The sequence below is a fragment of the Buteo buteo genome, chromosome 3 (assembly GCF_964188355.1).
Source record: "Buteo buteo chromosome 3, bButBut1.hap1.1, whole genome shotgun sequence".
NCBI classification, from domain to species: Eukaryota; Metazoa; Chordata; class Aves; order Accipitriformes; family Accipitridae; genus Buteo; species Buteo buteo.
The window spans coordinates 65,970,609-66,114,787 of record NC_134173.1 but is presented as its reverse complement, the minus strand read 5'-3'; the positions used below and the strand labels follow the sequence as shown (position 1 = coordinate 66,114,787).

Sequence of the window (144,179 nt, the reverse complement as noted above, 5' to 3'; positions counted from 1 at the left end):
AGGAATTTACTGGCAGTGTAATCAAATAAAGCTCAATGCATTGCAAGAAGAACAAAGTATTTTCATCTATTACATGCTACATGCAAACCAATAAACGAGTCATCAAAGTGCATGCTTTTGTAGATAATTCATTTTGAACAGACTGGGCATAGCCTTTTGTGTCAAAAATACCTCTGCTGTGGTTAGATAGGGAAAGGTAAAACATATCTAAGTTTGCATGGCTATAGTGCACATATCTCCATCTGGGCTTCTCATCCTAAGCTCCTGCCACTGTCAATGGAAAGAAAAAATAGGCAATTTTAAATATTATTTATATAGTGGATTTTAGATATTGACTTTAGAGTGAGATAATAGACACTGATATGCCTAGTTGTAACCACTATTAAGCAAAGCCAGATGAATGTCTCTGACATACTCTTCTCTACCTTAGCCAGATGAATGTCTCTGACATACTCTTCTCTACCTTGATCACATGAATCCCACCGAAGGAGTAGTTCACCCTAAGAGATCTTGGCCTGTGTAGAGTCCTAGTACTGCCCAGTAACTGTAACCCTCTGCACCATGTGGGGATGCTGGTTTAACTTGACGTACAGTGTTTGACAGTCATCTGGGACAACCTCACTGATCTGCTAGAGCTGGTAGTGTCTGACCTTTGTCTAGTAGTCCCAGCCAGAGCAACACCCACTGGGAGGATTATGGCTAGCAACAGAACTCTACCGTTGGGGCAACACCATCTGAAGCAGGTCTCTTTTCTGGACTTTGTTCTAGTATCTTTGTATCTTCAAGGATGCCTAAACACTTCCCCTTTCCCTTCCTAACAGTGGTAAGGACTGCAAGAACTGTACTTAGCAGAGTACGTCTAGTCTTTTCTCACTCTGCTGGAACACGTGTTGACAGTAATATATCAGCATGTAAAGATCTGACTCATGGATAAGGTCCCCCCAAATCCTTTGGTCTTCAGTAGCACACTCTGGTATACTCTGGTATTTAGGTGATTAATTTCCACTTGGCTTCTGCTGTAGATCTATCCTGCTCTCCCTGTCTTTCTCCTGAAGCTTCTTGCCTTTTCTTTATTTTTTTTCCACAGAATTTGTTAATTTTGCAAGTTTGTATCTGTTGAAGGGGGGTATGAAAGGCATGCAGTAGGCCTGAAATCAGAGTCTGGGGAGGACGTTCCCAATTCAGTTTCTTCCTTTTCACTTCTCAGGAACGGCAGTTTCCACCACTGGGAAACTCTAGCATTTCTGACCTTTAATTCCAAACTGGGGGGGGGGAATCTGAAATATTATACCAATACAGACATTTTCAGCTGTAGCTGTGTGCTGGGGAAGTAAGGAGGAAAGTTTGAATTCCACTAAACAAATATTTTTCAAAGGAAAGTTGTTAGGATATTTTCAACCACAACTTAATGAAGTCTATCTCCTTATTCAGTTCTAACTTTCTTCACTAAATTCACTTGACAGGATACTGGCTTAAAAGAGATTATTTTGCCAGCATGCTGTTCTGTAACATTTGTTAATTTTACTCAAATAGCTTTTCCCCAGATAGCCCATGGGTGGCTGGTATAAACAGTAGCATACACATTGTGACTACCTTTCCAATTTCAAAGCAAGTTTAAGTTTATTTGCTACTGTAATGTCTGTCGGGCAAATGGCTTCTGGTCATAAGCTATGATGTAAAAAGATGGAATCACCTTCCATGTTTGTGCAATTAAAAAGAAATGACAGGTCTTAAAAAGTCTTGTAATGCCGGTATTGACTTTATGTGTGCATTCAGATGATGAGCATTTTCCCTGTATTTCTTCTTATGCTAATGAAGTGTTTTTGTTCTTATTGCCTTGGCAAAGGTAGGAAATGTTAGATGCATCTCTAGTGAAACCAATACACCTAATAAAGGGACATATTTGACTAAGTGAATTTGAAGAGCTTTTCTCCAGCTGATAAAAAATATGGATATGAAGCATCAGAAAGAGCACAATGAGATACAAGGGGATTTTGCTCTGTGCATGTTAGAGAAAGCAGTATGAGTGCATATATTTGCATGCTCAGGATACAAAAGGGAGGGGATTATACACTATGGGCACTTGAACATGAAGTTCTTCAGTACCTTCTGGGTCCTACCTAAAACCAGTGGAGCACTGCCAAGCAAACCAGTCCCATGGGGACTGTGCAGCCATCACCTCACTTACCTCTCTCCTGGCCTTCTAACATTTCGTCCATGAACAACAGCTGCATGTCAGGGTAAGCTCTGCTCAGGCTAAGGCTCGGCCGGCATCCTCCTCCCACACCACCCTGTAGAGAGATCTCACGGTGTCATGGTTCAGCTCCAGCTGGCCGGTAACCACCACACAGCCATTTGCTCACTACCCCCGCAGTGGGATGGGGGAGAGAATCAGAAGAGTAAAAGTGAGAAAACTCCTGGGTTGAGTTAAAGATGGTTTAATAGGTAAAGCAAAAGCTGCGCATGCAAGCAAAGCAAACCAAGGAATTCATTCCCCACTTCCCATGGGCAGGCAGGTGTTCAGCCATCTCCAGGAAAGCAGGGCTCCATTATGTGTAACGGTGACTTGGGAAGACAAACACCATCACTCCGAACATCCCCTCTTCCTTCTTCTTCCCCCAGCTTTATATGCTGAGCATGACATCACATGGTCTGGAATACCCCTTTGGTCAGTTGGGGTCCGCTGTCCCAGCTGTGTCCCCTCCCAACTCCTTGTGCCCCAACAGCCTGCTCACTGGTGGGGTGGGGTGAGAAGCAGAAAAGGCCTTGGCTCTGTGTAAGCACTGCTCAGCAGTAAGGAAAACATCTGGGCATTATCAACACTGTTTTCAGCACAAATCCAAAACGTAGCCCCATATGCACTACTATGGAGAAAATTAACTCTATTCCAGCCAAAACCAGCACACACTGGCAAAACAACTTCAACCTTTCCTCCTCTTCCCTTGCTTTCTTTCCCAGTCTGCTTCCTGTACCTTCAGTCCTCGGGGCAGAAAATTGTCATTGTGACATCTATAAGTGAACTGAATAATTGTAATACCTTATAGCTCATATCTTTCCTGTTTCTCAAAACACTTCAATGATGTCTGTAAGTTGGCATCTCATTCTTCTGAGACAGAGGTCTCTGAGGCAGAAGGGGAAAATAAGGACTGTAGGGCAGTATCTGTGCCAGTCTTTAGACATCTAAAAGTCTGCATGTTTAGTTTTAACTGGTTGCACATGCCTCCTCTATAGCTATGGGTCACCCAACAGAACAATTCTTATCGAAGACTGGGATGGGAATAGAATAGAATAATTTCAGTTTGAAGGGACTTATCATCTAGTCCAACTGCCTGACCAATTCAGGGCTGACCAAAAGTTAAAACATGTTGTTAAGGGCATTGTCCAAATGCCCCTTAAACACTGACAGGCTTGAGGCATCAACCACCTCTCTAGGAAGCCTGTTCCAGTGTTTGACCACCCTCTCAGTAAAGAAATGCTTCCTGATATCCAGTCTAAACGTCCCCTGGTGCAGCTTTGACCCATTCCCATGCGTCCTATCACTGGATCCCAGGGAGAAGAGGTCAGCACCTCCCTCTCCACGTCCCCTCCTCAGGAAGCTGTAGAGAGCAATGAGGTCATCCCTCAGCCTCCTTTCTCCAAACTAGACAAACCCAGAGTCCTTAGCCACTCCTCACAGGTCATGCCTTCCAGCCCTTTCACCAGCTTTGTTGCCCTCCTCTGGATGTATTCAAGGACCTTTGCATCCTTCTTAAACTGTAGGGCCCAGAACTGTACATGGCACTTGAGGTGAGGCTGCACCAACACTGAATACAACGGGATAATCACCTCTTAAGACATCTCCATTTGAACTAGTCACCCTAGGTTTCCTTTCCAGTCAGCAGAGAGAAGTAGACTATGATTCATCATGTCTGTAATAGGATGAGATGAACCGCACCCATTCTTCTCCATTGATCATAAAGGTAATTTAGTGATGACTAGCTTGGTAACAGATGTCTATGTTTCAGAAGCTGATGTTCAGTGAGTCATATTTCATCCATTGTGATAAACGTCAGTGTTCTCTGATATTATTTTTGATACACCATCAAGACTACCCACTGCCCTGTGATGTACATCATGTTCAGACTCAGCTCCAGGGTACGAATGAGACTATTTGATGTTGCTTGGTCTTGGGTGCAACTTGTAGTTTTTATCTCATGGATTCAGCAAACTTTGGAACTAAAAAGGTCTACAAAATAGTTGACAACAAAGGCCATTTGTCAGCCAGAACTTGTGCAAGAGGGTGAGAAAACAAGATGAAAGGACCATTTTTGTGTTCTTGACATTAGTCAGCATTGTAGAGAGTTTTAGAACCAATTAGCCTTGATTAAGGAGGATAAACAACTGGCAGAAAGAAAAACTGAATGAGAAATGGCTTTGTAGACTGTTGTAACTTCTGAAAGCCATGTCCTTCCTACCTACTACATTCTTGTGTACATATCTGAAGAGACCCAGGTTTTTCCAAGCACGGTCCATTGCCAATCCCAGGTAAGAAATGTCCTGTTCTGAATTACCAGAGATTATCATCAAGTTTACTCGGTGTTTGCCGCTTCACCAGAACCTGCCTTCAGCCCTGGTGGCTGTTTTGGAAAACAGCATTTGTAGGATTGGCACTATGCAGAGCCAAGATCTCTAGGTAGTATGAACATGTCATATTCCTTTTCTCTTTATTTTCAGTATTACGATCTTGTATGATAAACTTAAACCAAAGTACTTTTCACTCATATCTTCCAATAAAGAAGACCCAAACCATATCTCCTGAGTAAGCAGTGTAGAAAGTGTCTTGTAACTCTGAGACACCTCTTCTCAGCGCAGACAGCCATCTTCGGCTGGGACAAATTACAGTTGTTCCATCTTTGCCTGTACAAACACTGGGATACACATCTTCTTGAGGCAGTTATTCATGAATCCCATTTGAGTCCCTCCTGATAGTCTTAGTACCACAGGAACCATTTAGCCATGCCTATAAGGGCCATTTTGATTTAACTAGAGGAAACAGGGAGATAAGATGACTTGTTGGTCACCACTGCAAGTGAGCTAATCGATGATATCAAGATTGGAGGCAGCCTGGGCTGCAGTGGTCACACACTGGTGGAGTTCACAGTCCTGAGGGATATGGGTCAGGCGAAGAGTAAAGTCAGGACCCTGAATTTTAGGAAAGCAAAATTCCATCTGTTCAAGGAGTTAGTCAAGAGGAACCCCTGGGAAACTGCCTTCAGGGACAAGGGAGCAGAACAGTGCTGGCAGATCTTTGAGGACGCTTTCTATAGAGCCCAAGAGCTCTCAATCCCCAGGTGTAAGACATCAGGAACGGAAGGCAAGAGACAAGCATGGATGAATCGAGACCTGCTGGTCGAACTAAAGGGCAAGAAGGAAATGCACAGGCAGTGGAAGCAGGGACAGCTGTCCCGGGAAAAGTATAGGGATGCTGCCTCATTTCGCAGAGATACGGTCAGGAAGGCCAAGGCACAGATGGAGCTGAACTTGGCAAGGGACACAAAGAATAATAAGAAGGGCTTCTATAGGTATGTCAGCCAGAAAAGGAAGGTCAAAGAAAGGGTACCCCACTGATGAACAAGACTGGCAAACTGGTAACAATGGACAAGAAGGCTGAGGTACTCAACAACTTTTTTGCCTCACTCTTCACTGGCAACCTCTTCTTCCCACGCCTCTCGAGTAGATGGACCGCAAGACAGGGACTGGGGGAGCAAAGTCCCTCCCACTGTAAGATAAGATCAGGTTTGTGACCACCTGAGGAACCTGAACATGCATAAGTCTATGGGACTTGACGAGATGCATCCCAGAATCCTGAGGGAATTGGCTGATGTAGTTGCCAAGCCACTCTCCATGATATTTGAACAGTCGTGGCATCCAGACGAAGTCCCTGGTGACTGGAAAAAGAGAAACATTGCACCCATTTCTAAAAAGGGTAGAAAGGAGGGCCCTGGGAACTACCGACCTGTCAGCCTCACCTCTGTGCCTGGGAAGATCATGGAACAGATCCTCCTAGAAGCTATGCTAAGGCACATGGAGGACAGGGAGGTGATTTGAGACAGCCAGCATGGCTTCACCAAGGGCAAGCCTTGCCTGACCAACCTAGTGGCCTTCTATGGTGGAGTGACTACACCAGTGGACAAGGGAAGAGCTACGAATGTCATCTATCTGGGCTTCTGTAAGGCCTTTGACATGGTCCCCCACAACATCCTTCTCTCTCAATTGGAGAGATATGGATTTGATGGATGGACTGTTCGGTGGATGAGGAATTGGTTGGATGGTCACATCCAGAGGGTAGTGGTCAAAGGCTCAATGTCCAGATAGAGAATGGTGACAAGTGGTGTCCCTCAGGGGTCCATACTGGGACCAGTACTGCTTAACGTCTTCATCAGTAACATAGACAGTGGGATCACATGCACCCTCAGCAAGTGTGCAGATGACACCAAGCTGAGTGGTGCGGTTGACACACCTGAGGGACGGGATGCCACCCAGAGAGACCTGGAAAAGCTCGAGAAGTGGGCCCATGTGAACCTCATGAGGTTCAACAAGGCCAAAGTGCAAGGTCCTGCACCTGGGTCAGGGCAACCCCCAGTATCAATACAGGCTGGGGGATGAAGGGATTGAGAGCAGCCCTGCAGAGAAGGACTTGGGGATACTGGTGGATGAAAAGCTGGACATGAGCTGGCACTGTGCGCTCACAGCCCAGAAAGCCAACTGTGTCCTGGGCTGCATCAAAAGCAGCGTGGCCAGCAGGTCCAGGGAGGTGATTCTGCCCCTCTGCTCTGCTCTGGTGAGACCCCACCTGCAGTACTGCGTCCAGCTCTGGGGTCCTCAGCATAGGAAAGACGTGGACCTGTTGGAGCAGGTCCAGAGGAGGGCTGCAAAAATGACCAGAGGGCTGGAGCACCTCTGCTATGAGGAAAGGCTGGGAGAGTTGGGGTTGTTCAGCCTGGAGAAGAGAAGGCTTCAGGGAGACCTTATTGTGGCCTTTCAATACTTCAAGGGGGCTTATGAGAAATATGGGGACAGACTTTTTAGTAGGGCCTGTAGTGACAGGACAAGAGGTAATGGTTTTAAACTAAAAGAGGGTAGATTTAGACTTAGGAAGAAATTTTTTACAGTGAGGGTGGTGAAACACTGGAAGGAGTTGCCCAGAGAGGTGGTAGATGCCCCATCCCTGGAAACATCCAAGGTCAGGTTGGACGTGGCTCTGAGCAACCTGATCTAGTTGAAGATGTCCCTGCTTATTGCAGGGGATTGGACTAGATGACCTTTAAAGGTCCCTTCCAACCAAAACTATTCCATGACTCTATTATTCTAAAATATTATAATTTCTTCCTGATTAAAAAAAAAAGACATCTCAGACATAATTTTAATGGAGTGAGAGGATGGGTATTTTTAAGAATCATATCCATTTGGCTGAATTAATTATTGAGATAAAAAGTTCTGATATAATCAACCAGGAAAGATGAAATCATATTGAGAAGTAAATACCGTATTCAGAAATCAAGACATTCATTTGCATATATGCCATGAGAGAAAGATAAAGGGTAGATAGCTTCTTGATTATCATTTCAGGTTTTGTCCGTGTCTTTCAGATAAGAAGGACTCCATTTCTCCTGGGTTAAGTCTTACACAGACATCAGCTTTGCAGGCCAGGCCAGCAAAAACAAAACAGTAAACTGAAATGTAAAGGAGGGATTGGTTTGGTTTTTACAGTATTCTTGCGACTGTCTATGCAGGGCAGAATCAACCCTACCTGAGCCATGCTGGACTTGAAATCATACCTATTTCCAGGAGAATTTTTGTATAAGCACATTTTCTGGTTATTCCAATGTTGTCTTCTTCTCTTAAGTTGAGATGATTGAATTCATAGCTGAACAAGAAAACAAACCAACTAATAAACAACCAAAAAAAAAAAAGGCGAGAGAAAGTAAAAAGCCCAAAAGAAAAGGATTTTTAAGTCTTCTGTTCAGCCAAGTGTGAAAGTCATATGCTGAATGTCCCTCTGGACTGACAATTTCTTACAAGTAACATATACCTTGTTTAGCAGGAGTAGCTCAAAAGTGACTCACTGCCTGCTCTCTGATCTCACAGCACTCATTAACTGACATAGCTCTGTTAGTACAGGACCATGCTTGCTCTACATAAAAGCACAAACAGAACAAGCAATTCCAGACTTCAAGTTATGCTTGTTGTCTAAATCTCAGCTAGCTGGTTGATTGAATGGATTCCTTTGCTGTCCAGAGAAACGACTGCTCTAGACCTTACCGCTGATCACAAGTGGAGTCTGGAAGTAACTGAAATACCTGTATTGGCTGTTTTCAGAAACAAGTTTCTGAAAAGATGGACCTGCCTTCAAGTCTCTGGTACTCAGTCCAATCCCACTGAGGATTCCTTGGGGGGACATGTGTTGACTTCAGTAGCAGCTGAATTGTGCCTCATTTCCCCACAGAATTATGATGGAGGATCCAAACCGACTACTGATGGATTTTATACATACTGTCTACCATCTGCATCATAAATGCTGGATTTCTGCACACAGGCACAGACCCTTAGCAATGTAAGTATTCCTAGGTAAGGTCCTCTAATACACTAAATGATTTACTAGTGTAATCCATGAGTGGAAATTGTATGTGTTCCTCAAGCCGCCTCTTTGACAGTGCCTTTGAAATACTCCTTGAACTTCCTTAGATATGAAGCATGATGCTGTATCTGTTTTCAAAATATCTAGAAATAGCCAGTGCTGAGAACAAAAAGAGACAGGACAAGATTTCTTCATGATGCTCATTTACTTACACATGCAACTTTATTTCTTAATTCCGATCTGTAACCATTTAAAAATGAACATGATGAGAATATGAAGGAAAACAGGGATCTCCTGTGCTGGTAGATTCAATCCCTGTGTCCCTGTACGGAGGGAAGACTGCCTAGACAGATCAGTGTGTGGGGGCATGTTGGTTGGTTCAGCACAAGAGCGGGTGCCCACAGAGATGGAAGAATCTCTGTCTTTGGAGATTTCCGAAATTCAGCTGCACAATGCTCTGAGCATCCTCATTTAATTTTGGTTAGCCATGCTTTGAGCAGGAAGCTGGACTAGATGACCACAAGAGGTCCCTTCCAACCTAAAAGTATGCAAATCAAGAGACTATATAAAGTTGTTGAGATGTTCGAAAATGCAGTAAGAATAGAAGAAACCTTCTACTTGGTGGCTGAGAAGAAACAGAGAGAGGAAAGTTAAAAAAAACCCCAACCTACAAACCTACCATCTTTCTTTCAGATTATTTAATTGCCCATCATCATAATTGAAATCAGTCATCTTTTCTTCCCATACTGTGCCCTGCTGCTACAGTAGAGAACAAGTTTTCCTTTTTGCAGTTTTACAGTTTCTTTTTTTTTACTCCTCATTTGTGTCCCACCGTTCTACATTTTTGTAGGATCTGTTCACTACAAAAAGAAAGCACACTGCAAGAAATTACATCTGTTACCACACTCTCCAGTCACTAAATTTCACGAATTTGAATCCTTAGTGCAACACTTCCACAGCATAACATCTTCCTGTACACACAGACCCAAATTCTCAAGGATATTTGGTGCCCATCTACCCCTTTAGGCAAGGCAGGCTGCCATGTAGGTGTTGCCAGCTCTTCCACAGTTCAGCCTGCCACCCCGATGTCTCAGACTTTATATTTCTCTGCCACTGAGCTTTTACAAATCCACTGACAGTACCTTACAGCAACCTACCTAGGTAAAGGCCCACAAAGCTGCAGGTAAGAGCCTCACACCATCTGTTTGCCTTGAACAGAGAGATTCAGAAAATCCTGCTGGCACCTTCTGCTTACTATTGAACCACCAGACAAGAAAAGAGGCAACAAAGCGCTCTCTCCAAAAAAGTACCAGGTCCTTGGTTATATAAATGTGGTGGGATGGAGGAATATGACCAGAAATGAGGGGTGGGAGGAGGACACTGAGAGTGTTTCGCAGAAAGGAGACAGGACACCTAAGTAGGTGACCTGGAGGGAAATAGAGGGTGAAGTCCTGGCTGGGACCTGTCTGTGGCTCATCAGCCTGCTGTGTTCATAAATGCCCATCCCTGTAAGGAAAGATATAGGTTCAGGGCTGAAACTTTCTAGGAGATGGTCGGGAGGGCAGAGCTGAGCGTGACTGCATTTAAATATCTTTCAAGGTTTGGCCTTCTGTGAGTTTTACACCCTCCAGCTGGACTGCCGCTGACCTGCTGATGGAGTGACCAGGCTCACCGTGGGCTGCAGCGTGTCTGTCCGCAAAGGCAGTGCTGTGCAAACCCTTAGGGACTGCTCAGGGTTGAGGAGCGTTCTCTGACCTCCTTGTACCAAAGCTGCACGGTGGAGGTGCCAGCAGATGGCACTGGGGAATACACAGAGCAGTCCCAGGGTGGCTGAGGCTGGGGAGAAGGTCGTGCCCTGCAAATGGCTCCTTCTGCACGGCGCTTCCTATGAGCTGCTCTCAAAATACATCCAGAAAACAGAAAAACAGGTTTCATTTCACACTGATTTTTTTTTTTATGGAGACATATGTATATATTTAATTTCATGGCTGTGAGAATAAAGACATTATTGCAGCCAGGATAGTGGGGAAAAGGAGAAAAACAAATTCAGGTGGGAGCATGAATCAGGTCATTTCCATCAAATTCTGAGACTTCTGTGCACAGGAGATGGAAAGAGATGGAAACTCTACTAAGCACACATTTCCTACTCTAGTCCAATGTGTAAAAGAGTGCAAATCGGGCTAGAGACGAAAGAAAAATTTTCCAGGAAAGAAAAAAAATCAGGAATCATGTTGGATTTTCAAGTGCAGAAAAGTGTTCTTTAATTTTATATTCCATGGAGGAAAGTTAAAAGCAAGGAAGAGCAAGTCAAAAAGCTCAAAGCGGAACCAGCTTTTGCTGGGGTAGAGGGAGGCAGCTGATCCAAATCACCAGAAGACCAGTGACATGTCTGGGACTGGCCAGTGGGCCTCCCACATCCACCTATTCTTCCTCCCATGTGCCTCTCATTCAGCAGTTCTTCCTCAATCAAAAACATTATATCTGGTTATTAGTTCCTAGAGCACTTTTCACCTGCCATATCACTTATTCAGAATTATTTGTAAGCTATAAATGAGAAAATATGTGTATTATGTCTCTGTACCAGGACGGAGAGCTGCTTGTGCAGTCTTGCTTTCACAATCCACATTTTCCAGACATGCACCTTTTCCTTTCTCCTAGGATGACCCCTCTTTTTTTCTCTGCTCCTTTCTTGAGCATTTCATTGCCTCTCACCTAAGCTTTCAGTGATTTTCTTCCCTCAAGCAAAAAAAAAAAAAGAGGTAGACATTTTAATAGCTGAATTTTCTTGCTGAAGAACACAAGGCTGAAAACTTGGGGGAAAATGTAAATTTCACAAATGTCAGCATGTCAATGAATGCCAGATACTGCTGACTGAAAGAAATTAAGATGTAAGAAACTTGGTGCTCTGAAAGAGGTTTTACTGGCATTCTGTTCCCACCAAATTCTCAGCGCTGGAAAATTATGGGCTCTTGTGTCCATGGTGATACATAAGGGATTAATTTGGTCCTTCTTGCTACTTTATAATGTCATGTACAGTGGATGTTACGTGACACAGCCTGAAGTACGCAGTTTTGTTGAGCTATGGACTCTGAGATTCATGCAATTACCTGTCTCAGAGGCAGGGACTGTGCAATGTGCATTTGCAGGGAAAGACCAGAGCCTTCTCCTTTTTCCAAGACCTCATGTGCTGAGGGCACAAGGATATCAGCATTATAAACTACATCAAATGTGGTGTAACAGAGGAGCAAGGGGGAAGATGAAGGAGGAAAAAGAGTAGTTGCCAACTGAGTAGGTGCTCCTAACCTATCCAGACCACACAGATTAAAGCTTGGACCTGTCTCACACTAAGGACATTAATATAAGTTCAGCCTATGCAGCAGGGATAACACTCAGCTATGCATTACTGATTCCTCCCAGACTTTGTCAGCACAACCACCACAGGGAAACATGCAGTGATTCTAAGAACATCGAGCATCATGTCTTCCTGTGAGAAAGAATAAACCAGGATCTTTTCTTTCATTTTCTCAGAAATAATCACTCCAAAGATATATCCAGGAAGATCCTATTTAAGAATGATTAGTCCCAGTCAAGGCCCACTTGGTGAGCTATATTGGAGAATATGTAAATGAAGGCACAAGAAAATTATATGACTTCTTGTTTGGGGGGAAATTTGAACATACTTTTTCTTCAATGCTAGATGAGTCTATCCATTTTATAGTTTCATCAACCCTCTTTTCCTTATGCTTTTTACTCCCGGATACTTTTCTGGCCTTCAGAAATCCCAGGTCCCAGAGACTGGGGGAAAATCTGAAGAAAGGAAGATGTGCTCTTGGTGGAAGAGGATCAGGTCAGGGAATACTTCAGGCAACTGGACATACAAAACTCCATGGACCTGATGGGATGCACCCATGAGTGCTGGGGGAGCTGTCAGATGTCATTGCAAAGGCACTCGAGATAATCGTTGATCAATCATGGTGATTAGGAGAAGTGCAGGAAGACTGGAGTAAAGCCAATGTCACTCCTATCTCCAAGAAGGGCAAGAAGGAGGACCCAGGGAACTACCAGCTGGTCAGCCTCATCTTGATCCCTAGGAAAGTGATGGAGCAACTAATCCTAGAAACCATTTCCAGGCAAATAAATATATATCTTGGAGAATGTTTTTTAATGAAAAGATAAAAAGCTAGGTGCAATTAATGTGAGCTATTTCAGCCAGCTGCCATAAGAACGTACTAAATTGCACCCATGAAACTGTGGATTATACCAGCTCCAAGAGAAATCTGGGTTGACTAGCTCAGACGTAGAAATCTGTAGCTCTGGACATTTACATTCAGTCACCTGAACCCTGCCTTAAGTCTTAGGGGAGCTAGAAACCCAAGTGGGCAATCTAGAGGATGTCTCTATAAGATGCTCTAGAAAAGAGAAATATAGTGACATCCAACAGAGTATCACTGAGCATTAGTGAAAGGTTTTGGTGTCCAAGTGCCTAATGTCAAGATATGGAAGCTGCACTGAGGTCCTCATCCCAAGAGCAGAATTTTTGGTGCCAAGGTTGTCTGTGCCTTATGGGATGCTCCCAGCACAGAGCAATGTTTGACATGGAAGGAGCTAGCAGTCCTTATTTGATTTTCCTGACCAGTCTGGAGGCAGGGATTTCTTTTGGAGAACCAAGTGAAAGAAGGCTCTGGCTGGGAACCAGAGGAAGTAGTCTGAGCCTGGATCCCCTCTGGAGCAGTGGGTGATCCTTCCTTCCCTGCTTAGGGGTCAAAGAGCAGAGTCTGCCCTGGAGCCATGATCAGGGAGCCCAGAGCAGGCCCTGAGGGGACAAGGACTTTCGACCCACAAACTTACTGAAACTGAAAATGTTTTTTCACAATAGCTGGCACTTGCAATTTTCCATGTAGCAATTAAAGGAGGCAGCCTTTTCCCCTGTGGGTTGCAGACGTCAGATCAGTTAGATGCTTTAACAGAACTTCAGACATTAATTACTTCAAGCTAAGAAGAAAAATAAAAGAAAAAAAGATTTTAAAGTGAAGTGAAAGGTTCAGAGGTTTCAAGTCCCCAGGAAAATACAAGTGGTGTCAGGATGAGACTCCTTGAAAAACCAGAAGCATTTGCAAGTCAGTGAGGAAGATTTCTACTGGGGACTCTCCTCTTATTTTCATTGGCAAATATTGCAATGTGAATCCTGGTGTGCTTGTTTTCAGAGCCTATGATTTAGAAGAAGTCTGCATTGGTCATTGGGCTTGCTCCAGCAAGACACTGCAACCAAGGATGAAAAATAGGTATGAGCAAATTGTGGGTATTCAGCAGGGTGTTACTGACAGAGAAATCAATGTACGCAGAAACTGAATCCAAATAAGACCTGAAAAAGTGCTGTGCTAAGATGACTTGGGGAAGTTGCAGAGGTTCCTTGGCATATTTCAGTGCTGTTGAAGAAATTATTTCTAAGGCTGCCTTTACAGCCATGCAGGAGGTTCATGATGGCAGAAATAATTGGTGAGAAAATACCGTGGTCTGGGAGACTCTTGGCTACATTCTGTTTCTTAGAGTATAATCTAGGTCCTCTGCATCTGAGAATATGTCTGATGCCACGTGCCCTGGGCACATGAGACCTCCAGTCAACTCCAGCAGTGAGGTCTGATCCTTCTGCAGCAGGGAACAACAAATAGTCACTCTAGTCCTTTTGCTAGTTGCCAAGGGTTCACAACACTGCTCTGTGAAATGAACAGCCCAGTGAGTGAAGGAATGAGCCTTCAAAGTCAGTGTTGCACTCCAGTGATGGATGAGTAGGTGGAAATCACAGCTGCATGGTTAATCATGGAATGACCCTTGACCAATATGTGAAGAAGAGCAATTTCCAGGGCTGGAAAACTGCTCCCTTTCCTGGAGACCACGTTCACCGTGTTCTGAATGAAAGACCTGGGAAAAGCCGCAGTCATACCTCCTTACCATGCCTTTCAGAGGAACAGTGTGCAGGTGCAAACCTACCCTGGCTTCTCTTATTAATAAAATATTCTCATCACTGAGTATGTAGTAATTACATTCAGTTCCACACTGTAATTTTTGGAGTCACCCTCAGACAGATGTAATGCCCTAAATCCAATTAATTATGATCCCTCTTCTAGAGACAAATCATCCCTTTTAATGAGAAAGACGTGTATAATTTTTATATAACAATCCATTCTTGGCCAGTTTGACAAAAGCAGCTTAAAGAGGCTGCCACCATCGCAGTCCTTGGCAGAGACAGCCAGAAGCAATGGCCTTGGCACCAAATTTATGGCAGCTGGAGATACTTGAGATCTGGTACATGATATCTGAGATATGGCTGTATGGAGATGTACTTCTCCCCTGTCTGAAGAAGAACACTTCATGGAAATGCTTTCGGGTTATGGCTTTGATATTCAATAAAAGCAAACCCAGTAATATCGGATTCCATAACATCAAGTGACATTACAAATCCACTTGAAGCCTTACTTAAGACCATCATTCCTGTAAATAAAACAGTCATTACTCAAATACCCTTTTTATCTGACAAAAGTGCTCCAATTCCCAGGGGAATGTTCCTATTCTTAGCTACTATATATACGATCTCTCAGTTCTCAGTTGAAAGGGTTTATCTTTTACATATGTAAATGATCACTTAACCTGTTACACCATTGTTTAACTGGACAGGCAAAGATAACAAAGAAAACCCTAGAGCCTTGTCATACAAGTTACATTAATTTATTGCTGGATTAGGGAAAGCAGAATAACAAAAAAATGTATTGTATGTAGGGGACGTCCCTTCTTGCTCAGGACCTCACTGGCCAAGCCTCCAGCCACAAGATGAGGGTAATTCCTGTAACATGCTTGATGGTCCTTCAATCTTCAGATCCAAGCCTCTCTTTTTACTTTGTTTTCCTTTCAATTTAAAATATTGTTAACATCCACTTGGTTATCTTTAAATGCCTTGACATGGTTGAATCGTAACTAAAGTGATTTCTGTCTACTGTTTAGGTCCTCTACTGAGAAATTTTGCATCTGTGATGCTTTGTCACTTGCTGGTTGCAGTATCACATCTTTTGTTTTGCCTTGTCTCACACTTATTTGCTTACAGTATCCCAGCAACAGCAATCAGGGGGGTGACTGAATTTACATAATTTTCTATTGACATGGGGACACCAAAAACTATGAGGTAATATGTCACCTGCTCATTTAAGCAACATGGAGTCTGCATACACAAAATGACATTATTTTAGCTATATTCAAGTCCACAGAAGTGTCTTTTTGTTATGAACCAAAGAAGAGAGTGCTTTATGACTGAGAAGTTGGGCAAAAGGAAAAACTCAGATTTGATTTTCAGCTACGGAAAAGAAAGAAAAAGGATTCATACCTCAGCGTTCCCCAGCTGGAGTGTTGCCATCACAAGGTTATTGCTGCATTTAGTGAGTGTTGGGACATGAACAACATCTTCCACCATTTTCCATGACAAAGGAATGTCCTGATTAAAGCATTAACTAAGGGAAAGTTTTATAGAGAAAGGTGCATTTAACCTGTCTCCTTCTCCCTGTCCCATGTCCTGCTGTGGCTTAGGGACTGCACCACTCTTATTTACCCCTGTGGCGGTTGTGTAATACAACTCATGCACCACACTGAGAGTTTAGGTGTTGGGCTCAGGACTAGGGCTGCGCAGATGGGGCCAGTGGCTTGAGTCCTGGTGCTGGGATGCTGTGTGCTGCCAGTTCTCTTCATGGACCTTACTCATCTTTAAGACCCTTCCATGGTGAGTCAATTCCAGGGCTTGCAATATCCCATTTTTTTGTCCTTAAAAATCCCTTTAAACCTGAATTGTTATGTAGCTATATCCTTTTAATATGCACTTTAAATTTCCTTCTAGAAAACATAGCATCCATTTTACAACCAGTACATTAATTTCTTCCACTAGTAGAAACCAGTTTCTCTTACACATTTCTTCTCTTCCAGCCTCTAGAATATTTTCATGCTGCATTGACACAGATAAAGAAACTACAGTACTCTGTAGAAAACATGGGAAAATATTAAACTTATTAAATAAATAATACATTAAAATAGAAATAGACTGTTCAAAAAGCTTCACTGGCTATGGTTAGTCAAGCTACAGCCTCACACAGTGGAATGCTGGCATAGTTCTACGGGCTTTATAGCTGATTTACTTTGGATGGAGTTATGTTACAGAAATAAAAATAACTGAGTGGAATTTTAAATGGGTTCAACAGTCTTCCATTGACCTATTTCTGATCTAGAATGACTCTTAACTAAGTCCTTAATTTCTTTTCATTCACAGCTCTTTGGATAGCCCTTTATTGCACCGGAAGAGGGATCATGAAATAATTTGTAACAATAATCAATCTTCTGCCTAGCCTGTCACAAGTAATCCACTATTAACAGAAGTGGGAGGCTAAGTTTGCACTGGAGACAGTCTTTGGGGGATACTGTTATGTGGTACATTTTGTGTCTGATCTACAAAGTTCACTTAATAATTGCAATCTCATCTGAGGTCAGGATAAGACATAGAATTTAGATGACATGCAAATAAGCCACATGTCTGTCCTTGGTTTCTGAAGTGTCCATGTTCTCTCTGAATCCTTACAGGAGCTTTTTTTCTTGCTATCTCTTCTGTTCAGATTCTGCCTATAATAGTCCGCAAGGTCACTCTGCATATAATGATACATTGGTAAAAAAGATTTAGAAGTGCCCTGATACAATAAAGCATCTTCCATAGTTCCATGTGTTTTGCACATCTGTCCTTATGCTCTTATGCTACCCAAGCACCTTTCAACTGAAAAGTTTTAAGAACAGCTTTATAGATCCACTGAGATTAATGATGGGGAAAATAAACAGTTTTCTTTATTCCTTCTCCTGGGCTGGCTGCAGTACATGCCTATGAAACACGGGCAACAGAGTGACTGGACATGCCAATTCCACCACGTTACCCCAAGCAATACAGCTCGGCAGGTCACACCAGGCTAATTATTAAGGTGACCTTTGCAATTAGCCTACGAGGCCCCCAACGTTTCCCTGCTGCCCTGTTCAGCATGGATGAGGTCTCAGCTGGAGCACTTGGGTCCATGCAGAGGCAGTGATGCAGAAACATTAAAAAGGTCTTGAAATACACATCAGGTTTCTATGAGGGAGAAAGGAGTAATCTCCATTTCCACCCCATGATGGGCAGGATAAGAAGTAATCAAAGAAACATAGAAGCAGGTACAGATTGGAGAGCAGAAAACACTTTCTGTGAGATCAATAGATAAGGAATGACCTACTTGCCTGTTCTAGATGCAGGATCCTTCCAATTTGCCTCATAAGCATGTCTCTGATCACTTGTAATTTTGCTCAACTGTAACTGTTTAAGATAAAATTTCCCAGCCTAGGAAATCTCCCTGGACCTGAGCTTTAGCAAAACTTTCAGCCCAAGCAGCGACAAAGTTTCAGTTTCTGCCACTTCTTTTGGTTCCAGTGCTGACTTGGGCTGGAAGGATTAGGTTTGCGAAAACTGGAGGGGCTACTTTGAAAAAACCCAAACCTTCTGTTTGTACATACCCAATAGAGACATTCATATTTTGTGGTTATCAAACAGAAAGACTGCATTCGGGGAATTGAGCTCAGCCCCTAATGGTTCTTTAGATGAGTGACATTTGATCAAATGTTGGAGAAGTTCCTTCCATTGCTGCTTTTCACAGTGTGTGGAAGTCTCACAAGATGCCTTTAATGTATCACATACAGATTTTTTTTCCCCTTGTAAATTAAATGAAAAAGTGATGCAAGTGTGGCTACCTCTCCACGAATTGGTATAGGACTTATCTCAGTCCCTTATCTCTGCTACTTTTAAACACTCTCCTTGAATTTGGAAACTGAGATGAAGCACAAGTCTCTGCCATCTATTTGATGTCAGTCTTCCAGGGTGACTAGATCAGCTACTTTTGTTGCTGTAGTGCTGTACAAAGCTCCTGCACCTTCATCTGCATCCTGCTGATACTTTCAGGGGAGAGGACCATTCAGATCCTGTTAGCCTTTCTGAACAGGATCTGCTCCCTGCTGCTATTCATGGAACCAGCATCCAGCTTCTGGGCTGGTTTCATGATGAAATGGGCTTTTTTTTCAGTCAAATACCTATTTGCAGCACAGTTTAATTCCTCAGCTAGTTAGCTTTAATAATAGTAATTAGCAGATTGGAAAAGCATACTTGATTTCTGAAGTCTCTGCAATGATTTTCCTGCTGATTACTTGAACAGTAATGCCCTGAACCTCGGGCAAGAGTGCAAGAAATGTCTATATCAGAACAGTTATGAAAATGCAACAGTGATACCACCATTTGAAGAAAATAAACAGTTATCTCACATTCTCAAGAAGAGATTGATGGATAAATGCCATGATGATAGCAGGATAACGGTATTTTCACTTGGTCAAATATGGAGGTGAGATAGTTCCTCCTTTCTTCGTGGTTATCTCAGGTAGGGTTGTGCCCCCACATTGGCTGAGGTGGGGCGATGCAGTCCCTGTAAGGAGACAGATACACATGCTGGGGCAGTCGTGCTGGGCCTGGACTGTGATCTCAGCAGGTTCAAAACACAGAAAATAAGCTCTGAGACAGGAAAGACCCAAGTGTTTTTGAAGACTGCATAAAACTTTCCATTCCCTCAGACAAGTGAGGTATGTGACAAGAGCAGATGAAGAGAGAAGGGCACCTGGAGCTGGAAGCTGTCCCTCAGCTGCTGGAGAGGGACTTCTGTCTGGGAGCTGGCACCAGGGAAGACCACCTAACGAACCTCCTTTAAAGCTCTGCAGGAGGCAAGCCACCGCTCGTCCTGGGTGGCAGGTCCAGTGGTGCTGCCTGTGCACGTCTCTAATTTGCCTTGTTACTGGGCGAATACTGGGCAAATGTTACTTGTTACGAGGTGGCCCCTCAGTTTTAGTCTTCTTTGGCTGAGACTTTATTCTGCTGTAATGAGTCACACACTGTAAGATGCACTTATTGTACATACACTGTAGGCAACCCACGGTCCTACTGAGCTTTATCTCTCCACAGGGACCGAGAGTTGCATTGCTAATGCAGTGGATGGAGTTGTCCAAACTGTTCACTCCCACACCTGCCCCCACACCTCTCGGAGCACTCTCTGGGAAGTCAGTATTTATTTGTTTATTGTGCCGTGGGGTATGGGGGAAGCAGCTGAACGGTTTTTCATTACTTTGGTCACTACCCGAGAGCAAAACGTTTTCCTTGATTTAAATACCTATGAAGGGCTCTGTTGGCACACTTTCTGAATGCCTCAAACTCTTTAAAGAATTTTATCACCTCCCTGATACAATGTCAGATTTTACAGATGGAAACAGAAGTTGTAAGTATAAGTAATAAGGAGGCCCACAGCATCCTGAGCTGCACTGGAGGAGCACTGCCAACAGGCAGAGAGAGGTGATCCTTCCCCACTGCTCAGCGTGGGTGAGACAAGCCTGGGTGCTGCACCCAGGGCCAGGTTCCCAGTACAAGAGAGACATGGACATACTGGAGCAAGTCCAGCAAAGGGCCGTGAAGATGATTAAGGGACTGGAGCATCTCTCTGGAGCTGGCACTGTCTAGCCTAGAGAAGACAAGGCTTTGGGGATCTTATCCATGGGTATAAATACCTGATGGAGAGGTAATAAAGAAGACAGAGCTGGGATCTTTTCAGTGGCACCCAGTGACAGGACAAAACATAAAGGGCACAATTTGAAATACAGGAACTATTTATTCATTTTGCAAGGTCTCCCAGTTCCATGAACGGCACAGGGACTATTTGTTCCTGCATCCCCATAAAAATAAATATGCTGAAAAAGACAACTCAAAGCCAGGGCCATGTACCGCTCAGAAAACACAAGGTGAAGAAAAGGTTCAGTGTGACCGACCACATGAGGTCCCAAGAAGGGAGATGTTAATCACAGTTTAAAATCTGCTTCAAAGGGACCACAAACAGCTGCTTAATGAGGGCACATAGAGCCCACTGTGAACACAGTGAGAGATGTGAGCAGGAAGGACATTGAGGACCCTCTGGACTCGGCCATTCCTCCTGTGCCTGGGAGCAACCCATCCCTGTGCAACACTTAGAGAATGCCCCTTCTCAAAAAAACTATGTCCCACCACCAAATTTCTCTTTTTCTTCAAAAATTAGTTCACCAAAAGTGAATTTCCATACAGCAAGTGTGCTCCCTGAAATTACTGACCACCCAGAAATCCTATCTCCATCCCCTGTGCCCACCTCAGGCAGGCAGCTCACTGGGAATAGCCTTTCCCAACCTTACAAATTCTCAGCCCTTAAACAATCTGCAGGTACAAGTGTAACCATACAGACTTGATATATTTTTTAATCTGGTTCCAGCAAGGTTAAACCAACCACTTCCATTCCCAGTAGCCACACAGGGGCATTGAGCACAACCCACCATCCTAGCTACATCCTCTTCAGCTCTTCAGAGTGGATCTAAATCTTCTCTGAAGACAATATGATGGGTTATGGAAAGATGCTATTTTAATATACATGATATTCAAGCAGTAGCAAAGTATACTGCGTTCACATGCACACACACACACTCTGTCTCTCTCACCTGCTAAGGTAGATTCTTATATAAAGACTTTAAAAAAAATCTTCCTAAAATCCAAACTCTTGCTAGTTGTTCTCTCAAAAAAATGAATTAAGGAAACTTACAAAACTTCTGCCAAATATAAGCCTGGGAATTAAAATTCATATCTTCTTGCATAGCAAAAATCAGTGGCTCTGTAGCAATATTGCTTTTACAGCACATGATTCTCTTCTCCCTGATAACCTCTCTGTTCTCCACATTTTCTACACTATCTTGCTTTCTCTTTCCTCAGGCAATATCTACCGCAGCACCTTTCTCTCCAGCCTATTAATATCTTTCCACTTGAAAGGTACCAACCAGCCACATTTCCTTCAGCAATGGTCTGATACACAGCTCATCAAACTGTGACAACTCTTCTCTGCTGTTATGTGCCTGTGAAGCTTCCTGCTTCTATTGCAGATCTGAAGAACCTCTTGTATTCCCAAAAACTTGTCTAATTCTTCCTTTTGCACTGGTTGGTCTAAAAAGAGATGGTGTCTTAACTTACATACCTTGTCTTGACTTAATAATTTTTATATTCCTTATTTTTTAAAGAAATGTTTACATAGGGATTTGCTTTAGGATGCCAGAACACCTGAGCTCAGTGCTGCAGTTTGCAGTGTAGGGAGTGACACGTTTGCATCACTAACGTCCTCATTAGGCCAGATGGATTTAGAATCCCTGCAGCATGGTAACTGCACTGGCATAACAGCTTTTCTGCTAAAGGACTTACTAAAAAAATATAACTGCATATAACAATGAATTACTTATTCTACAAACAGGAAATAAGGAAAAGGTAACAGATGGTAATACTCTGGGTAGGTGACTCAAATTTTGCCCTTTAGTCACTTTATGCTTTACCAGTTGTGTTACGGCAAGCCAATATATAAACTCCCAGGGAGTTATGATGGGATGAGAGACTCCTGGCATGATTCTGCTGCATTTCAGTCAACAATAAGAGGTGATCAGTAAAAGCACAGCTCAGATTATTGGTAAAAATTAACATCCCAATGAAAATGTGGTGAAAATGGTAGATGTGGTTGAAAATCACAAGTGATAGGCTAGAATCTTCTTCACCTCATTAATTTGGTCGTATTCTCCATTTTTACTCATTTTCAAACTGAAACATTACTCATTCTTTTGCCACAGCCTAGAAATGATTTAATTAGATTCCTTTTTAGCTTTTTATAGAATCATAGAATGGTTTGGGTTGGAAGGGACCTTAAAGATCACGCCATGGGCAGGGACACCTTCCACTAGACCAGGTTGCTCAAATCCCCATCCAACCTGGCCTTGAACACTGCCAGGGATGGGGCATCCACAGCCTCTCTGGGCAACCTGCTCCAGTGCCTCACCACCCTCACTGTGAAGAACTTCACCCTTACATCTAATCTAAATCTACCCTCTTTCAGTTTAAAGCCATTACCCCTTGTCCTATCACTACAGGCCCTTGTAAAAAGTCCCTCTCTGGCTTTCCTGTAGGCCCCCTTTAGGTACTGGAAGGCTGCTGTAAGGTCTCCTTGGAGCCTTCTCTTCTCCAGGCTGAACAAGCCCAACTCTCTCAGCCTGTCTTTGTAGGAGAGGTGCTCCAGCCCTCTGATCATCTTCATGGCCCTCATCTGGACCCACTAAAGCAAGTCTATGTCCTTGTTATGTTGGGGTCCCCAGAGCTGAATGCAGTACTCCAGGTGGAGTCTCACGAGAGCAGAGTAGAGAGGCAGAATCACCTCCCTCAACCTGCTAGCCATTGGCAATTGGCTTTCTGGGCTGTGAGCACACATTGCTGGCTCATTTTCGGTTCTTCATCCGCTAATACCCCCAAGTCCTTCTCCTCAGGGCTGCTCTCAATCCATTCATTGCCCAGCCCGTATTTGTGCTTGGCATTGTCCCAACCCATGTGCAGGACCTTGCACTTGGCCTTGTTGAACCTCATAAGATTCTCATGAGCCCACCTCTCAGGTCTGTCAAGGTTCCTCTGGATGGCATCCCTTCCCTCCAACGTGTTGACCACACCACACAGCTTGGTGTCATCCACAAACTTGCCAAGGGTGCCCTCAATCCCACTGTCCTAGTCACCAACAAAGATGGTAAACAGCGCCGGTCCCAATACCAACCCCTGAGGAATGCCACTCGTCACTGCTCTCCACTTGGACGTGGAGCCATTGACTGCAACTCTTTGAGTGTGACCATCCTGCCAATTTCTTATCCACTGAGTGGTCCATCCATCAAATCCATGTTTCTCCAATTTAGAGACAAGGATGTCGTGCAGGACAGTGTCACATGCTTTGCAGAAGTCCAGGTAGATGACATCCGTTGCTCTTCCCTTATCCACCAACACTGTAACCCCGTCACAGAAGGCCACCAGATTTGTCAGGCACAATTTGCCCTCAGTGAAGCCATGGTGGCTGTCACCAATCGCCTCCTTATCTTCCATGTGGCCTAGCACAGTTTCCAGGAGGATCCGCTCCATGATCTTGCGGGGCACAGAGGTGAGACTGACTGGCCTGTAGTTCCCCGGGTCTTCCTTTTTTCCCTTTTTAAAAATGGGGGTTATGTTTCCCCTTTCCCAGTCACTGGGAACTTCCCTGGACTGCCACAACTTCGCAAATATGATGGATAGTGGCTTAGCCACTTCATCCGCCAGTTCCCTCAGGACCCATGGATGCATCTCATCAGGTCCCATGGACTTGTGCACCTTCAGGTTCCTTAAATGGTCTTGAACCTGATCCTCTGCTACAGTGGGTGGTTCTTCATTCTTCCAGTGCCTGCCTCTGCCTTCTGCAATAAAAAGACTGAAATCAGCAAAATAGGAAGGCAGTAGATTTGTCCACTGGCCCAGCCTCGCTCTGCTGAACTCTCTGGTTGTTAACCCAGCACCATCTCATAACCATGATGGTTTGATTGCTAGGTCTATTGAAGCACCTTGTTCTGGGTCCCTGCTGCAAAGCATTCTGAACTCAGATCTCTCTCCACCATGACTCCTAACTGCCCCAGTGTGTGCTGTATGTTCCTTTTTTGCAGCACTGAAATGCTCTTGACTAGGAGGGTTCAATTCTGCAGCTACTGACCGCTAAAAATGCTTTGTGGCATCGCCTTCCCCATCTCAATATGTTCCTTAAGGTGTTATTTGCAGCAATAACTCATATCCAGGCTTGGAGAAGTATCTGCAGATCTCCTGGTGAGGATGGGCTGGTGAGGTCCTTGTGTCAGGTGCTGCAATGGGGGGTGGTGGGGTGAGGGCAAGCAGCTGACTGTCCTGCTTCTGCTCTGCCTCACAGTGCCTGTGCCACCATACGAGTGCAAATGGGGCATCTGATGTTAGTCCTGCCTTGATGTCTCTGTGGCGATGTTTCTACATGCCACCCACTGCTTCAGAACTGCACTCCGTGATCCTGGATGGGCAAAACTGATCTCCAGGGCTGCAGTCACACTGCAGGAGTTTAGAGAAGCTTTTTTAAGAGAGGTTTGTCATTTGTGGTTTTTTTTTGTTTCCCCAGTCCTCATCTTCAGTCCTGCACAACAGAAGTCTGAAAATGTGAAATACTGAAGCTACTAGCAGCTTTATTATAATGGAACATTTGATCACAGTGGCTTTCTTTACTGTGTGTTCAGTTTCCTCCAACATACAAAACTATCAGAAGCACATATATTTGATGAGAGGCAACAGAGGTTTTTTCCAAAGCTTTCAGCAGCAAAGTTACTTACTCTCAATCTGTTGACTGTTTGAAGTCTAGAAATCTCAAGCCCTGCACACATCAGAAACAAAACTCCCACCGTGTTGTGCTTCTCCGTGTGATGCTTTGGTACACCAGGGGCTGAACGCTGGCAGAGAGTCATTTCAGATTAGTGTTTAAGATGTGCCAGGGACTGACCACACTAACCATATTCTCTGTTTGGTAATTAGCTGAGCATGAACGCTCTGGCATGCCAATATGTCAGGAGCTCTGCTCTGATGGGGGGGTCTCACCATGAGAGCTTTGCAAGGCGTGAGCAGGATGCACATTGGCTGCCCGCAGCTCAGCAGATGACTTGCAACTGCACACACGCTCTTTGGAGCCACATTCAGTTTGCTTCCCTTCCAGTGAGGTATGTGGTAGCAAGTAAAACCAACCCACCAACCCTGTGTAAAAGACCTTATGACCCTGGGATGAAAGGTATTTTGATGGATTAAAAAAAGGAGATCACAGTCATGCATATTCATAAGTCAAGAGCCCGGCGAAAGCTGAGTTAATGTAATTATAAGCAGCACAATCAAAGAGGTCTCACGTATGGAGTACTTGCAAGCTGCCCCAGGTTAAAATAACATTTTTCACTGACAAATTTGCCTTGCCCCCTTAAAAGCACTGACAAAACAATACTGCCTGTTTTTCTGAGACAGGGATCAACATTTATTTAACTCAGTTCCAAGAGAAACTGCTGGTGGTTTTGAATCAACCGTAGCCTGTGAGAAACTTGCATAAAGACCTGCAAAAAGTATTGAAATACCATTGGACCCAGTGAGCTGAGATGAGACCACGTCATGTAGAGGTGGGCTACAGTGCTGTCAGACGCTGATCCTGATCAGCGCCGAGGAGCCTCGGCAGCGTCGGAGCCTGTCCTGCATCACACACCCCACAGGGCATCTCAGTGCAGCTGGTAAGTCTGCTCCTGCTGTGCTCAAGCTGCTCTGAAACACGGAGGTAGCAGGACCAGCTGCGAAATTTGGAGCTGGTTCCTCCTCTGTGCTCCTGCTGTGGCTTGGGATGCACAGGAGCTGGCTTCCAGGTCTGGGTCTGCCAAACATTCTTGTAAAATGCACTTTCTGTAGCTCATTTTCACTTATTTCCAAGTAGGCTGCATGTTTCCCAGTCCCAAGGACTGCAGAGATGTGATCCGCCTGCTTTTATCCTTTAATTTACTGAAGAACATCAATAACACAAGCTCAGTAAATAACATGCTGTGGGTACTCTGCACCACACAAAGCAATGATAAGCCCAGTTAAACCAGGTGTGCATCTACTTTTCATTGCTGGTGGAAGATAAGCTAGCTCCATCGGTATTTAAAATGAAAGAAGAACCTGCAAGGTTGCTTTCTTCCAAAGAGGGAATTACTTGTCTGCTCTTGCAGTACTGGGAACAGGTGGCACGGGGGAAAAGAAACAGGGGGTTTAGCCGATCACTTGGCAATGGTGAATGTTTAATTTTAGCAGTGAGTGAAAGCTGAATTAGAAACCTTGTTGTCTTGTGATCAGGGACTGCAGGGAAAGCCTTGTGCCCTTGAAGCATGGAGAGCAGAGGTCTGAAAGCAGGGAGTGACCCAAACATAATTAACGGGGAGGATTCGTATTGCACGCTCTGTTCGTCCTTCAACCCTGTCAGATGGGATCAGTTAACAAAGGAAGCCATGATCAGCAGGGCTTGTTAAATAGCACAGCTTTTCCAAGACTAGACTTCAATAGCAAATTGATATTTGTCTCCTGAGGTGTCAGTCCCCCAGTCTGTCTGGGGGGTCCTTGGGATGCTCGTGGTGACTCCCGAGCAAATTCCTTGCAGGGGGAGTAAAATGAATGGGAGTAAATTCAGAGTCAATCCCGTCACTTTTTGTGAAGCTACTGAAACGTAAGTGATGGCAGCAGTCAGTTTTTAGTTTTGTGTGCAGCAAGATAATTTTCTTGCCATGAATAAATTAGCATATTTGAATACTAACCAAGTGGAACAACCTTTCAGGCAGATGTCAGACCTTTTCTATTCTGTTCCTAAAAAAGGTTTTTATGCCTGGCATAAGCAGTGGAGTGTCTGGGGTCTGACACATGCCCAGATGCCACAGGGAATTCAGTCAGCAACCCAGCGACTACAGGTGCAAGTGATTTACAGGTGCAGCTTCCCTTTTTGGGTCCAATGGGAAGAATACCTTGGATAACCTAACACCTGCTGGGAAATAATTTACCTGATGTAGTAAGAAATGTTGTTCAGCTGTGCAAGATCTGACAGTCTGGGGCATGTTTGTGGTACAGGCCCCCAAGGACTGATGCAAGAACTCAGCCTGGACTGTGCCCTTCATACAGCTTTGTGCATAGCTCTGCCACCATCCCTGCTAGCTGCTGCTGGGTGGACAGCTGGCTTTGATGGCTTGTGGTCCAACCTGATAGAAAAGCCCCAAGTTCTCGTCAGTCTATGCATCCCTGTCCCTAAATCCAGCTGACTTCTCAAACCATTAAACAGGAATGGAAACACTAAAGCCAATCTATAAAATTTCAGCCCCAAAATCAGAGATGATCTGGGGGAAAGTGACGTTCTTGGACATAAAGATCCTTTGGCTCTTGATCCAAGCGCATGCGGGGGCTCTACAGTCACTGGAATTTTAGAGGGCTGTAATGGGATTTGAATGACAAACATAGTTGTTCCCAAACTGTCCCTTTTTAGCTGCCTACACAATCTTTTGGTTTACAAACAAAAAAGGCCCTGACCAAAGCCTGTGGACTCAGTTAAAAGGGTTTGGCCTTTCCATCTTTCCTCTCCCTATCACAGATGTTACTGAAAAAAAAAAAAAAATGCTGATAAAGCATTGCAGCTTCACTTTTCAGGCTGCAAAACCTTTCACGTCCAAAACTCCAACAACTGGATGAGCTAATAAGTTTCCACTTCTTGAGCACATGTGTTGGCCCCACACTGCAAAGGTCTGTTCTGGTGGGCAGTGAACATCACCAGTGAGAGATGTTGACCCAGGATCACACGGACAGCACTGGAGAATGCAGATATTCAACTCTGTTAGTGGTCTACCACAGAATCATAGGATCATAGAATAGTTTGGGTTGGAAAGGACCTTAAAGATCATCTAGTTCCAACCCTCCCTGCCATGGTGTCCTGGTTTCAGCTGGGATAGAGTTAATTTTCTTTCTAGTAGCTGGTATAGTGTTCTGGTTTGGATTCAGTATGAAAGGAACATTGATAACACACTGATGTTTTCAGTTGTTGCTAAGTAGTGTTTAGACTAAGTCAAGGATTTTTCAGCTTCTCATGCCCAGCCAGCAAGAAGGCTGGAGGGGCACAAGAAGTTGGGAGGGGACACAGCCAGGACAGCTGACCCAAACTGGCCAAAGGGGTATTCCATATTGTATGATGTCATGCCCAGTATATAAACTAGGGGAAGGAGGGCAGATCACTGCTTGGGAACTAACTGGGCATCAGTCAGCGAGTGGTGAGCAATTGCATTGTGCATCACTTGTTTTGTATATTCAATTCTTTTATTATTATTACTATTATTATTATTATTGTCACTTTATTATTGTCACTTCATTATTATCATTATTATTTTCTTCCTTTCTGTCCTATTAAACTGTTCTTATCTCAACCCATGAGTTTTACTTTTTTTTTTCCCCCCAGATCTTTCCCCCGTCCCACTGGCTGGGGCCAGGAGTGAGCAAGTAGCTGCATGGTGCTTAGTTGCTGGCTGGGGTTAAACCGCGACACATGGGCAGGGACACCTTCCACTAGACCAAGTAGCTCAAAGCCCCATCCAACCTGGCCTTGAACACTGCCAGGGATGGGGCATCCACAGCCTCTCTGGGCAACCTGCTCCAGTGCCTCACCACCCTCACCGTGAAGAACTTCTCCCCTACATCTAATCTAAATCTACCCTCTTTCATTTTAAAGCCATTACCCCTTGTCCTATCACTACAGGCCCTTGTAAAAAGTCCCTCTCTGGCTTTCCTGTAGGCCCCCTTTAGGTACTGGAAGGCTGCTGTAAGGTCTCCCTGGAGCGTTCTCTTCTCCAGGCTGAACAACCCCAACTCTCTCAGCCTGTCTTCTTAGGAGAGGTGCTCCAGCCCTCTGATAATTTTTGTGGCCCTCCTCTGGACTCACTCCAACAGGTCCATGTCCATGGTTCCTGCTCCTGGGACAGAAAATCACAGTGCCTGGCTTCGAAACCCAACCTCTATATTGTCCTGTCTTACACGCTCAGTCCATAAGTGCTCCTCACAAAGACCTACTCAAGGTCCTTGTGCCAAGAACAGGAAGACCTGGCCCCAGTACATCAAAATCCACTCATGTTCCCAGAACCGTGAGCAAGCCCCCTTTGTGGTCATAGCTGCCAACGGGCCATCTGCGTGAGCTGCAGCCCATCAGGAATCAGTCAAAACAGAGCCTTGGACATGCAAGCCATTTCTAAATAAAGATATTGAAGGAGGAGAAATGTGTGAACTGAGCAGAACAATATGACTTTCACTAATCCACTGATTAACGGGTTTCTCTTATTATTACTGTTTGCCTAATATATTGACTTTACTGTATGATATTCACTGCAGTTGTATTCCAAGGCTCTAAAATAGCCTTTGAAGCTGCTATAGTGTAGCACTTTCGCACAAGCTGTGTGCATCCATCTGCACTGTGGGTACCAGCTCTGGAGAGCCATCGGTCGAAGGCAGAGCTGCTGTCTTGGGTAAAGCTATTCACACACCAAGAGCCAAGAACATAATGATGGTGTCAAGAGGCCACAGGCTTTTGAAAAAGTACTTTGTTTAGTGTTTCAGTGAGGTTTTATTGCAATGGCTAATTAAAAGTTCATCACATGCACCGAACGCAGCCAATGTTTATTTACTCTACAGTCATATTGACAGGCCAATGCTTTGTCGGTATATCAGAATTGTGTCCTTGTTTCTGGAGTGGATTAACTATCGTTTATCTGTCAGGAAAAAGAAACATCACTAACAAATAAGTAAACAAAAAAATAAATACTGGTCTCTCATGACGTGCCAACAATCTTTGGAGTTGCTTTTGCATTTGGCTCTTTTTCTACTATTTTCCTGAAATCTGGCATGTAAGTTGCAGTGCAGAGCTAAATAGCATGGACCAGCACGCTCTGGGCACGACAAACCTATCTGGATTTCCTTGTGCCTGAAATTTGTCCCTTGGCCTTGCAGCTGTAACCACTACCCATGGGTGCAAGGTGCTTTGATCAAGGATGAAGGTTTGAGAGGTAGGGCTTCCAAACAAAGCAGCTGGAGTGGCTGTAGCCACTTAGGCTGCAGGTAGCAAAAGTGGGTGAAGGAATCCCCCTGAGGTGTGATAAGCCAGGGTGGCCAGCTGCCCTGGTTCAGGCACCAAGGGCACACAGAGACCCTTCTGGATGAGAATTGCAGAGAATAACAAAGAACTAGAGTAAAAGGAAACCACTGGAGGGAGGTGACGGCAGTATAACTATACTGTTCAACCATCCCACCTAGCAATGTAGACATCTGAAGAGTTCTTGGTCTGTATTTTTAATATATTTTATATATATTACAGCATTTTGCAACATCCAATTGTCGCATCCCAAAGTTGGAGCAACTGAGGTTCGTGGATTTCCTTTGTCAGAATTAAGGTGAAACGACACCAGGGGAGTTCAAACAACAATCAACATTTATTCAACCAAACTAACCTTGCCCAAGTACAAATTAACTTATCAATATGAACCTTGCATCATGTCATTAAGCCACTGTTTGAAAACAGAAGGGAGGTGTAGAAAAAGAAGCACAAAAAGGAACATGAAACTGTGTCAGAAGGAGATCCCTCCTGTCGAGTCACGAGGTTCAGAGTGGACCCCCTTGCTTTCTGGACTCCTTCTCAAAGAAGAGCCCAGGGGTGGCTAGATCCACTCCTAGTCCCAGACTTGGTCATAGATTTATGTTTAAAAGGATGAGGTGGAACTGTGGAAGAGAGAAAGGAAGAAAGAGAGAAGAAAAGGGTTTCACCAGTTCCAGGTCCAGTGCTAGTCCAGCCAGCCTAGAGATCCAATTCTGGAGGGTGCATGCTGAGAACTCGACCTCCCTTTCTTTACACCTACAGGGTCCTCTGTGGGTGGGGGTTTGCCATCATTGAGCAAGCGCAGTGTGAGCTCAGGAGTTCCAGAAATGAGTCGGTGGTCTCAACATGCGCAGTTCACATTCCTGCAATTCTCTGGAAATGGGTTGGTGGGCTTGGGGGGTTCATTGGGGAGTTGCTTCTCTCTCCCCGCAGGCACGACCACTTAAGATAGAAGCGCAGTGCCATCCTCTGTGGGGCCCTCACCTCCAGGCGCATACACTGTGCTGCTTCTCATGGTCACTTAAGATAAGGAATTGCAGCTTTGGAGAAGCGCGATCCCACCCTCCATGGGGCCCTCTCCTCCAGCCACATTTTCTTGTTCACACAACTCCAGCGCTTTTACAGAGACTGTCTTCTCCACCAAAGTTCTTTAACGAATGTTTGAGACATTGACTATAATTTGTCAGACCATCACACCAATGACCCTCAGTTTTGCCTGCTAATGATGCCAAATTTCTGTACATGCTTTCTTAAAGGACATTTGGGGAAGAAGTCTTATAGCACCTGCAGATACCACCTGCAGGTCTGCCACGTTTTCAGTGCCTTAATGGTAAGGGAAAATGCAGGCTGTATGTCCAGCCGGACATGGAAATTGGAGATGGTTTCCTTCCCCTTCACTAAAGCTTCTGAGCCAGCAGTTGCATGCAGTGGACTTGCCTCTTTCCACCTTGCTCACTGGCAGGAGCCAGCTGCTTGCAAAAAGAGCACCAGCCACCAGCGCGTCAAAAGTGGGAGGTATTGCTGGTAACTAACCTCCTGCGCTGGCAGGTCAAGCACAGACCTTTCAAGGAGCTGCAACATGACAAAAGTTCTGTGCTGAGATGAGCAGGTAACTCTGAAAGGGCAAGGTGCTGGAATTAGCCCATTAATTAGCTGTCAGTGTCATCAGAGAGAGTTCAGCTGGGGCCACTCTTCAGTCAGTGGGAGAGAGAGAACAGCCAGAGATCTTTCCAGCTTGCTTTTAATGAAAGTGGCCTCCATTATTGCCGTGGCGTCCTGGAGCCATGGCAGAGGCATCCAGGAAGCAGACGCATAGTTTCTGCTAATTAATGTAGCTCTGATTAGTCTCCATATCTGCTTGCAGAGATGATTAAAAGAGACGCAGTCTGGAAGATTTTTATAAATCATCCTTTCTCCATCAGAAATATGTGAAAAGCTGTTATTTGTTTGCTTTTGAGATGGCGACTTAATTAGAAAGTGGAAGGGAGAGGTGGTTGTCATATACGAAGTGTCTGGGAGCCTGGAACCAGATCTTGGGTTGAGCTTTCACCAGTCACAAATAGCTGATAGAAAATGTATAAATTAGTCTGGAAGGAGACAGCACTCTGCACTTTGGAGCTGAAGGCAAACAGGCTATTCAGCCAAGCTCATAAATATCCCTTTTGGAGCTCACCGCCAGCACACAGAGCAATGAGGAGCTCCTCCTGGCAATCAAAAGCCATTTCTGTGACTAACGTGTGAAGGAAACAAATTCTTGTATCACCTCATCAGGGGATTTGTTTCTTCCAAATGTAAAAGTCTTTTTAACGTAGTCATTAGTCACTACGAGACCAACCTGCTGGGTGCAGCGAAATTCGCAGGCTGGGAGCAAGGCACAGAGTATTCTGCAGAAAGCAAGTGTCACAACCCAGCCTGGACAGACCAGGGAGTCGTGTTGAGTTCAGAATCCCCTTGGGCTAAATTAACATGAAATGACACCAAACGATCAGTTAAATATTTTATTCATGGCAGAAGCAACCTGAACTTGGGAGGCATAACATTAGGTGGCGGGGTCTCTCACAACAGGAATTGGCATGAAACCAACTCAGCAAACCATGTAACCCATGGTAACCATACACATCAATTCAGGGAATAAGGAGATCCCTCCCATTGGGTCACAAGGGTCAGAGCAGACCCCCTTGCTTTTTAGACTCCTTCTCAGAGAAGAGCCTAGGGGTGGCTGGATCCACTCCTAGTCCCAGACTTGGTGAACAGTTTTATGTCTTAAAAGGGTGAGGTGTAGGGATTATGGAAAGGAGAGAGGGGGAGAAAGACAGAGGAAAAGAAAAGAGAGAGATTTCACCAGTCCTGGGTCCAGCGATGGTCCAGCCAGCCGAGGGGTCCAGCTGCGGTGGGCATGCGCACGTGGGGGTTCAGTTTGTGTCCTTTTATCATTCTTTCCCCTCCTTCAGGAGTTCATCATTATGCAGCTAATTAAGTGTCATGTGCAGTTTGTGCTTTCAGAACCTTTAGGAAATGGGTCGGTGGACTTGGGGATAACTTGCCCCACCACAATGTTTGAGACATTAACTCTTTCAGTCTCTCACAGCAGGGCAGGGCAGACCCCCTGCAGACCCCCCCGACCCTGCTGGCTTCACAACCTTGACCAAACCACCTTCCCAACAAACACCTCAGAAGCAGCAGCAACTGCAATGTACAAGATATTTCTGTGCTTTGTGGAACAATTCAGTGCACTGAGATGGAGATCTGATTTATAATATTCCATGTAGGATGGACACAGCCGTCTCTTATCTATATGGACAGCAGAGTGGTGATAGTTAAACGTAAAAGGCTCTAGGGTACCTTTAGGTGAAGAATAAGATTTAAATGTGTGGATAATGCCTTCCATTTTCTGATACATCCCTAATATATCCTGGGTGGTGGTGACCACCCTTCTTTGTGGTCAGAGTGGAAGTGGAGGACACCTTGCACTTATTGCAAGGTGCCAGGACTGGCTTGAGATGCCCTAATGCATGCAGTGTAAAAAGGGGGACTTCCAGGGGGTGGGTGTAAAGGTAGGGAGACCCCCAGGAGTTGAACCTTCAGATAAGCTAATCTCTGGAGCTATGATCACATGAACATCAACCATAGTGCCTTCAAACCTTTTCTGGGTAGGAAAGAAATCTATTTCCTGGTAAAATATCTTCAATTTGTCTTAACATTAAAGAAAGTTTGGGGAAAAAAACCCCAACAACAAAACAAACCCCCAAACTAAACAAAAAATACCCAACTCCCCAAATCCAGGAGTTCCAGGGTATTTCATATTGGACTTAAAAAAACACAAAGAATTAAGTCTTCCAAGAGGCACAGAGCTGTCAAATTTGTTGCCTCAGAAGAATGATAACTGCAGGATAAAGATGTATACAGTTCATTTTGGAGATTAGCTTTTCCCCCTTGCTTTGCTTTGTAGGATAAATTGTTCTGCCAATCCACAAATTTAATGTTCAGTACAACATTAATGCAGTCTAGCTATGAATGGCCACTCTCAGTACGGTAATCCCACCAAAACTAACTGAGTATGCTATCCACAATTTCTGCCAGTCACATTGCTATCTTCCCTTTTTAAAATGTTTGCAAGAAGCTAAAAGAGTAAAAAGACTAGACTTTCATAAAAGCTGTTCCTTCCTTACAAACTGAAAATTGGAGGATACTTTTTTGAAAACTGTCCTTTCACCTTTATCATAATTTGGTTGATGGTTAGGCATCTCTGCATGGGAATTTTTAGAGATTTAATCAGTTATTCATTCTTTTCATGGTTACATGAAAACCTCTCTCTGTTCCCTCTCAAAAGACAAAGAGGAGTCCATGGCAGAGCCAGGAAATTGTGTCAGATCTCTCTATTTGTGATACTTTTCTATACAAAGAATTCAAACACCAGTACTTGGCCTAACATGTCGTTATGTTCCTGTGTAGGAAAGGACTGCTTGACCTCTTAGGTAAAGCCTGGTTTATCTTGAAAGTCTTAGTCTCCCTGAAACATTTCAGGGATACGGGCTGATAGAGTAGCATGTTTTCAATCAGTCACAAGCCAGCTGCTTGGGATGCTGTTGTTGTCCTGGCTCTGCTGGGTGGCTCTGCATCAACGTGGTTTTGGTGGTAATTAGAAATTACGTTATTTTTTCCCTGATCCCTTTTTATCCTGTGGTAGATTAAGCTCCATAGATGTGGTGGCAGTGGAGGAAAGCCTATGCTTGAGTTTTCCTGAGGGTTTTGTGATGGGCTGGAATGTTATGAGTGGTAAATAGTGGATAAAGGGTGCTGCACATGGCCCCATCCTTAACTCCTAGTGAGTCTGGTGATCATTTCACACAATGGTATTTTCCAGGTGAGCACACATAACCAGATGAACTTCATCAGCTGGGCTGGGGTAGCTTTTGCTTACTCAGGTAAATGTTGGGGTTTTTGTTGCAGACTTCTGTAGCAAGAGTCAGGAACAGCAAGTGTGTTCTTTGGGAGCTGCTACACTTTGCAGTGTGAAAGAAGATTGTTTGTTTGTTTGTTCATTCTAATTAGCTATATGGGAATGCAAAATTGTCAAAAGAGGTCAATGCTCATAAGAGTCACCTTTTACTGTCATGTACCTGGTCATCATGTAGCCAAATCAGTGATAATAGCACTTTTCTGTTCTTACAGCAGGAAATCAGGAAGATTCTGGTAAACCCCACTGTGGGGGTACTGATTACTGGTAACTGCTTTTACTGGCCGAGCACAAAACTTCTGCTGCTTCTTAAATGTTTCATACTCTTGCTTGCCTGTAGAATTATCATGCCACTCTATGTTTCCAAACCGAGCCAATAGAAATGGCAGAGGTATAAATGAATAGATATTTTGCTCAAGGACTCACGATTCAGTAATCGGTAGGTGGTTTTTTTCAGTATTTTTCCCATTTATGGCAGGCCCTGACAGCAAAGATCTGATAGTGATTTTCTATTGCTTTCCTCCTGTTCTGGTAAACTGAGTGGTTTCACATGTCTGCTCTTCAATGGTGGTAATGCTTCTTTCTTCTGACTCATGTAATAATGTCTTCTAAAGATTTCATTTTAGTGTGCCCATGAATACGCCTGGAGCTGAGATTTTTTTCTGCAGAGAACCATTCCTCTTCTAGTGGTTCACACTGTATCTTGATAAGGTTCTGCTTTGTATTTCCTCCTTAAAAGTAGATTTTCCATTTCCTTTCCTTGGATGTTCTTCAGCTGTATCACCAGAACAAGGCAGAGGCCCATATTCCCTGGAGGGAGACTTTTTACAAGGGCATGTAGTGATAGGACCAGGGGTAATGGCTTTAAACTAAAAGAGGGTAGATTTATATTAGATGTAAGGAAGAAATTCTTCACCGTGAGGGTGGTGAGGCACTGGAGCAGGTTGCCCAGAGAAGTTGCGAATGCCCCATCCCTGGAAGTGTTCAAGGCCGGGTTGGATGGGGCTTTGAGCAACCTGGTCTAGTGGAAGGTGTCCTTGCCCATGGCAGAGGGGTTGGAACTAGGTGATCTTTAAGGTCCTTTCTAACCCAAACCATTCTATGATTCTATGATTCCCCTTTTGCCCCATCTCTACCACTGTGCTGTTGGACATCTGCTGGTAGTATTTCTAAACCTGCACAATTTCTTTTGGTGCAAAGTTTTGCCTAGTGATTGAAAATGCAGCACATCTACCTACAATGGCCACATGCATGGGTGACACCAGGCCACTATTTGCTCTGTGTCCTCATGTGTCCTGTTGAAAGCAGCAAGGCTTTGGCACCAATACATGTTTCCAGGCTAGAGCTGGCTTCAGTCTGGTCAGCACAACCCTCTGATATGCCTGTCCCCCGTCACCCATCTTGATGTGCCCACAGGTTAAATCAGCTACAGCTGGAGCCTAGAGCAGGAGGAGGTGATCAATGCCCAATTTGCTCCACAGCACTAAATCATGGTACTTTGTTCCCATTTTGCTCCCTAAATGCCAGCAGGAGGTGAGTTTATGTCTAAAAATCTGACACACGGTACCTGAAGTTGGGGATTCAGAAATTATTACAACCCAAACTGGAGTCTGTCTTCAACAGTTCAGGCATAGGTCCCTCCATCTTTCAGGTTTGCCCCCCAGAAGGATAACACCTGCTCTCACCTGAGAAAATTTTTGTATCCAGCAAGCAGTGTTTATTGTTGCAAGCCAAATGTCTCAAAGCAGGACGTGCTTTTTTAAATCAGCAGCAGTAGGCTATTATTTCCAAATATTTTTGGGATTCCTGGCTAGCCTTCCCATTCCAAGAGCACAATCTTATATCTGGAGATCTTGTATTTGCCAATGGCAGTACTCAGCTATTTAATGAGCTATTTGTGGTCAGAAACCAGTTGATAAAACTCCAAGTGGTACCAGCTGGCCTCAAAATTGAGCCAGCATAATTGCAGACTAATGTTGAGATAACTGCTCAGGATAAGGATCTCTTTCTTTTGTATGAAATAGGTAGGATCCTTTGACAATAATAACAATCCTTGGTATAAACCTCACTCCCTGTTAACCACAAAGCTCGTGTCACCATAAATTCACTTAAGATGCAAACCCGTAACATCTGGCATCTATATGAGTAGTCCAGCATTGAGTGCTGCTATGTTTTGTCTCTTTTAATACTTACTGACAGCAACTACCTCTCCAGCTACTTTGCAGCCATCTGGAAGATCATGAAAAGGTATTTGATTTAGCTTTGTCCCGTAAGACAATGCTATCCAGCTCAGCCTACGTGTGTTGAGTGTAGTGATGGGCAGTTTAAGAGTTGTGGAAGAGTTAGCGTGCTTGCTTTTTGGCTGCATGATGCCCTTTTCAGACCAGACTGCAGGGCTATGCAGGGGTAAGGGGACCTCGGTGTTCAGCCATAAAAGAGGCTCAGGAATGGTCGTGCTGCAGGGGATCGAAGACCCCAGGGGCAGCAGGGATGAAGGAGATGGCTATTTGCACTGGGATGCAAGACATGATGGGGGACAGGGTCTTTGCAAGGTCCAGACTCAGATCGGGACTTGGAGGGGGACATCATTTAAGCCATCTTGTCCTGACAGTGCCACTGCCCCTGTGTGCTTGCTGCTGGGGTCCAGAGCCAAGGCTTGGTCCTGGAGCTGTGCAGAAGGACCCTCCGGCAAGGGCAGGGTGCTCAAGCAACAGTCCAGTGCTTCACACAGTCCATGGCAGCAAGGGCAGAATAAGGACAGATGGACACAGCAGCTTCCATGCAGGATCAGGCCTACTGCCCTGACATGCCGGAAAGAAATCAGAAACATTACCTTTATGGCTGTCACAACATAATCCTGTTGTCATGATTTATCTCCTGCCTTTTACACCAAAATAATTTCATTGGCTCTTACTGGAGCTTTTAAATTGCATTTCCAAAATTCATGGTATGGCAAGACATAATAGGAGAAATATTTCTTTTTCTATTTCATACAGGATCAATTGCAAAATAGCTCAAAATTGAAAAACAAGTGGTTTCAGAATAATGTGTCACACATGCTGTGTAAGCAGAGATTGCACCAGATGAGGGCCCAAGGCAGAGAGATATGAGACGAAATGAGACTCGAGGGTGATCAGCACCTTTCCACATCACTGGCTTGCATTGCTACATATAACTAGTGCAGATTCAACCATGTAATTGTGTTCTAATTTCTTGGTCATATTGAATACACTTCTAAAGGAAAAATAGCCCAACAGTAAAACCCATCCAGTATGGTCCTTTGCCACATATCTTGTTGTGATGTAATTACTCACATACCTAAATAATTTAGTTATATTTATTGTATATTAGAACACGAAATTTAGAAGAAATACTGAGTCACAATCTGCTGGATGGTGTAGGGATGGGATGCTTTCAAGCCTGCCTTTAGCCATCTGCCTCTATCATCAGTGGAATGAGGAAGAGGCACTTTTAGAGCAATTCATCCCATCCAAAATAAGCCTCTAAAATGTTTTTAAAATGTAAAACATTTTCTCTGTGGAAGTTTCACTGACATCCGTTTTTCAAGATAATGCAATTACCTGTGTTGTAGGCCAGAGGGAAACACAGAGGCTCATTGTACAGCCTTGACAGGCCAGGTGCAAGCAGTACCACACAAGCTTCCCATGGAAGTGGCCTCTGAGGATGATGCAGATACCTACATGTCTATTCCTGCACCCTGAGCTTGGCAGAATTATCAGCGTTTCTGGGATTTCTTTTTCTTGCCTTTTGAGACTTTAAAATTTGCAAAGGCTGCTCACAATTTATATGAGTGGAGCATGATGGAAAACACTTTTCAGAGGTCACCTTTCAAACATGTCTAATCATGGGTGAGACTAGAGGAGATTTCTGTAGCTAGTTCAAATTCATAATTACTCATTTTAAGGCTAAGTGGGGTCATTAAGTTATCAAGCCTTGCCTTTTGCATGACACAGGCTGCAGCATTTTCTGTATTCTTAAGTTGGATGAGGATTTACATATTGACAACTGTGTAAGGCTTTATACCTTGTTTTCTTTAATCCTCCATGATTTGTTCCACTCTGCAGCCCTTCTCTTTTCCATTCCTCTTTCCCTTTGCTTGTCACGCAGCAGGATTCTCCCTCTTCCCTCTCCTTTACAAGGTTCATTTGCTACCACAGTGCCTGTGGCTGAGTCTTCATCTTTCTGATCCCTCTCCTCCAGCGACCTCCAGCACTTTCAAACTGCAGCTGTAAAAAAGTTCTCTCCACCTCTGCTTCTACCTCTCCCTGTCATCGACACTTACCTTATTTATAAGTTTGTGAGATGTCTTTATAGAGCACAGAGCTCCTACTGAGATATGCAGGATGAATTCTGCATGACACCAAATGAGACAATTTAACCTTAGATATTTTATTAATAAACCTTTTATCTCAAAATAATCATGTCATTATAAACTTACTGAAAAAGAGTTCAAACAATTAATTACAAAACTATGCAAAGACTGAACTAACTTTGTGTACAGATTTTGCTTTTAATATTTAATCATTTGTCTGTAATAATAAATACTTGACTGACAAATCAGTTTCTGCATAGCATTAAAGAGTTCACTTTCAAACTCAGCTTTAAGTGCAGAATCAAACTTTCATTGTTAATAAAGCTGCAGCAGTATGTTAATGATAATGTACATTAAGGCTGGGTCTGAATGAGCAGCCAAAGAAGATGTAAAAATATTCTAAGAGAGCTCCAGTTTTTGATACAAATAGTTATGTTTTCTTTTTACAAGGAAGGAGGTGTGTTTCAGGTTGATTACTTCTGTATGCCTGACTTTTATTTTTAACTGAAGTGTTTGTATATGATTAGTTACAATGAGAGCCATAACCTATGCTCATCCTACAACTATCCTATGACTGATCGCACCTGGCAGTGTGTAGATGAAGAGCACCAAGAAGACAATGAGAATAAGCAGAATTATGCCGATGATGATGTACTTCTTGTAATTTCTCCAGATCAGGTGATACAAACACTTGAAAGGATTTACAAACCAAGAGAAGGATGTGTCTGGTCGGCTAAAGGGGAAGAAAGAAAAAGAGAAAAACTTTTGTAAAGGCAGATCCAGCTATTTCCAAAGATACCCCACTGCAAAATACATATTTGAGTCTAATAAGGACCTTTAACTCTTGGGAACCCACTAAAGAGTTTAGAGGGAACTTCCACAAATTTCACATACTATTGGGTCACTCTTACATTCGTCCCTGAGCCCAAGATCCACACACCACTCAGAATGAAATTCCAGTTTACACTTCATAACTACTCCAATTTAAGGCAAGATAAGGGGTTCAAAATTACGGACAAGATCATGAAAATCCTAAAGAAGAAATGCAGACATCTTGAACTTGAGTAAAAAAGCTTTCTAATCATTGCAAGGAATTTAGCATTGCAAAAGGAGTAATGAGCCACTACAAAAAATCTGATTGCTCAGTGATAGTCACGGTTCCATAACAATCAGAGCCAGCTCAGGCCTGGCATACGGCCCAAAATCGCATATTTTCAGAAGGAAGTTTAAAACAGGCCTCCTGAAAACAGGAGATGAAATGAAACCCAAAATCTAGGTAGTTTGCCTGGGTGCATAAGGAAGAGCCACCTTCTTCTGGTGGAGAATATCTGCACTCCACAAACCTAAGTTTTTTCCAAATGTTGCCCCATGTTATATCCTCCTCCATAATAAGGAGTTTCTTCACTATGTACAGCAAAGCTGGCTGCATACAGAGAGGAAAACAATGTTATCTTTAGGAAAAATTTTGGCATAGTCTCTCCTCTGGCATGCCACCCAGCTTGGGAGGTCACTATGCCTTGGACTTCAACAGCCCTAACCCTGCGATGAGCTGAGGCAACATCTGTCAGCTTTGTATGATGGGATGACCTGACGAGTACAGTGGTGTGGAGCAACACTAACACCTGCAAAATTGGGTGCAGGTTGTCTTTCTTATTCAATATAACTGTAGTTGTGCAGATGGTGCAGTAAGGAGAATGAAATTAAGACTGAGGGTCACAAAAACCAATGGCCGTGTCTCACTCCAGAAAGCTGTTTAAGGAATATAAGAAATGTCTTACTCATCTGTAGAACTCAGCATGTGGAAGTGAATGCCAATGTGACAGAAAGTCTGTAAATCTAAAAGGCCAACTGAATATCTTTTAATTAAAGACTGTTTTATACTGAGGTGGAAATTACTCAGAAGTAAATCAACAAATAAGCCCTCCAGGTTAAAAGGAATTATTAAAAAATGGATACTGTAAAGCGTAAAACTTACTGAATCACAGACTTGAGTAACAAAACCATTAGTCTGCACATTCCAACTACTTAAGGGCTTTAAAGACAGGGGAAAAAAAGCCAGACTATTGCTCATTTAATTTGTTTTCTTTGTAATGTAGTCTATAGAATTTGGTACCAGTTATAGCAACGTATTTGTTCTAATAGAGTGCATCCGGAAAAATGTCCTGTCTTGATCGGCAGAGAGGAAGAGATGGATAACCTCATGGTGTTTTGGCCAGCAGGAAATTACACTCACTGCACCTTATTTCTCATTTGCATGTTTCTGTTTAGTTCCCAGATATTTAATCTTTGGCCACCTTTGCTCTGGTACATTTAAGAGTCTGCTACTGTCTAGTAGCTCCTAGAAGATAATTTTGGTATTGAAATAATTTTGTTTTTTAATTTAAAAACTTAATTATGCAAAACAATCTGAAAATTTCTCTGCTTGTCTGTGTAAGCCTACATGATTAGCAAAAAAATGTGAACCTACAGTACTGGCATAGAGACATGGAGGTCCTGACACAAAGCTCCTTGAGATCCACTTCTTCCTGAAAAGAACTCATTTGAAGTGCAGAAACAGTTACCTGTTATCTCTCAGTTGATTTTGACTACTCTACATGTATGAACCACGTATTCCATCACACAGGGGCACTGAGCTGGTAAGCTTTAATATCAGCTTTATGGAAATGAGGCATGCAATGTCTTCAGGTAGTAAGTGTGTGTCTAGCTAAAATAGTATTTACTATCCACATGCCGATATTGCTTTAGTAACCTTAGGATTTATTTTGCCTAACTTTAAAACTTGGGTGCCCAGCCTGGTCAGTCATTGGCTGTCTGCATGTGGAGAGGAAGGACCTTCTGGAGGACAATTCATCTCTTTCCCCAGCTCCCATCTTAAGATATGTGTGTTAGGTAAATGGGATGACTCCCCCACCTGTATATGAGGAACTACAAAAGGAGCCTGAATGGCTTGCTTCTGAGGCGGGTAACGTCAAGTGAGACTAGCCCCACCCTAATTTTATTTTAATTGAGGCATACATCTCAATTAAGAGTAGAACTTGGTTGAGCCATGTGTTGGCTGTGTCTGTATGTGTATGATTTCATCACAAAAACCTAGATGTAGAGCTTCTGTGAATACTGAATGCAAGATCTGGAGGAAGACTATGGGTCAGAACACCTCCAGGCTGGCTCTACAGCAGAGAAGGGGCCACCAGGCTAGTGACAACCTTTTGGCCCAACAGCATATTTGTGGATAAAATGCTCTTGAGGTAAAAATGCAGGGAGCCCTGGAGCCCCAGGCTGTCCAGGGTGCATGGGCTGGGACTGAAAAAATGAGGGGAAAATGAGACATTGCCTTTGGGCATCCTGTTGACAGCCTTCTGGACATGTAACCCTTCTGTTACGCACTACACTCCCTCTTAAAACTGCCTAGGCTGATTGCTTCCCACCACATGTATTTCAGAGCTATCGCAGTCCTCTCTCCTCTGTAAGACAGTGCTTTAGTTTCCATTATAGGGATTCTTTCAGATAGACATCTGTCAGGCATAGCTCATCCTGCCTTTGAGTAAAAACGTTGGGTGAAATGATTGATTAAAGTCTTCCCAAGGCTAGTTTTCAACAAGTCTCTGATACCTCTAATTTTCTGGCTGAATTTATACACTTTGTAGGGGTATTGGCAATTCCATCTTTATACTGTTTTTTTCCTTTTTCATGTTTATCCTGAGATATATAACAAACCAACAAAATTAAACAGAATGTGCAGTGATTACCATTATGACTAGCAATTGGTTTTTAGAAGCTTTGGTAGCAGGAAATATAACATTAATTTCTCTCTCTCTTTTTTTTTTTTTTTTTTAAATCTAGCTCATTACTTTATTAGGACAAAGTAATTGAGGCAAAATAGATTAGAAGTAAATTTTTCCTGAATGCAAGAATCTCAGCTGATAATATTTTTTTAATGTGACAAACACTGAAAGTTAGAATGCTCCTTCTAGATCATGTACCTTTGTTAATCCACTTAAAATGTCCTCATTTAGAAGTCTTATGATGAAAAATAAGCATCTTCATTCTTTGATTATGAAGTACAAAAAAACTAAAGATGGATTTGTTAAAGTTGTATCATTCCTGTATGACCTGATTTTTATGTTTTATGTGCCTTTATCTGCAAGTGACTAATTTATGCAAAAACAACTAGATGTATGCAGAGGTCACTTTTACACCGATATGTAGCAACTAAGACACTTTTAAATGTGTGCAGATAATTCTTAGAATCATGGAAACACAGAATCATTTAGGTTGGAAAAGACCCTTAAGATTATCGAGTCCAACTGTTCACTTAACACTACCAAGTCCACCACTAAAGCATATCCCTGAGTGCCACATCTACCCATCTTTTAAACATCTCCAGGGATGGTGACTCCACCACTTCCCTGGGCAGCCTGTTCCAATGCCTGATAACCCTTTCAGTGAAGAAATTTTTCCTAACATCCAAAATTCTCATTTCCTAATACTAAGACTGTCTCCTAATGGTCATATTAAAAAAGACTGGACATATAGGAAATATTTCATACAGTCATTTTAAAGCACTTAAACATTACTGGCTTATAGTTATCCTCTTAATATAATAAATATAATCTGTCTAATCTTTATAAGTGACCAAACTGATGTGTTGGGTGTATGCATAAGTTATGATGGTTTAAGAGGTTATCACATGCCAGGTCAGCTATGGAATGAGCCCACATATGAACTCTAGCTGAGGACAAATGTGCAGTAATGCCATTTGTTTGCGCTTCCAGAGGAAGGTATTTCAGCTAACCTGGAAGGTTCTGCCAACTACGAGTGCCGGCAGCCAGGCGATGCACAAGTTGTATAAATAGCTTGCTCAAGATTACAGCAGGTAAGAGGAAAAAAGCCAGGAGAGGAGAAAGCAGACATGCTCTTCCCTGTCTCCTGCAGAATGCCCCTGCCCCAGCATGTTTAATGAGTATGCTCCTACTCACTTGGGTTTTTCCAAGGGCTCGGGCTCCTTTCGAGCTTTGCCTACTGGATTCTTCTCAGCTTCTTCCGCTGTGACTAAGTGAAACTCAGCTTCCACCTTGCCCTGGATCAGAGACATCATACATAAGCATCCAAACCTGGGTTATTATCACTAAATCACAGCAGGGTTCAGCTTGTGGAGAAATTATGGAACCAGCTGAGGGTGGAGGAAATTGATTAAAGGAAATAAAAGTTTTTGCAGTTAAAGAGAAAGCACAAAGGAAAACCCAGGCACCAAATTCCTCACTTATGCTCAAGCACTGTGAAGAAAGAGAGGTAGGATGTTTTCTTCCAGACCCATAAATATATTTTCTGCTTCTTAAAATATAATGTAATTCATCTCAGAAGACCTGTCTTCTATCTGTCACACATCCTGGCACAGCTGAATGGCCGAGCTGGAAGCTGCATTGCTGAGGTGGACGAGGTGTAGTGCACCAACGGAGGGAAATGCAGCCAGTCACAAGTGCTGGAGCAGCTGAGCTGTGGGGTCTCAGCTCACAAAAGGAAGATGCCTAGAAATGAGATCTGTGTGCAGAAAATATCATGCAGTCCTAGAGCTCTGTTCAGGCTAAAAGAATAGTGGTCTGGCAGGTGGGTTCAGAGTCAATTTTCTTGATGGATGGCCAGAAGAGGATAGTTGGAGCTGTGACAAAAGGACACCTTTGTTCAGCACCAACTTCTTACTGATAATTTCTAGAATTCAGAAAAGTCATAATGGACTATAACTGCTGGTTTACTGCTTGTTTTCATTGTGACAAGCCATTAAAGCTTGTTGAGTGACCAATAAAATATTGACACTTATAAAAGATCATCTGCCACACCTTGCAGTAGAAATATGTAATCTGAGTTATTTGGACTCTTAGTACCAACTGTAACTTCTGCTGTGGAAGTTAGAGCTTCTTAAATACAGGTTAAATATTTGGGTTTCCCTTGCATTCACAGGAACAAATCTATTGATATTTCTGTCTGTGTTAGGTTACAGAGATGTCTCTTTTCCCTGTTCATCCAGTTATGTTCTTCAGTACTATCTCCACTATAGATTTAATTAGGCCAAAGTTTAAAAAAAAAATTAAGATTTCAGAGATTTAAAGATTCCAGTAACAATTAAGAGTGGGTAAATCAAATCAGCTCCACAAAATCTGTGATGGATGAAAAACAGACCAATGGCTTTTCATGTATTTGTTATTTTCCTACCTCATACCTTTGTAGATATCAAAAACTAAAGTGTTAATCTATGGTCAGTGGCTGGGATTCAGCACAGAACTGGGCTGAAAGAAGGATGCAGATAAAAGGGATCCATGTGGAAGACAAGGTGATCAAGAGATGAAAGTGGACTGGGAGAAAGAGAATCAATTGTACTAGAGTTGAGAAAATGGAGGTAAAGCAGGGATTTGGGAGTGGAGCCCATTCACTAAATCCATGGAAAGTACACAGTCACCTTCAATCTGAAGAAGGCAATGAACTTGAAGATGGCACTTTTTATTAAAACATTCTTCTTGCTGGAATGGACAGAAATATGAAGGAAGGATGAGGTTTAGGAAAACCCTTGGAGAATCAATGAAAGTCTAGAGAAGGAGGAACATCCCCTAAAAAAGGGCCAAAACAGGTGAATTTGTAGAGGCCTATACTACAGAAAGGTAGTTTGTAGTTCTTGGTCTGTGTCCCCACAGGGATCTGGATGCACCTAAAAAGACTGCAACTACACTAATCCTAGAACTGGGCTGCAGGGATGCCTGAGTTTCAGTCCAAGCTCCCAAAGTGCTCTGTGGTCACGTAAGCACATCAGCTTGGGTTTTCCTTCACTAGCTCACATAGCTCTGTTTCAGGTAGACATGCCCCAAAGACCATGTGCAGAGTTAACTATCGGGACGTACTCCATGCTGAGATACATGCACTTCCCTTAGGAAAGAGAGGATCAGAGCTGTCTTTCCTTGACACTGAGGATCCCTATACTGCTGTAAGAGTACAAAGAGGCCTTAAAGACAGGGAAAATGGAGCAGTTGTATTGAACACTGAGAATTTCAGTGTAGCTCCAGATTATACACAGAAAGTACTACAACTTTATGAAGAGAAGCTGCAGCAGAAAACCCTGAGATAAATGGCTAGTTACACGCTGAGTAAGATTTACACCCTGCTGCAAGCCTTGTTATGCTAGAGGCTTCAGGTAAATGAAAATTTGTATCGCAGAATTTATATTCTTCTTAGGGGGATACTTCTAACATAAGTCTTGCAGAGTTTGGGGAAAGCTGTCATTGTCCTTTGCATTCCTTTATACCAATTGTATGCTGCCACTAAACCAAAAAATATTGGCTTATTGAGCATACTTCAACAAGAAGAGGGGACTGTGCTCTTTCTACTTGAGATGTGTCACTAGCAAAGGGAATAACGGTAGACTCCAAAATCAGTTCCTTCATCCTGGTTGAAGTGAGAAATAAATTGTAAGGAAATAAATAAGCAGGTGAGATTCCTCCCAGGATTTCCTCAGCTGACATAAAGTTGACTAGAAACACCTGGTTTTCTACTCTACCTATCCAGTGTGCTGGGAGATGAACAGTGGAAGAAAGCAAAGAAAAAGTACAAAGTGCTCTGGTTGCCTGGGGTTATCTGAACCAAATCTATGGGGAACCACTAAAGCATTTGAAGGAGCCCTATGGATTGCCAGTGGTGGTTGTTCTTCAGATGCCATACCCAAAATTAGCATCTGTCTGTCTCAGGATCTCAGCAGAGCATATCAGTCCCAGAGAAAAGCTGTTCATCTGTAGTGAGCTGCCTACCGTGAGCTGCCCAGCCTTGATGAAAGGCCACCAGCCTCTGACGCGCTTCTGCTGAAATATGGAGATCTTGTTTTCTTCACTTGCTGCCAGGACTATGCCTAGGTCACAGCTCTTGGCTGTCTTTGCTGCTCGAGGGAACCCATTCAGGTTCAATTCAAGAGTGCCTGGAGGGAGAAGTAATGTGACAACACTGCGAGACCAGACAGACAGAAAGGCATTCAAACAGCAGCTTCCATATGAGATACATGGAGAAATGCAGCAGCTTGGCCCCAGGCTTCAGAGCTGGTGATCTCTCTGTACTGTCATTCATTCATTTGTATTGCCCTGGCATTGTCTCTTCTGAGTTCCTAATCATTCCCTCTCCAAGAAATGTGTAAGTTTGCAATGTGGTGCTTCAGAGAAAAACAAGCAAAAGTTGGGTCTCAGACACCACTTTGTACATATCTGTACAAAATACAAGTTTGGTGAGACCTCAGGTGAAGTTCAGGCAGATCCATTGCACACTTACCCAAGAAATCATCTGAAGAGAGTCTTTCAAAGTCCCACACCTGAAGCATCAGCTCAGCAGGTATTTTGCGCTCTGTCTTTTCCAAGGAAAATATGTTTTCTCTTTTACTAACCACCATTTGTTTCTCTGCTGGGAGATAGTGGAACGGGAACACAAAGCGCCAGTTGAAGTTGCCCTCTCCTGTCAAGGAGTTGTAATGTACATCTGTCTCCTGCTTGTCCTCTTCCAGGCCCTTTATCCACCTATGGCAAGCACATAGTGGAAAACACTGCTGTCACCAGGTGAGCTTGAATTGTGGTTGTCATTTGGTTACAGGCATGATCATTTACTAATTCCTCCCTAATCAGTAAGGAGGCAACACATTGTTCAGGACTGTGACACACAGCAATAGCCCTGGCTCAGAGGATCTTGGCCACCTCCCAGCCGTGGCACAGACTGCAACAATGGCCAGTGATGATCAAAAGCTGAGAGTGAGAACATGATTTTTATTTCAATCAGACCCCAAAATACCAGTTGGCCATTTGCTATTGGCCAAGACATCTGTCTTCTTTGGGACAGGCAAAGACAGCACCAGTCATTTATCCACTACTAAACACCCTGTATTCATGTTGTGCCACACTAATAAATTCTGTGTCAATGTCCCAAGACTGATTTCAATGCTCAGTATTGGAGTCTAAAGTGACTGCAGTTGCTGTTGAGGGGTATAAACATGGCATAAGTATGACTGGAGAAGTCTCTCTGTTTTTTCTTTTGATTTCCTCTTGGTTTCTGCTACAGTGTGCACAACATCTGATGTGCAATGCTATGGTACGAAAGGACAACACTTTCCTAAACATAATCTTCTCTTCTGAAGAGCTCCAGGTAATGATCTAGCTAGGTATGTTTTAGTTCTGAAGATGATTTATCACAGCCTGAGTAAAGATTAGAATTTTTGTACTGCATCCAGAGTGGCTTTTCCCCTGCAAACCCCATTATTTCAAAAAGGAATTGGGAGAAACAGTAACAATCCCAAGCACAGCACTGCTCCCAGTGCAAATCAATGTCTGGTGACAGATTCAGTGCCACGTGCACTGTCTGAACATAATGAGATTTGTGTCTTCATTATTAAGGCACAGAAGCAAAAAGTTATCCAGTCCTGGCTTTCCCTGTCAGAACACTGGCATTGATAGTGATGTACTCATGTTATCACACAGTTCAGCACAAAGGCTGGCTCCCTAACTATTTCCTCAATTTTGTGCTCTCAGAGCTACCCTGCTACTGCTCTGAACACGTTAGTTTATTGTTGACTTGGATATATCTGTGCAAACACCAGTGATTTCAGAGTAGCTCCTCTCAGGGAACTGCAGGGAGGTTTGCTCAGCCAGTATATGCAATAACCGCACTTGCAGCACGCTGGGGGACATATGGTCATATTAGTGCGTGCTTCTCCTGGGCTAATATCACCTGCTCCAAAGGAGTGGTACCACTCCTGTTACCCCACACAGCTTGCTCAGACCTAACGCAAGTTTCCCTGGTAAAATGCCTGTAGATATACCCTACACAGGAGTAAGAGCTGCTACCAGACTGTCCTGTCCTTATGCTTACTTTGGGTTTCTTATTATGTTCACATGATTTTCAGAACCTGCAAAGTGGAAAACATCTTCCCTTCCCTGCTCCATCAATCCCAGTGCTCCCTCCTCCAGCTCTTTGCATTTGGTCATTAGCAATACTGCAACAGGTTTTTAGGGAAATCCACTTTTCCAGATGCATAGCACTCTACAAATTCAGATTTTTCCAGGACTCCACAATGACACAATTCATATTGGCATATTAATCTCATTCTCTAGTAGTGGAAACACAGCAAGAAAGCTAAGACCAGTCTTGCACCTGAGGTTTCCAATACTTCCTACTGCCTCTTATGCCATAATTTCCCCCCACCCCTCCCTGGTACCTGCATTCAAATCCTGCTCAGAAGCAGAAAGTGCAAAGCAGTACTCCAAAACAGGCAAGTAATTTTAAGAAGTAACCTGCTACGATCTCAGGAAGGAGCTGGTTTGAGTGTCAAGCTCCCCTTTCATGCTCCCTCTTTTCATTTTATTTATGTGATACAGTTTACTGATTATCCCAGTAACATCTGCGAAGCTGTGACAGACGGTTTTTCTGCAACAGGAATGAGATGGAAAGCAGAAAGTGCCCATGTGATGTTCTCCCCAGCATGGCCATGGTCATTCACCTACGTGTGCTCCCCACATGAGATTAGAAAATATTTCCAACAGAAATAGCCTGGCAAACACCTGCTTTCGTGTTTCTAATGTGATCATAACTCCCTTTTCTCTGATTATGTCAAACCTCTCCACATCTGTGTAAGCTCTTACAGTTCAAGTTCTGTAAGTGTTTGATCTCTGTTTGTTAAACTGTGGGCTTGGTTCTCTTCTTGTGCCATCTCTGCCTGAGCAGGAAGTAATGACTAGTGTCATTTTACAGTTACTTGATTTTAAGAGGGGGAAAAAAAAAAAAAAGCAGTATCCAATATAGATGAGTAATTTGGGCAGGCATTTAGAGCAAAGTGCCAAGGTCACAAAAATAGCTTATTGGATATTCTCACAACATAATTTTTTCATCTGATTTTTGAATGAAATATTGCAAGTTCTTTTGAAGACAAGTCCTGAAGAACTTACCCTTTTACATAGATATCACTTGATTTTTGCCCCGTAAAGATATTTTCATCTTCTAGAATTACATCCTCTGTATTCCAGATTATTACCCTCAGTTCATAGCTGAAAAAGAGAAGAAAGTAGGCTTGAGTATACTCAAGCTCTGGTCAGATACTAGTGTAAACCTCTATCAGATCATGCCTTTATAAAGTGATAAATGTTGTATTTGTGCAAAACTCTTAAATAGTATCAGCCTCAGGCCTCTTCTGTTTACAAAAGTCTAGTAATAGAGTGGGGATGGTGGCTCGTCTCAGCTCTTGGAGTATGCCAGACAACAGTGGGGTCACTGACAGTTTTGAGGGATGGAAAATTCCTTGCTTTTTATGTGCCTGTTCCTTTTCAATTCTTTTCACAAAAATGCTGCAGTGAAACAACGAAAAGTTGAGCTGAACAACATCATGAGAGCAGTCTCCAAAACAGTGAGCAGCTTGCTATTAAAAAACAGAGCTCCCTGGGAGGTGCTTTTCAGAAGAAAGGCCTTAAAACATTGTATGTGGTGCAATCCAGTGCATTAAAAGGGAAGAAAAGCACTGTTTAGAGGTATTTTCATCTAAGCAAGTGTAATCATCTTTAGAAGCAACAGTAAAAGGAATTAAAGTTTTCCCATCCTTTGCACTCCCAATACACAGACATTTATGGTGGCCATCCAAAGCTCTAGAAGCTTGAACTGAAATAGATATATTGCAGGTGACAAAAAATTTATACTCAAAAATTTAGGTATGCCTTCAGTCATTGTATGAACTGCAAAATAAAATTAAAACAACCTATGTTTGAGAACACCACCATATGCTTTTTCTGATATGATGTGTTGTCTTGGAAATAGCCTCAATCTCAGGTGTGAAACAATTTGCCCCAGAAATTACCAGATACCCTAGGTGATGCAGCTCTTCAGAAGATGTTGGCCATGAAAACCAAGCCTCTGCACTAGCCAAAGAAACTTTTATTTGCAATGCTCCGTCAGAGCAATGTTCAGTCAAAGACTGCCAACAAGAAATGTTTACACAAAGTGTTATGAAGTCTTATGGAGCCTGAAGCCTGCTCTGCTGCAGCAAATATGCATTTCTCAGCAAAATGTTTAACTTGTGTCTGCATATTTACTTTCTTTCTCATAATTAATGGTTTGACAATATTTTTCCCTGCTTTTTTTAGACTACAAAAATGGCAGAGACAATTTGATTTTGTCGGTATAATTAGTTTTAAATCTTTTTGGATTGGAAAATGCTTGTTGTTATGGAGCTTTACAGAAAGTTCTGGTTTGAAGAAAGTAATTGTTACATAGACTCTTATTTTTGTCAAATCTTGGCTTTTGTAAATAGAAAGTAAAAGAAACAAGTTTTTATTACATTGTTTCTTGTTCAAACATAAATAATACAGGAACAGTACATGATGCTGCTTCAGACATAAAATTCTCAGGAAAAGCCTTGCTAAAGTGTTGGAATAAAGCTGCTACAGGATGGGCTGAGAACTCCGTTGCTCACTGTTGTGTTTCAATTACAAATATTCAATTAGCTTGAAGAACTATGTGTAGTGTTACATATAAAGCAGTGTAAGTATCTGTGTGAAAGTTGAGAGAAGGTTATTCTAAACATATCTCTGCTATCTGTTGCTGCTTTATGTGTTTCTTGATCTTAACTTTGAACAAAGTGCTGGAAATCCAATAGGTGTAATACTATTGCATCAAGGATCTCAACGAGGGTCAAGTAAATTATCTAGCTGAAAGAGGTAGTGAAACCAGAATTACTTCTTTCAGATCAATGAGTGGATGATAACATCAGAATTATTAAGGGACTCTTGCTTCTAGCCACCTGAAATCTCTATATGAAAAAGGGATATCTTTCTAAAAGAGGCATGTGATGGCCCTTGATGAAAATATCACCAACAGTTCTTTGAGTTGTTTAATGGAGGAGACCAAACTAGATGCTCTCGTTTGACTGGAAGTCATGTGAACCTAAGAAAACTTTTCTCAGGATCACAGAAGTTTGTTGTGATAGTTCTTTTTATAGTTCTTTCCAGACACTTAAGAAAGACTCAGTCTTTGAGGACTTAGACCACTGTGCTGGGAGGAAAGCATAGAGTATTACCCTTTGGGTTTTCTTGGTGAAATGTCCACTGGGGGTCCTGGCAGAGGCATATCTTTAGGAAACATGTCGACCCACATCTGTACACGACCCTTGAAAACAAAGAGATAAACATCTCCGTAACTCTGTTTTAGAGAGACTTTAAAAGGTTTTAAATGTAGTTCTGACGTCCAAAACCACTGCTTCCTCTATAAGCACCAACCAGCTCACTATCCTGTAACTATGATTTTATCTGTAAACTTACTATACAATATATTTTTTTAATATTCTACCAGTTTCTCGGGAATTTGGTGAAGTTGAAATTGAGCTCAAACATTGGCAACTTCAAGGTAACATCCATATTGGAAAAAAAAAAAGTACTTGATGAATGGAAAAAAAGAACTGATGTCTAAGTACAATCAGAGTTTGTGTTAATTAACCAAAGCATTTAAAAGAATGGAAATATGCAGTTAGACCTCTTGTGATTACTGTGTATTTAGGTAACTGGCTGTATACACACACGTGTGACGATTTCCAGGTTGATACCATACAAAGTCTCATGTATGGTACAACACTTGGATGCTGTCTCTGTAAGTTTGCAGATACAAATAGAAACCACAATAACTGGAGGAAAGGAAAACTGATCCTGGGTCTACCATCACCACCACCTCTGAGCTGCTCTACCTGTTCCATGCCTGGCTTATCCTTATGGTAGAGAGGTCGAGTCTCAATGTGCTCTGGGACCAGTTTGTATCCAGCTCCAGGGATTTCTTCCCAAGCACTTAAAACCTTTAAGGAGAGATGTTCATATGATTCAACTGGCTCCTCTATAGAAAAGAGTAAAACAAAAAGAACAAAGAGAGTTGAACTATAATGTTGAACCCCTGGGTAATATGTTCCATTAATTATTAAAGATAGTAATTAAAAATTTGCTTGAGTTAAAGGGAAGGTTTTATGTATCCCAGCTAAGTAAAGAAGGGTCTTGAAATTAATTTAATTCATGTAAGTAAGGGTACCCACGAGGGTAGCTAGAAGATTAGCACTTAGGCAGCAGTTTATCTGTAAAACACAGCAAATCATTTCACTATTATAGCAGCAGTTTCTAACAGGAAGAAGGAAGAAACCTGTGAACTACTCTTTTTACAGAGAATTGCAAATGTGAGGCTTTTTTACAACTCCTGAAAGGCAAGGAGGCTTCTATTTTGACAGAGCTGACAGTAAATAAGCACTAGTAGTTATATCTACACCTCATTTTGCTTTGTGATGGCAACAGCAAAGACCCTCCTAGAGAACCGAATCACACCTCAAGGGAAGAGGGCTGAAGTCCATGGGCAAGAACACGTCACGTCCTGACCAGCTCAGCTTGGCCACTGGAGGAAGGGAGACCCCACAGAATGGCACCTCCAGGAAGGACCAGTGCTAATATTGAAAGTAGGGTGCATAGAAAGCACAGAAAGCCTTTTGAGCTCTTGAGTTTCTTTTTCCTCCCTTTTTGTGTGGGGTCCACACAAAAGGACCCCAGACTTTTGAAGAGCGATATCTCCTAAATTAGGAGAGATGTACCCAAGTGAGAAGAAAGTTAAGACTTCTTTGTGTCAGTAAACTGTTATCACTTTTCCTACCAGCTATCTCTGAGTTGCTGGTAGGTGACAGAAGGCTTGTTTGCGATTTAAACAGTAGGTATTAAACCCTTCCTAATGACTCAGAGAGTGAGGAAGGATGACCCTGTGTTTATGAGCCCTGGTTCTCTCTTGTGTACCAACATGTGTTTGAGATGTGATATCTTTCATCTAATTTTAGCCAGCTAAAAGCAAGGTCTTTAAGCCTGACCTACTCAGTCAGGCAGCCTCAATAGCAAGGACATAGATTGTCCCATGATAACCCATATTCTTTCTAAGACACCTTTCTAAAGATTGTTTTCACACTCTGAAGATGCCTATTTTTCCCATTGGCTACAGGTAGTCCTAGACTACCTCAGAGTAGTGGTCAGGCAGTTGGACTAGATATTGTTGTAGGTCCCTTCCAACTGAACTATTCTATTCTATTCTATCCTATTCAACTTCTGTGCTCCTAGAGCAAAGTTAAATTATCCTTCCCCTTGCAATTTAAAGCTGGATATAAGGCCCATAGGTATCATTTTCTCCACCTGTAAAGTGGAAATGGTACTGCTTCCTCTTTTCAGTACTCCCCTAGAGATCAGATCTGTGGTCTTTGTTAGTTTTACAGATCCAAGTGATGACCAGCACAGAAACCCAGCAGGAAATAAGGACCCAGAAGTACTTGTCAGAACAGCAATATGGATAAGAATTATGCAGAAGACTGTATACTGTAAACTATTTATTTATAACGTGTTGAAAAACTTGTGTACATAAGTACTTTGGACTTTGCCATCTGGTTCTGTATTTCCTTGCTTCTGGTTTCCATCACCTTGTCTGATGTTGGTTTGTCTGAAGCTCATTTTAGTGAACCAGAATTTTGATCAAGAGATCGTGTTGCTGGTAGTCACACTCAGTCATCTGCTAGTGAGGAAAACAAACAAAAATACTGGAGCTATAAATCTCTCTCAGGCCAAGAAACCAAAAATGGATCAACTCTTCTCCCTTCAACAGTGCTACCTTAGCAGCCTTCCACTTGAGGCGTGACTTATATTTTGTAGCTGCCAGGGGGAATTTGCTCCAAGACAAATAAACACAGGTAAGGGAGTAGAGGTTTCCCTACGCTGCCGCAGTGTCCACTACTGTCTCCAAGTCAAACTCCTTTTGTTTCCCCATGAAAGTCTTCATCCTCACACCCCTTTTCCTTACCCTAAGTATAAAACTGAATCATAGAATGGTTTGCATCCGAAGGGACTTTCAAAGATCATCTCATCTAACTATACTGCCATGGGCAGGGACATAGATTTAGATTAGATATAAGGAAGAAATTCTTCACTGTGAGGGTGGTGAGGCACTGGAACAGGTTGCCCAGAGAGGCTGTGGATGTCCCATCCCTGGAAGTGTTCAAGGCCAGCTTGGATGGGGCTTTGAGCAACCTGGTCTAGTGGAAGGTGTCCCTGCCCATGGCGGGGAGGGGGGACACACAACTAGATGATCTTTAAGGTCCCTTCCAACCCAAACCGTTCTATGATTCTACGATTCTATGATCTTTCACTCATAGCTCTGTCCCACTCAACTCCTATGTGATATGGACACTCAACTACCTCATAGCTTGACCTCTTTTTAATCTGGGAGCTCTGAAAGCAAGTTCTATCCTGCCCTCTGGATTCATGGACCCCACAAATACCTAGATTTACACAGCACTCTGTTAATGCTTCAGAAGAGCAGTCAGAGTGGTAATAATCAAGTGGAGGAAAAAAACAACAGAGAGGAAAGCCACGTAGGTAAGGTAGGACTGGCAGGTAAGTGGCCTGGAACCTAACTGTGGTCCAACAGAGACTTGTCTGACCTTGAGTAACTCACTTCACATCTGTATTTCCCTTCACCCTTCTTCTCACTTCTTGGGTCTGTCTACACTAGTGTTTTAGTTTAGACAGGGAATGCATTTTTGAAAAGACTCTCCCTGACTTCCCATGCTTTGATTTGCTGTGTGGAGGGATCTGAGAGCATGCAGGCTGCACTCCTTTCAGATGAAACTAAGCCAGAAGACATGTTCCGAGAGGGTCCCCTGCACTCCAACCTATCCTGGGCATCCCATCCTTGGGATCAGGCAGGAGCTAGTCCAAAGTATCCACCAACACCTACCATGGGGATGTCAGGTCATTAGCAATAACTGTCTCACCTGAGAGATTCTCTGTAATTAAGCTACAGCAATGGCTAATATAGACACAGATTTCATCACCACAGTTATATGAGTATTTCAGAGCAGAGGCAGGTTCCAGTAATCTGACTTTAGAGTGCATAGCAGCTTGGTCCCCAGATACAGCTTGGGCAGGCTCTTGATACTGTTACAATGCAGTTGAAGAATGACAAACTTCATTACCGTTCTCATCTTCTCTGAAGACTGTCTGTCCCTTGAAGACTTTTGCTCCTACTTGTATCTCCCCTGGCCGCATGAAGGGTCCACTTATTCTGTAGTCCTTACACAGCTTAGTGAGGATCTCGCTTGGCTTGGTTGCATCTCGCCACGCATTGTACCCTTCTCTGCAAGGAGGGAACAGAGAGCAAAGAGAAATGGGTGAGGTTTGCCTTCAGCAAAGTGCACAGGCAAATCAGGACTTCCCAAGCAGAGATTTGCTTCGTGGTCAGTGGCCCTGACATCTGCTTAGCCAAACTTTTCCTTTGAATTGTCCAGCACTACTTCTTATTTGAGACACCCGCTTTATCTGCTCAGGTCCTGGGGCCAACCACTCTTTTCTCAGGAGAAGCTCACAGGAGAAGCTGAGGCAGCCTTACCCACAGGTTGGATAAAGCAGCCCAGGCATTGGCATGCTCCCCAAGAGGAAAAGGACCAGAGCCCATCCCCTGTTCTACCTAAAGGATTCAAGTCTACATGTTCTACCTCCATTTAAGGAAAAGTGTTCTGCAGCTCCCACATGCAGAGAAGAAGCCGAGATTATCCGAAACCTGGAACAAGCACATAAAGAAATACCTCACACTGGAGACTGAGCTGGCAAGGGAAGTCTGGGGGTTTGGTCTGTGCTCCTGCATTGCTTTTCTACATTGTTCACCCTTTGTTTGTAGATAAAATAGAGAAACAATCATAGGAGAAGAACCCCAAACCCACATCTTCCAGGTTAGTGTCCCACCCCCGGGCAATGGAGTTATTTTAGTTTGACTTTCTCTGCATTAATTAATCTCCGTGCACAATGTCCTTGCGAGTGCAGCCGTATGACAGGGAGCAGGAGTTCAGCAGCACTGCCCTGTGACTCATCTCTGCTACAGAGGCCATGCCAGCAGCCCCACGTTGCTCCCGCTCCCCCCAGTGCCATGCCAGTCCCACTGGCCTGGCTGCAATCACTCCAGTTGCAGCTGAATAATGGAGAGCAGAGTAGAGCCCTGTCATAACTTCTCTGACAGGTTTTTTTTTCCAGTTGCCCTTTATGCCTGTCCAAAGGCAGTTTATCGAGCAGGTATGTTATACATAGGCTGTTTACTATTTAAAATACTTGGTGAACAAACAGTGTTGTTAATTTTAAAATATCCACTTCAGACTGAGGCTGACAGCTACCCAAAGTCACTGTTAAGCTCTTTGCTGAATTTTAATTAAAATACCTCCTGTGACACTTTTGGGCTGGAGAAAGCAAAATGTTCAGCCACATCTGAAATTTCTCCTGCAAGTCAAGTCGTTCACTGTGTGCTGTGTTGCTGTCTGAAGAGGTACTTACATTTCATATTGACTTTGTAACCCACAGGTAGCTCGATGCCTGCTGTAGAAACGATTTTCCAAATCAATTTTAGTCTCTCCAATGAGATCATCTGTTCCCACAAAGTCATGGTCGTAGATCAGGACTGTGAGCAAGGAATCCTTGGGAAATGTAGCTTGGATTTCAAATGATCTACAGCAAAAATTGAGACCTACATGTAGTCAAATCAGTTTTGAAGACTAAGTTAATGAATACTGTGCAAACAATGTGTGGACAGTGTCTCTTCTAACAAGCAGTGGGGGTTGTTTGGTAGTGGTTTTTTGTTTCAGTGAAATATCTGACCATACTGGAAACACACAGTGCAAAAGTATTTTCTTTCTCCTGCTTCCCTACCACCCCCTGTACAGTTCTAAGATTGTTCCTACCTACAGTAAAACGGAGCAGTGGGATGGAGCTGATCATCTGCAATGATTTATCCTGAATCCAATAGAGGTGGAAGTATGGAAATTACAAGGCTAATGAAGCTGTATGTAAGAGTTATCACATGCTTTTCAGAACCCCCAAAAGGGACATCCGAGTCTTTTCTGTTTTTTTCCAAAAATTCCAAGTTAAATATTGAATATAGGAATCTGGGGGCACCCAACAAAATGATCAAGCAAAAGCTTTAAAAAAGTCTCAAAAAAGCAAAGATCAGAACTCCCTTTTCACTCAGTGCATTTTTCAGTGATAGGAATTGTTGTCATTGAGATATTTAGGGAAGCTGAGAATATAAAAGTGATTTTTAAAGGGATTTGACAAATTAGTGGAAGACAGGACATCCTCATCAGCACAACACTGGCTCCAGATTTCTCCAAAGCACAGGCAAAACTGAGCTTTGTCTCCTGAAGGATGAGTTTTGTCCTTTTTCTCAAAGTGGCCAGAGTCAATTTTGTAGCAACAGCAGAGCAGTTTTTGGAGGAGAGAGGTTTGGGAATGGTCTGGGATTGCTAGAGGTTGGTGGTGCCATGCTGATCAGGGCTTCTATGCTGGTGAGAGGTGGTTACTATGACTGATGCTACTGCTGCGAGGAGTTGCTGGTCCAGTCACCCCAGTGTTGCCACTGGCATCAGCAGCAAGGACTATCCAAATGAACAGCTCATTCCTAACCTTGTCTAAACCAAATACAGTGGTGATTTCCCATTCCATTTATATGCATCTATAATGGCTGTGTTTTACTGCTTATCATAATGATGGTTCAGCTGCAACCTCTACTAAGGAAGAGCTTAAATCAGAGAAACTGAGATGGCATGCTATAGAGGGACCACTCTGTTCTTGTCTTTTCTCCTTACACTTTTTTCTTTAAGTCTCTGCTTTTGCAGACAGGACCCTGGCTTAGGGGGCTTTCAGTCCAACATAGTACAGCTTCTCTGTCTTAATGTTTTACAGAATAATTCCACTCAATTCAAAACATTTTCAACCTTCTTAAAAATAGGGAAACTTATTGTCAAAAAATCACAGCTATTAGCATTAAAAATATAAATAAGTATAAAGCATTGGTAATACAAAGTCGATGTTTATTGACAGCTTGCCCCTGGCTCCCCCATTCAGAAGTCTGTGTGGCTTCAAAAAACTACATTTTTTTGTCCTAGTCCTAAAATGATGAGATTTATTTGGCACTCTATTCAACCTGAAATAGTAACAAAGATTGTGAAATCACACTTTACTGTGCTGATATTTATTTCACTTTAAACTTAACAATTGCATTAATTTGCACAGACAAGATCATTTGTTGCCTCTTTTCTTCTCATGCATCATTGTGCAAAACCTCTCACAGATTGCTTTCCATGATGTGTTTTGACTGGTATGAAAATGAAATAATTTGTAATCATACAGGGTGACACCAATTCTCAACATTTTAACCAGTAGAATTACAAAACATCCAAATGGGCAGAAATCAGCATATAACAAACACATTGTAATAGTAACAGCAGTAGTGGTGGCAAGTGATAAAGGAGAAATCACCCATGAATAAGGAAATAAGCCATCACTGACCTTCCAAATACTGGGTTTAACTGCTTGGGGATGTAGTTCTCCCTGTCTTTAATTTCTGTGTTGCCAAGTCTCAGCACAATGTAGGGATCTGACTTGCCATCTGGATCAGCTGGGCTGAGGTTAAACGCCTGTTAGGAAGAAAGACTGTGTCCTCAAGAAGCTTGCTTAAATGCAGCATGGTCACAATACAGGACTGTGGGTTTCCTGCCCAGTCCTGGGTGTTCTGGAAGTGCAGGGGTTTTGCTTGCTTCGTGTAATATAAAATTTGGCATTTAGCTTTGCAGGCTACTGGGAAAAGATGATCTGGAGGAGAAGAGTTTGCAAAGGTGGAACAGATATAAGTTCTGTCCCACTACTAAGATGGACAAAGAGATGAGCAGGAGAGGCAACGCTGAGGAAGAAGCTGGCTGCACAAGTGCATGTAGGATTCAGGAAAGATTTCCCAAAGATATTGGTCCAGATCCTTGAACAGTGCAAAACTACTCTTCAGACTGTATTTACAAGATGGCTTGGAAGTCTTTATATTCAGGAAATAAAGCAATCTCTTCCTATTCTTCTCTTCTGTTTTGTTTGCCATTGTCTCTTTGCATGCCATTCTTCCCCTCTTAGATCACCTGCAGCCTTCATTTCTCTGAAAAACCATCTCCTTCTACCCCTTTTACTTCTCACATCACGCTCTCTCATCATCTTGTCTTCTATATTTCTACGTCTTTCTCCACCCCATAACTTATTCACAGCATCTACCACTTTGATTACATGCAATACAGAGCCCTCAAAAATATGCTCCCATTTCCCCCTTACTGAGGTTTTGTTTAAATGTGTGTCTTTTTGAAACAACTCTGCTAATTAAAACTGGCTGCATTTGCATAATGTGGCTGGAACAGGTTGTCCATACTATGTTAGTTATGTCTCTAGCCCTTTCAGTTTGAAGAAGTGATTCTTCAGTCTTGTGATTCGTCATGAGGAATATGTAACATTTTCTACTCTGAACACCCATTTCTACAACATGAAACATTGTCTGAAATATGTCCAGAAAAAATTCTGCCACATGGATGAGGATTTTCAGAAGCTCACTGCAAAGACAATGGAGGTAAACTGAGTTGAAAAGAAATGTCCAAGTTATTTCAAGATTAAAGGAACATCTGTCTACTTACTGCCACAATATAAACCCTGATGAGGACTTTGACAGAGTGGTTTGGTGGTATCCCTTGCAGGATGCGGGGCTGCCCTCCATCCAGCAAACTGCCATCCTCAGGACTTGGGTATATGCGGAAGGAGCCCTGGTAATACACTGTCTTTTATCTCCCTCGAAAACAGATCAAGTGTAATACAAAAACAATGCTTTGAATGCAAAACAAACATCATTCATGCAGCCTGCGCTGCAGCACATACGTATACACAACACGTTTTGTGGTACCACTCAAAGGGAACACAGGCTTCAGTGCACTAAACATCATCTTTTAAAATGTCTTTGCTCTATAAAATGGTACTATCATCACATCTAGATGATTGCAAGAAGTACTTGCATGCTCTTAGCTCTCTATTTTATTATTTAAAGGACTAACACCTGCAGGTGTTCTAAATCTAGTTTTCTTAGTATTAATATTCTAAAAATAATATTTTGTCCTTAACTGTATATCTGCAAATTGATAATTCCACTGGGTTAGTTTCACAACAGTGTGACTGGAATCCAACTGTATTTTTGCAGCCACCATACATCTCATATAAATCAATGTTGACTCATGGTGCCGAGTAGTTCATACTGCCTGAAAGCTACTAGCAAGTGATTTGAACGGAAATTTGCGTTGCAAACTAATTGAGGTATCAATGAGTTTAATCAGTTCCTGTAAACTACAAAGTGCTTGAAATCCTATTAACGTTATTCATGCTTTGAACTACGTTTTCAGATTGCCTAATGATGCCCTGGATCAGGCTGTGCAATTGTTTCCAACTGGAGTAGCTGTAAGTGCCTCCATTTAAATTACTGAAAATTACATATAAGGTGCTATAACTGATAGTGCAGTAATAAAGTTGCATTAGCAGATTCTGGACTACATAATATATCTATTCTTCCCCTTCTGTGATTCAAAACTCTTTTGTAATTCCTTGTTTCAAAACAACAGCGAACGTCTGGTGCTAGATGCTGCTTTCATCTATCAGAAAATGGGAAAGGAAAAATATGACTCTAGATCCAATAAAAGACATAATTCCATTTACAACAGACTGTCAATGTCTTTTTCTTTCATCTGTGGTATACTTGAAATATGCATGAAAACATAAAGTCTCTAAATTATTACCCATTTAATCAGCTTTAAAGCTCACCTTAAATTTTCCTATTATTCTGTCTTCAGAGTCAGCATGAACTTCGTCGTTAGATTTTCCTCTTAAGAGCTGAAAAGTTTTCACCCAGTCCTCAAAGTTGTTAAATTCACTCTCCAAGTCTCCTTCATAAATCTTTGAAAATAGGAGAATGCTTATTTTTTGTGCTGCAGTTAATATATTTATAGCAACTTTTTTTATTAGAGGATGACTAGAAATCCATTTTTACTCAAAATGCAGATTTTAATAAAACCAAGGTTTTGCAAAAGTCCTTGAGGCAAAAAAATTTAATTCCCCACTTAAAACAGGAGTGGTTTTGTCCTTCACCAAAGTCCTTCCCAACTACTGGAATAGCACATTAATGCAGCAGGTAGAAGTGGCTCTAGAAGGGCCAGAATGAACATTTGTAAGCACTGGTGTGGGTGAAAAACAGTGTGGATGTGCTGCTCTTTGCTTCCTCTCTGCAATGTGCCTCTGATGTACTGACCCATTTTGTTATGTTAATGTGCCAGAACATGTGAGCAAAGCAGACAATAATAAAGTGCTGTGGGGACAGAGCTTTAGGATAGGTAAAAAGACCAGATCATTTTTAAAAGGACAGGCTTTTTTTCAACACTCTCCCCCTGTAATTTATGAAGCGTTATTCAGTGTGAAATAGAAGGCCTAGACTAGTGCCATCTCTAAAAAAACGGAAACAGCAGTTTCAAATTCCCCTTTATTCAGCTACAGTCTAATCCAAGCGGTCCTAATCTTTTCAAACCTCTTCATCTCTCCAGTCATTTTGCATGACCCATATAGTTTTCTTTGAATTCCTTCTATCGTTATGCAACCAAATCTAATGCGAGCTGAATATTACCTCACCGTCAGGGAGGATGCACTAGCAAGTGCAGCAATGCTTTCCATGCTCTTTTTTAAGTCATTCTTAACAGGCTGTAATATTTCCAACATGAAATTTGGAATTTCCAAACTCGGTGTTTTACAGGTGAACAACAAACCTGAATTTTCACCTAAGTCTCTCTGGGTGAGTCTGTACTGGTGAAGTGAAGGTCTGAGGCCAAGCAGGCCACATCCACCCTGTAAGAGCATGGCTTCCTCCGGGCCCCATGTGCTGATGTGCATTATCACTATCATTTTGTGTGTTTTATTCATTTTAAAGTGTCTGAAACAAATGTAAGGAGGGTTTGCTGAACCCAGCTGCTGAGGTCAAGCTTTGGGGAGACAGCGAGTAACAGCCTTACCTCTCAGCCTTACTTCTCTCTTACCTGCAGTGTTGCTAGGTTTGGAGTTTCTTTCTGCTTCCTTTTCAATGTCTTATCCTTCTTCTTTTTGTCTGGCTCCTCTTCTATGATCAATGCAATGTCGTCAGAATTCTGCTTATCTGCAGAGATTTCATGACATCATGTAGGTTTTAGTGAGCAAAGCACATCCAATGCTTCAGATAAGGATGCAAAACACATTTTAAAGAGACACCCCCCCCCCGCCTTGCTCCTCCTCCATTCATTCTTCTACTGCCAAGCACAGGGTCCTCTCTTTTCCCACCACTCCTCCCAGGCAGAGAGGTGGCATTTTATCCTCTCCATGGCTAACAGTCTTCATCATGAGCTTGGTGGACCAAGAGTGATGGTGTTCTGTACCACTCCTTCCCTGCTGGCCATCTCCCAGAACGCCCTTTTCCTTCCTCTCTGACTGCCCCCAGATGCAAACTAACAGATCTTAACAGCTTTCACGTAGATTGTACGGCTTATTAAAAACTGGAAGCCGCTATTTAGGCTGACTGGTACTTCAGATAGCAGGCGATCCAAGCCCTTCTCTGCTCAAAGGTATCAGAAAATAGAGTGTATCTCACCTTGAGAAAGCCTAGAAGTATGAGAAATGGGAGGAGGTATCTGGCCAGCCTCCAGCCAGACTCCAAACGCTGAGAGGGGACTTCCCAACAAAAAGAGGGTGAGCCCTCAAAAATGGCACTGAGGTGGTTCAGTTCTTTGCCTGAAATCTGGATTCTGCGTTCACTTTACTTTCATTTTTGAGTTGTTCATGTGTGTTTGGTATCACTAAATATTTAGAAATATGTATTATATCAGTGCAGTCCTGTATGTGTAATGCTTATCATCATAGCTGAAAATATGTAACAAAAGCTATCAGAAGGGAATTTACAAGATCTGAAGTCATCAGTCAAAAACAATATGCCACAACTGCCTGAATAGCATGTGGGTGGATGTCACAATGTCAAGTAAATTTCTAATTGTAATTTAACATCACACCTTTGTAGAAAATTTTCTATCTAAATATTTCCTCCATGTGGACAAGTAAGTTTCACTCAGAAACTGATCTCTGCCTCCTCTCTCAGCAGCCCTGATGATCACTGAAACACCGTCAGCTGCTATTTCCAGAATGATACCATCCGACATTAAGGTCGTGTCTTCCATCCAGAGCAATCACAACACCTGCTTTAAAATAGAAATCACCTCAACCACTGGTGAAGTGCAGTCAGCTCTGACATGGGAAGATGCTATAGTTTAATTCCAAATAGCAGCTCTGTGTAAACGGTAAACATTTGTTTTCTTTCCCAGTCTGCTCAAGCAGTTACATTTGTCCAAAACAGTATTTTTTTCTAGAGCTCTGATTGTGGGAGGACCTGTTAAGCCATGGAGTATACATGTATGGAGACATATATGCATACATACACACAGAGCCTATTTCTGGGTAATTCTTTTAGGTTCTTGTGCAAAAAATTTTCCACTAGAACCTGAGCTAGACACAAAGCTTTTCAGCTATGGAAGTAACACACATGACTACAGAGTCTCCTAGCAGAAGCTGTTCCTACATCATTGATTCTGAATTGGATTCAAAATTGGGAGAAGTTTCTTTTTCTGAACCTGTTACAAATGCAACCTAAGATTAGGGTAATCTCCACCTTCTATCATTTAGGACTTTGACTTTGCAAATCTTTGTGCGTGAGATTTGAATGACAGGAAACTCATGTTTACCCAACAATGCCTGTGAAGTTTTAACCTACCCACCATCCGATCAGCTGTAGGGGAAAGAACACAGTATACCGGCAGTGCTCTGTTATCAGACATTAATTGCTGACAGTAAAATAGTAGAGAAGCAAAGTATTAATTGTACAAAATAATAAAAAATGCAAATAATTTACTTACTGTCTTCAGGTTTTCCCTCACTGGAAAAAATTCCTTTTGCCTTTCAAAAGAAAAAGATGATGGATAAACTCCTCATTATGAATGTAATACCAAAAAGGAATCACTCAACTGTAAATCTACTTTTACAACATTGCTCATCCATGAGAGCTTTGGGCATGCTGGGTGACTTACCTTTTGCATTTTGAGCACAGAAGCATAGTATTTGGACCACCAGTCAATAACATTTTCAGCTGATTCATCTGCAATTGTTCTTCTTCTCTTCTTTGTTGACCGTCGGATAGATTTTTTCGTATCCTACCAAAGCATGGGGAAAACACTGTGGAACTCTAGAACTGATTAAAACTAATCACCTGACTCATGACATCAAGCATGAACAGATGTATATGAAGAAAATTTCAACCTCCAAGAGCTAAATAAAATGCAATAGGAATTAGTGTCTCTGTCTTTTATTCCAAGACACTTCATCATAATCATCATATTATTAAAGCTATCTCTTTATTACCTACAGATGATGCCAAAACTTTGAACATTTGAGACATTGCCACAGGAGCAACCCATACAACAGGCAAACCTACACAGAGAAACAGGTAATGATGTTTTAAGGCATGTGAACATTCAGATATAAATTGGTTTCTCCTACTTAAGTCTGCAAGTATTTTAAGAACTCCTGTTATTACTTTATTGCCTTTTGAAAGAAGAGTCCGAACAGTTGCTGCAGTTCAGCTGTTCTCTTCTTACAATAAGCTAAAATCTGATCATCACCTGCTCATGTGGCAAATCTTACTAACTTCATTCTTGCATAAGGATTGGCTCTTGTTAAATAGAGTGTTTCATCTGACACCCTTACAGAGAGTTGTCAGCTTGGCTGGGGAAGCTGAAGCAAAGATAAATAGTTAGGAATGATAGATAGATATGTGGAAATTATTATTAATATAACACAGATGGTTAAATTACAGGGTTCCCTTCAGGACTCTCTTCTTACTATACTTTGCTGTCATACATTAAAATTGTTCCGTACCAGATGAAAGATCTAAACTGTTGTGTACATCTAGGGAACAAGACATCCCTGCAGTTTCTTTGACCTCCTAATTATGAAGGATGCTGGAAACATCTGACCACTGAAACATCAAAGGTTAAAGAAGCATGCTTTATGTAGCTGCAGAAACAGCTTCTGAAATGAAACTTAGTCTTGCATCCTCCGCTTTTATTGTTGTTAATAAAAGAGTGATTGTGATGGGAGAAACTACACAGAAAGGAGGAGCATGTGCCTCTGAACAAAAAATAATCTGTACAGTCTAGAGCATACACTGTACTGTAAACGCCATGCTGACCAGAATTGCCTTGCGTTCCTGTACTTTCCTATCTTCTTCTATCCACAGACTGACACCAGTTTTATACTTTGACTGTAAGATCTTTTGGAAACAGACTTTCTGCTCCACGTTCGTACAGCATCTAACACAAAGGGGCTTTCATCCCTGCCTAAATACCACAGACACAGAAACAGCCATTCACAGTGAGAGTTTTGCAATTAAGTAGATCATTCAAGGTCAGGAAAAGCAAAAATCCTACTACTCCAGTAGTACTTGCCCATGTTATGACCATCTAGCACAAAAGGAAAGAAAGGAAGTACCTATTAATGCAAGTGAAAAAATTATGTGGGGTCAAAGCTGCATTGCTAACTAGTTCCGTCAAGGGCCAGCAAGAGAGCGTGGATGTTAACATCAGTACCCAGAATCTCTAATCCTGAGACAAGTAAGAGATTACCAATTTATAAGGAAAGGTTAAAGTCTGTAAGGCTGCAACAGAAAGCTGGTGGCTTCAGCTACACCCACCTTCTGTTTTCTCTCTTTCCCTGGTTCAGAGGCAGCGTGCTCTGGTTCAGTGTCAGGAAGTGTTGCAAGATGTGGGTCTGGCTCTACCACTGTACATATACCCTGCTCCATCTCGGCATAGATGTGATCAGCTAAAAATGTTTCTTCTCTGGATAACTCAGCAGGCTGTGATGGCTCAGGTGAAGCTGAAATTGAACCTTTGCAAGTTAGGTAAGATTTTGCCAGAAATGGTATCATCACATTTGGTGATCATCAAATCGTATCTTTAAGGGTTTGACCTTACACTCAACACAATAAAGCATATCTGCTAAGTACGTGCCTAGTGTTAAGCCTCTGAGTAGGTCCTTTGTCTTTTTATATGGAGTCAGGACTGGACATTTACCTTTCTCAATTTCTACAATGTCTAGTCTGTTTGGTGTAGCTTGAGGACCCAACTGGGTTTTACATAGGAATTGCTTAAGGCAATTGATGGTATGTGTTCCAACAAGCGTACTCCTCCCAAATGCTCTCCAGTCGACCACGCAGATACTTAGCGGTGGATGCAAGAGTTCATTTTCAGGCAGCTCCTAGTGGAGGAGGACAGACAGCAGCATGAGAATTGCTAGAGAATATAGAACACGTATAGAATATTTGTCGTGCACAGCAATAAGGCTTTTACTCTTCCCTCCCTTCTCCTCATCAGCTATTAACATCCTCAAAATGCAAAATGCATACAGCATAGGCAGTATAGTTCTGTCCATGGTTTTCTGCAAAGTCTGGAGAAAGCCTTGTCCTTAAGAATACAGAGTGCACCATACAGACTGTGCTACTGAGTTAAGTCCTGTGCTGTCATATATGAGTGTATTGGGTTTGTGTGGCAAGGCTTTGGTAGTGGGGGGGCTACAGGGGTGGCTTCTGTGAGAAGCTGCCCCTACGTGCAACAGAGCCAATACCAGCCAGCTCCAAGATGGACCCACTGCTGGCCAAGGCTGAGCCCATCAGCGATAGTGGTAACACCTCTGAGAGACCAGATTTAAGAAGGGAAAAAAGTAGTGGCAGGCACAGAAACTGCAGCTGGAGAGAGGAGTGAGAATATGTGAGCGAAACAACCCTGCAGACCCCCAGGTTAGCGAAGAAGGAGCGAGAGGAGGTGCTCCAAGCGCCGGAGCAGAGATTCCCCTGCAGCCCGTGGGGAAGACCATGGTGAGGCAGGCTGTCCCCCTGCAGCCCAGGGAGGTCCACGGGGGAGCAGATCTCCACCTGCAGCCTGGGGAGGACCCCACGCTGGAGCAGGTGGGTGCCCGAAGGAGGCTGTGACCCCGTGGGAACCCCGCGCTGGAGCAGGCTACTGGCAGGACCTGCGGATCTGCGGAGAGAGGAGCCCGTGGAGCAGGTTTTCTGGCAGGACTTGTGACCCTGCAGGGGACCCACGCTGGAGCAGTCTGTGCCTGAAGGACTGCAGCCCATGGAAGGGACCCATGCTGGAGCTGTTTGTGAAGAACTGCAGCCTGTGGGAAGGACTCACATTGGAGAAGTTCATGGAGGACTGTCTCCCATGGGAGGGACCCCATGCTGGAGCAGGGGAAGAGTGTGATGAGTCCTGCCCCTGAGGAGGATGAAGGGGCAGAGATAAAGTGTGATGAACTGACCCCAACCCCCACTCCCCGTCCCCCTGCACCGCTGGGGGGGTTGGTAGAGAATCCAGGAGTGAAGCTGTGCCCAGGAAGAAGGGAGGGGTAGGGGGAAGGTATATTAAGATTTGGGTTTATTTCTCATTACCCTACTCTGGTTTGATTGGCAATAAATTAAGTTCATTTTCCCAAAATCAAGTCTATTCTGCCCGTGGTGGTAATTGGTTGAGTGATCTCTCCCCATCCTTATCTCGACCCACAAGCCCTTTGTTATATTTTCTCTCCCCTGTCCAGCTGAGGAGGGGGAGTGATAGACTGGCTTTGGTGGGCACCTGGCATTCAGCCAGGGTCAACCCACCACAATGAGCATCTCTTGTTAGAATAAACTGGGGGAATCAGGAACATTCAGAAGAAATGAACACTGTTGGAACTTGTGAGTCTTAATGCCCTTGCTGCCTTGTTGAAGGCTGTTAACCCTATCTGCTTCCATAACCACAATGTGGACACTGGGTGGTTACATGCCTTATAGGATGCATTACAAAAGGGAAAACAGCTCTTTGGACATGTAATGTACAATGGAAGCTAAAACTACTGTAGCAACCGTACTTCAGTATCCAGGATAGAATTTTTGTACCCTTTTGTCTTATAAACAACTTCTCTCTTGATGCTAGCGACTAGAGCAAATTGAACAGATTTTTTTTTTTCTGATGCTGACCTTTGTCCACTGAAAGCATCAGCTCTTATAACCCAGTCAACAGGCGGTAATTAAATTTCCATTCCATAACAGCAAGTGTTACAATATGAAAAGGTCCAGAGCTCAGGAGCCAGAAATTATCAATTCCCTTAATAGCCCAGTAACACAGAAAGGAAAATTAAAATAACTGAAAGAAAATAAAAGAAACTGAGCACTACCCAGCAAAATGGGAAAGGAGGAGGAAAAAGTACTAAAAATATCCCTGTTATCGGCGAACAAATTCCAACCTATTGGTAAAAATCTGATCGCAGCGTATTTCCTTGCCTACTTGAGACATAACATGAGGAACAGCATCATCTTTTATCATACAGTTGTAGCAGAAGTCTTTTAAAGCATCTTCAAATCAGTAGCTTTTGCAAGAGAACTGATGTCCCTTAGTATTTAATCAAGAGACAGAGGAAATTATTTGGCAAGAAAAGGAGGAAATTAGTAATTAACACCTTGCCTAACCAGGACAGGCAAAGAGCAGTATGCTGTACGCACCACTTCAAACCAGTCTGCAAGGCCACTGAAATTGGGATTTTTCTTGTAGCTCTGGATGACAGAGGATTTCACTCCTTTCCCTGCACATTCGATGAGAACCTGGGGGCGATCTACAGAGAGGAGCTGGACTTTCTTCAGCTCTCGAACACCCCAGAACAGGACCTGTGGTGGGCAGAGAGAAACATCAGTAGCCTGCAGAGACCCCTCAGTCTGGGGGAAGCCACTGCTGGGATGCCATCATCTCATATCCCTTTGGGAATGCAGGACTACCAGAAAAAAAACAAATCTGATATCCAATAACCATCAGGATTAATGGTGGAAGTTAAAGCAATTAATAACACCCAACTGTTGTCAAGGAGTTATTGCCAATGGCAATCCATAATAATCACATTTCCAAAAGTTGTCTTTTCAGCAGGGCAAGGGGACTATTCATCTGAATGTCAGGGGCTTGGTTTGTTTAATGCATCAAAGCAGTTGAAGGAGCAAACAAATCCTATATAAGCAGAATTAATTAACAGAGGTTTGCCAGCCGAGCTGGCCCTCAGGTCTGCAATGGATGGCAGGAGGTCTCCAAGCAGCTTTCCTTCAAAGGACTGTGATCCTGGTCTGGAGGACAAGAAGGAGACTGGGTCTGTAAAATAGGGGTCTGCAGGAAAAACAGGACTTTATACAGCACACTCTGGGGGACCTTGAAGGGGAGGGCTGGGGCAGCAAGAGATGGTTACGTTACGGTTGGTGAGAAAAGCCATGAGTCTCATGTACCTGAAATGAAGACTGGAACCAAAAGGAGGTGTGGGGGCCTTTGTGGACAACCTGAACGCTGGCAGGACTGGGGATTTGCTTGAATCAGGCAGTGGCAAGGGGCACTGGAGGGGTGTGAGGATTGGTGAGATCCTGCTCTGTTGCTGGAGGTTCCCAGTTAAAACTGGGGCACGCTTCTGTAGTTACAATGGCTCCATGACCTTTTCCACAAGTGTGAGATATAGTTTATAATATCTTAACAAAAATAGTTGTGTTCTATTCATTTTGTGTTATTTCCTTGCTGGGTACCCTCCAGAGTTCAAATTTCACTACATATACATTCACTTCAACTATAAACCTGTTCTCGTAGCAATTTAACTGCCTGGATCTGGAAGCAATTTCCCTGATTTTAAGGTGCCTGAGGTATCACACTGAGGAGTGGAGTTGTCCTAGGCTCCCTCCAGAACCAAAGAAGACAGAGATGCACTTCCAAAACATAATTTAATCTATTCAAGGTCTGAATCACGCTGGCACCGTGGCTGCTCTGTTCAGCTGTCCAAATAAGAAGCCTACAGTGAGGATGCTTCTAAGCTGTGTGCCTTAGAGCTAGTTGGGATGAATGTCACAGCAGTGTAAAATAGAAAACATATAAGCAGCACAAAGCAATCATACTGCGTGGGCACTGGGAAGGCCTTCATAGCATAATACTTAGAGGGACACATAAGTTTAAGGATTTAAGATGTCCCTTTAACATCAGCAGAGTAGTTCATGGGCTTTTTTACCTCGCAAACTCAGTTGTAAAAAAACCACTGCTAACAAAAACTCTTTCCTATGTACAGAAAACAATAGCTTAACTAAATGATATAGCAGAGCTAGTAACTGTTCTCTCCTTTTCAGCAGCTGAATTGCTTGGTCTTTGAAGGCAAAGCTGAAACTGCTTTTGGGCTCTCAAAAAAGTATTTCTGGGGAAGGGTCACCGGGTAACGTAAGCAGGGTCTGACTTGGCACAGCAAAATGGGCAAATAAGCAGGTGATGTGAAGGCTGCAGGAAGAATGACAGTGAGTGGTGAGGCTGGGCAGCATCCAGGCGTTCCACTGACATGGAAAGCTGCCACATTTCCCTGCTTTCTAACATAAGGGGACTTTGGACCCAAATGGAGCAAGAGAGGAGGGCAGAGAAGGGACAACCATTTGTACGCAGGCAGAAGACGTTGCTTGGCTCAAGTTTGGGACCCAGAAAACGCCTGGGAGGTGGCTGATGCTGAACTTCACCTCCAGCTGCAAGGGGAAGCTCTCCATCTCCTGCAGACACTTCCCGGGCTGTACAGAGCAGAGGTCCATCAGCCGTGCTCTGCCATGGGAGCAGTCCCTTCCCAGCAGGTCAGGACTGAGATGTAGCCCTTGCTGGCCTCATGTGGAAGCACTGCCTTGCACACCCAGCCTCGGAGAAAAAATGTGATCTGAGCTTAACACATTTATTTTGGGATCCATATGCTATTTTTACGTGATTCCTGTTGATGAGGATTTTAAAATTATCATCCTTTACTGTTACGGTTCAATAAGAGAATAAAAGGAGCTGAGATTTGGAAATGGAAATATTCTAAGTAACTCACCTCTACTCTGTACTTCCTTAAAACAGGTCGGATGTTAGCTGGGACTGGGTAAATCTGGCCAACATCTGGTGGATCCAGTGGGGGAAGTCTGTCTGGATCTGACTCAGGAATCTGAAAAATTAAGCAGTCATAACTTAGGCTGGTTTTTGGAAGAATAAAACCAGTATCAGAAGTATCTGTGAATGGCACATAGAACACACGAATTTAATGCAGTTTTACAAGACACATTGCAGAGCAGACGGGTTGTGCTGTGAGAGGAATGTGACCTGGATTGCTATCTGTCCTGCTGTGATGCTAAAACATTTGGCAGGAAGAGTATTCAATAGAGTGGGTTGATGCACCTTTCTGAAAAAAAGGCTCCTTTGTCCTAGCAGGGCACAGTCTGACCTAAAAACATGCATGTACTGAAGCATGGTAATTCTATTTACTAAAAATGCAAAGCATGTTAATTCTATTTCACAAAAATCCTGAGCAAAACTGCTTAGAAGACTTTCACAGGAAGTTTCTAGATCTGATTCCAGTTAAAAAAGGCTGGTGAACAGACAGTACATATCAGCTAGACCACACATTTGCCAGACAGACATAAGACTCTTCAGCCACTATGGAACAGAAGTCCTGCATTATTGCACGCTGTCACCATCTGAGAACTTGCAAATCGCATCTCCAGCATTAGGGCTGGGTCTCTGTGCAACTACTAAAATCTTGCAGCAGGTGGCAACTTATGTTCTTTGCGTGTCTAAGCCTGTCCCACGTTCAGGAGCTTATTTGGGCGTACATGACTTCCCTGTGACACCAGGTGGATGGGAGGAGAGCGTGCTCCACCGCAGCTCTGAGGCTTGACCATCTCTTTGCCTCTTGCCATGCTCCAGGCTCTGCTGCCTGTTTCGTTCACCTTCTGGGGGAAAGCTCCCTGGCTTCATGTCCCAATTCCTTCCTAATTTTCAACAGTGTATTTATGACCTTCTCAGTCCACACAGGGCAGATCTGAAGCCTGGCCTGATTTAGCAAATTTCTACATTAAACAGTTGAAGCCAGCACCTGGTGATCAGTCCTACCAGAAGCCCAGGCTGTGATAGCAGAGAATAGTAGGCACACAGGTTTCACGGGTGAGGTAACAACCTACAGACAGAGCTCTCCTCGGCTTTCACACGAAGTACAGTACCTAAAGCGTACTGTACATACAGCTTCTGGGAAAAAGAAACACAACTTCTGGAGTGCTTCAGCATTCCTAAGCTAACTTGTCACTGTTGAAAGGTGAAGCAGCTGAGATACAGCTCTCAAAGGACCTGTAAAATTGAAGCCTTCTGCTTTATTTAACTAGGCCACCTGTCTGTTATCTGCAGCTTTGTACAGTTGTGTGGGAGTTTAATTAGCATAAGGGAGAAAGGATGTGTTCCCTAGTACCTTGTAGGTGAAGGAGGAGATGGGTGGAAAATGTATCTTCTAGCATAGCACCTGCAGCATATGTGAGTATTCAAATAATTAACAGCAGTAATTCACATGCACATGTTTACTGCCCTTTATCAGTAAAAATCCAAAGTAATTCATTTAATAGATTTTGTGGAACTTGAGGCCAGAGACCTAGGTCTAGTTTTGTTGTTCCCCAATGTATCTGGTTTCTATCAGTCACCTCTGTGATGCTGTTTAAAAAGCCAAACAGAAACACAAACTTTGTGAACAATACCTGCCTGTCTAGAAACCCACCTGTCTGGCTTTAATTATAATCAGAGCTTCCAATTCTACATTAACTGACATTAAATGCTCCAAAAATTTACCCCATAATAGATTAACTGGTACTTTAAATAAAAGAAGAGGCGAAGTCCACCTGAACTAGATCACATACCAGATGTCATGTCCCTGCAACACAGTTCAAATCTCAGCATATCCACTTTCATTGCATTATCTGACCTGGGTACTGATGACAGGTGATCAAGAAAAATACATTAATCCACATGATACAGTGATTAAGCATATGTAATTTCTAAACTGCACCATTTTTATTATTTTTTTAAAACTAGAATACATATATTTGTGTCTCCTCTTACAGCTGTGAGAAGGGATTAGTTCCAAAGTACATAGCTTAGGAGAGGAAGGCTGGCGAGATCTCACATTTGAGACAGAACTGCCTCATAGTTTTATTAAATTGCACTCCGGGACTGCAAAACCTGAGACTGATATCAAATCAAGATTCTCTGGGTCTTCACTTTTGTTAAGTATTGCAGTTAAACTGAACAGTTCTCTGATATATTGCAAGGCCTCTGGTTTTCCAAGAGCTAACAACCACTAGTGGCGTTGAGAGTGTTTCTGTATTACTCAGTGAAACTCTGTTAATTTCAATGAAATTAGGTTGGTATAACTCAGAAAGGACTTTGCTTCATGGCCACAGTGAAACTGCGCAGAACAAGAGGTGAAGAATGATCTAGCACACAGATGACAGTAGATGAAAATACCCCCAGGGTGTGTTTACAAGGGGATTTTGCTTTTTTGATTTAAAAAACCCAAATCAGTAAATCCTGAGCCCACTTTGAGCAAAATCAAGACTCCTAGTATTCATTAGTCTGTATTTTTTTCAGTCCACTATTTTTCTAAATGCCAGGATGTTTTGTTATAAGAATAATTTTTTCCCTCCAGCAAGACCTAGCATAATAGCATTCATTTTGAGAAAGGAACATTCCCTTTTTACCCAACACTTCTTCAGCTGAACCAAATGGTACCTGCAGATCAGAGTTATCAAGCAGGGTATGTCATGGCAAAGGTTGTGGGCTCAGAACGAGAATAAATTAGTGATGAGAGATTTTTGTTTCCATCCCTACACAAAGGCCCATCAGGAATACCCTGATGTTGGAAAGAGCCACTGGCACATCAGCTCTGGGAGTGCTTTGAAGTCTGGAAGAAGTTTATATATATATACCTTTTCCTGAAAATTTCTTTAATGTCCTTATTGCTATTATCTGCCATGTGAGATGCTCTAGAGTGTTGTCACTGAGAAGAATAATACAGAGCATGAAAATAAGGACTGCAGGGTCTTTACTTACAGTTCTTGTCAACTCTCTAGAGAAGTCTCAGGGGTATATTTGGATATATCCCAGAAGCCATGCTGCTTCCCTTGTCCCAAAAGATGGCAAAACAAAATACAGTGCTCTCTTTGTTCATGAAAAAGTGGATTTCAATTAAAAAAATGGGAAAATTATGGCTAAGGTACTAGACTTTATCCCTAGGTACCCACTGTAATGAGGAAATGTTCCACATGGTGTCATTTTTCATGTTTTTCGAGAACATAATTAACCCATCATGTTTAAAAGCCTGTTTTGTCTTGGTAATATCTGTAAAATGTGTCACGGAGTTCCACGCTTTTCAGATTTCAGAATAAACTGCTGTAGGTTTTCAGCAGAGAGAAGTTTCCTCTAACTGATGGCTCTGCAAATTCCACTGAAATTCCCTGAAATCCCAGGCACGATACACCCCACTCACGCATCTGCCAGGCTAGCCCCAGAGGTAAGCTGAATTTGCCTTTTCTCTCGCAGTTGGAAACCAGTGTAACATTTCTCTTAATACATTAGGGGTATCTGAAAACTCAGTCTCCCTAATCCAATCTTTACTATTCACCGCTTCCTTTTCCTAAGAGTGAAAGCAGTACTGAGAGCTTTGAGGTTGCTAAAGTCAGGGCCACGTGCTACTCCAAAGAGCAAGTCATTGCAATGGCAGTGGGACCTTCACAGTTGTTTCTGAGGCAGATTCCAGAGCCCAATTTAGGGCAAGTGACAGGCAAATAAGACTCAGCGTGCGAGGGGCTGGCGGTGGTGTGTGCACAGACGGTGGCCCCTGGCAGGGTGGAGGGAGTGACAGAGACTGCGTGGGGACTACGAGGTCCAACAGCAGAATGATCCTGCTCCAGCTGCGATTTCCATTAGTTCAAGAGGGTGACAGCCCTCCATGCCACGGCTGCTTTTGTGAGCCTAGGGTGTAAGAGTGTAAAGGTTGAGAAAGTCTAGTTTACCTCCAGAAGCTCAAATGTAGCAAGAAGGTCTCCTCCTGAAAGATTTCCACAATACACTGGGTGGTAAGAAAGTTTAGGTGGTTTATAGTTTTGATCAGCAAGTCTCACCACAGGGGCAGCCACTGTAGACCCAATATATTCTGCCTTACCCTAAATAAAGAAGAAAACAGGTGTCAAATGCATATGAATTTCACAGCTGTCATAGGACCCAAGATGATGCAGAGTTTAGTGTCTGTGAAAAAAACCCCTTCTCCTGAAGGAAAGAGCAAGGTAAAATACAAGGCAGCTATGAAAACGGAAGAGCTGAGTACTTATTACCTCTTCAGAGCACCCAAAGTTTCTGAGCTCTATATTCAGTCAGTGAGACTGTGACAGTTTGCATGGTCAGAGATAATCCGTGTCTCCCCAGACTTAGATACAATATTTACAGTCATGTGCAAGCAAAGTGGTGGCAAGATGCTTCTGATTTCTGTAAGCCAGTCTTAGGGAGCAAGATTCATTTGGGAAAAAACAAGGCCACAGCTTTGCAAGGACATAAAGTGAGTCTCAGGGCTGTTTTCAGATGTTAAAGTGCAAACCACTCTAACAGTGAGCTCCATTCAGCAAGGTCATCCATTTAACGCCTATGCAGTGACACAGCTTTGCTTTCACACTGGCAGTAAGATGGAAGAGCCCAGGTTTTTACTAAGAAGGATTTTGAGTTTACCACTGCATCATCATCGTACAACTCGATGACAATCTCTGGTGGGAACTGAGCGATCTCCTCTCTGTCACCATGAAGCACAATGTTGTCGAAGAGCAGCATCTGGTTCCAGGTGGGGGATAACGTCTGAGAAATGATCTAATGAAAGAAAGGAAATGTTTAATGAGCTATAAACTGGTTGCTTGGGAGTCCTTCAGCGGGACGTGCTGATCTGATGGTGACGTTCTTTCCCACAGCCTGAACAATTCCTTGTCTGAGACACCACCTTTTTCAGCAGCTATTCCCAGCCAGAAGAATATGGTTCTTTCACCTTGAAGCCAATCTCCAGTTTCTCTATTTCCCTGTTTGCCTCACAGACCCCTCACAAGCACATCAATACACAACCACCAGTCTGTGTAGACAAAGCTCAGTATTAAATTGAGAGGAAAGCTGTTGGTTTAGGAAAGCAGGCGTATGTCCAATGCTACTAAAATAAAGCCTTTGCCCTAAACCAAGGCCAGTTTTCACTTCTCCAGGGTACATTTTTTCAATCTTGTTTTTACTTCAGTGTATGACACATAACACTTTATGGAAAAAAAAAAAGAACCAACATATTTTAATGGCTCATAATAAATCAGTAGTTTTTGATTTGTTGTAATTTGGCTTATGGTGTTTCATCATAGACAATGTTTTAACTGTCTTGGCAGGAAATATATTTAACAAAGATAACATTTAAAGAGGAAAAATATGCCAACTGCAAAATGACTCATAACCTGCTAGCGTTCTTTCGAATGGAAATAAGGCTCTTGACTACAGTTTAGTGGCACTTGGCTGACAGTCTTCTAAAAACATGCAAGTTATTGGCTGCAATATTTTATTCAGGCAGTGAATAAACTTAACACTTCTGTGCTTATAAAATCCTATTTTTCCTGGGCCATATTCTACTTTCCTGAATCTGGTGCATCTAAACACTAACTTTATTGCCTTCATTCACTAACTTCTATTAGAAGTTAAAATCTCATTACAGGAAAATATCAACTCATATCCTTGAGGCAAAAGCAGCACAAACAGGCATCTACAACTTAGAGCAGAGAAAGGTTTTTGTTCCTCGCTCCTTTTGACACATGCTACAGAACTTGCTTCATAAGAGAAGATGGTGTCAGAGGAATTTTAGAATTAAATAGATTAAAACAGTCTTCTGTGGAGTTTTTTGGGGGACGGCCTGGATAAGGAGGTTAAATACTTTTTCTGAAGCAAGACCATATTTGCCTCAGCAAATTCTATTTGTGGCATGGGTTTCAGAAGTCCCGGACCCATTTTAACTCCAGGGTAGTTGTAGAGGGCTCAGGATGTCTGAAAGTCAGTCTTCATGTTCTGTGAGGGACCATCCTCCTGCTCATTTGCCAGGGCTGTACTTCAACCCTTCTTGCTGGATGGAGCTTTGTAGAAGTTCCCCCTCCTCTCTAGAGGCTCCATCAAATGTCCATAGGAGACCATTTGCCCCTGGAGATACCTGAGGAAGAAGTGAGACCACTCCCTATGGGCACATTTTTGCAGCATTTAAGTGGTGCAGAAAGTCTCACACCTCTCTTTTCAGCTCATTTCAACGCTGCCACTCTAAAACCACCAGTGTGCTTTGCCAAATTCCATCACAAAGAGCCATGCTGGTTTGCATGGCTACAGAAGCCCTATAAAGGTCTTCACTTTTTGCTCAATCACTGCATGCATAGACTATAGGAAAAGAGAACCATGGTGGTTCATTCTCATACCAAGGAATGACAACAGCCCAAACTTAAAACATATAGAAAAAGCTGTAGAGAACGGTAATTCACTTGCTACAAAGTCCCAGTAGCCCCAGAGAACCTAGCATCTGAGCTAAAATAAACTAGTACTACTCCACCTCATGTTAGAGTAGTAGGTTACACCTAAACTTTTGCCTTGCTTGCAGTGGACTGTCAGGAGTTGCCCTTTAACAGAAGGCATCTAACTTTTCCTGCTATGTACCTCCTTGCGAAACCAAGATTTTTCCTTTTCATGGCTTAATTGGGAAAAAAAAGTGTTTTCATTTACTGAAAGAGACTTTGGAACTTACCTTTGTGGTCTGGCAGTGTGATGTGAAAGTAACTTTTGCAAAAGGATCGGAAAGTCCAGTGCTGTCAGCTGCAATGAGCCCCCTTGCCTGATACATGTGGGCTCTCAGCTGGAAGAGGTGCGGGGCTACATCATTGCAAAGAAAACAGTAATGTCAGCTTCATCAAAATGATGCAGCACATAGGTAGGAAGGGAAGATTCATCACCTGTTGTCCAACCAGGATCTGACAAAGGGAACTGTTGGTAATGCTGTCTCACTAAAGAAACACCTGAGACACTCAGAAGTTGTGTAAGACCTCTGTATTCACTTAAAATCAATGTCCTATGTAAGTCTCTACTGCAAGGTTGTCAACTGCCAGTTTTTATCTCCCATCACTGCTTTATCTACTAGGTGTTCAACACAGTAGCTTCATCAGGAGAACTGAAAGATGCTTCCTCATTACAAGGAGACAGTGCCATGGGACAGGGAACAGAAATTGCAAGTGAACAAGTCCTTTCTTTCCTTGACATCTGCAAAGTGTCGGTGGCAGGACCGATGACTTGGCAATGAAACCAGCCTTTTCTGATGAAAAGATGCTAAGCCATGATCATCTTAGAACAGTTACTTTAAACAGAGGTTGTGCCACCCTCTGAATTAGAGCTTTGGGGGCCACATCTCTTAATTGCTAATATGGAGAAGAAACAGTGCCTTACTTTTATACAGCAGGCAGGCAGGTGAGGGCACCACACTGTGCCCGGAGTTGGTTTTAGATGGTAATTCAGTCTCATATCCTACAGGCAAATTCTCCATGATGCTGTGGGCATAGCTGGCAGGTCCAAGCCATAGATAGATGTCCACCTTTGCCTGCACAGTCCAGCCCAGCGGGCGCTTGCCAGGTAACTGAAGAAAAAAATCCACCCATCACAACAAGCTCAAGAGAGAGAGCTGGCTGGATGCTGAGTCCTACCAAGCCAGAGTAAAATAAAGGAGCATTCACTGAGTTGATATACTGATAAATGGCATTTCTCCACAGTGAGTGGCCCTGAGACTCATTTAGCACAAGGAACTTCTGTGATTCTTAGGGAAGAAATGAGTAGTTTGCTTGATTGAAAGTCTATGTAAATGGCATACTGCCTGATAAGCAGAGGTTTGGGCAGGCTACTTAATAGCTGCAAGCATATCAGTGCTAGCTGATAACCTACTTTTCCTGGATTTCAGCCCACTTTCCATTTCATACAGTTTTTCTGGTCTCCAATAGTTAGCCCCATGTATTATTAAAAATATTCCTCCATTGAGCAGGTCAGAAAATATATTCCAGTATAACACATTACTAGTCTTGATGAACAATACTATTATTTCCTTCCTCTCTGTTCCCACTTCATCCAGCTCTGCTAAACGCAGTGTTTAGCATTATCTGTCAGTGTTTAGTACTATCTGTTCCTATGGTAATTCTTGATGTGGAAGGGGCTGGAGAGTTAATTATGGTATTTTCTTGTTCCTGCAGGCAAATAGTGCTGTGCTTAACAAGCACCTATGGTAACTATCAGGAACTTCTTAGATATTTCTAGTTGCTCTTAGCTGTGGTCTATGGGAGTGCTCCCAGCAGCTCCAGGTGAAAAACCACTGAAAAGTCATTATATTAAGTTACTATATTCTTGTGTGTTTGGGTTTTTCGTGATGGCCATAGTAACAATTACACTGCATAATATTCCACTGCCAAATACTACCAGTCACACTGCCTTTGTAGGAGTATATCCACCTTCAAGACAAACAATCCCATAACAATATTTTGGACATGTATTGCACAAACCTAGCCGCATTTTAAATAGCAAGCATAAATAATTACTGTATTACCTCTGAATACCTAGGTTTCCCCGCTATCTGAGTTGCTGCGTGCTGATCTCCTACCAGTCTCCTCCTGGACTTTCATGTGCTGCGTTCTGATGTCTTTGCCAGCAAAGAGGCTGTACCTCTTCTATCTGTTTATGTATAGAGCTATAGCTAAACAATGTTATATACTTGCCATAACAAGTAGTGAGAGAATTAATTACTCATACACCAAGAGCCTGGGAATGATACAGTGCTTAAAGGACAAGCATAAATGTAAGAAGTAAATATTAATAGGTGGCAGATATAAATGTGTACACATTTTTAGAACATTACAAAGATGACTCTGTAAAATACAGTCCCTGGAAGAAATCTGAATACTGAATGGTCCCCAGGCATTACCTGTGTTTGCAGAACGCCCCAGACTTACTTTCAGGAAATAGGTTTTAATCTTCCCACAGTCTTTGCCTCTCTGCTCTTTTGCTGGGGAATAGAGTATGTTTTTTGCTGGCACTCTTGCATATGCAACTCTCTTGCTGCTGCTGAGCATCCAGATGAACACATCAGGCACCGTATTCTGCGGCTGTTAAATGACGAGGAATATTGAACTAAAGCTGAATTCTTTCTATGAGCCAACAACATTATTTTTTGTTAAAAGGCTCTCTACCAAGAGCTGATTCCCTCATGGCTCCTGTGGAGTGGCAGATGTGCACCTGGACTGAAGGAGGCTGTTATTTCATGCTTTGCAGTCCAAACCTCCATTCCTAAGCACAGCTGAAGATGAAGAGTTTTGTAGAGTGATTAAGGAGCACCCACTCTATAAATCATTTCAGGAGAAACTAAAACTAAAAATCTGGGTATGACTGTCTCAGGAAATCACTTACCCACTGATTGTGTAAGCTGAAAGTACCTACTGTGGAAATACCATCAACTTCATGTCTACCAGCAAACCAAAAAGGACCAGGACCAAACTCAAGCACTGGCATACTATCGTCTGTTCTGCTTGTGAGGATGCTCCATGGCATTGCCTTGCCCTGTCCCAAATAATTTCCCCAAGCAAAGCTTGAGTATGGTTTGAAGCAAAGACCAGCCCAGGGCTGTTTCCAGGAGGCACCGTGAGCGACGTCACTCTCTTTTGGGAAGGAAAAGAATTTGGGCATAGGCTGCAAACCATGCCAGGCTGTTCCACTTGCTCTCTGAGCCAGGAATAAGCATGGACCTGTTTAATTTGCTAGCACAGGCAGCTCTCAGAGGGACAGCATTCCACTGGCTGGATTTTGCCCTGACCAAACATGTCTATTCTTCTGTTATTCTCAGGCTTAATAGCATGTCTAAGCAGTGTCTGCACAGTGAAGTATAGTATAGAGACCCCTGAGCTCATACCAGTCCAAATCACTATGTCCGTACAAGTGGAGACATGAATTCAGATCAGAAAGCAGTCTCCAAACCACCAGGGCACATATGGGATGACATTATCATTTTTTAAAAAAAAAAAAAGGAAGAAAAAATTCTCCATACCACATCCCCTCCATACCACATAGCCCAATGTTTCCTACCCCAGCCTGTTAACAGCTTCATTTAATGCAAAACGGGATTGGGTCCAGATATCCAAGGGAGAACTCTTTGGATAACCAGGCCAGGAGTTATTATTCACATGGGATTATGAAAATCAAAGTTAAGCCCTGGATTTTAAATTTATCTGAATTTCTGTGTGTATTACCTCATCAACCAAGAACCGAATTTTATCTATAAAGCTCTGAGTCTCATGCATCATTTCATCCAGTGACATCTTCTTTTTCTGCTGCTGAACAATTCCCTTGGCATCACTAGACATTGCTTCCTGCAGTCGGGAAAAACAGTATGTATTTTTTATGCATTAACAAGTAGTTCGAACTGGACACAGAAGGAGGAAACAGTCTTCGATTCAAGTTGAGAAGAAAAGATGGAGACATGTGGTTCAAGGTAACAATTACCTTCTTTGTCACAACAGAAAGTGATCTACTCTTTGGAGCTGAATAACATAAAATGTGAATGTCTGCCATTTTCTCTTTGTTTGTATGTATACTGGATGTATGGAAGTCCCAAGAGAGATGTGATTATCACCTAGAATTACCGGGCCTCTGTCCTGACAGAAGTCACAACCAAATTCTGTGCTAGGAACAGTAAATAAAGCTAATAAACATTCAGACTATCTCCACCCAGTTTGGTTTCTTCTCGCCGGTTCCCTGAGGAGGTGACTAGATCCAGGAATATCAAATGCCAGACTTTACTAGTCTTGAAGTTCAGCCCCACCACAGTAATTAAACATTTAACAGCAGTGTTAATTTGGTGGTTTTCCACTGAACTCAGCATCATCCCATTTTAAGATGCATGAGAAAGAAAAATCAGCTCATTATTATAACATCTTATTTGTATTTAAAAACAATATATTCTGAATTATTTTAGGGTATCTTACAACTCTTTATTAAGCACAGTGGGGTTTATTGAAAAAAATGCTCTTGGATACTATATTCATATTAATTACAAAACATTCCAGTATGGTGATATCAAATAGAAATTAAAATGTACGCAACCAGCATGCTTTCAGTTAACATCATTGCATCAATGCTTAAAGAAAAAAAATACACATACCAGCTCTTGCTTGAACAGCATGAGTCTCTTTTTGTCCAAAGCAGTGTAGTTCAACCCTTTGGGCTTCTTTTCAGCAATGGCAGTGAAGGCCCTAGGACACAAGAATAACAGGTTCTTTAAATGTGTTATTTTTTTAATGCAAGCCGCTAAACTACATTGGAATGAAATGCAGTACATGAACCAGAAGACAGAGATGCTGAAATTCTCTAAAATAAATATTGAGTACTTATAAGATTCAAAGAATAGAGTCCAAAAAGTCTGCACCACATTTCACAGGAACAGGGTTAATATTTAGAAATTAGGGTTTATATCTATTTTGAGCCCAATCATGACATCTGACACAGAACCCATTGGATGATTTATCCCAGCATGTGGAATCCTTTATCTTAACCTTGTCCTTTTTTACAGTATGTCCATCACGCACTTTATTAAATCCTACTTATCCCATATACATTCTATTCTTAGAGTCCAGAAAGCCAAAATAATATGATAATGATTGGCAGTAGTCTACTGTCAATACTGAATATTGAAAATAACAATTAAATATTTTCTCTGTATAAATAGACATTGCAATTTGGGAAGGCCTTTGCTTTTACAAGAGAATAAATAAAATACATATCTCAGTAAGTTTACTGTACTTTTTTTTATTATCATCAGTTTCCATGTCTAGCCTCCAATTTGTAGCCAACATATAATGTCAATTTTCTGTATGCCTCTAGTAAATGTAGTTACCTGCTTTGATTGATAAAATCATTTAGGGTCGTCCTCATTTTCTCCTCAGATGCAATCTCTGAAACCTTGATCATGTCCTTTACTTGCTCTAACGATTCTTCCTACGAAAAACACATGAAAAAGCCGTTATGTAAAGGAGTGCACTTTGTCATTCTGCCAGTGTTATAACACCATTATTCACCATATAACTATCAAGAATGAGGGAGGTGACTTTGTAACCTGACAGAACAGAACCTTTGATATATCACTACGCTTGAAGTGTGCAGAGAGAAGACTCCGGCAGCATGATTTATTTTGCCCTTTCCCCAGTCTCTCCAACTACTAATCCAAGCTACTACTGCTTGGAGCAGCTTTGTTTTCTCACTTTGGTGAAGATCAGACCATGGGAAACACTCTCCACTAGGTAGGAGAAAACCTGTAGTTCTTCTTGGTTCTGTTTCCAGCCCTGCTGCCTAAATTTAGCAAGTTGCTGGAGTTAACTTCTTAAACTTCAGTGGGTACCTGAATCCATATGCAAGGTTTATTGCAACACCTACCGTTATCATTGAGAAATGGAGTCTTTTCTTACAAACTAAAATAAATGGCTGGATTTCCAGAAAGGCCTGTGGATGTTAAGGTACACTGACAAACATATCTCTCCATATATATACTCAGATGTTCAATTTTCAAATACCTGGGTTGGAAATGTTGGCCTATAAGCCCCTTTCTTGTCATGATACAACCTTGCATGAGCATGACTTCAGTGTTGTTGCTCATGAGGTATACAAGGATAAATGAGGGATGAATCAGACTCTTAATCTGAGTGCCCCAAATTAAAATATTCAACATTAGAAGTAACTTTAAAAAAAAATACTACTACTTTCTTGAGACTGTTGATAGTCAACTTTAAACAAGGGTAGAATAAAACATCATTATGGGAAAACACTGTGACTAGGACATCACAGTGACTGCCCATGAGACGATACGCCATTTTGTCTCTATCAATGTTTTTAGGAAAACTAAAACCAAAAAGTGTCCTTTAAAGAGTCTCCAGCATAAACACAGGTTAAACCATGTGGTCTGGGCAAGAAGATATTAGAGGAAGAGCCATAGGAGACAGAATTATTCTGTATGTCATATTTTAATTATTTGACTGTTCTTACAAAGAATAAAATGTTTCTGAGAAAAGAAGACAGCCCTACGGCCAAAAAAACCAAACTGGACAGGAATACTTGACTAGCTCTAATAGATCAAAGCAATTGGACAAAAAAAGAGAAGGGGTGATATCAGCTACTCTTTCACAAAATGAACAGCAAGGAATGCAGCTGGGGGAAATTTTGAAGGCCTGTTTTGGGGGACGTGACCTCTCACTGCCATACTCTGGTGAATACATGAACCTGGGAGGATGGTTGCTACTTACCAGGTGATCCGCCATTTTCTCGAGAGTGTTGGAAGAGTACAGACGAAAGGTCTGGTCGCCCCAATAGCTCTTGACACAGATACACGGCTTCCTCTCATTGTACGGCAGGTACTGGTAGTTCCTGTGAAAACAAAGTAGGGAGTAGATCATAAAGGTGAGAGAGGAGTTCAGGGGGAGACACGGGTGTCATGGTTTAACCCCAGCCAGCAGCTAAGCACCACACAGCCGCTCACTCACTGCCCCCCCACCCAGTGGGATGGGGGAGAGAATCAGAAAAAAAAAAGTAAAACTTGTGGGTTGAGATAAAGACAGCTTAATAGGACAGAAAGGAAGAAAATAATAGTGATAATTATTCATAATAACAACAATGATAATAAATAATAATAATATGATAATAATAATAAAAGAAATTGAATAAACAAAGCAAGTGATGCACAATGCAATTGCTCACCACTCACTGACTGATGCCCAGTTACTTCCCAAGCAGCGATACGCCCCCCAGTCCAACTCCCCCCAGTTTATACACTGGGCATGACATCCCATGGTATGGAATATCCCTTTGGCCAGTTTGGGTCAGCTGCCCTGGCTGTGTCCCCTCCAGCCTTCTTGCTGGCTGGGCATGAGAAGCTGAAAGATCCTTGACTTAGTCTAACCACTACTTAGCAACAACTGAAAACATCAGTGTGTTATCAACATTCTTCTCATACTAAATCCAAAACATAATGCTATACCAGCTACTAGGAAGAAAATTATCCCAGACGAAACCAGGACAGCGGGAAAGAAAAACTGTTTGGTGCTCTCTCACAGCACAGAAACTGAAGACATGACAGGATGTGTTCACATGTGCTAACCAGCAAATACTGCCAAGAACAACCACAAACATCACTTATGCTACCTGTGAGATCCCTGAAGAGAAAAAGCTTGAAGTCAATGCATCTAGTTTCAGTGCTTTCCAGGGTGAGAGAAAAACCAGGCAAAGGGACATGCGGAGGAGCTCTGAAATACTGTTAATGGTGGGAAGCAACAAGGGGAAAAGGAGCAAAGATTAAAATCTGATCACCTCTTCACGCTCCACACACTGCACAGCAGGAGAGGCATGGCAGAGTGTCACCACCACATTACTTTCACAAGATGCTTTGTTTCAGAAGAAATAGCTAGTGGAGATTGACATTCCTTAGCAGAAGCTGATCTGCAGGACCCTGCTTAGTAAAAGTGATACCAAACTCATAATAACTCAGTGATAAAATGCTTCTGCTGCTCTCTCTTTTCTCACTTTTAATCTTAGGTTCAATTTGCCATATTGACTCTTTTTGTAATGCTGCTTTCTTTGGGTGTTCAGCTGTTTGAAGGTCTTGTACTGAAAAAAAATGAGCAAGACACCAGCATAACCAGAGGCTCTGCACACTTTAATGCACACCTGCCACAAAGCCTGATGTTTTGACTGGAGTTGTGGTAGGCAGTATGTCAAAACCATGTACTTGATAAGCAAGTTGTCCTCCCTTTATATAAATACTATAGCCCTATGAAACACCATGCTCAGCCATACTGGATTTAACGCTAGAGGTTTCATCATTTTCCTTACTACTGGTGGGACAGTGGAGAGCTTTTTAATGGATATGAAGCTCTATAAACTGCTTTACGTTCTTCTGGGAATGGTTCTAACCCAATGCCACCAATACATGCTCAGCAGCTGAGAAGAGGCTGTACTGGAGAGCTATTTTCTGGTGCATATTTTTGTCACGGTTTAACCCCAGCTGGCAACTAAGCACCACACAGCATCTTGCTCACTTCCCTCTGGTGGGATGGGGAAGAGAATCAGAAGGGTAAAAGTGAGAAAACTTGTGGGTTGAGATAAAGACAGTTTAATAGGCAAAGCAAAAGCCACGCACACAAGCAAAGCAAAACAAGGAATTAATTCACCACTTCCCATGGGCAGGCAGGTGTTCAGCCATCTCCAGGAAAGCAGGGCTCCATCACACGTAATGGTGACTCGGGAAGACAAACACCATCACTGTGAATGTCCGCCCCTTCTTTTTCCCCCAGCTTTATGTGCTGAGCACGACATCCTATTGTCTGGAATATCCCTTTGGTCAGTTGGGGTCAGCTGTCCCAGTTGTGTCCCCTCCCAACTTCTTGTGCACCCCCAGCCTGCTCGCTGGTGGGGCAGGGTGAGGAGCAGAAAAGGTCTTGACTGTGTAAGCACTGCTCAGCAGTAATGAAAACATCCCTGTGTACTGAACAGTGTTTCCAGCACAAATCCAAAATATAGTCCCATACAAACTACTATGGAAAAAAATAACTCTATCCCAGTCAAAACCAATACTACTTGCCATGTGACCCTTCAGTATTCCTCCACAGAAACTAATTCCCTAAATAATAAAGGACAAAACTACTCAAGCTTCCTGTTCTTCATGATGTTCAACGACTGGCAGAAAAAATGGTTGCACTTTCAATTTCCTCTCCTCTGGGAAAGGTATCCAAGAAAGGAGAGTGCACTTGGTATGGACTTGACTTCTTCTATTTCAAGGTCTCTTTAACTGAGCACAGCCAAATTTTTACAAAATTTGATCATCCTGATCATCCACCCCTGAAATCCAAAGCCCCAGTAGGCTAACTTGCCTAAGCACGGGCATCCACCTGTGGGCCCAGAAGGGGCTGGGTCTTTCATGTTTGCTTGTAAGGATGCCTCAGATACACTAGGTCGTTTCAGATAGAACTGGACACGTGTTTAACCACTAAGCTAAGCCCACAGAAACCAAATCATCTGTTGCTCTCCAGTGTCCTACCTGTAACTCCTAACTTCCACACATCCCTAAGAGGTTTATGTGACAATTTTTCTGTTTAAAAAGATGAAGATCTTCTCTACAACTTCATTTTACTGCCCTATGGGATATCAAAAGAAACAGAATTTCCCATTTACTTGCTCCTCAATAACCTACAGCAAGGTGAGCATTACCCATTAAATTTGGTGCATAGCACAGCTACACAGGTCTTGGGTAATCATTAATTTTGGTGGTTTCATAAGAGGGAAAAACAATTCAACTTTCTCCTGATGCTAGAACATTGTTGTGGTTTAACCCCAGCCAGCAACTAAGCACCACGCAGCTGATCACTCACTCACTCCCCTGCCTCAGCTAGACAGGGGAGAGAAAATATAATGAAAGGCTTGTGGGTCTAGATAAGGACAGGGAGAGATCACTCAACCAATTACCTTCATGGGCAAAACAGACTTGACTTGGGGAAAATTAACTTAATTTATAGCCAATCAAACCAGAGTAGGGTAATGAGAAATAAAACCAAATCTTAATATACCTTCCCCCCACCCCTCCCTTCTTCCTGGGCACAATTCCACTCCCAATTTTCTCTCCCTCCTCCCCCAGCAGAGGTGCAGGGGGACGGGGAATGGGGGTTGGGGTCAGTTCATCACACGTCGTTTCTGCTGCTCCTTCCTCCTCAGGGGGAGGACTCCGCACTCGTCCCCTGCTCCACCATGTGGTGCCTCCCATGGGACACAGTCTTTCACGAACTTCTCTAGAGTGGGTCCTTCCCACAGGCTGCAGTTCTTCACAAACAGCTCCAATGTGGGTCTCTTCCGTGGCGTCACAAGTCCTGCCAGAAAACCTGCTCCGTGGGCTCCTCTCTCCACAGATCCACAGGTCCTGCCAGGAGCCTGCTCCAGCACAGAGTTCCCACAGGGTCAGAGCCTCCTTTGGGCATCCCCCTGCTCCAGCGTGGGGTCCTCCCCGGGCTGCAGGTGGAGATCTGCTCCCCCGTGGACCTCCCTGGGCTGCAGGGGTCAGCCTGCCTCACCAGGGTCTTCCCCATGGGCTGCAGGGGAATCTCTGCTCCGGCGCCTGGAGCATCTCCTCCCCCTCCTTCTGCACTGACCTGGGGGTCTGTGGGGCTGTTTCTCTCACATGTTCTCACTCCTCTCTCCAGCTGCAGTTTCTGCGTGCCCTGCAACTTTTTTTTCCCTTCTTAAATCCGTTCTCCGAGAGGCACTACCACCGTCACTGATGGGCTCAGCCTCGGCCAGCGGTGGGTCCGTCTTGGAGCTGACTGGCATGGGCTCTGTTGGACGTGGGGGAAGCTTCTAGCAGCTTCTCACAGAAGCCACCCCTGTAGCCCCCCCACTACCAAAACCTTGCCACACAAACCCAATACAAACGTCTTAACCTAAAATTCATAGAGCTTATAAGTCTTTTCATGGAATTAACTAAGAAAATTATATAGCCATGAAATAACTCACATGGAAGACTGAACTTCCATGTCTATTATTCCCTCTATGAGAATCAGGGGAAACCACTTTTTCAGTGTTAGCTTATCCTTGCTATACGTTTTGACATAAATGTGGAAAATTCCTGGCAATTTCATGGTGTCTGCTTTAGAATTCTTACTGTTCTGCCTGCTTCTTTAATTACTTAGTGATTTTAATCTCCAGAATGGACTCTTGTTACTGTTTTCTATTGTTCATTTATGCTTCTAAAATGCAGAGTTTATCTAAACTATTGGCTATCCCATTAAGTACTGATTCATACTAAAAATACCCAGTGAAAAGACCAGTAAGATACAAATAAGAGATGACAGTCATGAAGTCATTAGTCGGTATCTGTGGCTGGCCAAACTGGTTTAGATAGCACAGGAGGGAAAAAAAGATTCAACATTTTACATAAATTTGAGGAAAAGGAATCCTTAATGAGAGAAAACTTTGTTAATATTGGAGTGAGCCAAGAAGCAAATAGCAGATTTGAAGAATGATTCATTCTTTTACAACAGTTCTTTAAATCTAAATTCTTGTTAAGGGAAAAACTAAAAATCCCACAGTCTCTCAGGGATGATAATAACACAGCATGTACCCAAATCTGCAGTCCTGTTAATGAGGAGAGGCAACTATCTTTCTGTCAAACATTAGGCTTTTTTCCCCCTTCTCTTTATTTATTTGCTGCAGAAACAAAAATTTCTATAATGGTATTTTCATTCTTGTTTTCTTCCACTAGCTCTTGTTTAATCTGACTGAGCCATTAATTGCAAGAAAGGATGAAAGTACTTTTTTAACTTAAGGGAGGTACAGAAACCAAACATCCAGGTTGACATTTGCCACCAGGTCCTTATATCTGTAAACTGCTTGGCAATGCCTGACCTTCTAAAGAAAGGGGTACCATCTAGTCTTGGCACTCAGCAATATCAGGGATTCTTCTTCCTACCAAAGCAACAAGGAAAATATTTCTTTTTATTAGCATCTTTGAAATGAATTAAACCTTTACACTTCTGTTTATAAACAAGGTCATTTAGAAGAACTGTTCTGCATGCTTTCATCCATTGCTCCATTCTTTTTTTTCAAGGACTATTTCCTCCTACTTCTGTTAGTACTTGCTATTTAAGTCTACATCTATAATTATTAGCTCTGGGAAGTGTTCTGGGGAGCTGACTCTGTCTTGACCAGATTTCAATATTTTTAACGTGTTATTCTGCTTCTGGAGCTGGTCACCGAATGGATGTTACTTGTGATGAGAGTATGGGACCCTAAAACAGGGATAGCACTGAAGGAGTTGCACTTTCCTATTGCTTTCCAATGTATAGTTGGTATAACACAGTCCTTTTAGAAACACCAGAAGTTCAAAAGCCCATAAGGCCAAGATCAGAAGATGGCTCAGACCCCATTCATTTCAGTGGAGCCTAGAAAATTTACTGTTGTGAAAGATGTAGTTGAGGATTTGAAAGCCTCAATTCCACACAACCTGTTTAAAGCTGCCACTGTTCATTAATGAGTTCTGCAGGATTATAAAATAGGAACCAGAGTCCGGAATGATAAGGTTTTGAAACATAGATTCTCACCTGTTCCCACCCATGATCAGTGGTTTCTCAGGGGGTGTGGTGGATATCAGGGGTACGCCAAGGTCATGAGAAATTTCATCCTCCCCCTCATACAGCAGGCTTTCTTCTGCTTCTCTATCACGTGTCTTCTTTTTCCCTCCAGCTCCTGCTGACACCCCCTCAGTAATATTTCCGAAGTTACCTAGAGACACAGGGTTGCAAGTGAAGAGATGACTAGCTTGGAGGTGGTAAACCTGAATTAGGTTTAAAAAAAGAGAAAGACCAGTCATATCAGCAGAAAATCTTGTTCCCTCCTGTTCATTAGCTGTTCTGGCCATACAACAGTTTACAAAGGTCCTGACAGGGTATGTCAGTCCCGATGACTTTTCAGATTCCAGGACAATGCTTCCTTACCTGCCCTATGTGACATATACCTAGTATAATACCCCCATCACTAAGTGATGCAGTCATCTGGTTGCTGGCCCCCAGGAGCTTCTGCTTTTGCTAAAGAAATTCAGAAGCAAAACCAATACTGCTGTTGATATTTCTGGACCCAGGAGCCCCAATATGTGTTTGATTTACACAGCAAATGTATGTCTTCTTTACAACATATGGATGATTATTTCAAAGTCTGATCTCAGAGGTGCTAATGCTCATTTTCAGACAAGCAAATTTTGCATAATAGGGTTGCAGAATTAGTAATAACAATGCTTCAAGCCTAATGCCAGACAATTCTGCTAACAGTACAGCCATCTTCTCTGATAGGATTTTGCCTTGAAGGGCAATTATCAGCACTGGGGAAGAGGTGCATCCATCAGACTGGTAATTACAGTTTTTATTAGAGACAGGCAGAAAACATTTCCTGCAGGAGAAGGATGTGCTGAATCACCCCATACATCCTGATCTGGACTTTTGGTTCAGCCTTTCACATAAATAATGGCCATTTGCCAAATTTGGATCAAAATTTCAACTGCACAGGTAGCTGGTGGATGTTCAGGTCCAGAATTCAGAGCCAGATTCATCTTTAGCATTAATTCTGACAAGAATCTGTATAATTTCTTGCCCAACTATACAAATGAGTTTCTTGTCATTTTCAGCTCTGCTTCCTGCTAAGTTTCGGCAGGAATCAATATCACTCATTGATTGCCCTCTTTGTCACAAACATCTCTCCCTGCACACATAGACCTACATGTAGCATTCGCTACATATCAAGGTGCCACGCTTAGATCACTGGTTGGCCCAGACCAGGGAAAGAGACAGATAACACACACAGTGTGAGCGCCAACTTCCCCCTTTTATTGTGCAGTTAATTCCTTTTATACTAACAAGGGGAGGTGGGGTTACAGGTACATCACAAGGCTGCGACTAACCCTCTAACTTTCCGTGACATCGCGAGATCTTCCAAATGCCGACCCCTACACCTACAGTTGAGCACGCTCAGTGCACAGCTGAGTACACAAGCACAAAGATGGGAAGTGCCAGGGTGCTACTGTGCACTTGGACTCTAAGTGGGGCTAGGACAGAGATAAGCAAACCCCTGCAAGGGAAATGAGACCAATTCAAGCTTCTCTCTTAAGGGAAATTTCTTCTGCTTTGAAAATAACTGCTCAATGTTCATCAAAATGTCTTCATTTTCTCTTTAGTCTGCTCCTGGGGACAATTCAGCTCCATCATGAGGAGGTCCCTCACACAGTACAGTCCTGCTTTACTCAGAAGCAGGACAGGATTACCAGGAGGATCTCAGAGGACAAGCTGGTGCATGCGTTTTGAGGCCTGGCTGTACATCACCCCCATACCACACTCACAGACCCACATGTAGCTCTACAGGGTTGGCCAAGACAGTCCACATGGATCCTCCTTGGAAAGGGGCTCCCTCACAACCAGGGACTAATTGCAATGGGCACCACAGAATGAACTCTGCCCCGAAGTAAATTAGTTGAGTTTGGCCTCCCAAGAGATTAGGAGGCTAAATACTGGGTGAATTGCTGTATTTAGTGGGTGAGAGGATTTGTAGTAATAAAGGGCATCTGGGACTAGAGACAGCTAGGCATCGGTATGCCCAGCTTGATTGCTATCCAGAGAAATTATGAACAGGATTTAATTCAAATGTAAGCCCCACTCTGAAGCCAACTCCTGAGACATAGCTGCCAATAACACAAAGCAATCCCTTGCTCCTGAGACTCCCTCTCTGCTTGGGAGAAGAGCTTAACATACTTACCAACAGAAACCTCAAAGGTTATTGGCTTGTCCCCAACCTTCCTATCAATCATTGTGGCTTCAAAAAATGTCCCAAAGAGGAGGAATTCCTCAAATTTCTCTTCATAGATCTATTGGAGATGAAGGAGGCAGGAAAATTACATTTATTTTACCTTCTACTCTTTTTTACAGCACAGAGGAGTCTTTATAAGTCTCTAGCAGCTGTGTTAGTGTCATAGATCTATCGGTCCGAGGTGGTCAGTGAGGCACAATTTGTAGAAGAAGTAATACCTCTTCTCTGAGAAATTGAGATGATTGGAAAAAGAGGTAAGTCTGTGTGACTTTGGTCTTGTCAATATTGTCCATTATATAACTGGTTACATAAAAGTCATTATCCCTCACTTCATACTCTGCCTCACCAGTAGTCCCTATTAAATGTTTTCAGTATCTTCACATACTCTTACACCATCATTCAAACTATACATCTATGGCAGTTCAAGGGCATTTTAAGGCCACTCTTTTAGTGCAACAGCAACGAACCACCACCATCCCCATATAAGTCATTTACCAGTGAGTATGGCAGTAGTCTTCCTTTGCATCTCAACAATAAATGCTGCCATCATAAAGCACCCAGACAGGGGAGTGCTCGCCCAGCCCTGCTTCCCCCAGGATGACTTTAACCTACTGCCCACATGTTGGTACTATCAAGACTTTGACCTTGCTCAAAGTCAAGACTATGACACTCAGCTCCCAGTGACACTAGTAAGACAGAAAGATTTCTGGTATCCACCTTTTAGATGGCAGCCCTGTGCAAAAGCCTACTGAAACCAAGCAGTCCTTTGTTTATTTATCCTGCTGTGTTTTAAATCACAGGTCCAAAGGTGGGGTCTCAGTGCGGGGGGTGCAGTCCTCCACGCTTTGCCTTCCCCGGCATCACAGCACAGAAATCAGTAACCCAGTAACCTTGTTTTCAGCTTTTGACAGAATTTGGAAGCACAGGAAGCAAATGATCTCAGCACAGCAGCACACCCTGAAAAGTGTAACGACCTTTTCTGGATTTTTAAGGCTCTGCTAGGCTCTGTTTAAACCTATTGGAGTCCCAGCATCTGCTTGTCCCTGGCACAGTCTCACTCAAGGAAGGCCAGCTAACACCTCTAGAGCTCTTCGGTCATTAACAAAACAAGCTATTAGCCCCAAACCAATACTAAGCTCAAAGGAGATGTATTTTCTGGTTTGAGCTCTGCCCAGATTTACACCCTGACTGCCACAATCTCTCCAATGCAAACCCTACTCATTTCACAGCATGGACACCAGCATACTAAAGCCCATTAGGCAAGATCAGTGCTAGCTTCTTTTGCAACGGAGTGAGGCAATGCATAAAACATCAGCTGTGTATGAATATTTGTTTCCCTGACTTTTGCAAAGCAGAAACAGCTTTTGACACAGCCCATGATCTCTTCATTTTGAAAAACCTTTGCTATACACAGTAAAAAGGCATAGGTCTTCAGTGAAAGGATTAGCAGCATCACATATCAAAGCTGACACCACAAACAGATTGGAGCTCCAGAGTAGCTTTAGCTTCCCTACGCCTTGATTATTTTCAGCATGAACCCAGAGCATAGGGTGCCTAATAAAACTGAGGCTCAGAGACTACCACACGCATCTATCTCCCATTATAAAGCAAGCATATTGCAAATGTTTAACGTCTTCTTGCTGCCAGAATAGGTCAATAAAGTTGTGCTGTGGCACTGGGTAATTTGCGTTCATTGTCTCAGAGGCTCTATGAGACATTTTTTGCCTTTTTTGTAATGTCTCAAGTTCCTGCTTTTCCTTTCAGAGAGTTGTAATACAATTACCACACCTACTGCAGCATGAAATATTGCTGAATGTCAAAATCGAAAGAATATCAAGAGTCACTGTATTATGTTGTTGCCTTTTACTCATTCTGTATTTGAAACTGAGGCACAGTAGCCAGAAATAAACCCTTATTATTACCATTAATATTTATTGGTGCTACAGCAGGGTTTATTCCTCTACCTGGAGTATTTAGCTAGCACCTAAGACCATAGTGTTTGAGCCTCTCACAAAAATGGATTTCTTCCATATAAAGGAAAATCTATATGGAAATAAATTTTTTCTTATGTCACCTCTATTACAATCTTCAGAGAAGAAGTAAGGGACAGAGGCAATTTACAACTATATAAGGCAAGACCAGGGCACAGGCTCGCACAACTGACTTGCAATTACCCATGCCATTTCTCTGCTAACACACTCCTTGACCTGCTTCAGCTAGCGCTCCTGCCAGCAATGCCAGGGCACAGGCCAAGGAAGAGCACTTGTCAAGGCTAGGCCTCAAGACTGAAGAACAATTTCTTCTCTCCTATTTAATTGTAGAGATGGAGTCAAAAGACCAAGAATCAGATCTAATAAAGGGCATGACCGTCTTAAGCACTGAGGTGGGACTCCCACTACAAAAGCCAAAATTTTGATGACACTGAAGTGGGAAGAAAATTGGTTATGAGAATAATTTTCTTCCTATTTATTGGGTAAAAAAAAATAGACCTTGCATATGCACCGATGCGCTGTTGCTCCCAGACAGTGATATGACAGAACAGAGAATCAAAGCTCAAGTATTGGCTCAGCACCTGAGCCCACATGCCCTGCCACAACTGCACAACCTTCTCAAAGGATTGTAGCATGGATCTTTCCATGTTGTAACCCAGTACAACAGGTGGAATTAGGAAAGTAACATCAGTTAACACAAGTTGAGACTGAGCACATGATTTGCAGCCCTTCTCCTAAAGAGGTTAGCAATCTAAAACTGCATTGACAATGCGGGGTTAAAGGAGTAGAGTAAAACAGGCTATGCTGTATCTCTCTGCATTTGCACAAATTCTATGTCAGTGACTCCCTACTGACTTCAATTGACAACTACCGATTTTCTCAAATGAATGCAGGAAATCAAACCCCCATTGGCTCTCTGTCACTTAGCAGATATTACATCATATAAATTTCTAGTAGGAACACATGGATGCAGCTAGTGCAGAAGGGACAATAGGAGAGGAGAATAAGTTTTATGGAAACCAAGTCCTACTTGGATTTTTTTATGAGTTACAGGTACACATTAATGCTCCGTTTGTGCTGCTTTATTATGGGAAGGTCCCAAGACTATGGAGGCGTGGAGAAGCTGTAGGGAGCACATAAAAGCAATATTACATGACCTGAACCCAAATACACACATCAGTGCCATCCTTGGAGGTTTAGGGACACATGTCAGTCAATCTCTTAATATCATACCCACCTCTGAAGGCACATCGAATGGCTCGACTTCCACCTCAGTTGAGTTCATCTTATCTGAAGAAGAAGCTGACTTTCGATCCTCTCCTGCTTTCTCAGTTTTGTCTTTTCCTTTGGGTGCTTTGAAGTCTTTATCTTTAGATGGCAATTTGATATCCTTGATAATACTTGAAAACTTCGACTCACGGGCTCCTCCTGTAAGTATCTCCACAGCAATCTCAATGAAGAGACGTCCCCTGAAGGAGACTCCTTCTCCAAAACCTTCATTAAGCTCCTGGTGGTCATCCATGAGGCTGTGGCTCCTGGGTGAGCCATAGAGATTGATCCAGGCAGGCCCAAAGGTAGGCAAAAACCCTGGAGATAAAGCATCGTTTGGGGTATTTCTGTTAGGTGTTATCATGCTCTCCTCACTGTCTGCTCCAAGAAATCTTGCCTCTTGCACACGAAAAGCCAAACCTGGACCCATGTCTATGCAGGTGGGGACCACCTCATATAAAGCACTGTTTTGCAGGGCAATTCTTAGGCACCACAGAGCCTCCTCCAATACCCAACCAGGGACTCTGCCAGTATGGAGCTCTTTCTCAAAAGGTGTTTGTACCACACGTGCTGGGGCATGAGGCCTATTGCACCTCTTGAAAAAGAGAGCTTGCTCCCATAGACTGAGGGCTGGGACGTGGTGGGAGAGGAATGGAGGCTTTCTCACCTTGTCCCAACTGTTCCCAAGCTCATGTCACTAGTCAGTTTGTATGATTTATCTTTTATTTTCTGATGAAGGACTCAGATATACATTTGAATTGCCAGGTTTAGGGAGTTACTGTGCCTTTGCTGAGCTCTGATAACTGACCACGTTCCACACATAGATCACGCAACATAAATAAGGCTATACACATCGACTCAAACATCAGTGAAAGACTCCAGATAGTGACCTTTACCTCACTTACCTGAGAACAAACATACTAGTCGAGGGTATCTCCTCGTTCTGCAATAGCACCCAGCTGAGCCTTACTTAGATATGCTCTTACTGGGCAGATCTGAAACACAAGCCTGCTCTGCCCGTGATTTGCACTTTGTGCTTTCATTGCCCGACAGAAACTCGCACAAACTTTAAACCTACATCAGTCAACCCTAACGGACTAGAGCAGACTACTGCCACAGTCACAAAGAAGGTACCAAACTATGTAGCAGCCCTGTAATAAGAAAGGCAGTGGCAGACCACCATGCACCAACCACAATGTTATACAACTTCAAATTAAGCAAGAAATGGTGTCTCAGAACCAGCAAAAGCTACAGATGTTCACTTGAACTCTGGGCATTCCTAAAATGGGATTAGCCGGTGCCCAGATCCCAAGCAAGTAGATTTTACCTTAAGGGCATATTCTGGAACAGACGTTTTCCCCTTTACCTTTGTCACCATCTTGTTCATTCGATATTTTCTTCAAGTCAATGAAGTGGGTGGCTAGGGCCACATCATTCATGCTGCCTTCATCCCAGACCTGGATTTTGACTCTTCGGCAAAGTGGAGGGAACATTTCCTTGAAGATAATCTGTTCGTGCCATACTGGATCTGCACAGTTCTTTTGCACTGTTGTTCGACCCTGAAATCAAAGTCCAGCAAAATTATCCCCAGAAGGGTCAGACTCTGGAGAATGGCAATTAGTATAGCACAAATTGCACTTAGCAACATCTCTCTAGTCATTTTTAAAGCACAAGTATCCTGTCTTGAAAGTACTTCAGCTTTTTTATTGGCTTGTTTATTTTCCCCTCCATATCTAATAAAGACCACATGGCTAATGAATTCTTACCTGCACACAGCAGAGCCTGGAACAAGATCTAATTCTTCAGGGCTCTTATGCACAAAACATAATATACAAAGCCAGACTTTGGTATTTCTGCTACAAACTGCACATCTTCAAATGGGTTTGAAATACCTGGGTACTGGTAACGCAGCGCAGTTTGTCTCATAGCAGATGAAATTCATTACAGCTGCCAGGCTGCATGTACCAATGAAATTACCTTAAATGAGGCAATTTGTCTAGTATAAAATATGATTACTGTGGCTCGTGTTCTGGGCATATGCCTGCGTGCTAGGGATGTAGAGACTGGAGTTATTCCTTCTAGCCTGAAGGAGGTGGCAGGACTGTATCACAGTCCATGCAGCCGCAGGCTATGGCAGGCCTTCTGCTTTCACATTTGGTGGGGAGAACCGAGTCAGGAAACCCACCAACAATACCTCTAAACTCGTATTTTATAGACCGGCATGATCACTCACATCAGTCACCCATTCTTATGTCCTCTTCAGCAGTCTATTAAACCTGAAGTAGCTGCATGCATTTGACCATTTTAACCCATACTAGTTAGAGATGTAATACTTTTCAATTTGGATTCGCAACAAAACATGAAATCAGCACCAAGGGCCTCATTCTCATGCCTGAAACATCTGCAAAGGACTAACTGGAGTTCTCCCTAAGGCTTCCTTGCACACAGAAAGCATTGCTGCCTTAAAATTGTTTCTAGTTTGATTCTTTCCTTATTTACACCAATAATCAAGACAAGCTCCCTGACATGGTGTTTCATGGGTGTACCCCAGAGGAATCAGCCCCCTGGACCTCCTCTGCAGTCCTCTTCCACCAAAGTCAGAAGGCCCTTCTCAGCAGCCCTCTGTAGCACAATATTTGATGTTGAAAGAACTCTGGGAGCAATGAAGCCAGGCAACACTGAGACAGAGTCTACTCAAATGCTTCCTCTTCTGCTACCCACAGAAAAGCTGCAAGGGTCCTGAATTACAGCAAAGTAATTCAGAAGTCAATCACAGTCCTAAAATCCAGATTGAACCATCTTTACTGATTTTAGCCCTGCTTCCGTTTTTCACTCTAGGGAGACCAGAACATAGCACTTACTTACCTAATACCACACTGGGTAATTCACTGTCTTGTAACTTGATGTTTTAGTAACAGATCTACAGAATTCCCTTTCCCCTCCTGCTGCCTGACTTTAACCTACTGCTGTGAGGCTGATACTAGGTCTGCTGGTATTAAGTGTTTCCATCACTTTGTTCCTGCATAATTTAAGAACTTCTTTCTGAAGTGTGCGTCTTAATTTATGTAATTATAAATTAAAGGACATCAGCATAATCACCTGCCTGTAGCACAGGTAATAGGAAAGAAGGCCTATATTTGTGATCAAGATGATCCCAATTACCATTTGACCTGCAAACATGACCACCACATAGGGATCCACAAGGTCCTTACTGTCACCTATGAATGCTTTGGTGACATTGGCCATGATGCTAGAATTCATCTTCGGAAGTCCTTCTGCTTTGTAAATTCTCACATAAAATCTGGCCCATGGTCTTTCAGATGGAAAGCCTTTGGGGATCAAGAGGTTCCTGAAATAAAAAAGAAGCCATTTCCTTAAAATTGAAAACTCAGACAATTAATTGTTGTTGTTTTTTTTTTTTTAATTGTCGTCTCAAGTTAGCTTGCATCCTGAGGAGACAGAAAAAAGCGTGTGAATTTGCTTCTGCATCTAAACCAAAACATTTCCTGGCTACCAGGAGAATATGATACAGCATTACTTAGCAAACTTGTCTATGTGATATAGAACCAGGTCCAGTTAGGTCAGATTACTCAGGACCTTGTCCAGTAAATTCTGAATATCTCAAAAGATGGAGATTCCCCACTATCTCTGGGCCCCTGTTACATTTGACCACCTTCATGGTAAAAAAATTTCTTGTATCTCTTCTGAAAATCTATTGTTCTAACCTGCCTCCAAAGCCTCTCATCCTTCTACTGTATTCCTCTGAAAAGAGTCTGGATCTGTGCTCTTGGTGTAGGATGCTGCTTAACTTGCTCTTCTGAAGGCTCAAGAAACCAACACCCTCCTCCTTCCCCCCACACACCCCTTTCCCTGTAGACCATGTGCTCCTGCGCTCCATCATCTTCATGACTCTCCATGGACTTGGTCCAGTATGTCAGTACTGACCAGAAACATTGCTCCTGTAAAATTTAAAGTGTGCTGGCAGCATACTTTACCACCTTGAACTTCTGTATTTTACAAGGAGAATGCTAATGCACTTGAGTTTATCTAAGGATATAGAAAATATCCATGCACTCACATCTGATAGAGGACAAGGAATAGCTTTTCCTCATATTTTTTTCTTCTTACTTCACTGCTTTTCAGAAATATTTAGCTGGTTTCAGGTGAATGAACCTTCTGTTAGGTATAATCTGGCAGTTAGCCACAGGGCATGGTCAATTCTATCAGCTGCAGAGAAGTGACCCTAACATGCCCTTCAATTTAGTTGAGATGATTGTAAAAACTCTCTTTGAGCACATCAGAACAGCCAGGTGTACAATGCTATTCTGCTATTAACCCTGAGTTAGCAAGGAAAGGACTGAAAGGAGACTAGAGGACTCTTGAGGTACTTGGTAAAGAAGAAAGCAGCAAAAAAGAAACTATTGCATTACTTTTCAATCTGCTCCTCAGTATCAGCTGTTTTCTGCGTAGCTTGTATTGCATCACCTTTCCCAGTCACACTGATGTCACACTTCAGGTATCCCTTGGCTCCTGTCCTAATGTCAGCAGGGTCTGTGAGAAGCGCCCACTTGTCACAAAACTGATGACCTGTAAGATGGACAAACTTAAACACCCAAATAGAAGATGCAAAAAATGCAAATATTTCTCCTCTGCACTTCCAGAACGGGCACTGCAAACAACATTTGTGCTTTTAGGAGACTCATGCTGAAGTACACTTGTTTACCAGGCACATCTAGAGGGTCCAAATGTTGCATGACCAAAAAGGCAAATAAAGCATTGATCTAGAGCTCATCAGGAACAACCTCATTTTCATCAGTGGTTACTGAGATCAAGTGACTAAAGACCGGTGGAAGGTTAGGTGAGATTTCACCAGCTGAATTAAGGCTGAGGCTTTATGAGGAAAGGCCAAATTTTGATGAGAACTGTCTGAAGAGCTCAGAACTCTCCAGCAGCAAAACCCTTGCTGGGAGCTGTGGCCAGGTGTAACACTGGCAGCCAGCTGAGAAAGGGAGGAGGGAGGGTGCACAGCCATCAGAGGCAGAAGAAGCAGCCAGAAGCAGGTTCATCTCCATCTTTCCGGTGGGAAAATGCACAAGACGATTCACCCACAACAGCCCTTGCTGGAGCCCTGCTTCAGCAACTCCACTTGAGCAAGGTCCTAAAACCTTACATTGGCCATCACCTTGGGTGTGTAAAGGACTGGGAGGGAGTGACCAGTGTACCAGGGATATGAGCTCAAGATCAACCCTCAGACACCATCCTCCTGTAAAAGTGTGAGCAGGAAATACAGGCCAGAATTCAGAGACTAACGAAGTCTGAGTATGGACGTAGACTGCTCACTTCAATTAGGCCATTTCTCTCTACTGGCTCTTGCAGAAGCCCTGAAGAGAGGGTGGTCTGAATGACCGTACACTTTTGCCGTAACTGGGTGACATCTATAGCAAGTGGCCTAAATACGCACATTCCCGAAGACGGAGAAGAGACCAGGTCCTTGAGTAATTATGGAAGAGATACATGGTTTGTGGATGGTTGTAAAAACAGGCAAAAAAAGGAAGAGGTGATCTTTTCTTAGCTTCAAATTTCAGAAGGCACTGGGCAGCTCTGAAGATGGCAGGTCAAGTGGACCCATGGTCACCTCTTTGTCATCTCCTTCTCTCCCCCGTTATGGTTTGCTCCTCCTCTCATCTCGTGCTCTCCTCACCATTCCTTCCACACTCCATCCCGCTCTCCATCCCTCCACCCCTTCTACCCCAACATACATGGCAGAGCTTTGAACGCTCTGTAACAAATGAGTGGAGTTGGGTTTTGTAGAACATTCAGCTGCCCACTCTGACCCCCTAAAGAAAAGCATTCCTTGATAAGTGCTTCCCACCAATGGGCAGATTGTCAAGGGGTTTTCAGTGCTGAACTTTTTTCCAAAAATTTGGCTCGTATTCTGATATCCAAATAGGAAAACAACCCTTCCAAAAACCATGTTAAGTTTATCTCTTGGCATAAACCACAAACATCTAAGTGGAAAAGCAGCACACCTACCTCTCCTCTCCTTCCCTGCCTCACACCTCATCTAACAGACAAAAAGGACAGAAAATGCGTCACTTACCTGGCTGACCATACACCGTCCCCAGATCTACTTTAAAGGAGCCTACCAGCACACTCCCAATCAGTTTATTGTGCATAACCTGTTAGAAAAAGGCTGGTTAAAAAAATGTCACTATCTCTCTGCCCAGACAGCATAAGAGCAATCCAAAGTACACCATTGGTTCAGGGGTAATAGGCAGCGACATCCAGCATCACCCAAAACAGGGTGTACATAGCCACAGCAGATACAGCAAGCATTTGAAACCTGTTCTTTACCCAATATTGTGCCAATTTAGAAACCAATATAATTGCATCCAAGTGGAGTCACACAGGTTCATCCTAGGTCCCAGGATTACATAAAGCGGGAATCAGATGGATGTGTCTTCAGAGAAGATGCAGTTATATTACTTATCCTGGCAGTTTTAAATAAATCATAATGAATATAAACACATGGGGCATAACTGGTTTCAAACTAGGCTGCAGAAATCATTTCACTTTCTGTGCAATAACTGAATTGCCATAAGAGCTGAGTACACCCAGAGGAGACAGAATTAGTGTTTCTTTGCAACATTTCGATGTGCACATAAACCAAGATACTCAATTCTGATTTCCCCCCCCCACAATATTAACAAAATCAGAGAAGTGATATAGATGCAAATGAGATGGCAAGCAGGCCCCAGCGAGTCTCTCCTTATCCTTCCTGCCAGGTAATGAATTTAATTTAATTCAAACTTAATTAATAATTTTCCCTTGTCATGATTCCTGGAGCTATGTGCTTCTGTGTACGGTTTTCAAATGCATGCATGTGCTTCACTTTACAGACAAGACAGAGGCTAGTGACGTCTTCTAGGGGAAGATTGGCTCTAGAACTGTACTTCTCAAAAAATGTATCTCACCTGGTTTCACAATAGCTTAAAAGGTTGAAACCTATTCCTTGGTTGGGGAAAAGCTTCTGAAAGCAGGCTGAATTGTCTGGAACACCTTGGCCAAACTGCAAAGATTGGAAGGTAAATCTAGAAGGTAAATCTAAATGTTGGAGCTAAAAAAACAAGGCTCTGAGAGCATTGTAGGAATCTGGAAGACATCATACCCTGGCTTTGGACCTACACATCCTAGATAGGGATACAACACTTCTGTGATTTTGCATTGGATTTGTCATGTGACTTCATTTTGTGCATTTTTCTTCAACACCAGGAGACATAGATTCCAGAGTAAAGATCACTGACACCTTCATCAAGATCTACTAGAAAATTCAGGAGGTTTCTAGTTCCAACATAATGTCATTCCCTGTTAATGGCCTGGGACCACTGTGCCCCTGTGATTTGGGGAACACACTCAGTTGTCCTTGGTCCTTCCTCACTTCAACATGGAAGGAGTTTCTAGGGCTGAAAAATCAAGAGTGGACAAAAGAGCAGTTTTATTTTACTCTACTATTAAAGCGTAAAAATTAAGCAACCTTCCTGTGGGAAAGGAGCCAGTGTGAAACCAACGCTTCATGCACTGGTGCTGCTTTTCCTCAGTCCCTGATGCTGCCAGGTCCCATCATAGCACTGGACCCTCGCTCCTATGAGGTTGGACTAGGGCATATGAGGGTGGGCAAGAAGCCATGAAAACTGGCAGGATTCATCCTGATCCAGGCAAAATTACAGCTTTGGAGGAACTACATGGAAATAGGAGCTTGCCCAAATCAGCTGATCCAACATGGGACGGACTGAAGGGGGAAGAAGGCTGTAGTATTTCAGTAGCCAAAAAAAAAAAAAAAAAAAAAGAGGAGTTTCTTTAAGACCCAGAAACAAGCAGAGGTTATGTGGTGAGTCCAAGGTGGTGTTGTCTCACTGCTCTTTGCATTTTCTCTCCAGAGCATGACAGCATATTCAGAGAGCATTAAATGTTAAATGTATAATCCACACTTCTCTGTCCTTGAGATTTGCTGTGAGAAATGTGGTATCCTTGGGTAAATGCCCCCTGTTCCCACTGAAATGATGGTGATTTCCACCCCCTGTAGTACACATGTTGCTTTTAACTGCTGAGGAAATAACTCACTGCTTCTATTAAATGCTCTGCATCTTTCCTTGTACTTTTTTTTCAAGTGTATTTTTCCTAATGTAACAAAGTGGGTGAGCATGAAGCTTACAGTGAACACCTCTTGTCTTTTCTGAGAGGGACCATCATTTCTACATCGTATCTAGTTAAAGGTTTGTGTCTTTTCACACTTGATTGACTCTGTAGATGACTAAAGGATTTTCTTCAGATTTTCTGAATGAGGACAAGCACACAGTGTTAAACTGGGGAATATTTCAGTACTGGAGCTACAGGTTTAGCATGAAAGGGGCATCTCAGTTTTACTATGTCATTATTACAATGCTGCTGGAATGCACTGGAAGATATTAATGAAGAAAAAAATTTATTAATTAGAAGGTGCTGAGAAATTGAAAATCTCATTTTCCCCTCAAATGCAGGGTTTGACTAACTGCTGAACTGGTAGACAATGGCACTAATTTTTGTTTTTCTTGTGCTTCCATAGGCGGATGAGTTCATTTTCACAGATTAAGCAAATTCACTGCATGAATCATTGCTGGTAATGGAGGCTGCCAGTCTTTGTTTCTTCTCAAGTGAGATTCATGCTAAGCAAGTGCTGTGAAACTTTCCATCCCCCAGGGTTTCCTTCACTCCCAGCACACATATTTCCTCTGTTTGTTTCTATTCCCCTGATACATTTCTTTCTCCAAAACTGTGTTGCAAGGTAATGAATCTCGGTTTTCAGTAGCATACATGAGCATTGCACTGGGTTAGTTTAAAAAAGTCATTTTTTATCTAGAAGACCTTTAATTTCTTAGTGTTGTACCTTCACCAGCTATAAATCAAATAAGTTTGCTGAGCTTGATGAAACTATGCAGATTCACAGCAGGTAATGGTGACATATTTCCCCACACCCCCAACACACTCAGAAAGCTGGCACTCTCCCCTCCACCACTGGATATACAGAATCCTTATCAAAAGAATGTGAGATTGGAAAGACTGGCCGTATCTTGGAGAAAAATAACTATACATCCCCAAGTAGCAGTAGCTCAGAAGAATTGATGCCTCAGCACTGCGCTGATACTAACCATGTCAGAAACACATATAAGGGCCATACACTGTGATATAAATCATAACAGTGAGACGGTATCTACTCCCGTGCAAAAGATGGGCCATTGTCAGCCTGTAGTAAACTCTGTCCTCAGGGATAAGTGAAGGTCAGATCTGCAGATACCTTATGTAGGTATGAATTTCATGCATTTGAGCTCTGCATGCGGTATAGTAGATCTGAACTGAATCTTAGGATTCAGGCTGTCAATTTACTACCAGCTTTGAAAACTTAGCTGCCCAGCTGGCCATGGGTAAATGAACACATTTTATTTCTGGAGCTGGGAAAAGTCACTTCATTAGCAGCTCAGCAAAGCAGGTACACAGTGAACATCTCTGAGAGGTTTTGCACAGATGTTTCCTATAGTTCCTGACTACTGCCTGTCTCTGTCAATCACAACCAACACAGACCCTTTTTTGAAATGGACAAAGCACTTCAGGGAAAAAGAACCTTTCCTGGGGCAACAACTCACTGCTCATTTCTCTGGCCAAGCGGTGGGACCTTTGGCAATAGAAATGCAAAAAACAGCTCATGAAGGGCACTGTGATAATTCTAAATAATACAAATACAGCACTGTCCAGAGTCTTGTGAGAGTCTTCCTTAATTCCTTAGCAGCTTTGCTAAATGTGGTGATGAACCTCAGGAGCCTCAGGTAGGATAATTAGCATGGCTCCATAGACTTGGCCTTCCAAACTCCAAATCATTATCTAATGCCCCAAGTCCAAGAGCACATGTGTCTTCCATCGGGGTTGTTCTTCAGCTTCACCGGGACTTTACTTGCAGCGAGCAGTGGGAGCAGCACTGAACGCTTGGAGCCCACTCCCATGCTGATAGCAACCAGCCACTGACACTCCTGGACAGCCCGAGAGCCACTGCTGAGGATAAGGTACCTGGATAGCTGAGTTAAAAACAGCTGTATCTGAGGAACTGAGATAAGCCAGAAGTTTCAACTCAGTCATTTGAAACAAGTGGCGGCTTGAAAATTAGAGGGATAAAGACAATGCTGACAGGAGTTAACTAAGCTGAATTTTCTCATTCTAGCTTGCAGGTTGCCAAGCCAGCAATGAGTGTCCCTGAAAATGCACACTTAATGTTCCTTTAGGGTTATGTTCCTTCAAATCTTTGCCAGCTGCCTTTCCTCCTTTTCCTCTCCCCTACCCATTCTCTTTCCTATACTTCAAGCTGACTTTATAGCACTCTTGCTACCCAAAATTGTTTCTCTTTTTAATTACATTAAGAAGAATCATTTAGACCCGAAGTGACAGAAACAACAATTGACTTTTACTTACTGTGTTAAGCTTTCCTAGGTACTTACCGATATGTTGATTATTTTGTCAAACAGGAACACCTGCGGTCCAACGAAATCGAACACAAAGTACTGTGGGAAAAGGGGACAGCAGATCAGAATCATCCTTGTGCTGGTAGCCGGTGCTGTCAGCAGCATGGTTTAGCTTTTTGGGTTACCGCACAGAGCACCGGTGAGACACTGGGGGTGCTGGGGAGTTGGTGGTGGACACACCAAAACCCTTTCCTTGCTCCCTGGCTCGTGTCTGCCATGGCCCAGACCTGTTTTCTACTCTCCTCTTTGCATGGCTGCACAGCACTGCGCTTTGCAAATGCCCATGGCCCTCACTTCACATCAGAGGGTATTGTCAAAAGGGACAGGGGGCATCAGGAAACCCAAAGGATTGGTTTGTTTGGGGAGTTGTTTTCGTCTTATTTGTCAGCAGCTGGGACAAATGCATGTCAAGGAAAGGCTGAAACAGCGAAATGGTAGAAAAGGGAGATTGGAGGGGCAGTTTAGACAAATCTCCCAAATGGATCATTTGAAAAAATGCAGAGGCAGTGGTAGTAGGGCAGGATGTGGTGGAGGAGGTGGGGAATAGGGCAGACAGAGCTTGAGAAGAGAAAGATCAAATAGAGCTAAACCCAAGGGACATATTGCGGGTGCTTGGCCAAACTTGAAACTCAGACAGCTCCTGGACAGACCTCCCTGCTCAGACATGCAGGTGCTACAAACTTAGTTCATCTTTTGACCTATCAAGTGATGGACACCACCCAGAGCCATAGAAAAAAGTGCCCTCTTCAAGAGAAAACACTTACCTCATTGTAGAAAGGGGCATTTGTGCCTTCCTTTACTGACGTTTGCTTCTTCTCGTCACCTATCTCAATGATCACCACAGGGTCGATGTTCTCACCCACCAGCTGCCTGGCCTCGATGATGGTGATGGCAATCTGTGGGGCACAAGGATACCACGCGCACTCCTGGGTTCAGGTCCAGCCTGCCTGGGGATTTCACAGGCACGTGAGGGCCATCACCCCCTGCTCACCTGGTAGTGCTGGGATTTCATCTCCTCTTCGTGAATTCTGGTCACCAGCTTTGCCCTGTTTAAATGGCAAAACAGGTCATTAGGCATCTCTAGGCAAGAGCTAGTACTTGGACACATGTTGGAAAGACTTCACATCACAAAGCAAGCATTTTTTATAGCATGTAGGTTTGTTGTGAACCGTTAGGCTTGATTTCATCAGCAGAGACCTTCACTGTCTTTCTTATATACTTGGTAATAGGGAAATGTTTTGCATCCACACAGACCAGTGCAGCTACCTGCCATGCATGGGAATGATTTCACCTGTTGATCCCATCAAACCTGATTCCATTCCTCCCCTGTATGAAGAAAACAACTACACAAGCTCTTGGTTTTAGAGATTGCTGTCCCCTTTGGCTCATATTCATTAGTAGAGTTCATTGGCACAGCTGAGGCACTCTCAGCATCCATTTCAATCTCTTCCTGCACTGGATAGCATCTAGTGACGATCTGCCTTGAGCTGATAATATTTTGCTGACAAGTACATCCCACACTGTCATGTGGGAGAGCAGCAGTGAAGGGATCACTGCTGGCAGCAGATGGATTTTCTGCCAGCAGATGTATTGTCCTAGGGTGATGGCATTCCCGAGAAGGATGTAAAAGGTGTTTTGGGGATGTTAGGTAAGGTATGCCAAGGAGTACCTTTTCCTCTTTGGGCTTAAGGATCCAAAAACATTGGACAGTGCATTGCTGTTCATTAGGTCTTCCTCTCCCGCTTCTTGTCTTCCAAGAGTGTCATGGTGAAGATTTGCACTTTCATCATGATCACCTGATGAAGAAAACAATCAAGAAAGTAAAACCCACTGCTGATTTCTACTAGCAAAAAGCTAACTTGGAGCACAGCAATGAATTCATCAGCATGAACTGAATATTTTTTTTATTTAGGTATCACACTTAGAGATACAGTAGTGGTTTCTATTGAGCAGCATTGATTACAGCAGCAGCTCCCCTCCCATGCAAAATCATATACCATATAAATTGTGGCTGTAGTTGCTCTCTTCACACCATATGCACCCACAACAGGCACATGCACACTAGTCATATCTGACTGCCCCATCTCTTGTCTGCTAGAAAGACAGTGGGACAGATTATTGCTGGGTTTTGCACCTATTACTTTGCAGCAGTGAGTCTGCCATCCACGGTTTGTCGTAACAGTCTGACACACTTCGGTCCCTTCCAAGCAATCAAAGTGGAGCCTAGCTTAGAAATCATTTCTCACCTTTCCTCTTTACAGAGATGATGAACTGGGAGATCAAGGACAGAAAAAGAGAGATGAAAAGCATGATTCATGGGATCTCTTGTACAGAATTATACTCAGATGAGACAAATTGCTTCTAGAAGAGTTTATTTTTCTTCCCGACCATAAAGACAATCTCAGCAACTACCTTAGATGTACACATCTGCATTTGGCCAGAGAAGCCCTTCCCACACTGTTCTGCTTTGTCCTTCTGGTCTGACAGAAGTCCTACCAGCATCTCTGCCCCATGCCAAGCATGTCTGTGTTCAACACCTGCCTTGGGAAGGGAGCTGTGTGGTTTAGGTGAAGGTTTAAAATTTGGGTGGCTGTAGTTCATTCCAATAATTACATTTATAAGCAAGAAATGTTCAGTGACTCTGGACTAGATTGGACTTGTTTCTGGTCTAGAAGCTGTCAAGTGGTACTTGCAACAGTAAACATGACTTGCCCAGCAATACTCAGGGGCTTAGGTGACCTTATGGATGACCTTGCATCAAATGGAAGGAAACACATCCAAGTGCATCTTCTGCAAGTACTCTACGGCACTGTGCTCCCACTACAAAACTAGATGAAGGGTTGTAATAGGGCTTCCTTGTCTCTTTGAAAGGGTATGGTCACTTGAGGGGTGTTTAGAAAATGGTGATGGTAGCAAAGGGCCATCCATTGTACAGTAAAACTCACTTGGATAGGTCTCATCAGGTCTGAATGTTCCTTTTTCAGCTGGTTTCCACAAGCCCCTACTCTGAGGCAAACCTCAGAGTACAGACACAACTTTGCTTGTGTTGCAAGGCAGCTAGGCATGAGCCAGCTCCATGGAGGTTCCTCCACTAGCAATCTCATATAACACGTATGCTCCCCGACTGCCCCTCTAGCTCTTGTCCAACCTCCCTAGAACACAGGGAAGGTGAACTTGTTTCTGTATCCATGTAGGCATAGCCCAATTTTCAGCCCTTGAGGCAAAGGCATCTGTCCATACTTTTGCATCTGTAGCACCAAGTTCCCATGGCTACCCTCCATATCCTGTTTACTCTAGAGCATGGTGTTTGATTATGGGCTTGCAGTAGTCTGTATTGTTTGCTCTGAGGCTAAAGCAGATAAAATTTCCCCCTGGTTAGGGGACAGGCGTGTGTCAGCGTGACGCCCTGCCTGGACTACTTTTTGTGAGTTCCATGTTGTTTCTAGTGAGATGTAAACTCTTTGCAATGCTTCTTTTCCTTTACAGCTCCATTTTTTCTGACATTTTAGTGTCTAAATCACTATCCTTTTTCCCCATCAATAACCATATGTATGTTATGCATAACCAACCAGCAGGAATTTTTCCCCTGTATGGATCCAGTGACAGAAAATGCAAATGGTTCCGTGAATGACAACGTTCCCCTACTGCACGCTTCCCTGATAGATCTCCTAAGCCAAAATCCCAATCAAGACAAGAGACAACGGGTGATTGCTATATCTTTGTTAGTCCAGACTTCTCAGCAACAAAGACACTAATGAAATAGATGAAGATGCAGCATAAGGACCCCAATCTATCCAATGATGCAAACACAATCATTTGAAATAAACAGAGATCTGAATGCTCACATGGAACACCTGAATGCTCACATGGAACACTGAAACAAACTATAGTATAATGTATCTTGTAGAGCATGGTACATTTCATGGACCATAAGATAAATAAACTCCAACATATCTGTAATTAGTAAGAAGTTTAATGGCCTTTAGTTTTCTCTGCTCCAAAAGCCCAAAGCCCTTGCTGTAAGGTCCAGAGAAGAATCTTTTTAAAAGTAGTGCCCTTTAGCTAAATAATGCTTATGGCACAAAATACGTATTGCTGTTTCTGCCCAACAGTGAGTCACGACACACATGGCTGGTTTATTACAACACTGTAATTCAAGGGCTGCACTAAACACATAGTAGTCCATGTTTTAAAAATTCCATGAAATCTGAGGCATGAGACTGCAAAATAAAACTACAGAAGGTGAAGATTTTGTTGTGGCTGAACTACAGGTTTTGGTAAACCGGAGGACTATGCTGATATAGGAGAAAAATGACAGTGGTAGGGTGTGCAGGGGAATGCATCCTTAGCTTGGAAACCAATGGTGTGTTAAGGGAAAGAAATAGGAGACTCTGCATGTCTTATGGACGTAGCCCTATCTGTTAAAAATAAAAAAAATAATTCTTAAAAATAAAGAATAAAATAAAATAACTGCTGTACATTTAAGAGGAGAATTGCTACTAAGTAAAGCTCCCAACTTTATCGAGCCAGCCCATCCAGCCATCTGAGCCTGCTCAGGTTGTGTTCTTATGGCTTCTAGAAGAAGCAGATCTTCTGGAAGAATTACACACCTGTAATGAATTATCTATCTCTGGAGCAGAAAAAAAACTTTCAAATGTGTTGTGTCTCTATGGTAAAAGTCAGGTTGACTTTTTTTTTTTACTCTACCAGATACAGCAGTCTGAACTCACAGAATCTCTAGGTGGACTTAATGAAACAGTTAATGTAAAAAGAATTAGCTCTGTTTACTTGGGAGTGATAAGGAGTTTACTGCCAGTTTTATCAATACTAAGCTCTAAGACGCAATTCAAATGAGTTCATATGGAATTAGATAGAATATAACCCCCACCTGCTCTTCCCAGTTGCAAGATTGATTTATGAGGCCTTACCCAGTGCATCTTTGTTTGCAATAGTCAACCCTTTCTCGCCTTTTTTCTTCTTCTTCAGCTTCATGCCAGCAAACAGCCCCTTTCTGAAAAAGTAAAGAAAAGTGATCAGTGGAATATCTTCAAGCCTTTTCTGTGCTGGACTCTAATTTAACTCAAGGAGCTGTTAAGAGGCTGTTTTGATTTCCAAGCAAGATCATTATATTCTGATTTTCCTTTTATTGAAAGCAAACAAGAGAAAGCTCTGGTTTTATGCTTCATCTAGTTTTGTTTATTTTTAAAATTTGGCCATGTACAGGCAAACATACTGAGAAGAGCCAAAACTTCTTTTCAAACCAAGACAGCAAGAGGCAAAGAAAGGCAATCCAAGTTAAGCTTCCAATCTACTGACTTCCCACACATGTAATTCTTATGCCTATAACAAGACCAGAGATAAAAGCTTCTGACAAATTACAGGTTCCAGATAAAAATCAGGTTTCCAGTGAATTAAAATAAACCTAAAAGCATTTCCGTAAGCTTCCTTGGTGAGGGCACCCACTGCATCAGTGGCACATTCACCACAACAGCTTTTGCCTTTTATTTAGTTAGTTCTCACTCTCTTCCAGCACCAAAAACATGAACAGGACTGGACAAAGGTTTCTCCCCAAGCCGTCTTACAGAGATGCTTTAGCCCAGCTACCACTGCATGGGGCTTTTCCACCTCCCACTTCTTCTTATACTGGATTAGGGAATACATCCAACTTCAAACTAATCAACCCAGTTAAAGCTTGGTGAGGTCATTTTTCAGATCATGCCTGGATAAAGTGGCTCTAGCCTCATTAGGGCTTCCTTATTCCTTGTGTTCAACTCAGTTTTAGCCACAACTCCTTGCCAGGAGCCTGCCATAATCATCCAGGAATGCGGTGCATTCATGAGGTGAGATGCAGGCAGGGAAGCATGGCCCTGGTCTGGTTGCCATCACAGATAAAACATGTCAAGACTTTTCAGCAAGGACCTACGGTGCAGTCCTGCTTCTTGGGAAAATGAAAGCAAAACTCCCCGTGGCCCAAAGGTGGGAGTCCGTACAGTTGCAAGCTAAGATAAAGCACCTCTCCCAGTGACAGCACAGGCCCAGGTTGGCTCTTCAGATGTCTGTGCTGGTTGTCCTTTTCCTATTTTACTCTTCCATTGGTCCTTCAGGTCTTCAGTTTGTAGAGAGAGTAGAGAGAAAGAGCAGTTTTATAGAGTTGGTTTTAAAGAGGGGGGCAAAAGGAAATATTTATACAAATGTTGTACAGTATTTTCCCCTCAACAAAAGGTCGCCTTTTTCTTCCCATAGCCACCAGTCCCTCCTCCTTGGTTGCCAGCCAGCCTCATCCCACCAAACTCTTTGCTTGCCCCATGTCGGGGTCCAGGAGCAATGGTCCTGCAATGGGACACTGATGTTGGGCTGACATTTTGCAAGCACAGAACAAAGTATGTCTACAAGACTAATAACTTCAACAGTCTCCAATTCACACCTGACCTACTGCTCCAAATTCTACTTTGCCATACCCTAGAGCCAAGGCAGGAGCTGATACACTGCAGAGAAGGGAAGCTGTGGGAAGAAGATGGGACTTCTCCCCCTTGCCCCTGAGCAGGGCTCAGCACAGCATCCATTCTGAGCAACGTGGAAGAGCAACACCATTTTCTGCATTACAGCTGTGCCCAGGAAGACCCTTTCGACCCAAGATATTAGAGAAGGGGTGGGAAGCAGCCAGCTGTCCTGCAATTGCCTCCCTGAGAAATTAAAGTGGGGAATTTAGCACATTTTTCCTTACACTTTGGGAAAGGACTGGCTATTTTCTGTTTATCTCTCTTGTTTTGTTATCTTTTCTTCCTTTTATAAAGTGTATGTTTTTAAGCCACATGATTTATCATTCAAGAGGGGGTTGGAGAGTGGAAAGCAAATCTCTGAGCACTGGAGCGTGTAATTTAATTTTTCCAAGTTTCTGAAGGTTTCTGGAGGCTTGAACCAGTGTTTAATAATGGCCCGTAGAGTCTGCATACGTCTTTTCTTGCTGCCAATCAAGGTCTGGTAAAACAGTCACAATAATGCAGGAAACACACACAAAAGTTCTTCCTTAAAGGTAAACTGGACAGTGGTTGGAATAGGAGTGGGCGATAATGGACCCTTGGCTTTGAATGCCTGAACTAAAACAAAATACAAAAAAATGGAAAAAGAAATCAGTAGAACCAAACCAAGCTTGAGAGGCTATTTTCATTAAATAAAAGCCTGTGGACTTATAATTTTGAATTAACCAGACAAACCTGACCTATACTCAGAAATCCAAAGTCATTGCAAATGATTCACTTGGCTTTATTTGATGGTGAAAATATAAAACCTACTGCTGCAGATCTTACCTGCTTGCTGAAATCAACATAGTTCAGATATCATGTTATACAGTAGTGAAATACGTCATTCTGTTTGCAAGCAATTTGGTCCTTTTCAATTTGAAATGTCAAGAAAAACATTTCAGCATATCTGAAACCTTTTATTTTGAAATGTTGAAATTACATGTTCGTATATTTTGAAAATACACTTTACACCTCATTTTGAGAGCTGAAGCATTCACTAAATCCCATGCAAATTTGTGAGCAGTGGTGGATTCAACCCACCTAGAACTTCACTTTTATTAGTATATTACTCTGTACCATTTTCCCAATTATTGGTCACATTGGTTCAAGAGGAGTTCTCTGTGGGCATGCTTTCATACTACAGTTTTTCCAAGGAAACAAATATGCCGCATATTTCAGAGGAAGAAACAACCTATGCTGCTCCAGAATTTGTGCTATTAACTACTGACAAACCAACCAGGGGGTGAAAGTGGAAACACAAATGATTTAGTATAATGGCAACATTTTTCATGTTCCCTGTTCGCCACAAGGATGCATTTAGCACATTTTTTTCCCCCATCAGAGGACTTGTTTGCCTAAATTGTTGTAGGAATAAAAACGTACCTGAGGAAACACACAGTCCCAGTAGCCCAAACAAGCAGGCACCTACGTGCTGAGCAAACCTGATAGCAATAAGTGCTCAAACATCTGAAGTCACCTGCAAACTCGAGGTGCATTTAGCTATGGAGGAAAAGTTCCCACAAACAGGAAAGGGGAGCTGATAATGTTTAAAAGTTGTATTCAGAGCAAACAAATTAAGTTTACTGGCCAGGCCCGGGAGGAATGTCAGCAATACTGGGCACAATCGCAGAAAATGCATAACTTCTGTGTGCCAAAGAATGCCAAAACCCAACCAGTACAAGTGGAAATGTAGTACCAAGACAAAAAATGGCTCAAGCAAAGCAGGAGTCAGAGGGCAACTGGAGGGAATGGCCATTAATAAAGCCTGATGTGGAAACTGGGCCATCTTCCATTATTTTTATGTTTACATAACACCAAAAGTGCTTAAAGTCAGAACTGCAGAAGGTGCTACGGAGTGACAGAAAGAGAAACAGCCAAGCTTGAGAACTCCACAGGTGCCAACAGCAGGATCTGTCTTTGAAGCAAACCAGATTTCAATCTCAGCTTTTTATCCTGCCGGAGCTTCGGGCACAGAAAGGCATCAGGGTGCACCTGAGCTCTCCTGCACCCCTGGCCCTACCGGTTACCTCGGCCAAAGGCAGCTGTGACCACGCAGAGAAGTGTCCCTCAAAAACACTGGAGAGGCAGCAAGCACAAGCCACTTGCAAGGCTCAGCTATGGGAAAGGAGAAGAGCATGGGGCTGTTCACCAAGATGGCAGGGCAGCATTCATTATGCATGGGATTTGCCAGACAGAATCTTCTCTGTAAAGGTCTAAGCTAAGTAAATGAAGTTTTCAGGGAACTGAAGGTATTAAGCCCTCACAACAGAGAGGCTCCATCACTTTGATATGTAAACTGCTTGTCACCTAGTGACAGTGTACGTGCTCCAAATATTATGCATGTGGGCAACATCCGTGATGCTTAATAAAATCATTTAGGCGTCTTAAAAATGTTCTGCAGATAATCTTTTTGCAACAGGAAGTTTGTTCTCTTAGACAGAAAAAAAAGTAACCTTTCTTCAAATTTCCACAAAGAATGTTTCTTTTCACCACTGCTTCAACATAAATTCAATCAACTGCTGAAAACTTGAAAATTACTCCTTCCTCTCTCCCTGGGATTGTGAAAATTTTCACAGGGAAATGATGCCACCAAGGGAAAGTTTCAAGCTTCCCTGCAGTTTCACCGGATTTGATAATGTCCTTAAAGTTATTCACACCCATCTGTTATCCCTAAGCCCAGCATAAACCTGTGTGCCACCTCTAGGTAGACCCCAAAGATGTCGTGAGAAAGTATCTCCCATGTTCCCCACAGGATCTCCTGGCTTTCAGCAAGGCACTGCAAGAACCTGGGAAATCAGGAGAGACTTGGGGTGCAGAAAAATTCTTTCATCTGTCTTGGACCCATGGTGAGGTTGGAGGTTGTTAGTATTGTAGCAGTATGGACAAACTTCAGTGAAGATTTAGCCCCCCATATGCTATGTGATGCTCAAATACAGATAAAGATTTTGTTCATTCCTGGATCCAAGCAGCTGATTTAAGATACAATAAAACAAATTCGTGTCCAAAGAGAAGGTGGAGGAAAGAGTTCCTGCAGGCTACCAACAGGTTTCCTGTTGTAAGTGCCTTGATTAGAAGCAATTAAAAATCAGCCATCTCAGCTAATCAAGGACATTGCTTAGTTCAAAGAGGACTGAGTGTCCTAGCTCCTTCCACATGGGGATTGTAAAAAAATCTGGAGTAAAGACAACTCTTTCTCTTCTGCATAAGTACAGTGACAATGTGGGCCCTCGTTTATGACTGTGATTCACTGAGTTTTCCCTGATATAAATAGTAAATAAGAGTGGGACACCAACCATACCTCAGCATTTGGCTATACTCAGACCATGTTGGATTTGCACCAGAAATCTGTAAATACAAGGGTTCATTTCCCATTATCGGTGCCACATGTCCACTTCGTCTCTGAATTAATTTTCATATTCTTTGAAATGTGAAAAAGGCTCACAGACTATATTTTCTTCTCATCAAGATTAATCCAGGGCAGCTTCCAGCTTTCCAGCTTGTTAGCTTTCCAAAAAAATCCTTTCATGACCTTTCTTTTTCATTTAAGCTGTCCTATCATCACAGAGGCTTCATGATCACTTCTTGCACTGGGTAATGTTCTCTCAGATACACAATAATTGCAGTTTGCAGTCTAATTTAAAGGAAAGCTGGCAAAAAACCTCAAAACACTTCAGAGTTGTCAGCAAGAGAGTACAAGTGACCTTACTAAATATTGAATCTCCTTGGAGTTTCTCCATATTGGTGAAACTTAGTTTCTTCTTCCAGTAAAATCCTTCCAGAAGTCTGTGTGCTCAGAGAATTGACATATGAGGAGAATGGCTTCTTGCTGTGGGAATGGTCACACATCATCCAGAGACAAACGGGCACTTCTGGGGTGCCAGTTATATACTTCACTTTAGACACTTTACTGTAGGACAGCAGAAATCACTTCTCCATTGGTTATAAAGTCAGAAGAATAACCTGAGCCATCTAAACACAAGCACGTGTAGCTCGAGGAAGGACCTTCCGTCCCTTTCCACAAGTCCCCCTCTCAGTGCAGCTTTCTACTTCTTGTTCAAGGAAAACCCAGCCTAGAGCTTAACCTGCATTAACAAGATGCTTCTCAAGGTCCATTTTTGTAGCCATGAGCCTTGGGATGCTCTTCCCTAGTGCTGGCGTGTGAGCTATGCTCCTGCTGGACACGGAGGAATGAAACCACAGAGTGAGATTTGGAAACACAGAGGGCAGACACAGAAACAAACGCTGGTTTATCCAGTACGTCTCCTGAGACCATCCAGAAGTCCTCATGTGGACAGGGTGAGTGAGCTGCCAGCGTGGTCCTGGCAGCAGAAAATCCTTATTGGAGCAGCTGTCCTGCTTTTCTTCCCCCAAGTCCCTTCCTCCCTGGAAGCAACAGTCTCAGCAAACTTTTTGGCACCATCAAAATGATTTAGTTCAGGGGTGATCAAAGGTTTGTGTGGCTCAGATCTGAGCCAGCTCCAGTGCCTAAGGACTGTAAAGCTATGGGTATGGTGCCTTGACTGAGAAAGCGTTAGAAATTGAAGAAAGAGGAAAAACAGCCTTCAGCCTTCTCGCGTATGAATGTAAAATTTGTTAGGTGGGTCTCTATCTTTGCATTTTGTTATTTGCATTTTGTAAGGTGGCTTGTATTTTTCTTCTTTTTTGCAGCTCCTTAAAATCCTGCTTCTTTGAACATAATGTCATTTTCCAAAGAGTTTTGCAGTAGATCAAACTGTATTGCACTACGTGAATAATTATCTCCACATGATTAGTTCTAGTTTTCATCAAATAAACACAAGCAAAAAGAACGTAATTCTCTAGGTTATAAAGGTTTTCTCTTTCCCTTTTAAATGCAAAAACATAAGAAAGGCTCTTGACTAATTTTATCACTTCCACAATATATACTGGTCAAGGAAATTGAAAGGAAAAGTAAATTACCTCATAATTTACACCACTCATTTCAAAGAGTAAAACGTAATTACAATACAAAGATGGGGCTTCAAAATAAAAAAGCCTAATCAATCTAAAACTATAATGTGAGCATAACTGGTTAATTAAGAACCTTTTTTTTATTAATCTAGTATGTCATTTGTGGTAATAAATGAGGTCCCAGGGAAGAAATTTATTGCAATTACATTTAATTGTCAAAGAGGCCTGAATAAAATAAATTCTGTGTTCTTGGACATATGGAAAGCAGAAAACATCTTAATGAATGTTTAATGATGTACTAATTTCATGCCCTCTTTTCTCAGGATTACAGAAGTTAAGGGAAGATTTTGCCTGTTTATTCATTGAATTTATCTCCTTTGCTAGGGCAGTGTTGCTTCATACAGTATATTGTCAGACACTTTACCCTGATTCAGTAACGAGACTCCCTTTATTCCAAAACCCATTATTTCTGCTGTGGTTCTTTCACAGCCCAGAGCTCTCACTAGCTGTCTTAACTTGTTTTCATTTTTCCTGATTTCCCACTGGTTCTGCTGCTTTTACAGGTCCAAGGATTTGCAATGGAAAATCTTCAGCTCCTCAAGAAGGTGAATACATAATCCCGTATGACAAGCTGCTATTTGAAAACCAGCTGCGGCACACACACAGGTATGAGCTTTGAAGCTTGGGGTTTCTCACATCTATGTGACACTATGACATTATATATCCTGTATCAACTATTAATATCCCATCAATAAGAAAATTGCAAGGTGACAATATGGTGGTCAATATTAATTGTACACTAACTGTACATTCAAGAGCAGGCTCTAAATTAACTATTACAACTCAGGAAAAAAATTCTTTTGTCTTTGTGGATAATTCTCTGTATAACTTCAGTTTATTGCACTACAGCAGTCAAAAACTGAAATCAGCCATTAGGAAGTGTAAAAAATGAGATAAAAATATGACAGGGAACATCATATGCTACTAAATTACTGCATTTTGGCCACTGCTTGCTGCTCTGATTGCTCATCTCAAAAGGCACTCAAACCTCAGCAATGTGCAGAAAACACTGGTAAGTGATCAGAGGAGGATAATGGCTCCTGGCAGAGTCTATTCAGCCTGGAAAAGAGATCATAGCCTGTGTTTTTAAGGTGGTACAGGTAAAATAATTACCTCCAGTCTCCAGATCTCAGGAAAGATAACAGGGTTAGAGGAGGCAAAGAAAAAGGGTGGGAGAAGCCACCTTATGACAGACTGAAAAAGCTGGGACTCTTCATTTGGAGAACAGATGACTAAGTGGGAATAGGGTCAAAGTTTATAAATTTAAGCTGGTGAATAAGATGAAAGCAGAGTTGCTTGTTACTCAGCAAAACCCACAACACTAAAATGAGGATGCACTTAATGAACCAGGTCTAAAAATACCAAAAGGACCAGACAGGGATGTATCCATTAACACTCATAATAAAAATGTTCTGGATGCTGGGGGGGAATGGACCACAGAAAGCAGCCAGACTTGTGTGCTTTCCCTGAATATCAACTCCTTTTGCCACTGCTGGAGAGAGAGCACCATCCCAGATGGATACTGGATCTGACCTCATAGGGTATTTCTCACATTCTGGTGGTTCCCTGATCATAAATACCAGATCTGTGCATGTCTGGGTCACCTGGCAGTCGTGGTAGATTTGAATCAGGGATGGGTTCATTATCACATTTCTGCCAAAATGATCAAAGCACACAACACAAGCTTTTTCCAGAATTATACCTAGTCCAGCATAAAGCCTCACAGTGAAAAGCTAATCCATGCCTGGAACACCGTTGAACAGGAGAGTTCATCCCCAGTTATCACTGCCTCATGCAAACACCATGTTCTTGAGAGGTACCTGGATTTACTGTATTGTCTAACTGCAGCTGAAGAGGTGTTTGGAAGTGATCTATAAAATAACAAGTGACATGGAGAGATGAATAGAGAAGCAGTTTCTCAGTTTCAGTCCCCAGACCACAAAATAGGATCACTCAGTGATATTATCAGGCAACAAGTTTAAAATAAATGAGCAGAGGTGTTCTTCAGTAAGATACATAAATCATAAGACACGTTGCAAGGAAGGTTGTTGAGCCCAAAGAATTCAAAGAGATTTCAGGTAAATTTATGGAGTTTGGGGCCAGAGGGTCCGATATCCATCCAGCTCATAAACTCCCTAACTGCGTGAAACTGCTAAGGGCAGGATCCCTTGGTCATACCTATTTCACAGACTCTTTTCCCAAATATCCACCTTTGGCCCCTCTTGGGAGGCAGAAACTGGGGTGAAGGAGACCTTACGGTTTGACTCAGTTGCTTCCATGTTTTTAGCATTTTAATTAATAAGTATTACTTTCCTAGAAGTTGTTTTATGAAGAACGACTAAAAGGTAATATGGAAGAAGAAATACCAGGTATAATCAAACACACTCTGAACAACCTATAATTTGAACTTTTAAATTGTACACAGTTCTGCCACAAATGATCTTAAACTCCAAAGCTCTGAGAAGGCTTCAGAGACAACAGCAGCACAGCACGGGACCTCTGCAAACACTGGCCATTTATGCAGCAGGCACATACAGCCTTGGTTCTTTCAAATATTGTCCCTTCTGCAGAAAAGCAATGACTTTTTATTGACACATTTAGCATCCTTATACATCATGAGTCATAACAGCAAAGAAGCCACATCCTGAACAGATGCAAATTAGTGGTCATATTCAACAACTTTTCTTATGTTAATGCACAAGAGCAGCGTAACAGACCTACTAAATACTAACATGACTACAAAATAAAGAATGCAGTTATTACACACAGGGGGTTAATTTCTCCTGTTCCTGCACCTCTTAGAGTCCTTTCCTCCCTCCACAGGGAGCTTGAGCCATCACCCACTGGTCTGAGAAAGTCTTCCCATGACTTTGTGCAGGTACAAATTATTAAAGAAAGTACAAGGCAGTACAGAATAGATAAATACCAGCAATAATAATCACGTCTGCCGGGAGCAGTTAAACAAGCATTAAAGGACTTGTTTATTTTCTTTTCTTTCAAGAAGTCTTTAAATATAATTAGCTGAATTTAACTCAAACCTTGGAAGAATTTCCTGGGGGTATTAGACATACCTGTGGGCTTGAGGTGCCACTGCTGAGGGCTCCATCCTTCTGTTTTTCTTCCAGTCACTACCTTTTACATTGTGAACAGGCTCTCCAAGCTTACATTTGCATTTAAGACTCCATTTAAGTTTGCTACTTGCTGGTAGCAAACGTGGTGGCTGGTTAGTCAAGTTGGTAAACACTGAACAAGAACAAAGATTTATCCCTGTGCAAACATTAACTCCTTTTGCTCTGCAGAGGCCTGTAGGACCAAGTCAGTGAGCCACACCTCCAAACTAAAAGGACACTGAGGTTTTCATACCCACTAAGACACTTTGAAAAGGTTTAGATTTCAGACAGACTGAGCAACCACTCTCTGGAAAAATAGGCCTATTTTAGGTATTAATGTATTTACGCCCAGTTATTATTTAATAAGAACATAATTTCTTTTTCTCTATTTTCTCACTTTTTCCACCCATAACGTGTCTGACGTCTCTATTGCAGCCTAGCGTACAGAGCTCTGGATTGTGGTTCCCCCTTCTACTTCTCCCATCTCCCCAGTTAAAAGGCTTAATATGTGTTATTTTTAGTTAGTGCACTTTCACATTATTCCCAACTCTTGCCTCCAGTCTTGTATGTACAGCTACTTCCTTGACATTTCCTCTTGGGCATACTCCAGTCCTTGCTGAGAACAGGTTACAGAGGCACAAGACCTCTTTTGTTCTGCACTTCCCACAAGAACATTTTCACACTGTTCTTAACCTTTGATGGGAACTGACCTATAGAGAGGACAGTCTATTACCATGAGGCTGAATGTCTCTTTAAAGACACCTTTGGAAATAAGTATTTGAACCCCAGCAGAGCAGGGAGATTCGTTCTGCCCAAGGTACATAATTGAGTTCCCTGCTGTGATGAAGTACCCATAGCATGTGAGGCATCAGTAGTTTTACTGGAGTGAGAAATGCAGCAGAGAAATGAAACGACATAGACAGCTTAACCCAAGCGATCAGCCAGGTTCAAACTTCTGCATCCTTTTGGTTTTTGGGGGTGACTTTTGGGAGATGGCTGCCTCTGCAGGTCAGGCTTATTTGCTCTGCCTTGGTTCATCAAAGTACAAGCTTCCAGCCTAGCTGTCCAGAAGCTGACCTGCCCTTCACCAGCACCAATCATACTCTTGTTTGACTTGAGTGGTAGGGCAAAGCTCTGCTAGGAGGAGAAATGGTAATTAAATCAGATATATCTCATACACTCCTATATTTTTAAAAAGCATGTGCAAAATCCCCTTTTCTCTCCTGGAACAGAAAATTAAATGCCCTTTTTTTTTTTTCCATTCAGCCTTCTGAAGTTCACAGTTAGGCCCAAGTTCTTATTCTGTTCTTTCTGGGGGTGCTTTTCTTCACTTTCTTTTCTTACTTTCTCTCATCTTCCTTCTCTTTCTAACACAAACAATGCACCATAAAAAATAACAACAATAACAGAAATCACCAGCAGCACAAGCCTTAGGTTTGGGTGATGATGTGCCTATGGCCCAGGTGGTTACTGTTGTTTTAGCTATCTAATTCCCTTAAAAGGCTTAATAGCTTTTTCAGTGAAAAGCATGAGCTACACTAAGGAAGGGTATAGCAACACGTATAATAGCATATAATAGCACACCTAGTCCAGGCAGACTTGGCTGACAGCAGAACAATGTGGTCCCTTGAGACATGCCATACAACACTGCAACTTCAAAGCACATTCACCAAAGCCAGGTTTTAAAGCACTCTGTTTCTAGATGAAATCCTAAACACTGTGAGCAGCCACTGAGCCCTCTCAGTGGAGGGTTGCTTACAGCCTGGTAACAATCCTCCTCCCCCCCCCCAAAAAAGAAAACAAAAAAAAAAGAAAACATCAAATTTTTCATTTCATGACTTCCAACCCATCTCTCTTGCAGGACTGAATTCAGAAATTATTCATTACCAATACAGAACAGTTTCACTACCTTGCCCTAAAATTTCCAACTGAATAAGCTGAACTGGCAGCTCTGCAGAAAAAATGCTGTTGGGGAGAGGCACTCCTGGGTACTCTGAGTACCCACCAGTGGATAATAAGTTTTGCTCACCAACATCCTGGCAAGCAACCAAACTTTCCTTGCAAAGGCTGAGAGGCTGCAAGCCACCTACACCATCTGGGTCCCAAACAGCTTCTTTCCTAACTGCACAAAGCTTCCCATAAGACCTGAAACAAGCCAGCAAGCATCTCCTTTGCTCAGCTGGAAACAGTGGCTCTACAGTGAGCTTCTAATTAGTACTTGAGTAGCAAAAGCTGAGGTGACACTTCAGCAGCTGTTCTGACCTAATTGGGACTTACTTTCTTTCTTTCTTTCTGTTTCTTTCTTCCTTTCTTCCTTTCTTTTTGAGATGGTAACAAAAACAGGTCGTGATTAAAAGAGGAGATACTTTGTTGGGAAGGAGAAAGTAGAGAGTATGTGTGTCCTGACTGCTTGATTTTGTATAGGAAATGTTTTCAGACTTATGGACTTTAACAATCAAGTTTCAATGTGCAAAAAGGTGTAAATCAGCCCCCAAGCCACATGGGATGCCTGCCTTGAGCTGCCTACAGGGCTTTTTTAAGAGGAGGTTTAATGCTGAAAGATGGGGATGTAAACATGTACACTGCTCCTCAGTCCATGTGGCTCCACACTGGCAAGACTTGGCATGGAGGAGAAGTCCCACTAGCTGTTTTATAACTAAGTGCTGTAACAGCAAGGAAAGGCTGCGAGGGTGGTATCTCCTGTTCTTGTTGCTGGGAAGGACCACATTCCGGCTGCAACTTCTGCTCGTGTTTTCCAAAGTTTACTTTCCCAGAGCTGCTGTGCAACAAGTAGGGTAGGAGTAGACTCCATCTATGTGCCTACGCATACACTGGAATCAATCCATGTTTGCAGAGCACCTGGTAAAATGCAGATCCTTGCCCCAGGAACTACCCTTTCCATTTATTATCAATCACTAAAAAAGTCATAGCTGCTATATAGAAGGTATATGCTGAATTATTGAAATCAGTCTGTGATGTTTCCTATCTGTGTGACCATTGTACTGATAATTCCTTTCCCTTCACCTTTTGCCTGTCTTCACTAGTGAAACTAAAAGCTCCTCAGGACAGAGACTGTCTGTGCACATATCCTGGCCCAAACATAGTGAGGTCCTGACCTCTACCTGCCACTGTATCAAGGGCAGTGAAAAATGTCACCAGAATAATTCTGGCTATTGCTGTGGCACACAGTAAACCCTCGCTCAGGGGCACAGTGTCCAGGGTTGGGATAATGGGCTTCAGGGGGTTGGTAGCCAAAACTGAAGCTTTCTTCGGCAGGTGGTTAACAGCATCCTATTGAAATTGGTGTAAAATAAGGGGGGCTGGTTCTGGCTGTGGTGTTGACACAGGAAAGCTGCAGCAAACAGCTCCATGGGCACCCTGCCATCACCAACCATCCCTCAGAGAACATTCGCATCACAAATCACTGCCTGGGGGGTGACTTTTTCCTGAGCCTTGCCTCTTTTCTCCCCTCCCCTAGTAAATCCATCCCTGCTAATATTTGTTAAACTCATTTTTTTTCCTGCTGTGCTCAAAGGCCAACTGTGCTTTGCATCTCCCATTGCCGTCCAGCAGAAACACCTCCCGCACCAGGCTGTGAGCATCAACCTACCAGCCACAGCACCGATGCCTTCGTGCCGGCTGTGCAAGGTGGCACTGGGCAGTAATCCTTCTGCCCAATGAATCGCTCTGTGCCACAGGAACAGGTGAACAGAAAGTACCGGGGTTTTCATTTTATGAATCTGAGGCTGAACAGAAACTCCCTTGTATTGACAAAGAGGGTGTTTCTCTGAGCTGCCTGATAAATCAAGGTGGGAGCTGTGCCCAGCACCAAGTTATAGGATGTTGAGGAGTGTAAAGAAATAGAAAGCTTACATAAGGGGAGGTTTTCAATAGTCAATACGTTTAAAAAGTGACTCAGCCCCTCTTCTCTCACAAAAAAAAGTAGACCAGTCCTGGGCTAAGCCAGGCCTCCAGTGGAAGGGAAGGAATAAGAAGAAAGTCAGGATATAGAGTCTATTTCCAGCCTCACTCCTGCCATATCCATAAAGTTACATAGCTTTGGATGGTCTGTTCAGTTAATGGTTTTAAAACATTTGCCTGTCCCATGGGAAGAGCATCAGGAGACTTAAGTGTTGTTTGAGAAGTCCTCTGATCGAAACCGCAGTGTTTATAGAGATGGGCCAGTGCATCTAAGGCTTGAACAAAATGGTTCCTCGCAACTACTACAGGCACTTAGTGATCCACATATTTTGTTTTCAGTTTCTCTAATGGGGGCAGAATATTGTTCTCAACCACCTTTGAAACCTTGAGGGACCCGGTGCCTTTTGCTCCACTGAGCCATAGGAACAGGTTGCCCAGAGAGGTGGTAGATGCCCCAACCCCGAAAACATTCAAGGTCAGGTTGGACGCGGCTCTGAGCAGCCTGATCATGTTGAAGATGTTCCTGCTCATTGCAGGGGGGTTGGACTAGATGACCTGTCAAGGTCCCTTCCAACTCAAACCATTCTATGATTCTATGTTTCTAAATGGTCCCAAACTGGGCATGTTACTGCCAAATGCAAGCAGCTATAAACAGGAGTTAATTCATTTTGTGGTATGTCAGAGAACATGAACCGTAAATCGTCTGCATCGGGGAGTCCTCAAAGCATTGGAGCAACGTTATTTGAGAGAGAGTAATACTTGGTTAGAAAAACTGAGAAGTTTAAATAGGCCATCTCCTCAGCAGGTATAAATTGGTGTGTTATCTCAGTGACTGGGTGGCCCTAGAAATGGGATTACTGTAATTTCTAAGGGAAGAATCCATGTGTTAAAAACTATGCAGAAGCATCTAGCTAATGATCCAGCTGAAAATAAGAGGTTTGATAGAGCCAAGTATAAAAAAGCAGGATTTGACTTTTGTAAGTGATGCTGCAGAGCTGATCATGGGTCAAGAGAAGTGCAGGTATGGAAGCATCTTGTACATGAAGTACAGGACCATAGCAGGAGCATTTTCCCAATGCTTCCTGCAGCTTCAGGGAGCGTGTCGCACGGTAGTCAGCCAGGGAAGCAGAGCCAGAACTTGCCGACTGCTGTGAGACCTGGCCGGTGTGGGGCAATGCTGTGGGGTTACCCTCAGTGAGTGCATTTCTTCCTGAATATTGAAGTGGTGGATGTTTTGATGTAAAGGAAAAGATTTCAAATGTGAAAAATAAAACCAATGCTTTGTGGAAGTGAAGTATTACTTTCAGTGCCCTACCCAGAGGGACCTCAGCTTTGTGATATCATCTCTAACTCCAACTTTTTGCACTTGCTTTACTAGAAATTTTTATTTTAGAATGAGAAAAACATGCAGAAGTGCAGAGGGGGTAGTACTCGGGAGCCCTGAATTGTAATCCCAACTTTGCTTCAAGGCAGCAGAGCAGCTGCCGGCAGGTCTCTGTGCCCCTGCTTCCCCTTCCACCTACCTGCTTGTACAGCGGGTGCTGCAGCACGGCTCAGGCAGCACAAAGTGGCTCAGACCCCTGCTAATGCCTTTGGTTCTACTTTTGCAATGTCATAAAAAAACTACTCTATCTACAGAAGTAATGAAGCATCAGTGACAGGCTTGGGTCTGTGCTGGTCTGCAAAAAGAAACCCGCTCATCTGGCAAGGCAGAGAGAAACCTCATTGCCAGGTCAGTCAGGAGAAGTCTATAATCAGCACTGACACCTCACTTACTTAGTGCCCTGTGGGTGTAAAAACAAGCCTGGGTCTCCATCCTGGACAGGAACTGTTCCTGCTTAAGCTTTGCTCCTGTGAGGTCAGACAGACAAGTATCCCTTACCCAGCCATTTCTCAGAGGCAGTGGTTCAACCCTTCACAGTCGGTGCCAGGTCTCAGCATTCAAGCCCATGTTTTGTAGCTCAGCTATGCATCCCACTTCTCCCCAAGGGGATTGTTATTTTACAGTACTCACAACATAATCTTCAACTTTCCAAAGACTGTTGGCAAGATTTGTCAGCAAACTACTGTGGAGCTAGAAGATGACGGGTATAATAAGTCCCAACTGGGTGGACTTAGTGCACAATAATACGTAACGTTTGGACATGGTTGTAGGATCAGTCCCAAGTCAGAAGTTAGTCTCTTGTCAAGGTATGAATTACACCACAGTGGTTTAACTTCTCACTCCCTTCCCCATAGACACATTCCCAGTCTTTGAAGGCTGCCTGGGCCATGGATATGAAACATCCTTAGGGCTGTCCTACTTTGTACCAAACCCTGTCAGTCCCAAAGGCAGAGTCATGAGCTCTCCCATGCTCTAATGGGGAAACAAGGCTCTGCCTTCTGCTCTAGTACAGCTATTAAGACTCATTGCCCCAAACTACAGCTCACTAGTACAACCCCGAAACTCCTGTCTCTCCATCACTCTCCAGTGATGACGTAAAATATTCTGCAAATGACAGTTAAGCAGTGACATTTGCAAAGATGCTTCTGTTTTATCAGCACGTTGTTTGCACTGGAACCTAACAGTTGGCTGTTCAGCAGGGAAGTATTAATCCCAAATGAATCCTTTCTGGCATAGGAGCAAAACCAGACTGTATGCTGTGGGAAGTGCTCGGCATCTGAGCTCATCACACACATGGTGAGATTCTCTACCAAGTAGACATGAAGTTTAAACACTGTTCAGGAGGCTAAGTGTGTTGGTTTCCATAAACAAAGGGGTGTCTGAGCACAAAGCAGCTCAGAAGTTGCTCCATCTGGCAGAGAGCCTTTTTTTTATTCCTGCCTCAGAAAAGGTTCTAGCTCACCTTAACAAGACAAGTACAGAGGTCCAGCAGCGAGACCTGTTGGGCACACGCAAGGACCCTGATGGGCAGATGTGGACGATAAGGGATATAGGTTGCCCTCCCAGAATTTCACCAACAGCTCCTGCCAATTCTTGAGCACATAATACAGTTCTCTATTTACAGCTGCCTATGTATGAGATTAAAGTCATGATTTTTGCATTGCCCATGTGCTGACAACACTTTTTCAATTCCTATGTCCCTGTGATCCTACATCACCAACATTGGTTCTCTTTCCTTTTTAAATCTATCCTTCCATCATAAATCTGTTCTTTTGTGCCTACTTCAGTCTGAATAAGTAACAAGACAGTCATTGACCAATGTAAAAGATGCTTCTAGAGGAAGAGGCTAGTAGCAGGTGTTTCTGACATTTCTTGAAACAGGGTGAATATCCCACTTCTCTTAAAGTGCTAAGAATTCATTTATTTCTGGCTCAGTGGGGCTGTGAGATGCTAGAGCTTAACAGTTACATATTCCAGAACAACCTCCTGTTCTGCAAAACTTTCAAATTAATCCTCAGTATGCTTTTAGGGGATTATCTTCATAACAGACTTATATCTCTTGAAAGCCAGAAGAGCAGATGCTGCCTTCAGCCTTTCTATAGATATCAAGTTTAAACTGAGCATTTTATGAAATAGCTGGTACAGTAATTGTGTCCAAGTTCAGACAGCAATCATTGCAGGGTGATTCGATTTTCACTCTGGATAGTCTGTACCCTGCCAGGACAAATAAACTTCTTCCTTCTCCGGTCCTGAACTAGACATGAGAGAGAGAAAAAAAAAATATCACCTTGAATAATTATTTGTAGAGCATTAGGTTATTGCCTAAGCCAAATTCCAGGGAGCTTCCAAGGGCTACAAGCAGGACACAGGGCTGCTGCCACTCAGCACCAGGTGACCCGCTGGAGATGCTGATCGGGGAGGTAGCAATGGCCAACCACAAGCACATGTGCTTTGTGCTGATGCTGCCAAATGCCTTTAAATTGGACTGGAAATCAATCTCCACCGGTGCTGCAGCAATTCAGTTTCCATTTGCTACCAGAAAACCCAAACTTGGAAAAACAAAGTGTGCAACCAGCCCAGACTTTCCATAAAAATCACCCTCTCATTCAAAGCCAGCTGTATCTTTCAGATGAGAGGGCCTGCAAGTTTCCCAAACATCTCCTCTCTCCACTTTTATCGTAGCCATCAATATAGCATCATTCATCAGTATTGCTCCTTCATTTTAATGGAGTTGGAGGGAAGCTGTTCAGGCAAAGGCTGTATAAAATGCCTAGAGCATTACCAGTGTCTAAAATGAACATCTTTATGCCTCAATATTTGTTTCTCATCAATGTCCCTGAGAGCATTCTGCCTTCACAGGGTTCAACTCAAAGAAGCTTGCTGTTCCGGGGTGTGATTCACACTTTGTCAACAATCAGCACATTTGGTTGAACAAAGCACTTTCAATTACTGCAGTATTTCTCAAGGTGTTTGGAAGCAGCTGAGTTCCAGCAATTGCCACAAGCATTGTTAGTATCAGAGATGGAGATAGCTGGTCAAAAATAGCTGTCTGCATAGTCTGGCAAGGAGCCTGTCTCCAAATAAAAGTTTGGAATGAACCTCCTTGTGAAGGATCAGGTCTGCAACCCTTGTGCTTCAAATTTCATTTGTATTTTACTGGGACTATTTAATTAAGAAGAAAAGCAAACAAACATGAAACAATGTACAGATTATTATATGAAGAAAGATTGTTGGAGGAATGACTAATATGCCCCCTTCTATATAAACATACAGAGGAATAATTAATCTTCTATTCATAGAATCAGAGGAATCATAGAATGGTTTGGGCTGGAAGGGACCTTTGAAAATCATCTAGCCCAACCCCCCTGCCACAAACAGGGACATCTTTCACTAGACCAGGTTGCTCAAAGTCCCATCCAACCTGGCCTTGAACACTTCCAGCGATGGGGCATCCACAACTTCGCTGGGCAACCTGTTCCAGTGTCTCAGCACCTTCATCATAAAAAATTTCTTCCTTATGTCCAATCTAAACCCACCCTCTTTCAATTTAAAACCATTGCCCCTTGTCCTGTCACTACAGGCCCTGGGAAAAAGTCTCTCTCCGTCTTTCTTATAAACTCACTTTATACATTGAAAGGACGCAATAAGATCTGCCTGGAGCCTTCTCTTCTCCAGGCTGAACAACCCCAACTCTCTCAGCCTGTCTTTGTAGGAGAGGTGCTCCAGAGCTCTGATCATTTTTGTGACCCTGCTCTAGACACACTCCAACAGGTCCATGTCCTTCTTGTGCTGGGGACCCCAGAGCTGGACGCAGTGGTGGTGGGGGACTCCAGGTGGGGTCTCATGAGAGCACAGTAGAGGGGAATAATCACCTGCTGGCCACACTTCTTTTTATGCAGCCCTGGACATGATCGGTTTTTTGGGCTGCAAGCGCACATTACCAGCTCATGTCCAATTTTTCATCCACCAGTATTGCTAAGTCTTTCTCCACAGGGCTGCTCTCAATCCGTTCATCCCCCAGTCTGTACTGATATTGGGGATTGCCCCAACCCATGTGCAGGACCTTGCACTTGGCCTTGTTGAAATTCATGAGGTTCGCATGGGCCCACTCCTCAAATCAGGGTCCTTCCAGATGGCATCCCTTACATCAGGTGAATCAACTGCACCGCTCAGCTTGTGTCTTCTGCAAACTTGCTGAGGGTATTCATATTACTCCAGGAGGAAAGCAGTACATCACTGAAGTCATTTTCCATATCCACTATTTCAAAAACATTTCTTCCCTAGCATAATTGATTTGCTTTTCCTTGTGCTGCAGTCCCTAACAGAGCTGCTGAGCTGTAGTGAATAGGACTATTGCCCCAAACTTGCAATAAAAGTCACCCACTATGTTCACCATTGCAGGGGTCGAGGAAGAGAGGGTCCCACTGCCTATTAGCAGGCAGGATCCTCCTAGCAGACCAGTGGAGACAGACAGGCTCTTCCAGACAGCATTTAACAGAAAAGGCTTATCTGGTATTATGTGAATTGTTGTCAGGAGGAATACTTCCCTCAATGACAAGAAGCATCCTGGATCCTATATAATACCTAAAATTAATCAGAATAATCCCACACAGTCTCCTATTGCCTTTCTACTGTGATAAGCCCTTTTCAGAAGACACTTCCTTTTGTTTATTTTAAATGCATTCCTCAGTATTGCAGCAGAAATATCTATCTGATAATAACTAGAAATCCTTCCTTCTGAGGATTTCAGAAGGCTTTGCAAGGGCAAGCATAGACACATTTTAAAGACGGCAAAATCAAGGAACAGAGAAGTTAATGGTCCTACAGGGGCTAGGCTATAAGTCATAGCTTGCAGTTCCTACCTGCTTGCCCAAAAGGCAGGATTATTTGGGATGTGAAAAAAGGTGAGAAGCGAAGCTGATGTTGGCTTTAGAAAGGATTACTTAAATTTGTCACAAGCAATGCATTACAGCAAGTCTCTTTTTTATCTTCTATAATTCCTTGCCACCAACAAATCCCCAGTATGAATGAACATTAACTGGAGCAATGTGAGTCTCTCGGAGAGGCAATACAGCCATTTGCTCTCAGTGGAGAAACTATCCTACAACATCTCTGTCGTGGAGGAAGCCACAATGCGCAGCGGATTTTGGACCCCTTTGCCTTCAGCAGGGACACACCAAAGCCTGATAGTTTTCCATCTGTGGAGTCCATTGTAAGGAACGTGCCTTTTTTTAGCCACTTCTACTAGGGTAGCTTTTCTGACGGTGCTCGCTAAAACCATTGTTTTAGAACTAGCCAAAGCCCTGAGTTACAGCTTGGAAGAGACACAGCTGATGAGAACAGGGTTCAGGCACAACTGAGTTGTCTTGTATCAGTATAGATCACTAACTGCAGGAAATGCCAAGTAATTTCACTTAACATAAATGTCTGCTGTTGCTGGTTCAATTCAATCAGATTATCTCCTATTTTCAAATAGAAGCCCAGAGTTACTACTGATCAGGCACAGCATGCATGGCTCAGCCTCGGTCTCCATGGGCAGGTTGGATAATGGTTCTTCCAGGCTTTTTACATGGCTCTAGCCTGCACAGACAGAAACACCAAATTTTAAGATAACCATTGTCACTTAAAAGATTGTGTTCTTCAGAAATGCTATAAGATGCATAGAAAATCCACTTCATCTCCTTTGAAGGCAGTAAGAGTAAGGAGCTAGCAGGAAAAATACACTTTACTTCAATTTTGATATTTGCAAAGGTGCAGCTTAAAAAAGAAAAAAAAAACACACAGGAAACAAGACTTTCAGGGTGACTTTCACATCAAAATAAAGCAGGAAATATGGATCAACACTGACAAAGAAATTTAGGCCAGATGTTCAGTTGGTGTCAATCAGCACAGTCCCTCTCACGGGTTCCTCACTTACACCAGCTGGATCCAGCTCAGCCACCCGGCCAGCACTTTCATCAGAAAGCATGAGAGGATGAAGACATAAATACCCCATCTAGTCACAATATGGGGTTTATGTGAGTGTCATCTGTTGCCACACATCTAGTTGCCAGTGATAAATTCATCTCACCTAACTTCAGACATCTAGAGGTAGACTGCTACATCCCAGCCAGTCATGCCAGGTAATCAGTATCAAGTAGACATCAGAAATACATCCATATGAATCAGGCACCAGAAGTGTCCATTTCTCCCCATCAACTGGGAAGGGAGTCTAGACACTTGAGACATCTCCATTTGTCCAGATTAATCCCATGCCCGTGTGGCAAGCCTGAGCAAGAGGGTGTAAAAACAACAAAAAAGGGTAGATCAAACTTTCTTAATTAGACAGAGAGAGACTTCAAATACAGAGAGATTGTGTAGAGTGTTTTGAGGCAAAAAAAAAAGAGATGTCTTTGTAAAATCCAGAGGATTTCACTTGAGAAGCCCAAATGTAAGGGTTTCCCTGACCTTGCACGGACCCCCGCATGGAGCACAGCCCATCTTTTTGTGAACAGAATCAGTTTAGCTCTACCTCAGGACTCTACACAAGTAACTTGATGTCAGCGTTTCTCTGGGTTGGTGAAGGGGAGACAGCAGTGCAAGTTCTTTTCCGCTCATGGTTAGAGTCACCAGATCTCCCCACTGCCAAGTGAGATTATCCATCACCCTGTCCTGATGGGGGAGTAAGTGACACTGCAAAGCCTGTCTGTGCCACCAGTGCTTTGGTCCTCAAATGCCACCTGGTGGTGCCTCTTCGAAGCCCTGTCGGGTCATTACGGGCATCCTTTGAGGATGAAAAGGGCTGAGTTGTGTCCTGTGAGCAGCAAGCTTTCTGCAGGAATGGAGATGCCTACAGTCCTGGTCCCCATTGGATGTATTTATTTGACGGGCTTGCAATAAAGAGTTTAAGGCAGAAGCAAACATTGATACAAGTAACATAAAATATAACAGAAAGGGAAGATGGGGAAAAGCTGCATCAGAACTAATTCAGCAAAATTTCCCTGAGGTGTGCGCAGCACGTGTGCATTTGCAGGCAGGACCCAATGCTGGTGTTACACACAGGAGTCAAAGCATGTTTTCCAAGTCCCATCCAAAGACCTCATCATCAGTCACCTTTTCTATCTGTGCAGTTCATTTTAGTCAGGTGAAGTTATTCAGTGATACCATTAGCAGCTTTAGGAGCAAGACCTGAATGCCAAACTCCCAGAGCTTCTACAGTAGCTCTGTAATAAACAATAAAAAGGTAATAAAATGAAAAAAAAAATAGCAATAAAGAAGTAACAAGGAGTCAGGAAGAAGAGGAATGACTTGACTTTAAAAGCAGTGGTTTCACCTTTGGCAGGGGATGTCCCAATGTGTCACTGTCACTGCATGTGCAGCAAGTTGCTGGTGGTCACAGCAGATCACAGATGATTTCCCACATTCCCAAGGGAAAAGGGAATTGGGGAGATCCCTGACTCCCAGGGCAGCTTTCTCCATCTGCAGATGGTGAAACCAGGATCTTTCTGCCCCGGATTTCCCAGGTCACCTGCTGGAGGCACAGGCTTGCTCTCCAGTGCCTGTACATCACCCTGACCCATGAAAATGCCAGGAAAAAGGATTCAAGGCATGTAACAAGGAAAGAGGAAGGCGGCTGCAATTAATGCATCCTTGAGGCAAAAAGTGTGCTGGAGGTATTTGCTTAAAATACTTCAGAGTGCCATTGATTTTTTTGTTGTTTGTTTCTCAGTGGAGAGCGCTTTCTGGGTCTCATAAGCCACCACACTTTATCTAGGTGCAAAACCAGAAGCAGGAGGTTTCCCGCTGGGTTTACAGGCTTAGCACCAGGAACTACTTCTACACAGACAGGTGATACAACCCTCAAGCTGGATTTTGCCTTTCTCAGCAAACAAAACTTGCATCCATAGCTCATGTGTTGCTATGAATTAAGGGCAGCTTGAGCAATGGCCCAATACTCAGAGCTCTAAATCTGAACTCTCAAGTTTTTCATGTGCCAGGACTTTTACACATCGGAGCTGGAGACGTGCTGGCTTGAGCCAAACTGCAGGCACTGACACATCCAAATCACATGCTTGGTCATAGCCACCATGTCAGGAGAGCTCAACCCATGACACTGAGCAATGGAGCCCCAAGACGCCAAACACCATCATGATCCAGCTAAACACGCCAGCGCCCCAGCAGATGTTCATTTCATGCTCACATGCCAGTACTAGATTGTGCCATGAGGCACCAGGTTGACGAAAGCAAAATGCTCCCCAGGGAGCTCATGAGGGGATTCTCCCTCTCTCTGCCTTTCCCTCAGCAGTGGTATGGATGATAATCCATAGCACAGGGCAGAAAAAGGAGGGATTACAGATCCCCGAGTGCTCACAGAAACTCAAACCCTCCTCCAAAGCAGTGTCAGCATAATCAGGTGCTTCTTGCAGCTGCCCAGAACTTGCCAAGGGGGGGTCAGCTCCTTCCTTGCTGCATGTTGTGTGGGTTTTCTGACAAGCTTCCTGTGCCTGCCTCAGCCCAAACCTGCCTTGCAATGTGGGTTTCTTTCCAGTGTTGCACCCAACACAGCTACATGCCAGCCTCAAAGAATTCAGACTACAGGGTGGCAAAGAGATATACACAAGTGGGAGCAACTGTGCTTTGTTTTCAATTGTAAAATGATTTTTGGTCTCATTTGTAATAATCGTGCGGTTATACCTTAATAAATAGCTGAAGTCACATAATTTATTTTTAGTGGACTAAATCCTGCTGTTGGGTATGCTGATGGAAACACTGAAGCAATTATTTATTTCTCTGGAGCTATCTCAGAACACGCATCTGAGATAAAATCAAAATAAATAACTAGAATGTCAGGTCTAATATTACGCATATTTTCTTACTACTAATAGAAACCAGGTTCACTTCTGAAGTTACAATAACAGTACATAAGAAAACAAGACCACTGACTGAAAGAAATACTAAATACTTCAGCATCCTCAAAGTAAATATCTATTTATGTCAGAAAGATCAATCTAAGCAAAGGACCCACAATAAATTGGTATTAATGTTTTTTAGATCATGCCATTGTGCTATTTCATATTTCCCTGTGAACAATTCAAATTCTCAAGTGCTTTAGCACTGCTTGTTTACAACGCTTTGCATTGTTACGACTATGGTTTCTTGAAAATCAACTACATCAACTGAAATGGGGTGTATCTAATCCATGAAAAACAAACTATTACCACTTTCCAAAGCTAATAAACTGTTTAGAGTCAATTTTAAAAGCCCTGAGCTTGGGAACTCTCTGGTGCAGAGACTAATCCAACACCCCAGGCATCTGATGGAGAAGATTTCTGTTGTCTGCAGGATCAGACCCACAGAACAGTAAATCACTCAGACTCCAAAACCACGTAGCTCTCTCAGCAGAACAAATCCATTTCAGTAGAAGAAACAGAAAAGTTGATCTAAATCTTACCAGAGCTAATGCTAGATTAGTTTTAGGTACACTTTCTTAGACAGTTTCAATGAAGGAAGCAAACTATTGAAACAAAACACGTCTTTTGCTTCACACACAAAACCTTGTGCAGTTGTCCTAGAATTTAGGGCAGGCACAAATTAAAAATTTTCACTCCATTAAATTATTTAACCCCTACCATTTATTTACTATTTATATGAACTAATTTATGGTAAATTCTCAGGCAATTCCTCCGAGAACTTTGGCCAAACTTTGGTCTCAGTTCCACATCTCTGAGTCTCTAGAGACGCTACAAAATCCATGAAAAAGTTCTGGGATTAGTCTACTACAGCCAGGGCAAAACTTGTTTGCAAGTACCACATTCAGCTCTACTGCAAAAGAAGGTAGAAAGAAGAAAATACATAATAAGCAGGACATCCTATTGAAATAATCTTACAGTAAAGAGAAATACAGAAACATACGAATAAACATGGATATATGCATATATATATGTATACACTCATAGGCACAAACACCCATACATTCCCCTGTTCTCTTTCAGCAAAAAGCCAGTATCCTTTCCTTATGAAAAACAAGCACTTCACAAATTAGAGCTAATCCTCAGCTCATGAATTGGATTGATTTCAGGAAAATAAGATTATTTCCAGCTGCTGCACCTTAGCATGAAAAGATTTAAGTGTCAAATTTTGCCCTTAGGTGTATCCTATTGAAATCAAAGGAAGTTCTCACTGGGTAAAGTGAAGCATACATACATCTACCTATGAAACATGGCATGCTGTTTCTACACACTTCTTCAAGGCAGAATCACAGAACTACAGGGAGACATATCAGTTGTGTTAGACCAACTGATGCGGCCATAGAAAGCACTCTTGTACATTCGAGCCCCAAAGCCCCGGACCAGGGCGTTCCGAGTGATTTCTGGTCTCTTACTTGCACTGCTGGGTTGATGCACACCAAGCAATGAACCAGGGTAATCCCAAAGACACTAAACTTCTAAAAAACAGTGGACAGGAAAAGAAAACCCTAAAGACACAAGGGAATATTCTTGCCAGAGACGTTCATCTCCTCCCATTTGCAGTTCAGTAGAATTAATGATCTTCCCTTAAAGACTTTTAAAGTAAAAAAATAATAAATACAAAACTTGCTGACATAAATGAAACCCTCACGCAAGCACCTCAATATTTAAATTCTAAGTCTTTAAGTATTTCTAAACCTCATTTTTCTTGCTGCAGAATGTCTTACATTTTCACTGCCAAAAAAAAGAGAAAAGTGAAAAAGACATTACCTTCGCTTTTTTTCCTCCATCTCCTATACTTTCCTGTTGTCCACTGTCAAACTGGCCTTCAGCAACTCATCCAGCACCTGCAAGACACACCACTCTTCTTCTCTTGGCTGCCATAGGGATTCTGCTTGTGTTTATGATTAACCCACGGAGATACCTGCCACAGTAGGGTGAGGCTGTTTAAACACTTAATTATATTCATGACTCTTATTCTAGATAAGGTTTCCCAAAGCACTGAAGTGTACAAGTGTAGTTCACTGCTTAGTGAAGCCTTGCAAAACTCTGTGGTTTTGGCTCATAGTGCTCCTTTACAGAAACGTTTCTTTCCTCCTCCTGCCACGAGTGGGTTCTCCCCGCTGCTGTGGTCAGGTGGAACCAGCTTATGACTCACCCAGCATTTTGGCTCATAAAACAGCTCCAGAAACACAATAGCCTGATGTTCTGGGGTGCAATGATGCCAAAATAGGGTATGCATTTCCTTTCACAGGGCTTTGTGCAGTTCAGGTGTTTGCTGCACTAATACAATTTCTGCTCCTTCTCCACATGCACAGACCCTCTCTCTAGACTTGCCAGTCCAGACTACTCTCCCCACTGTACAAATATCCCGATGAAATCAATGGCAGTTTGGCTAAGACAGAGACTGCTGGAGTGGACAGCCTTGGCAGTTTTGTTCTCTCCAGGGTTCAGAGATATTGCTCCCTATATGTCCTGGATATACAAAAAAGTGTTTTCATAATAAGGACAATCCAGCATCAGAACAAGCTGCTCAGCAAGGTTGTACAGTCTCTGTCCCTGCAGGTTTTCGAAACCTGGTTGCACCAAGCCCTGAGCAACCTGGTCTGTGCTCATGGCTCACCCTTCTCTGAGCAGGAGGTTGAACTAGAGACCTCTCGAGGGCCCTTCCACACTCAGTTCTCCTGTGATCCTGTTCTATGATCCTATATTCTGATACTAGTAATGGTGTGCACAGGTATATCAGAATTTACAGCATGGGTTGAGAATGAAATCTGCTCCCTATTGCGGTGTTGATGTTAGTGTGACCTCACAAGTCATACACACACCCTGAGCTACAGCTTATGCAGCTGCAATGTGGGAATGATTCTAGTTCCTTATTTGCAAGCATAGTATAACATTTTCAAATTATTCATTGTCGTGGTTTAACCCCAGCCAGCAACTAAACACCACGCAGCCGCTCACTCACTCCCCCCCCATCCAGTGGGATGGGGAAGAAAATCAGGAAAAGAAGTAAAACTCCTGGGTTGAGATAAGAACAGTTTAATAGAACAGAAAAGAAGAAACTAATAATGATAATGATAACACTAATAAAATGACAGCAGTAGTAATAAAAGGATTGAAATGTACAAATGATGCGCAGGGCAATTGCTCACCCCCCACGACCGACACCCAGCCAGTCCCCGAGCGGCGAATCCCTGCCCCCCCCTTCCCAGTTCCTAAACTAGATGGGACATCCCATGGTATGGAATACACCGTTGGCCAGTTTGGGTCAGGTGCCCTGGCTGGGCATGAGAAGCTGAAAAATCCTTGACTATAGTCTAAATACTACTGAGCAACAACTGAAAACATCAGTGTGTTATCAACATTCTTCACATACTGAACACAAAACATAGCACTGCACCAGCTACTAGGAAGACAGTTAACTCTATCCCAGCTGAAACCAGGACATTCATACAGCAAATGATGTTCTACAGTGTCACGGGATCACAACAAATGCAGCATTTCCATTAGTCCTTGGAGCAACACAAAGGTGAACTTTGGGACAAAGCACAGGCATATTTTAGGCAATGTCTTGCTTAACCTAATTAAACTAACCGAATATCAACCTGCTGACCAAATACAGAGTGTTAACTAGCTGATCATTTGATCTCTCATATCAAAAATATATACATGCTTGGCTGTGCTCCACAGTTCTGCAAAAGTAAACCTGTTTCATGTATTAAAAAATGCCATTCACACAAGAGGATAAACAAACTGCTGCAATTAATACAATTAGCACAAAATGAGGAGACCTGGCTCGCTGTGCAGTACATCGCATATGCAGTCATTTTGCTACTCAGTTCAGTAGCTTTGCAAGTCATGTTCAAGTGCTGCCAAAGACTTGTGTTTAGGAGCAAATGGTGAAGAAAAGTCTGATCTCTTGGTAGGAGGAATGTCTTACAACATGAAGGTTAATTTGGGTCTTTCCAAACAGAAACTACTCTCCATCTTGGTTAAAAACAGGTTGTGTCAGAGGGACACAATAAAGAACATCAATATTTGTTAGGATTTTTTAATTTTATTTTTTAGGGTTTATGACTGTTTTAGCACTTGCCTTGTCAGCACAGATGTTCTAGGTGCTAACAAAAACACACAGGGACACAATCATGCCACCTAGTTTAGACATTTATCATTGGTGGGGTTTCATGCAGCGATCGGAATCAATTTAACAGCTCCCTGCTGCAGAGGTGGGATGGGGGCATCACTCCCCTTTACCAATCCCCTCTTCTGCTCTCAGCCATGGTCCTGATGCTTGTTATGCCAACTGTAGCAACGCTGCTCTGAGCCAGTTTAGCTCACTAATCCACCAGAAATGAGTGGGCAGTTTGGAACTGTCTTGCAGGAGGAACCAGGGAGTCTGGAGCCAGGAGGAAAGGAGGGAGAGCCATGACAAAACTGGGAGCAGGAGGAAGGACAGGAGGGAAGATGAAGCCATCAGGTTGTCTAGGTGGGTGCTCATCGGGACAGTAACTGGAGACAGGAGAGGACTCAGGTTCAGAAACAAGGATGCAAAGGGAGCAGTTCTGCCTCCACAGGGGCACAGTGCCATCTGGGGTGCTTCAGGGCATCCCGCTTGGTCTCCCTTCACTGCTCCAGAAACATATGGGTGTCCTATGGATCTTTGCTATACCTGGCAACACTCATGGGTGACTGAGCTCCTTAGCATCTCTAATGACACTAGATACCTGTGTTCATACAGTTCCAATTTTGCTTGTGATACAGCAGATTAGGGGACCTGAGTGTGACCCACTAGTTTTCAGTAGGTAATGCTGCAGGCCTGAGTTCTGAAAACTGATTCAAATAAAACAAAAGATGGAAACTCAATTTTTTGGAAAGACATTCCAAGCTCTTCTGGGTGAATGTCAATCAGTCCAGCTCCCACATTGAAGAGTTTGCCTTTCACAATGCTGAGCTTTCACTTCATAATTATTTGGGGCACTTTTCTGGAGCGCAGTTAGCTCAGTAGATATTATAGCTGCCACTGATCATGACGTTACAGAACTGATGCAGTTTCTTTCACATTTAGGACACTGACCCATCTTAAGGAGGGAGAATCATCTCATATGGTGCCAGACATCCATCGGGGTCCAGCTGTCCTCGATTCAGTGCTCCAGGGCACTTCCTAACGTACCTGTCCAGAGGAGGCCAGCAGAGCTGAGCCTCACTGCTCTGCATGGACTGGAAAGGCGCTTTATGAGATTAAGTGACACTAATCTCATCCTAGGTATTCTTTTTTTTTTTCTAATTCCCTGGAAGATGCCAGTCTCTCAGCTCTGACTGACAGACCTACTGCACAAGGGGGCCAGAGGATTTAAACTGAATTAACTTTTAAACTGGACAAATTCAACTGCATTAATCTCTGTGTAGAGACACATGTTCAGAATTACCATCTCAGTAATTTGATTTGGTTCGCTTAAGTTTGGAAGTGAAATAAGTGAAAGTGAAATGAGGGGTACTTCAGTGCCCTGGAGGAGGTCACCCAGGAGTTCAGCAAGGTCTGTCTGATCCGCCTGAACACCATGGGGGCAGAGGAGGCTGCAAATTACTAACTGTGAGCTGAAAAGCACTGACTGTGCTGATGGTCTGTTGTCTGCAGGGAGGAAAGGAAGAGGAAAAGCATGTTGATACCAGGCTTTCACTCTGCCAGTATCTTAGGGTTAATACACACTCATAGAAATGGCAGGGTATTTTTGTAGCACAAATAGATTTTCCAGAGAGATAATAATTGACTCTATTGGAAATACACCATGGGGCTTCTGCTGTCCTCCGACAGTGGGATTTGGGTTGGTATTAATTGATACTATTAACTCAAGAACAACACATCAACATTTTTTTCAAAACAGCTACTCGGTGATTAAACATGGAAGACTTTCTTGTATTTCAATAGGGGGAAAAAAAGGCAAAAGCAGGTCTGTCTGCACCCACATCCAGCGGTGCAATGCTGATCAGAGAGAGCTCCCTGCCTGAGGGATTATGTGAGCCTGGGCACTTTCCTGCTTCCCAGGCAGGTGACTTCTAGAAACCACTGTGACTCATAAGTGTTTACCCAATAATATTTCCTTAAGCCCTGACAAGGCAAGTTGATTAGAGAGTTTAGATGAGAGTAACAAAAAGGTGTGGCTAGCTTTCATTATACAGCTATCATTAATAGTTTGAACAGTGCCATTGTGCTTGCAAGGGAGGGTTTGAGTAACATAATGTAGTGCGTTGAAATGCCGACGAGAAGCACTGTCTGGATAAAGCACATTGCTGGACAGAAATGAGAAAACAGGCAATGAGGAAAAGGGCTCCACCCAGGCAGATGCAATGCTGGCAGAGGCTCTTGTACACTTCAGAAGGAAAGGGGAAAGACAAATGGAGTCATTTATTGTGAAAATTCACTTGGGGATTCCATTGCAAGGACATTTTATTTATGCAGTGGTCATGTCTAAGGATCCCTTTTGTGGACGAAGCTTCCATCATTTCTTCATTTTGTGACAAAAAGTATTATGCCACTCTATGCACCTAGTTTTAACATTCTGTGCAGTCTAATATTCTGTGCAGTCCTCCCAAAAGAAGACAGCAGAAACTGGCACGGAACAGAGGAGAGTGACTTAGGTGACCAAGAGCACAGAGTATCTTCCAGACAAGTTACAGCTACAAAAATTAGGATGCTGATGCTTGGAAAAGACAAATGGGTGGGATACATTAGGGCCTCTAATCATTAGCAGAATGGCAAAGATGAGCAGGAAACACTTGTTCACAGTTTCTCGCTGTACAGGTATTTTGCATAAGATACATAACTACAGTGTTGAACAGATGAAGCAGTTCAGCTGTTGCTACTTAGCACAGGACCATGTAAAGTTGATATACCAGAACAAATTCAGAGTAAAACTACTCTGTTCAGAGCACAGAGGATAAGGGTCTCAAATGCAGTAGGTTTTTAAAGCAAAGGTTTTTTAAATCACAATTAATAGACCATCATCTTTGGCTTGTCTAGAAGTTCAGACTTCTCAGAGGAAGTCGCTGGGTTTTCATGAATAAATTCAGTCCTGAAAAGATGGTTATTGATGTAAAAGGATTGGAATAGACATCATGCACAGCTACTATAAAAAACATTTTCCATGCACTGAAATGGAAGAAGAGTTCTCATGTAAATTATCTACAACCTGCCATAAAAGTTTGATGGCCTCTTTCTGCTTTCTGAACAGCAACCCCCTCCCGCCCCCAGGCACACAGGTAACATTTTATGCTGCCTAAGTGAAGCTGGTGTGGAGTCTGGAGCATACCAGGGAGGCTGCAGCCTGTCTCTCCCCTGCCACAGCCTGGGAAAAGCGTAAGCCTGGGCCACCTTGTCCAAGAAAAGCTTGTGCTAGAAGTGGTTCAGGCACGAGGTCTCCTGGAGGTCCAAGCCTTCCAGAGAAAGGGAGGTAAGGAGCAGCTCTGCTTCTTTTCTCTGATTAGTTGGTAGAGATATAAGCAGTTATGGCAAGAGGAATATCTTCTGGGAAATGATGGCAGGGCACACTCCTGAGAAACCCTGCTAAGGGAGCCAAGCCCCTCCAAGGGTTGGATTTAAAGCACTTTGCTCCAGCACCTCTAGCAACCACAGCTCCCCAG

At 42.9% G+C, this 144,179-nt stretch overlaps 1 protein-coding gene across 1 annotated transcript; it reads right to left on the bottom strand.

Moving 5' to 3' along the window:
• Window positions 1-39,627: 39,627 nt before the first annotated feature.
• FER1L6 (fer-1 like family member 6) lies at window positions 39,628-138,413 on the bottom strand. The gene is made up of 41 exons (XM_075023924.1): window positions 138,309-138,413; window positions 112,597-112,679; window positions 109,338-109,464; window positions 108,660-108,714; window positions 108,433-108,564; window positions 107,645-107,707; window positions 103,225-103,303; window positions 101,555-101,711; window positions 100,287-100,473; window positions 98,491-98,683; window positions 97,093-97,442; window positions 93,814-93,922; window positions 91,617-91,797; window positions 85,782-85,902; window positions 84,383-84,483; window positions 83,651-83,741; window positions 82,740-82,859; window positions 81,450-81,602; window positions 79,906-80,092; window positions 79,214-79,338; window positions 77,146-77,280; window positions 76,440-76,589; window positions 72,443-72,553; window positions 70,089-70,250; window positions 67,624-67,807; window positions 67,242-67,426; window positions 65,581-65,703; window positions 65,410-65,449; window positions 63,514-63,629; window positions 62,255-62,386; window positions 61,087-61,212; window positions 59,933-60,060; window positions 57,923-58,093; window positions 56,578-56,738; window positions 53,284-53,426; window positions 52,624-52,712; window positions 50,507-50,605; window positions 47,850-48,091; window positions 47,342-47,505; window positions 44,531-44,631; window positions 39,628-40,287 (listed from the first exon to the last, which is right to left on the bottom strand). The coding sequence occupies exons 1-41, from the start codon at window positions 138,326-138,328 to the stop codon at window positions 40,107-40,109; spliced, it is 5,577 nt and encodes a 1,858-aa protein (XP_074880025.1). The 5' UTR covers window positions 138,329-138,413; the 3' UTR covers window positions 39,628-40,106.
• Window positions 138,414-144,179: the final 5,766 nt, after the last annotated feature.

Excerpts from the sequence above, each read along its gene's own strand:
- FER1L6 (XM_075023924.1), bottom strand. The coding sequence starts at position 138,328 with ATGGAGGAAAAAAAGCGAAG. Across the intron at positions 91,798-93,813 it reads AACCTTTGAGGTTTCTGTTG|GTAACTTCGGAAATATTACT; the intron begins GTAAGTATGTTA and ends CTGTGTCTCTAG. Across the intron at positions 56,739-57,922 it reads TTACAAAGTCAATATGAAAT|AGAAGGGTACAATGCGTGGC; the intron begins GTAAGTACCTCT and ends CCCTCCTTGCAG.